This window comes from Mytilus edulis, chromosome 13 (assembly GCF_963676685.1).
Source record: "Mytilus edulis chromosome 13, xbMytEdul2.2, whole genome shotgun sequence".
Lineage (NCBI taxonomy): Eukaryota > Metazoa > Mollusca > Bivalvia > Mytilida > Mytilidae > Mytilus > Mytilus edulis.
In genome coordinates, this window is record NC_092356.1 from 21,026,715 (window position 1) to 21,164,064 (window position 137,350).

A 137,350-nucleotide genomic window follows, 5' to 3' on the forward strand; every position below is an offset into this window, starting at 1 on the left:
GTTACCGTATTCGTGACTTAGTATAGTGCGTTCATGAGTAAAGCATTTTCATTATGAAATGAAAATTAATTTAGGAACGTCTCTCAAAATAGATGGTTGTCATCTAGTCAAAAGTACGAGGTTTTTTATGAAACATAATTATTTCTTAATAAAATCCTGTACACATACAAAATTAGTATTATAGATATGATTACGATCTATATATTACTTTTTACCTAGACAGGAACATAAGCGTCTTATAAGTGTAGTCGAAATTAAACTTCTTTTACGCAGGAAATCTACTAATTGGCTGAGTAAGAATCCAGTTGTTACTTGGCAAGCAAAAGGCAATGACGATAAAGCTCCATTCTGAAATGCAAACCATAGTAATTTAATATAAAAATTCTAAGAAAATTTTGATTAAACAAAAAGCTCTGATTAAAATATGCATTGCTATACAAATAAAATACGAAATAAGATATGCATTAGCGCTAAATAATTTGTTATTTTACGGCTTTGTTATAGACTAAGATAGAAACAAAAAAAACAAAAAAAAAAAAAACATCGAAAACGTGTGGTATTTACCATAATAGTTTCACAACTGCAATGATAATATTGACAAAGTCAGCTTCAAAAAATCCTAAAAATGTTTGAAGATACATGACAAAGTTACAAGAAGTCCGTACCAAGAAATTCAGAAAATAAATTATTGCTTGAAATATTCAACCGAGCTCATAGTTTTGTTTTACTATTCTAAAGATAATTTCCAAGTGCAGTTTAGTTTTTTTTAACTTTTGCATGTCAAGTTTGAAAATAAACACAGCTTAATATATAAAGAATATTATGAAAAACGTACAAATACACAAAAACGTTTCAATTATTTTTCGCTTACATTTAGATAAGAATTTTAAAATACTCACACTTTTTATATCATATTTTAAAACTGTCTTCATAAAAATTGGAATACTTGTTACTAATGCATATAATACCCAGTTTACACAAAAGTGAGCTACGAGTATTGCAAGAAATGCAGGATTTGTCGCTATCTGACACCACGGAACAACAGCAGTCTGAAAAGAAAAACGTATATAATCAAAACGGCTTTGAGAAATAGAAATTCTTATAAGAACAATTAGATTTCTTAATGAGAGTTTTTTCTAAAAATGTCCTATACCTAGGATTTGTAACCCGGATTTGGTTTCTCTCTCGCATTTTTTAAAATCTGTTATGACCATACTTCTGTCTATTCCATCACCTGCATGGTTTTGAGTTTCTTTCAAGTGCATATTTTACTCAGATAAAACCAAGTATAACATATATATATCGAAAGACTATTCAAATAACTGAAACAAGATTATGTTCAATTTCAACGATGTTATCACTGATGAGTCCTTTGTAGATGAAAGGCGAGTCTGGCGTATATACTAAATTTAGTCCTGGTATCTATGATGCGTTTATTTACAATCACTGGGTCGATGCCACTGCTGGTGGAGATTTATTTCCCCGAGGGTATCAAACGCCCAGTAGTCAGCAATTTTGTGCTGACATGAATTGTCATTGATATGGTTATATTTATAAATTTACTGTTTACAAATTTTTGAATTTTTTGAAATACTAAGGCTTTTCTACCTCAGGCATAGATTACCTTAGCTGTATTTGGCAAAACTTTAGGAATTTTGGTCCTCAATGCTCTTCAACTTCGTACTTTATTTGGCCGTTTTATCTTTTTTGGATTCGAGCGTCGCTGATGTAGACTTTTGTAGACGAAACGCGCGTCTGGCGTATATACTAAATTTAGTCCTGGTATCTATGATGAGTTTATCTTTATCATATAATCTGACAGCTTACTAATACAATAAAAGCAGAAGATACCGAAAGAAAATACAGAAATCATCAGTCAAACAAAAATCGAAAACCGTATGGCAAAATAGAAAAACGACGAAATGAAAAACAACAGTCTAGAAAAAACAACATAACTGATTGAATTTACATTTGGAAAATGAACAAATAATGACGAATAAAAATATTACTCTTTTGCTTGTGTCAAATTGTATGTTTGATTTGATATAATTTAATTCTTCTTTGGAAATCCATTGATTTTGGTCTGGTGTATCACGAGCAATTAAAAACCATGCCACAGCCCATAAAATGGTTAATCCACCTGTAATTATACATCAAATAGGTTTAGGATTGGCAACATGGAAACACATGAAAGATGGTGCATGTATAGTAGCAGCCAACTACGGTTGAAGATCACACGATTACCTTAGAATTTGTTTCTTTAACTTTTCTTTTTAGTCGAGTCATCAGATTTGAATATCGGTTAAAAATCTGTTGACTAAGTTTAGTTCTCAAATACTAGTTTATCTCACTACATGGTCATGTGAAAGTTTATAATTAGGAAGCGCAATCATGATGTTTGTTGTTATTCGTTATTTTATGCCCTTGTCCTTACAAAATCTAGTATTGCAAGGCATTCAGCAGTTTTTGACAATGCAAATATGTAAGCTCTTTTTCTATTTCACTTAAAGGTAAATTTATCATTGACGTAAACCATGTGTGTTCTTTATTCTATTACAACCATGCCAATCTATTTGACTACTGTAGCTCTTTATTTTCTATTGCTTTAAAGCAAATCCAGTAGCCAGTGTTTTGCCCTTTGACTATGTTAGACAATTGGTGTAATATTCGGTTTATTGTTATGCAATGATCGATCAATTTTGATGTTCTTTACATTGGTTTTTTTAACAATAGTTAAGAATTTGTATGGAAAAATGATTATATGTGGGGTTTAAAATGAAATATCAATAAATGTACAGTGCATACAGAGGAGCGAAAGATACCAGAGGGACAATCAAACTCTGCTCTGGAAGTATAAGCAGATCCTGCTCCACATGTTGCATCCGTGTAAAACAAAACAATAATAAAATTAAAACATTACTTACCTGTTAAGTAGAATATGGATCCCCATCCATTGTCAAAGCCATGCTTACAAAGGTAACCAGATGTTATAAATGATACCACAATACCAAATGCCACTCCTGAAAACAGAGTTACTCAGTTTTTAAAAATGGCTTCAAATCGGAATCCTTATTTTCTATTTCTTAAGAAAGCAGAGTCGTATATAAACAACATTCGGTGGGAGTCAAGACTCCGTATTGACGACCGTACATTGACCTTAAATAGTGTACCTTTACAAATTGTGACTTTGATGGAGATACATCAAACCATCACAGCAAGGCAAACATGTGCAATTACTATAGATTGAAATATTTGTCAATCGTCGTTTTGTACTTGTGAAGGAATAATTTCTGTAGATTTAATCAGTCAGGAGTATTTTTCGTCAATCTTTCTCTTTTAATGTTGACATTCTTAACTTTTGATAGCTGAACACGCCTAGTTCATGATTTAATAATCTCAAACTGAGAGTTTAAATTGAAGATCACTAAAATAAGTAATAAATGGGGTTAAATAATTGACTTGTAAATTCGTAATGCATCGCAGATGTTTTGGGACTTATCTTGACAAAATTTGGGTCAAACTGAAATCTTATATCGAGGTATTATTTCAAAACATTCAATTGTTATTGATACTTGAAACAGAAAGATAGATTTCAAATGATTGTCTTAATAGTAGATAATGCTCCATTACGTATTGACTGTTAACTTATTATTGGATTCAGTTTTTATGTTATATGAGATAGTTTTTTTACATGTTTTAACTTAAAAACCATTATTCAAATACAAACATTGATTTTATTACTTTATTTTATTTTTGTATTTTGTTGTTGTAATGCAGAATAAAAGATAAGAGTATGACAGTAGTTTCATTAAAAACCTATAACAGTTTTGAAAATAAGCTTTACCTTTTGTAATTTTGGGTGAAAATTCACCTAAATAGGACAACAAATTACATTTATAAAAAATCTTAGTTTTTGGATGAGTATTTTATAAAAAATAAATAAAAAGACCAATATCTCACTGTGATTTCAGAATAGTTGCAATATAATACCAGAAGATGATGGTCGTCCCAAATACCAAGTTGTACAGTAATTTAAATCGCTTATTATAAAAATTACTATTGTTTATTATTGTTCGGGTAAAAAAAGATTACAAAAATAGAACTACAGCGGCCTTTTATGTAATTATAACTAAAAGTCCTGCATGGAACATTCACAAACGGAATCTAGGAAATTTTTGGGATATACACACAACAAAAGATCTTTTTTAACGCAATGAGACTTTGAATTAAGTATACAAGCTCATAATACATGTACACAAACATGTTTCTTACCTAAGCATGCAAAAGACGTCAGTTTGCTCTTTTCAAAAAGAGGTGCCCAGCGACCAATAATTGAATTGCCAGAAGGAAGAACAACTCCCTGTAAATAAACTAAAGTTATTGATCAAAGAATTAAAACGAAATATAGTATATGCAATCAAAATAATTAGTCAAACAAGGACAAAAACATCATAACTTTTAAATAAAAAGCTATATATTGGGAGAGTGTATTAACCTTTATATATTTAATACGAAAATGTCAATCGAGGTATATATACAACATAAACCGACAAAAAGAATTGATTCTTAAATGTCGACACTGTAAACAAACATCAACCAAATTATTTATAAACATGAAAAACTAAAGATTTTGAAACAAGAATGCTATTACAATATTTTACGAACTGACATTATACAGAAGGTTAAGCTGCTTCCGCTACTTTTTCCATAACACTAAGCAATAAAGTAATAACAAGAAAAATAAAGAAGCCTGAAAATAGAATACAATCGTGATCATTGGAAACTGAGAATATATATGGACTAAAAGAAACATGCTTCGTTTGTTGAAATATTATTAGATTTTGACAATCTATAATGCCGATGATTGCTCAAAAAACTAATATAACTGAAGTATAGTTTAACATATCTACTACCTACACTTCTATTTACCATGGATTAATTGAACGGATATATTGAGCAGCGTCTGATTTTTCGTATTTATTCTGAATTTGTTAACTTTGATAAAAAAAAATAATATTGTTTTATATAACCTCTTAATTTTGATATCTGTGTAAAACTCTACAACAACTATGTTTTTTTAATTTGAACATAATATCACGGTATACTTCATTTGCAATGAATGAATGACAAGAATGTGTTGCCAGAACACGGATGCATCACTCGCACTATCATTTTCTATGTTCAGTGAACCGTAAAATTTGGGTAAAAGCTCTAATTTGGCATTACAATTACAAAAATCATATCATTGAGAACATATGTACTAAGTTTCAAGTTGATTGAACTTCATCTTCATCAAAAACTACCTTAACCAAAAACTTTAACCTGAAGCGGGACAGACGATTGAACAAACGAACGAACAAACGAGGGGACGGACGGAAGAACGAACGAACGGACGCACCGACCAGAAACATAATGCCCCTCTACTATCGTAGGTTGGGCATAAAAAGAACTCGGTAAAGATACCGGTCTTTTAATGTTGTAAGGCAGACGCACATTTCATCTAAAAACAAGACTCATCAGTTACGATTGAATTAACAAAGTAAAGTACGAAGCTAAAGAGCATACTATGTATTTATACTCACTGAAGAAAGTCCTAGGATAACACGTGCTACAAATACTGCATACACTGATGTTCTGGCACAAACTGGTGTCAAAAGTGAGCAAATACCAGATATTATCAAAGCAATGCCAAAAACTCGTCTTCCACCATATGTATCTGACAACCATCCTCCAATAATTTGTGTGCATATATATCCATAGAAAAAGGAGGACAGTAATTTTGCTTGAGTCGATTTGTCCCAATCAAATTCTGCATTCTGGAAAAATAAAAAGATTTAGCCAATAAAGTACTACTACATGTACTGCCCAAAACTGGAAGTTTCAAGTAATGGTAATGACCTTCCATAGTAAACTAGTTCATAATAGATCATTTAGTTGATAAAACGTGACACAAAATACCAAAAATACAAGTGTCTTAACTTCAGCTTAAAGTAGGAAACGGAAAGTGAAACCGTTTCATGTTTTCGCATTTACGACTCATGTTTACATGGCAAAATAGTCTTATCTAGCCACCATTATATTATTTTCAAAAATGTTTCAAGTTTTCAAATTAGATCGTTTCTAAAATTCGGTAACCCTATCATTTGCCATGGATGTCAGATGTGGAGAAGGATCTGCTTTCCCTTTATGAGCACATGAGATCACCCCCAGGTTTTGGTGGGTGTTTGTGTTTTTAGTCTTTAGTTGTCTATGTTGCGACTTTTGTACCATTATTTGTCTGTTTGGTTTTTTATTTTTTAGACACGGCGTTGTCAGTTTATTTTCGATTTATCAGTTTGATTGTCCCATTGTATTTGATTTAAATTCTATTAAAACTTTATAACAACTTATATACATGATATATGAGATTATCAAATAATATGCTAATACTTTTCCTATTTTTTGTTGTTATGGTAAATATGGCAAATCCATTTAACATCGGTGAAATATGATATTTTTTTACATTTTTCAATGTTAATTGGCAGTATATCTGTCGAATTGAAACATTACATAAAGATATTTTATTTATTGTTATTTACTATTGTCATTAAAGGGACATAAGCTGTCAAATTCATGGTCAACGATTTGACTCAAATTTTCATTTTTTTTTTATAACAATGTAAAACATTTATCCAAACTATCAAAAGTGTGAAATAAACAGTTTACAGAGTATAGGGTCAATAATATGTAGTTTCGTTTCGTGTGTATTTTAGTCTAGACTCCATCTAATTAAATATCGAGTTGACCTCAGATGAGCATGTAAGCGATGTAAACATAAAATATACTAATGAGTATATATAAATAGAGTAAGCCAACACGTGCATTTGAATTTTTATAGGTCTGTTAAATTTCATTTTATAGATTAAAAATATATGTTTCTCGTCGTTTTTACATGTAGAAGAAAGATTTTTATTGGATCGAATCAGTCATCAAATGATTTACCTTTGTTTTACTTTCAATGTTGATATTCCTTTCCTTTAAAAAAAAAACAGTACGCGTACAAAGCATGCGGTGTCCATCTCTAGTTAAGGGTTTAAATTAAAGTTCACATGAATACGAATTTAATGAGGTCGACTTATTCAATTGCAAGTGAATAAGTCATTATCAATATCATTTAGCTTTATTTGACAAAATTGAACCATTTTGACTGCTAAAAGCGAATTATTATTTCACTATTTCACTTTTATTATTGATTGAACAAAAACAAATCATACTTTAAATTTGTATGTATCTCATAACTAGTGCCCCTTTAAGTGACAATTAAATAACAATATGTGTAGAGTCACAAATCACTTAGCTATAAATTAAGACAGTACCTCAATAGGAATTTGGCCATCTATGTGTAACTTGCAGTGCTCCGGGAAACTATTGTTTACACGAGATTCCGAAGAAATGTTACCAGTTTTCACCATGCATACTATGGCCACACTCAAATTGGATCGTAAAGCATTTTGTAACGTGATGCCGATAAAAACAAAATATGAAAGTATCCAACGTTGAGAGAAGATACATGGTACATCTAAAAAAGCAAAAGAAATAGCAAAATGATAATGGTCAAATATCTAAACTGTGAGTTTCCCTCTAACTATTTGACAACGTTACCGTTTAACTCACTTTTTGTGCCTCTTTGCAATGATCATGTCCAACAAATACGAGATATCTGCACTTTCAACTTGATTTATAAACATGATAAAGAGTTATTGCATAATTTATGTTTGCTTTACGCTGCCTCGGTATAAGAATGCTATATCGCGGCGATAGCAGTTTTAGAAGTTAGTGTTTGACGATTAATCCATATTTACAATGGGCGGTTGTTGCATGATTTAACTAGAATTATCTACCTTTAACCGGATAAAGTATCAATTTAAATACCTGACATTGCAAATGTGCTGCACAAACTGATTGATTGACTGTACTTAACGTAATTTTCATCACATTTGAATATAAAATAGCGTCAAGTTGTTATTGATGACGGAGCTTGAATAACATGTAGATAACCACAAACTTCAATGCATCAAATGTATGAGAGATATGTCAGATATTTCACTCAAGTTAAGTTTAGCAGTAAGTCTTGTCGTCCATAACAGGATTAAGTCATTAAGACATTGATTTTATTAATATTTTATTTAATTATATCGATTCCCTGTCATCATCTTTAATTTTGTTTTTTATTAATATAGGAAGAAATACAAAATATCAAAGGTGTGTATGTAACCCATAAAAATTATGTTGCCTTGTATCACTCTGCTGTGTAAGTGTATCGTATGTTGCACTGGTTTTCGATAACAATAATTTGACACTGATAAAGCATGGGAAGGAAATAAAAATACTATTCAAATTTCCATTCTTTTGATTCAAATGGTTCCCTTTTAGTTCCCAAAACAAGACGCTTTTATTAGAATAATTTTGTATCATCAATGTTAACATAAATACTAAGAGGTTATATAACGTCACAATTAAAAAAAATCTCTGTTCAAAATTTAAACATTTTTTTTAAGTTCTGCAGCTTCTACTACTAAGCTGGACATGTAAAAATCTAAAAAGGTGCAATATATGCTAAATACGCATTTAATTTGCTTCTTCAATACGACACCTTCAAACCCCAAACTAATATCCTTCTGGTTTTTATAAATATATTACCGTATATCAGGTTATTTCGCAGGGTGTAATTTTCGCTTATTTTCGAGGATTAAACAAAATCGCTAAAATAAATTCAGACAATTTAAAAGTGTACATGCAGAGGTATAGATAAGAGTTGTTAATCCCCCCCCCCCCCCAAAAAAAAAACCGCCAAAAAAATAACCGCCAAAATATTTCGTATACCTTATTCAATGATAATCGCAAAAATTTACACCCCCGAAAATAACCTGTTATACGGTTGTCTGCAATTAATTATTATTATTCATTTAATTAATCTACCGGTTTTATTTAATTTTCTCCAAAACTTCAAAAACTGTTCATGTATTCTAGATGTTAGATTTCATAACTATCATTTAGATATGAGCTGAGGCTCAACCAAATAAATACATTTTGCTGCAAGATGTATATTACAATGACGGTATTGTGCGAAAAATATCTGTTTGTGCAAAGGCGTCGCTTATATCTATGATGTCAAAAACGTCAATGCTGAAATGCCATGTTTTGTCCGATTTGACCATTTCGATATTTGTGATAACGTAAAAGGAACAACACAAATGAAATTTATGTAATAAGTACTGAGAAACATTAACAATGTCATCATAATAAACATAACATCGTATGGCTTGAAGGATAGGTGAGCGTTACAAAGATGTTTGACCTCTTCACATTCTGTATGTGACTGTTCCAAGGCGGGAGCATGTTGTTTATTGGTATACGCCATTTCATGTCTGTCAATTTGTGTTTTGTTATGTTTTGGTTCTAAATCAAGCCATTTTATGTTTGAACGATTTTTTTTGTCATGTCAGGGTATTTAATAACTAACTTTTCAGTATGTGATGTTTAATGTCGAAGTTTTTAAAGTTGTCTCATTTGCATTTCAACTTATCCTACATTGCTTGTGTATTCACGAACAAATAACAAATAATGTGTATAAAGTGATTCTATGTAGATCAGGTGCTGAGGGGTTGTTGAAAATTATAATACTTGTATGATGATTTTTTCGGGCCTCCTTGGTGATATTGAAAAGGCTCTCATAAAAATAAAACATATCAATATGGTAACTTAAAATTAACAAAGTACGTTTGCCCTACATCGTTTAATTTTATTTTTCATTCATATTATATGTATAATTTCGTAATTATCCAATCAACCTTAAACTTAGTATGCGCATCTGGTGCAGGAAAATTGGTACCGTTAATGTTATATGAATAGCTCGTTCTTTAAAACAAATACATATTGTGTTACGCATATAATTGTGAATATAAAATTTTGTCCTTTCTTTTGGAATGTGTTCGTGTCTCCATAATTTCCTTCTTTGCTTAAATATCCCAAAAGGAAAGAGTTAATGGAACCGTTTTCAATTTCACTATTACTATTACAATTTTGATGTTTTATTTTGATATTATTCAAAGCGCACATTTGTGAATTTCAATGTAATTCCTATTTTATACTCTTACCTTGCTTGGAAGATTCCATCATGAATATTCCATATAAGAATTAAAACGTAAAACCAAAGAGACTTATTTATATAATACAACATTTTCTCTTTTGAAATATTATGTAATTAATTATCACTGTAATTATATCCAACTGGCCGTGATTAATGTATCTTTAAAAGTAAAGATAATTATTATGTTCCTGTTAAAACCATTGTTTAACCCCAAACTCCACTTGACAATTGTCATAAGATGTAGTTTATTTTTTATATATTAGCACATTACAGTTTAAATCATTTCCTCGAGCGTGATACAACTGCAAGCGACTGATACGGGATATGTCGTTAAGATGTTTGTGTTTGTTTCTCTCATTTATTTTCTTTAGGGATGGTGTTGTCTGTTGAACCTTTATTTTTTTTTTGTTGTTTCATTGCGCACTGGTTTCTAATCAACAATTCATTGTACTAATATTTAAACATTTTGGTAATAATGCATATCATTTTCGATATCTGACATTGTTTTCTTTATTTCTTATTTTAATAAGGCATTGAAACATTTGACTGTCGGTTCTCTTTCATGTCATATCAATAGGTTTTTGGTATCAAACTGAAATCAACACACTTGATATATTTTTTAGAAATTAATTTGCTTGGCTTTTAAAATTTCATTTTTAAATATTTTGTATTATTTATGTTTTAACCACAAAATAATCATTATAATACATGTATCAAGTATATATGTAGGACTCCCAACTGCGATGGTACTCCGAACCTCGATTGTCACGCTGAGGTGGAATTTTCTGAGGCTAACGCGCATTTATCATTATGCTGAAGATCGGTGGTGGCATTACGACGATATATTGGCGATGATGGTTACGCTGAAGGCGTATGTTCTACACAATCTACAGTCTTAATGGTTGTATATCGATGTAGATGTAGATGTCAATGTTTATGTTAGACGCAGTTTTCAAGGTGTTTAAGTTGATAAAGGTTTTATTAACTTCAGATACTATGATAAATGTGGAGGATTTTTAGATTTATTCTATATTTGCAAAAGGTTCTAACTTATGTGCGATTGAGTGTCACATTTTCTAAATATATACCCGTCAACAGACAGACTACCTGTATTACAATAGAACGAGAAAGGAGAAGAGAGGATTAAAGAACAGATAAAATGGTAATGCAGAAATATTTTGAAAAGTTTTAGTTTATTGTCCTAATGATTTGTTAGCTTCAATGCCATGATGATATCATCTATGGGGAAACTTAGATTTAATTGATGTGTTACTTTTTTCCAATTCCTCTTATATCTGGTTTAAGCAGCAATTGTAAACTAAATTCATTTTACCTTTGAAATTTGGTTTTCAGTTTTTATTTAACAGATGACGATGAATATGTTCCATTTGTCGTATCCACACACCTGGCCTTTTCCACCAATGTAGCCTATCGAATTGAATTATCCTCGTACTTACATGAGCAAAACGACTAGTGTCATACGTGAAACAGGATCTCGTTACCCTTCCTGCAGATAACCTGATATAATCACCGAATTTTTATGGGTTCGTGTGACTCAGTTTTAGTTTTTTATATGATGCTTTGATTAATCATAACTTTGTCTTTTTTTCTACAGCGTTTCCAGTTTTTCCCACTTAAAACCTGTTCTTGTCATCTTTGCTTTTTCGTCACTCTGTTTTAGTAACTATCATAGACCATAGGCAATGTTAATTTGGCTAAAATTTAATACATGCACATTAATTTCATCCATCAATGACTTTTATGTTATAAATCATTGTACATGTGTTTATGTTTTGTTTGCATGACAATTCACATTAAAGTCAGATTATAAACTGCATAATAAAACTAAGACTTTATTTTTTTGTGTCAATGTCGGGTTCAGGTTGTTGTCGATTTGGCAGATTCCCCATTCGCATTCTCAATTTTATTCTTAATATTGATAGACTTGACATAGCGTAATTTAAATTTTATATTCAAAAAGGGGAAGCCACTGATTTTTAAAACATGTGTGTATGCTTAAATATGTTTATATATTATTCAATAGAATAAAAGTCTCATAAATAAAACGTTGTTTGATAGAATTGACAAAGATAATATGGAAACATTAGACAATGTTAGAAGTATGAAGTGTTATTCATGTTATTGTCAGTTAACATTTTTTTTAAATGCATGAAATAGTATCATTGTCAGTTATCATTAAATTCAAGCTGTCAGAATGTCTTAATGTTCTTTATAACTTCCCGTTTCCTCGATATTTCAAACATCACTTCGTTTCAAATTTCTAATGACATGCATTTTTGATAAATTATTGTAGTAATAACACATTGTCTTTCATTTTGTAGAATCTAAAATAGCATCCTCAAAGTATGAATTATTAATAACCTAAACCTTGGTTATAATTAAATGTGTTAATGCATTTATCATGTATATCAACACAGATTTAATAGTACACGTAGAAACAATCTTATGATAATGGTCTTGTTATTGTCAAGTTTTCCATTCCAGGATGTGACTTTAACATTACAAATTTCCGTTATCCATATGTTAAATTTATAAATTACCTAACAATTAAATTTTGACACACTATTTAGCATGTGAACATGGTAAAGTATGTATAAATATTGTTTAAAGGAAGAATGAAAAAGTTTATCTGCATCCGATTTAACCTTGATAGTAGCCAGCACGATGAAGCTACTTTTATTTAAAGATTTGCATAGTTAAAGGAAAATTAACACAAATATTGAACTCCGAGGAAAATTCAAACTGGAGATTTCCTCATCAAATGGCAAAATTAAAAACTAAAACACATCAAACGAATGGATAACAACTGTCATATTCTTCCCTTGATACTTGCATTTTATTATGTATAAAATTGTGGATTATACATGTACCTGGTTTTATAGCTGGCTAAACCTCTAACTTGTATGACAATCGCATAAGATTTTATTATGTTGACACAGATGTGTGAACAAAAACACAGACATTATAGTTACAATTGTCAAAAAAAGGGGAACAGCAGTCAACATTGTGTTATAATCTTGATCACTATAAAAACAAAGTTTAACAAATTTGTCAATAAGTAAACACCAAATATTCTCATGCTTAATAGTGTGTTTAAAGTTGATTAGGAAATGTCTATTCCAAGACGAAAATAACAGTTTTTTCCTTTCCTTTAATGTGTTTGAGATTTTGCATTTTACAATTTGATAACAGACTTTCCAATTTGAATTTTCCATGGAGTTAGGTATTTCTGTAATTTTTCTTTTAACCTCTTTAGGCAATGTTATGTTCTGATATCTTGATATAAATATTTTATCCTTGTAATACATTTACTCAAATTGACTTGTACATTTTGCATTGTTATTTTCATAGGCACTAATAAAAATCAATATATATATTAGTGTATATATATGTTGATTCAAGTTTCAATGTATATATTATGATTTCATATCCAAGAAATATAAATGTTCACCGAAAGATTTTTAATCCTATTAAACATAATTAGAATTATATTTGTTTTAAGTAAAATGTGTGCGTGGTAAAAACAAATATGGAGATTTGATACGATCCAATGGACCGTAAAACATATATCAAAGACCCACTTTCGGCAACATACAAGAGAACGATGCTTGATAAATCATTAAATTCAATAAACTATTGCTTGGTTGTCATGGATGTTTTACAGTGACATTGTTACAGATGTAATGTGTACTTCTTCTGAATACATGTGCGGTTTTGTTTTCGTAAATTTTCTGTTCTAAAAAGTTATTTCTTAAACATTGATTGATACCGGTATGATAGCTTGTTAAATCTTGTAACAGAATGATCAGTAATGGACTTGTAGTACAAGTAGTAGTCAAGAGAAACGCGTGCTTTATTATCTGTTATGTCTGTATTGGCCAGTCTTACTCTTTTCAATAAATAAGTTCTTATCAGAAGAAGAAAACTTTATATCTGAACTTTTCAAATTCAAATACCAAAAAAGAATTAGTTTAGAAAACAAAAAATAGAAAACTAGCCACAAAACCTTTGTGGTTATCACATGTGCTCCGGAAAGATAAGAAGATCCTGCTTCACATAAAGCATGAAACGTTTCGATTGATTACGAGTTTAGTGTGATTCCATGTTTTTTGTACACAAAATAAAATCCGATATGCTCTTTCTAATGCAAAATATAATGTTTAAATTACCTTAGAACTATTTTTTAAGTGGTGTTAATAAAAAAGAATTTTGGATCGGTGATTTTCTGCTAATTTATGTGACCAGCTAATAGCATTTCAAGCTCTTCAAAATACAGATGCAGATTTCTGTTTTTTACATAATATCAGATGAATTAGATATAACAAAACATCAAAATAAAACTTTCTATAAGCAATATCAAAAGCGCACCATGTCTTTTAATTTTTCTGAGTGTTTTCAAATCTTGAATGTAGACATAATTCTTTAATTCATTTGGCTAATTTGTTTAATAACTGGTATGTCGAAAGAATTTTTGATGACCCACTACCATTCACAGAAATCTGCAAATAGTTATCAAAGGATTATAATTTAATACGCCAGACGCGCGTTTCGTCTACATCAGACTCATCAATGACGCTCATATTAAAATAGTTATAAAGCAAAACAAGTACAAAGTTGAAGAGCATTGAGCAAAACGTTAAATTAAAACAAAACAATAAATTAAAGAGTGGACATGTCAACATAAATGAGTACTGAATAGTAGGTGTTAATATATATTATTATTACCTACCTTACTCCTCACAATACACAATACATCGTTCTTTGCTTTGTGGCTATATACAGAATAAAACCTCAAGCTATATTCCAAAAATGAAATTCGTGTTGTCCCATTGAGTAAGTATATTCTTAGCAAAAGGAAAATATATTAACGTCTGATATTTAATGTTGAAATTCCATGTTTCTTCTGGGTATTTTTTCAAGATCTGTAAAGATGAAATCATCCATTTTTGTACTATCAGCTTAACAGAGTTCTGATTGGTTCATACTTTTATCATTTAAACTAATCATAGGAACTATCCAATCTAATCCTAATGTTTGTGTAAATGCTTTAATAGCTTCACTTTAGGATGCCAAATTTTCTTTTTTATTTAAGAGCGAATCAGCCAGAAAACCATGCAATATTCAGAAAATCGTCCAAATCGACAATGACAACTTGACAAATTTTTGTACATCATCTTAATCATTGACATAAAATAAAAGAATTTGACTACTTTTAAATTTCTCCGAGAATCGTATCTATTTTTAGTAACAGTCTCATTTGCATAATTATGTAAATTCATAATGAAACCAAGGGAAAATCCAACTTTTTGTGCCTTTTAAGAATTACCCAGAAGCATATTAAATGGGGTTGTTGATTTTTTAGAGTAATGTCAGCTGGAACCCACCCATTGTGTTATGATCAATACAAATAAAAATTCAAACGATTTGGCACACTGCCAGGAGCACGGACACATAGGTGGGTTTTTTATACATGAATTTATGTGGTTTTCATTCGCTTCTATCTTGCAAGACCCATTCCGGATATGTTTGCAAGTTATATCGGTTTTAATTATGGTGTATGTTTTATATCATAACAAAATATTAAGCTTGGCAAATGACTATTATATGTTAATTTATGCTTTGGAAGAATGTAGTTTTTAGTCCCAAATTGACACGTTTTGATTTGGATTTTTGTTAAATTCTGAACACAATTGGTAATAAAATAGCTCATAAAATCATTTGAAAAATTAAAATCAGTTTGTTTAAAAACTAAAGTTATGCGTTTTTGTACTGCAAGTGCAAAAACCAATACATTGCCTGAAACCAGGGAGTACATATTTTATGCTCTTCAATTGACTTATCTCTAAATTTCTTCAATTTCGTATAGGTGAAATTAGTAAACCTGTCAACGGTATATATAAGGACCAAATGAATCATCAATGAATTAAAAAAATTAGTATGAAGATGTTTGAAAGTTATCTATGTCTTTTATCCTTTTAGAGAGAAAGTTTGCCTTACACATGTTACAGACTTCTGATCTAGGAATATTTTATGCATGATAGATGTACAATAACTCCTTCATTCGGGCACAACTTATTCTTTCAGTATCCATGTCCCATTACACATCACTGATTTTTATAAAAGATTTCGATGAGAATATATCTAATTTCTCGACATCTGAAATCCATGTTTTTGACTTATTTACTCCATGTTGAATGAAAAACTTTGTCATTCAAATGTACAGTAAAATCACCTGCTCCTATATTATAGGCGTCTGAATGCACCACTAAGTAGGGTATCGTATCACTATGATATTCTTCTGTTTAGATTTGTCTAACTGTCTGACACAAATCTAAACTCTTCTAATACGCACTCAGTAAAAGGAATAAATCTACCGTCCCTGGACTTTCGGTACCGAAAATATGAATAGTGTGCGAACTGACGAATACTTATATAACGTTTTTGTTTCTCTTCCCAATAGTGCCAAGTAACTCTTAAGCATTGTTAATTTTTATCTGCGTTCAAGTATAAACGTACCGAATCCTTATCAATTAGAGCCATTTCAGTCACTAAACTTAATAAAAAATAGATTTTATTTTATTTTATCGCGAAACCAGCTAATTATAAAGAGCACTTCACAAATTTAGCCATATATATTGACGTTCTAAATAACCTTCTATCACAACTTAACCATCACTAGGACAAAGCACCATATGTGTACCGTTTTCATGCCAATATACAACCTTATGTCATAAACACTCTGTAAGATGAAAGGAGCTGAACACAAACCGAAAGATTAAAATCAATAAAACATTGAAAATGTTTGCTCAATATAGATGTTAACCTTGACAATTAACAAAACGAAAATATTCAGATTTTAATTCAAACTTACATAGATATGAGATGTGGAACGAGTGCATCGTGTGTAAATGAGACAACTCTCCATCAAGTCACAGTGAATATGTAATATATCTTTTTTTAAATCGTTAAATTAAAGCTATTGTGCAACTTTGAAATTTTCGAAGTGTACTTGTTCAAAACGTATTAATTCAATTAAGATACACATGATATAAATCTCTTTATCTCTGACTTTGGAATTGCAACACCTAATGGATTAACTACAAAATTAAGACATGAATGGTACTTTATACACATATCGACTCCTCGAAAGTTCATTCACAAAATCAGTATTTTGAAATTTGTTAGTGCAAATGTCAAAGAAGGTGGAAGTCCCAATGTGTCACCTAAAAAGCTATATTTTAGATATGCAAATTTAGAAGTCTTTAGCAACTTAAGTCATTTTTATCCAAATGCTTAACATGTTCAAAAGATATGTCTAATGTGACCATGGAAAAGAAATTGGTCTACAATAATGTATTTTATCTTTGATTTATCATTGCTGGATTGACAGTGGTGTAAACCGCTTTTTTAGTACAGTGTGTCCTCTAGTGTCCAAGATGGTCACATTCATCGCACATATTGTAGGCAGTCTTCTATTGGCGAAGCTTATTCATTAAGTGCGGCTGGATGTACTGTTGCTGAATCATATCTTACGAATTAGCATGAGGACTGGAAACAGTAGCTCAATGCTTGTAATATGCTTTGGTATAATTTTATTTCACCTTGATAGTTTTTGATGGCGTGGTTTTTTTGCTTGTATTAGTGTTTTCTCGTAATCTGAATTTGATGCTAGATCACTACTCTCGTTCTAACGAACCGTCCTCCAACCAGCTGAGATAAGCTTATTCCTGTTGTTTAACTTCAAGAAATAAGTCCAGAAAATTAAATTTAGGTAAATAAAATCCTCTTTTGATAACCGTTTCTGCAGTTTGAGTAGAAAGGCGAAGAAGGACTTCAGAAACAAAGTTAGATATAACCTAGTTTCCGTCACTCTTGAGTTTAATGGATCATTCTGTCTTCAACTTAATTAGGTGGCCGACACTAACTTTTTTCAAAGACGAGATTTTAAAATCAACGTAAAACTTAACAGTCGAAAGTTGTTAATTTGATGATGTGGTGTTTTTTTACGTGGTAACTGCTTCAGATACTTTGACAGGCAAACTAGGAAATGTAGCTTCTGAGTTTTTAACTAAGTTAACGCAGTTGAATATACACTGATACACATATGCAGAAGAAGTTCTTTTTCGTCTTCGAAAGATTGTCAGTCATAGTATACAAAGTAATGCAATTGTACGTAGCATGCTTTTCAGCTAACGGCAGAACTCCGAATGAATACGTTATAGATTGACTTCAATGTATAAAAAACGACAAGAACAAGAACTCGAGCCAAATCTTACTATCTATAATACTAAAATTACGAGGTCCAATTTGTCAGCCGTCATCGGGTAAAAACGACAAATCAAAGAATTCAACTCTATATATAACTAATATAGGACAATGGTGTAGATTAAAAATTACACCACTCCAGATCTAGACCCTTTTGTTTTCCACATAATTAATATTGCCAATAATTAACAAGTTCCGGGTCTAATCCGATACCGATACCAATAGTATATTCACCTGTTAGCTATTACCTTATCTGTACGTTCCGCATTTGACAGGCGCACCACCAAACGGTGTATTTAGGATTTTGATATATACACGGGTCATAATCAAAGGGCTGACACTACTAAATTCAATCATTGTCAAATTGTTCCCTATTGTAGCTTTATTCAGCAATCAGCAAGACTTTCTAAGATAACTAATATAGGACCATGCTGTTGATTAAAAAATACCCCATTCCTGGATAGCCTGGACCTTTTGTTTTTTCAAATAATTAATATTTCAAATAATTGATAAGTTCCAGGTCGACGGGTTCAAACAGAAAGATTTGAAAGCAGAGAAAACTGTGTATCTAATAATCGACATGACTTTATCAGATGACAATACCAATTACTAAAAAAGGGTTAGGCATAGTTATATACTTTAATTCAGTCACGGACCCGCGATATCACGGGTGTGTACTTGTACATAGAATAGATGTAAAATTCGTAGAATTGTATAATTCGGGGAATTGTAGATACAATGCGACAAATTACATCAAAAGGAAAACCACTAACATTACAGGTTAAAAACGTGTTGATGTTAACAAATAAATAACACACGTGATTAACGAAAACAAATACATGACAGTACCTACGTACTACTTATAAAAATAAAGTATGTATGACCGAAAAAAAAAATATATATCTTATATACTAAATATAAGATAACTTATTTATCTTATAAAGTTAACAAGAGACTTCAATTATTTTATTTTTTTAATCATATAAGATATATCAAAAAGAATGCAGGATATCTTATATATGTTGTTGTCTCTTTGACACATTCCCCATTTCCATTCTCAATTTTAAAAAGATATATATGATATTGAAATTAAAAGAATGTACAATTGACATTGACACACATATACAATGTATGACGACCGGTATTACATCAGCACGTCGATGAATATATAACAGTTGCCGCAACACAAACAGAAAATTAAGTGTGACTTGTCCAAAAAGAACATTAACAAAAACACATTTAAATACGTACAAACTGATCTAGACGTCTAAAGGCTGTTGATTCGAATCAATGTCTTACTGTGAGCTGAGAAAGTTCAATGGAAGTCATGAGTTCCACATTACATTACCATAATTACCGTGAATGACAAAAGCTTTTTAATTACAGTAGTCTGTTATGGGTCTATATTTTTACAGTAATATATGAATGTCTGGTGAATGATTGGCTGTGGAACCAGGTAAAGGTCATAGGTTTCATTGCAATAGTATTGTGAGTTATGGTATACAGCATGATTTTATAATGCAAGGCTTTGACAATGGCGTTGTTAATTATGAGAATTCCATGGCCTGTTGTTGAAAAAGGTGTTACCAAGGTATTTTGCTTTGATGATTAGAAACTCTCAAATGTGGCCTTTCGGTGTGTAACTGTGTTTTTATGAGATAGTCAATTTGATCATGTTACTAGTATATAAAATGGTGTTGCATTTTTCTTGGAAACATTGCATTCCCCATGATTATTCCCAGCAATATTGTAACTTGATGGTTCAGATATTTTTGGGGATTCTACACAATTTTGTTACCATTTTATAGTTCTGTACAAATATAGTCATCCTAAGTGCAACAGTGGGTTTTAATGGTACTGCTGATGGAAGGTCCTTTTTCAAAAAGAGATAAGAAAGATAATAAAGGGACATTCATAAACTAAAACCGTCATATCCAACTTGGAAAGAAAAACATATCCTTTTCCACATGTGGCATACGCCCTGATGCTCATGGAAGCACAAATTTAACCCAATGATAAGCATAAAGAGAAACTTAAGGTGACATTCGGAGAAAAAGGGGATGGAATTGAAATGTCCGTCGTCAGCTGTGATAACGGTCAACCAACTTATGATGTCGTCCGTACATAAAGTTTTAAAGGGATGATTTCAGCTTAAAACTCTTGGTTTAATAACTTTCGTGTGCGTGAGTAGCAACCTTCTATAGAGGAAATACTAATTGGAAATACAAACCCTTGAATATCAACTGGGAAATATTAACTCCGAATGCAGGCGCTGTTCGCTTGCTGCTACATAGAAACAAGAGAAATGCAAAGTGTACAATTGGGAATCAAACATTTTAAAAAAGTATTAAGACCAATAAATGAACCTTGAAACACAACACTGACCGTTGGCATTCGACTGTCCTAGATACCTCTCTGTAAAACCAACCTCTTTAATTTTCTGGAATCATAACTGAATAAAACCTAACAAAATATGTGAAAACATGTATGAATAAACTCATCATAGATACCAGGATTGAAATTATATATTTACGCCAGACGCGCGTGTCTACAAAAGACTCATCAGAGACGCTCGAATCAAAAATGGTAAAGGCCAAATAAATTACGAAATTGAAGAGCATTTGGGACCAAACATTCCTATAGTTTTGCCAAATACAGCTAATGTATGAACTATTCTTGAGATAGAAAAGCCTTAGAATTTCAAATATTCAAATTTTTGTAAATAGTTTATATGGGTAAATAGGGTTTTGATGTTGTGTTTGTTGTTGTCGTCGGATTTTGTCAAATGGTTTAACGTTGGTATTTGTAAATCATATTTTTTCTGTTGTATATGTGTGTTGTGTTCTGGATAACTACTCATCCAGTTCATTTGGTAGATTTAATTTTGGATCAACGAAATTTACACGATATATTTGGTTTGCAGGTGGATCATAAGAAACACCCACAAAGCTAATATAAATAATACAATTAAGTAACTAATTACTACTACAATTAAATATTAATTAATTTTAGTATTATAATTTTCATTGTTATTAATATAAGTTTGATACGACATACAAAATTAATCTAATCTTGAATTTCATCAAAATTCTTTCTTAATTTTCGGAACACGTTTTAGAAATTTAAATATTACGTACGTCACTTTGGGCGTTGCATTGACTAGATGGCTAACAGGGCTGTGATTTTGTAATGTATTCGTTTTTATTCTATAGCTAGTCACCACTTCAGTTTAATCATGAATATCAGGCTATGTGTTATTCTTGATAATAATGATGTTTTTGTCCCAGGCGGATAACCCTGGCCTCACAACTTTTTGGAACTTTTGGTCCTCGGCGATTTTCAACTTTGTAGTTGTTATGCTTTCAAACTTTTTACATCTGAGCATAGTTTTTTTTGTGTTTGGACGTAGCGTGCGTTTGGCGTATAAAAATATTTTTTAACCTGTTACCTTTTGATTACTTTTATTCGTCTGTTTTTCTGTCCTATATTTTCTCCCATTTATCGCAAGTGTTTATTTATTGTAACCCTGTCGTGTAATGTTGTCATTTTAATGTTATAAGTAACGCTGTCATTAAAGCGGAAGGTTTGGCATGCCTCAAAACCAGGTTTAAGCCACATTTTTTTCTTTAAATGCCCTGTACCAAGTCAGGAAAATGGCCATTGTTACATTATAGTTTGTTTCTGTGTGTGTTACATTTCGGTGTTGTTTCTCGATCTGTTGTGTCGTAGTTCTCTTATATTTGATATGTTTCCCTTAGTTTTAGTTTGTATCCCGGCCGATTTTTTTTTCTCTATCGATTTATGAATTTTGAACAGCGGTATACTACTGTTGCCTTTATTTATATTTTATAATTATGACCATGTTAATAATAAGTTCATGTCAACAAAGAAGTGCTGATGATACTGGTGATACCCTCGGGGAATAAATACTCCACCAGCACATTGCAGCAGTGGCATCGACCAAGTGGGTGTAAAGCAAATGAAATCGATAAAAAAATGTTCTGTACTAGCGTTAAGATACTCTTGTGACGCCAATACTAACTTATTTAGCAGGGGTGGATCCAGCAATCTTAAAAAAGGGGGTTCCCAATCTATGACAACTGAGGGAGGGGGTTCCTAGTATATGTCCCTATTTAAATCGTCCAAAAAAGGGGGTTCGAAACACTTGAAACCACCACCCGGCACCTTGATCCGCAACTGTTTAGAGAGGTTACAAGGCTAGGATGATTTTTTTTTATTTCAATTGTCATACTGCATCTTTGGCAAAATGTCTCATCCTTCCATTTTTTTTACTAAAGAATCATGGCCTGTACGTGATGCATTTTTTTTAATTATTATTAGTTCATCCAAGCCCCCTCCCCACCAGCACTTGTTTCTGTCCATAGGAAGGAAATAATATATTTATATATAAATATGGACCTTCCTATGGATATACAATGTATACAATGGTATAGAAACAAGTACCTGTACCCCTCCCCGTTTAAAAAAAAATCAAATGCATGGTATAGGTGTCACACATCCTGTTTGGGCTACAGTTTCTTCATCAGTCTCGGACATTAGAAAAGCAATTACAAAAAGCCGCATGTTAACGGGAACCTATCTATTACAAGCTCATAGACACAGATTTAATCAGGCCGAAGTAGACCCGATTTGTCCAAACTGCAGAACTGAAAACGAAGACCTATGTCAAGTGTTAACAACTTGTCCATTGTATATGCACATCAGGATAGCATTATATACTCCAATTAAGAACTTTATAGTGAGTATTATATCTGAATCAACATGGGCAACTCACTTCAGTAACCGTGAGGCAATATGTACACTTATCATCTTATAGTAGACTGTCAAAGCTTCGCAAATCTGAACATTATACCGAACAACCCAGAAATACTTGGAAAGATTGAAAATATGTCCAGAATATACTGCTATGAAATTCACAACAAGAGACTATCAGCCGAGATATAACACTTCCCTAGGTTACTGGTATCAAAGCTCCCCATAAAGACACTAATGATAATATTTACCACCATGTGTCTATATCTGATATATATCATAAATAGTAAAATAGTTGCCGTTAAAATACTTTAGTGTGATGTTTATGCATAAATATTTAGAACGTTAATATCTGCTTGCTTAACTATAATATACACCATTTATACAAGCCTGAACGTGTGTACTGCAAGACTTTAAAAATTTGAGTACAATGTAGAACTAACTCTTATAACGCAAAAATATATATCATTGCTTATTAACAGAGATATCAACATTAGATAGAAAATAACCATCTGTAGCATCTTCTAAATGCATAGTATTTTGGCTTGCTCTTCTTGGCTCCCATGTTAACATTTAAAAAAAAAACTAATCCGTTAAGGGAACACAGCTAGCTGTGTGTGCTCCAACGCTGGAGGGATTTACATAAAGAAGAAGAAAAAGAAGGTAGCTTCATTAGAGTCGAAATTTGTAAATGTCTTCTATCTGGTTTAAACGTTTGACGAAAAAACTGTATGTAATCAAATCAATATCCCCTGTTATTGTGGCCAAATTCATATTTCCAGGCCGTGAACTTTAATACGAATTCATAAGATGAGGTTCTCCGATTTTATAGGAGAAAGATTAGTGAGAAACTAATACAATAATGTACGATACTTTCCCCTGTTAGAAACCTACCATCATAATTATTGTTTGAACTTTTTAATTAGGCTCCAGATTATGTTGTCATCTAAAAAGATTTGACATGATTTATGTAATTCATTTCATTTTGTAGATCAATTGTTTATACTACACGGTAAGGATATTTTTAAAGCGTAGAATGTAAAATTTCTGATTATTCAAAATGGCCGCTGGTACACGCCTGACACGAACACGTTGACGTTGTGGATGCAAGCGCCGTAAGTCGTCCCCAAATTACATTGTGTACTCGTACAACAGTTTATTTGTTGCTCGCAAAACAAAGCTATCGTTTTACTGCAATATAAATGTCAGGAGATAAAAAGCAAGTTTATACGGTAACAGCATGTTGATGAAAAAAGTAGTCCCAGAGTAAAATGCGGTTTCTATAGATCATATCTAAGGTGCAACAATCCAACTTAAGCAAGAAACATACAATTTAATTATTTATATTTTTAATTTTACTTCCTCTTTCATGTTTTTGTTTAGTCCAAATAATAATAGGCAGTGTCTGCGGGTACGAATACATTTAGTCAAATTGACATTCGTAGGCTAGGCGTACCCACATCTGGTTTTATAAATAAATGCCATCGGATCGGGAATGTAACTAACTCAAATAATTCAAGGCCTTTCCTTGTCCGATTTTCTACCACAAGAGGGCTTGAACTCCTTATGATCATTGACTGCTTCGCCTGCTCTCTGTGAGAGAGAGCCAATCGGCGGCGATCAGGATAATGAGTCTGCGCAACTGTCTTGTAATTGTCTTGCCACACACGTGTGTTCAATTAACACAAACCTGATAATAATTAATTAACATCAATTAACATCAGTTTTCATCATTTAACATCAATTAACATCCAGAACTCCTCCTTCTTTTGCTGCCAATTTAAATCAAAGTTCCCATTTTGCATAGCGGTGTGAATTTTCCCGTTGTCGGTCTTGATCGAGGAAGACATTAAGGCGTTAATGTAGCCTTCGTATATCAGCGGAATGTAACGACTGAATTATTCGGGTTACAATGTAACGTGAAATATAAATGGAAATTATCGATAATATGGGGATTTCGTGTAGCAAAAGAAGGAGGAGTTCTGGATGTTAATTAATGTAAAATGATGAAAACTGATGTTAATTGATGTAGAAATATTATGTTTTTAAATTGTATTTATTCAATAATTATACATAATAAAAATTGCAAATTAAATGCACACTGATGAAAAATGAAACTGTACAGTCCCTCAGGGACTTTCTAGTAAAGTATAGAAAGTCCCTGTACAAACAAAATAGACATGATAAAAATTAATACTATTATAAAACATTGTAAAATGTAAATGCAAATTTAAAACAATTAAATTTTACTGAATTTGAATAATACCCATATGAGATTTAAAAAGTAATCTTTTAGTAAAATGTAAAACAGAAGATGATGAAATAAACGTTTTGCTTCCCTCGCAAACTTTAATTGTATAAAATTAATTGACTGTTCTAATTCATGATACTGTAACAGAGGGTCAGGTGGCTATGTGTCACCGTTCCCTCTTGTCGATTAATGATTTGTTCCGCTGTGACTGAACTCTGGCAAATGAGACCAAATACAGATGTTCAGATATCATATATATGGACCATAATTTGGTATTCGGTCTTTGGTTTCTTTTTGTATCCTTTTTTATAAGTTCTAAAACTTTAACTTTATTCTGTGGTTTGTGTTGGTGTTAGAATAGTATTAATATTGGAACAATTGAGTTTTTCAAGAAAAAATTAATACATTTTGATTCACCATTTACGTGAAAGGAAACCAAACAGGAAACCAATCTTTATTTTCTTTATTTTGCACAATATATTTCAAAAGACATAAATGAACATCATTACTAGTGTTACTTGCTTCATGTTTATATTAAAAATCTATTTTCGATGTTAGATTTAAGTTTTTTTTAAACGCGACAGGAAACCATGCATAAGAAACCGAAAGCATTTTTTTAGTTTTATTTTATTGCAAAATCTGCTTAAAATAATCTGAACAGTATACTTTTTCTTAAAATCCATCTTAAACGTAACAGTATTATAAAACTCCTAAATATGTCATGTATGTGCTTGTTTTGAAAACAATTAGTACAATTTATTCAGAAATTTTCATATTTTCTTCATTGATACAGGATACCATAATCGTTGTATCTTGATGTTTTAGCCAAAAAAATATATTTATATTTGGTTTTGAAATTCCAGTTATATACAGTTTATTCCAAATCATTGGCAATGTAAAATTCTTTAAATCCAGTAAAGAAAAAAACCTTTGAACTTGGAATTAAAATCTTTAAAATAGGCACCATGTGATATTTGTGACCTGTACACCATCTACATGGTTTCCACATTTTAACCTACTTTAGTGGGCTAAAATCAATAAAGTACTTCCTTTCAAGTCATGCATGGTAAAAGTTAACTTCTCCTTTGACAAGTTTATTGCATTTCTGAAAAGTGTTTGCAGAACATGAATAAAAAAAAAATAATTAAAAATTGTGACAAAGATACCAAATTTGTACATTCCAAGTGTAACGGTATATTACCATGTATTTTTTATTAAATTATCTTAATTCACCTAAAATATCCAGTAATATTTACTGCTGAAGCAAAATCAATCCAACGAGCATCGGAACAATTATAAGAGACGTAATTTCGATTGAATTTTCCAAGGACCCTTTACATCGTTATCCGGAAACGAAGTGTGTTATAACATCGTCAAATCTAAAATCGATTTTGTCAAGTCATTGGGAATTTATTTCCACACAAGATCGTATGTAACATTATGCACATAGGAAAAATAATAGACCCCCGGCGCAATCTCTTTGAAAATTGTATTTTCCTTTTTGTAACAAGACGAAACAAGTCTACAGATTATGTTTGCTAACATCCTGTTGGAAACAAAAACAATGTTTAGACCTAGTATTTCGTATATCCAGCCGTAAGGGCGTGATCACATGTTAGTCACATGTTTCACGTATGACCGGAAATGATTAGAACTAAAACAACAAAAACAATTTTAATAAAAAAAAAAGGAAATAACTGGACTTTTGTTTCGTGTGAAATGTAACGCATAAGGATAACGTCATTTTCTAACTTAATTATTACGAAGAACAAAACTAGAATGTAAATCATCTCTGATTTACCTGTTTGAACATCTCGTGAGAGTTCATATTTGCATATTGTTATAAAGAATTCTATTACAACAAAGCAGATTACATCATCTAAAATTTGCGTTACGAAATCGGTAACTGAAGTAACGCCTAGTGTACTTACACCTGCTACAAAAATACTTATAGTTCTCGGCATTTTCTTCTGACTATTCTTATTGGTAGATGTTCTTTATTATTTGAAAGCAAAAGTTACGAATTTGCTGTTGAAGATTATCTATAAATCAGTCAGCATTATGCACTTCGGAAGCGACAAGTAACGCAAGAAACGACACAAAAATTAGGTCGTATAATCTTTGAAATTTGTTAATTTCAATTTTTTTTCTAGGGAAGAGTAGCATACACTTGTATGTTGATAAAAATAAAGGCATCTTTAGATGTACTTACAACTTTTCTTACAGTAATAGACATTTTTATCACTTTTCTATCGTTATAGGAAACGAGCCCAATAGCAAATTATGGTCCATATAAATTTCACAAGTTATAAATTTACATGTCAATGATGAAGCCGAAGTATAAATTTAGTAAACTGTTCACCATGTTCACTTACCTATGATATATAAATAATTATAACATTTCTAAGTAGTTTTAATCAATTTATTCACTAATTGCGAAAAATTCTGTATATATTTCACGTTTTATTCTCGATCCGATGGCATTTTATTATAAAATCCGGATGTGGGTAGGCGTAGCTAGCCTATGAACAGCAATTTTACTATTCGTACCTGCATGCAGGTATGCGCTACACCTGCCATAATAATATAACGTCTTGGAAGGCTATTTAAATTTTTGCTTTGTTGCCTTCCTGTGACTGTACGGCGTCAAAGAAAAAAAAATATAATAGCCTTTCAAGATGTCATAATTATTTGGACTAGTTTTTGTTTATAAACATGATAAATTTCTGAATGAAATGATGATTCTAACATCCGTCAGTCATCAAACAGTCATTTTTCGGCTACCTTTAGCATCAAATTAGTTGGAATATTACCATGATCAACTTAAAACAATAAGGTGTCAAACAATTACAGCAACCATTATTTTTTTGACAAAATTTGATGATTTGTCAGAATCAGTTGATCTTTTTATCACCTAAACATGGTAAAAAAAGTGCATCAAAAATTATTGTTCACGTCATTTGGCAAGAATTTTTACCGTTATTCCTCATGATCAGGTATGACCATCACTTTCCTAATTACCACCCTCCTTTATCATGTTTATGAATTATCAGTCAGAGCTCAGACATTAACAATAAAATTTAGAATGAGAATTAACAAGTCTATTTTTGTTTTTGACTTAAAGGAGTCAAAACATATGTACTGTAAATTCAGAAATTATTGCGAGGTTTTTATTATTGCGAAAAATGCAACAGAGTTGTAAACGCATTAATTTAAAAAAATATATGAATTAAACAGGATTTTTCTCAAAACCGAAATAATTAAAATTGCATTTAAGTCTAAAATGACAAAATCGCAAAAATAAATGCACGCAATAATTTCTGAATTTACAGTTTCATGTCAGTATTTAATATAAAAATGTGTTTTCAATTTTCGACTTATCTACATTGTAAGTCAGAAAATGACAGACTTGTTTAGGTCTATTTATGTTGATGAAAAAACTTAATTTTACTTGGTGGCCAAAGTACACCACCTATGACAGCAAAAACCTGTCTGAGAGTTCACAAGGACTTGAGCTATCTATATTTAATTATCTAATTGAACATCCTTACTAAACACAGCTGTTTATCTCATTAGGTGTGGTTTCAGGTGGTTGCATTGTAAGGTTAATTAACATTATCTACGATTTTTTAGACTCTCATTCATATTTTTCTTTAGAAAACATAGCATGCATTGTCTTTCAATGTTGTCATTATTTGATTTAGATATAGATGCATGACCTGTGGGTCTTGAAGTTAACCAATTTTGATAACTTATCGACTTGTAGGAGTCGATATTTGCAACTTTTTGATTCTGGTCAATTATTTCTTGCTTAACAATATTTGACTTATTAAAGTCGTATTTTGTCTTGCATTAAAGGGAGACAAATCCTAAAACTTACAAATTTAGACCTCTATGAGTCAAAAGCAGATTCAGACTTCTTTATGTCTGAGCTCTGACTGATTATGTTACCATTTTATTCCTGGCACTAGGTTAATCCAAATAATAATGACAGTCAGCCCGGGTACTACATTAATGTACTACTTATACAAGTAATTTTTAATCATTGAATAGGTAAAAAAAAAAACGGGTTAGTTTTGTCCCTTAGACATGTTAGACTTGCAGATTTTTTTACTTGTATAAGTAAAAAGTCATCCTATCTTCTTTTCTTGAATTCTTAGGATTTATTTGCTCTAATAGAATTTTAAATTGTCTGCCCTTTGCAAATGCCTTTACTGATCTTTTAGGTGTAATTTCATGGACAATGACAATCCCATTTGTCTGTTATCTTAGGAATGCTGCTCATTTACAAGCCCCCAGGGGCAATTTTTGAAGGCCTTGCACAAATACTTAAGATCTTTGCGCAATCAGTTTCTTAGTTGAATTAATGAGATGAAACATTGAACTCTAACAAAAAATTATGAGCTTACCTCAAAAAAATAATCAAAGGCATAATTTACATCTCAAAACTTGAGAATTTTTGTGGAATTGTAAAAAAAATTTACTTATACAAGTAAATTTTTGAGAAAATTAATGGGAGATTATTCAAACATTATAATTAACTTATACATGTATGTGTATATTTTTTTAATTTTTCAAGTAAATAAAAGTTACTTGTACAAGTAGTACCCCTGACTGAATGACATCAGATTCTAGAAAGGATATTTAGTATTTTTAGCTCACCTGGCCTGAAGGGCCAAGTGAGCTTTTCTCATCACCTGGCGTCCGTCGTCTGGCGTCGTTGTCCGTCACCCTTCGTTGTCGTTAACATTTTACATTTTGAACTTCTTCTAGAGAACCACTGAATGGAATTAAACCAAACATGGCATGAATGTTCCTCATGAGGTGCTGACCATATGTTGTTACTGTGTAGCCGATCCATCATCCAAGATGGCCACCAGCGGGGGACTTAGTTAAACATAGGACTTTATGTGAAATGCATACAAATGACTTCTTTTAGAGAACCACTGAATGGAATGAAACCAAACATGGCATGAATGTTCCTTATGAGGTGCTGACCATGTGTTGTTACTTTGTAGCCGATCCATCATCCAAGATGGCCGCCAGTAGGGGACTTAGTTTAACATAGGATGATAGGACCCTATGGGAAATGCATACAAATGACTTCTTTTAGAGAACCACTCTATGGAATGAAACCAAACATAGTATGATTGTTCCTTATGAGGTGATGACCAAGTGTTGCTACTTTGTAGCCGATCCAACATCCAAGATGGCCACCAGTGGGGTGACTTTGTTTAACATAGGAACCTATGGGAAATGCATACAAAAGTCTTCTTCTAGAGAACCACTGAATTGAATGAAATCAAACATAGCACAAATGTTCCTTTCCTAATGAGGTGGTGGCCAAGTGTTTTTACTTTGTAGCCAAATTTTATCTTTTTTTATATGATTTCAAAAACCCAAGAAGAGTCAGGTGAGCAATTCAGGCTTTTGGGAGCCTCTACTTATTTTTGTTGCGAACTCTTCCATTTGGACTAATGCACTGGCTATGATTAATCATGAAAATATTGAAAATACATTAAAATGCATTAAAATGCAACAAAATTAAAAAGTCAATGTTATGTTGGACACAAATTGAAGCCTTGGCTCACACCAAACAGCAAGCTATGAAGTGCCCCAAAAAATGTCTAGTATTCGAACTGGAAAACCAAAGGTTTTTGAATCTATGTAAATTTTGAGAAACCAGAACTACATGGAACTACATTAATCAGGTTAATCTAACCAAAAGTATGTTAATGCCTTTTGATTACATACTTTTATGTTCTTTTTGGGATCAATATTTTATTGTCAGCTGTGCCATTCATGGGTCTGTAGTCATTATCATAAGATTCTGGATTTCGTTTATAGCTGGTCTGTTTGTCATGTTTGTTGACTCCGACCCCTACTTCGTACAAATATTTCAATGGCATATGAAGAAAACTAACCAAAAAAATAAACACTGTTTGGCACGCAATTTAAAAAGGAATATGATGTTTTTCAATGTAATAAATGGATTGCAAATTTACTTCAGGCGTTCTAATGGAGTAACACACTTATTTTGCCAAAACTAAATGATTTAAATAATGCACGCTTTCGAGTCTCGTGGAAGTGATAAATATTGTCTTCATGAAATAACATGCAACCAACTTAAGTCATTGCTTGTTGTTCTTCTTTCAGCAAAGAAAAACAATACATTGTACCACAACTCGATCTTGATGTAGATAAAGCTAAAAGGCACATGGCGTCAACAGGGGTTTCATTATCTTTCATGTTGACTGGTACTTTCCACGTTTCTAGGTGGTACTTTTCAATTTATTCCACGATTATCTTATATAAAAATTCCTACATTTAGGCGGTACTTGTCAATAACATAGGAGGGTAAAAGTACCGGGTACTGCCTCCTAATGAATGACCTGCGTCAAATTTTTCATAAGAAAAAGGGTATGGTGTCTGAAAAAAAAATACATGGCGTCCGAATTAAAGGGCATGGCATTAGAAAAAAGAGCTAAATTGCTTCAGATAAAAGACTATCATGACTATATGACTATTGGAATTGCTGAACTCAATAAAAAAAACATAGTAACACAAATTAACACACAATGAACATAATAAATATATTTCTTGTGAAGAGCTGTCTCATTGGCAAGCATACCACATTTTCTTTTTTATATTAAATGATGTGAACAAAATTTTAGTTTGAAAGCTCTAGTCTGTCTAATTTTTTTACTTTCAGGTTTCATCATTCCAAGATATCTTCATATCTTTGGTTAATATTGGTACTTCTCTATCATCATGACTTGAAGATGGAAAATCGTTTCTAAGGATATAAGTCAGGTAAGTATTAATGATTCTAAAACTAGGAAATACTATTGTAACTGCTCTTATTTAAAGTCATAAGAAACGAGTAACCAGTGAAAAATTATGTTCTTCCAATTCTTGAACCAATGCATACAAATAATGAACTTAGTCTTCTGAACACAAATTTATCATTTTTATGCCCCACCTACGATAGTAGAGGGGCATTATGTTTTCTGGTCTGTGCGTCCGTTCGTCCGTCTGTTCGTTCGTTCGTTCGTTCGTCTGTTCGTTCGTCCGTCTGTCCCGCTTCAGGTTAAAGTTTTTGGTCAAGGTAGTTTTTGATGAAGTTGAAGTCCAATCAACTTGAAACTTAGTACACATGTTCCTTATGATATGATCTTTCTAATTTAAATGCCAAATTAGAGTTTTGACCCCAATTTTACGGTTCACTGATAGAAAATGATAGTGCAAATTTCAGGTTAAAGTTTTTGGCTTCAGGTTAAAGTTTTTGGTCAAGGTAGTTTTTGATGAAGTTGAAGTCCAATCAACTTGAAACTTAGTATACATGTGCCCTATGATATGATCTTTCTAATTTAAATGCCAAATTAGAGTTTTGACCCCAATTTTACGGTTCACTGAACATAGAAAATGATAGTGCAAATTTCAGGTAAAAGTTTTTGGTCAAGGTAGTTTTTGATGAAGTTGAAGTCCAATCAACTTGAAACTTAGTATACATGTGCCCTATGATATGATCTTTCTAATTTAAATGCCAAATTAGAGTTTTGACCCCAATTTTACGGTTCACTGAACATAGAAAATGATAGTGCAAATTTCAGGTTAAAGTTTTTGGCTTCAGGTTAAAGTTTTTGGTCAAGGTAGTTTTTGATGAAGTTGAAGTCCAATCAACTTGAAACTTAGTATACATGTGCCCTATGATATGATCTTTCTAATTTAAATGCCAAATTAGAGTTTTGACCCCAATTTTACGGTTCACTGAACATAGAAAATGATAGTGCAAATTTCAGGTTAAAGTTTTTGGTCAAGGTAGTTTTTGATAAAGTAGAAGTCCAATCAACTTGAAACTTAGTATACATGTTCCCTTTGATAAGATCATTCTAATTTTAATGCCAAATTAGAGAATTTATTCCAATTTCACAGTCCTTTAAACATAGAAAATGATAGTGTGAGTGGGGCATCCGTGTACTGTGGACACATTCTTGTTTTAGTGTAAATCTCGTATAATCGTCAATTTTTTATTTCAATCGGTCTGTGTTGTTGTGAAAATATGGCAGGTAATTAAAGTTTGTGTTTTGAAGCCGAAGGTTAACAAAGGTATCCTGTTTGTCAACAATCGACAAAAAATCAACAAAAAAGCATGGAAATTGAGCACGTGTTTAACATGTAAATTCAGATAATAGTTTATTTTAAGGACATTCATGCGTATTGGGATCACCGTGTTTTTACGAGATGGGTCACACTGAGGTCACGTTGCATACGCAAAATATGTTGGGGGAATTGCTTCCTGGAAGGAAGCAATTAAAATAAAGTAAACTTCTTCTAAATATGAATAAATTAAAGAATTTTCTTCAGAAAAAAAGTATATGTACATAAGTTTTATAATGAAAACTATCCATTGAGTTATAAAAAAACATATGCATTATTTTTTTTTACTTTGAGGTTTCTTATGACTTTAAAGAATGCAATACTCTCTGCACGTTAAAAAAATCCTTACAAAGAGAAGGGGGTCTGTTGTAATGCTAAATTTTGTCCCATAATCATGATAATATAGTTTGTCTTTTTTAAGTTATGTTAGTGGCATTTTTTTCATTTCCCATCAATCATTCCAGTCTTTGAGGACCTATCTTTTGTATTTATTATTAACTTGTTATTGCCCTGAATATGCATGGAATATTTGCCACTGAACATTAAGCAAATAATAATTAATCAACAATCCAACGAATGTGAAAATTTTGGCTATATATATATAACTGTTTTTGTTATTGTTAGGATGCCAAAATTGAAAAGAAATTGCTGGACTCTTCCTTATCACAGAAAACGAAGGGCAATAAAGCAGGTAAATACTCACTAAGATGAGATATTATACATACACTCAGCATGCTCAGTCAGGCATTTTTATTTTCTCAATTTAACCTGTCTCTTTGACACATTCCTGATTTCCATGTGAAATGATTTATTTTAAACAATTCAACATGTTCAAACGAGAAACCACGCAGACTGATTGATGTACAAAACAAAAAACTAAAAACAAATATGATATACAGCATCAAATAACAACCCCTTAATTACCAGACTCCTGAAAAGGGGACAGGCACATGCATTGGGTGAGGTTAAACAGGTTTGATCGATGCTGGTGCGAAATCTTGTGTGTCACATTCACCCTTCAACAATGAGTTAAACTCGTACCAAATAGTATTCTGTAAAAGGTCAGGAAATTACTTTAATATGTAAAACAATATTCAAACGAAAAAACTAACGGCCTGATTTATGTAAAAAACAAAAATCAAATATTAAATAACAACAACCACTGAATAACAGACACCTGGAAATGGGACAGGCACATGCAGAATGTGGTTGGATTAAACATGTTTGGTGTAGCCAATTTCTGCGTTTCACATTTACCCTTCAATAATGAGTTTAACTCATATCAAATAGTATGCTATAAAAGGCCAGGAAATGACTCCTGTAAAACAATATTAAAACGAGAAAACTAACACCGGATTTAAGAAGTAAATAGTAAACGAAAAACAAATATGTATACAGCAGCAAACTACAAGCACTGAATTTCAGACTCCTGAAGATGGGACAGGCATAAGCAGAATGTGGTTGGGTTAAACATGTTTGCTGGGGTCAAATCTTCCCCCTAACCTAGGGGACAATGGTGTAACATGTCACTTTTTGTGTGTAGCAGTACAACATAAAAAAAACCTACAAAAAAGTTTGAATGGGCTTGGTGTTTATTTTATTGTTTATTTTTTGTATTTTAAGCTTCAGCATGTAAAGGCACTGAGACAGAAAGTGTTGGCTTCTACAAAACCAGAGGAGTTTACTGTTGAAGTAGCTGATAGTGGTGTTGTCATAGGAACAGGAACTATTCATGATTCTTATTGGTCAGTTACTATTCCTGAGGGCGGCAATCACTTTGATGGAGATTCGAATAGTTGCACTTCACAAGACATTTTTGAGAATGAACATACTGATTTAGATTTAGAAATTGTTAATGATGAAAATTCGGCTGAAAAACATTGTATACAAATAATTGGAGAAGTAGAGAATAGTTTTGAAAAAATAGATATAGAACATTTAGATGATAATTTGGCAAAAGAACATGGTATAATAATAGATGGAGAAGAAGAAAACAGTTTTGAAACAATTCAAGATGTTGGAATTGGCAATGAGATGGTTTCATCTGAGAGCAACGAATTATCCAGAGTTATTTCCCCTATAGCATCATATAATGATAACAATTACAACACTGTTCAAACTGATTGTTTAAGTGAAACAGTTCAATATGTTGAAATTGGCTCTGAGATGGTGTCATCAGTTATTGATAACAGTTACAACAATGATCAAACTGGTGGTTTAAGAATAACTGAAAACAAGGAAAATAGTTCTGAAACAGTTCAATATATTGAAATCGGCTCTGAGAGGGAGTTATCTAAGAATAATGAATTATACAGAGTTGTTTCCCCTATAACATCTTTAATTGATAACAGTCACAACACTGTTCAAACTGATGGTGTAAGAATATCTAGAAACGAGCAAAATAGTTTTGAAACTGGTCAATATGCTGAACATGTTGAGATTGGGTCTGTTATGGCTTCATCAGAGAATAATGAATTAAACAGAGTTGATTCCCCTTTTCCATCATATAACAGCTATAGTGCTGTTTTATATAAAAATAACAGTTACACCACTGTTCAAACTGACATTAGTCAACAGGATTGCAATGATGTATCAGAGAGCAATGAGTTAGGGGGAGTTATTGCCCCTGTAACATTATATAACAATAGCAGTTACAGAACTGTTCAAACTGACACAAGTCAGCAGGATTGCAATGATGTATCAGAAAGCAATGAGTTAGGGGGAGTTATTGCCCCTGTAACATTATATAACAATAGCAGTTACAACACTGTTCAAACTGACACAAGTCAGCAGGATTTTCATGATGGATCAGAGAGCAATGAGTTAGGGGGAGTTATTGCCCCTGTAACATTATATAACAATAGCAGTTACAGAACTGACGCAAGTCAACAGGATTACCATGATGGATCTGATACTGACAGCACCGTATCAAATGATTTTGTCACTGTTAAAGTTGAATTACCTGATGGAACTACAGAATTATTAGAAACTATTCCATATGAAAATTACCCAACAGTTCAGTCTGAACATGCTGAGATAGACTTGTATGGTTCACATACTGACAATGTAAACATTCACAATAATAAGATTATGTCTGAATCAGAATTGTTCAGAATAACACATAACGTAAATGCTATTCCTGATCAGTCAATGCCAGGAACGTCAACTCAATCTTATATTCGTGATAATGATCAGGTTGAGGGAGGTCAAGCCAATTGTCAGGAGTGGGATATCGGAATGCTTCCATTTGTTATGGAGACTATGAAGGAACAAGAAAATACACAAAGTAAATGCTAGGCTTTTTTTTTTAATTTTCAAACGTAAATTTTTTTAAAGGCATTTTTATTTTACTATGTGAGTTTTTTTTTTTAACAAAACATCAACTAATGCATTACAGAAGTAATATTAATTGCTTTAAGGTGGTACCTAACACTACAGGGAGATAACTCTGTAAAGTCAGCTAAACGTTTTAATTACATTGTGTTGTAAAGGGAATATTAAGCTTCTCAATGATCAAAATTGGTGTTAGTCAAACTGCTATATAACCAGTGTAATTTTTCTGACAAAACGGTTGGTTCAAAATTTTTGAAATTTTTATATTTTGTTTAACAATGTTTAAGGGTCAAAGTAAATACATTGTCAAAATTGTATGAAAATTAAACGAGCCAAATAAATTTTAGTGAAAGTGTTGGGTACCACCTTAAGATGACACTTTTTAGGTCCAGAAAGTTATCAATATAATAAATGCTCAGAAATTCAAGTCACAAAATGATGTTATAATTTTATTATTACGTAATTTGTGCAAGGTTTAGAAATCAAATATCTGTTCTTTCAATAGTTCAAGTCATATCAATTGGAGTTATCTTCCTTTATCTAGAATTGCAATTGAATCGAATTATCGAACACAACCAATGCTTTATACATGTTATACAATGCAATATTTGTTTTAACTTACAGCTGATTTCCTAATGCTTGCAAAGTAAAACTTTGTTTGGCTTGCTTGCTTTGTTTGTATAATTGTTAATACAAGCTTTGTAAAGAAGATTGACATCTTTAAACAATATATATAGGCATTGTTTAACATGAATATATTATATTTGAATTTAATTGGGTGTTATCCTATGGATCGTACAATATAAAAACCAAGCAAGCAAGCTAACCAAAGTTTTGTTCTACATGCATAAGGAAATTAGCTGTAACACTGATAAATTAAAGCAATCTTTACCCTTCAGTGCTTACAAGAACTTTTATTTACTAGTGTTTCTGTTGAAGGTTCTATGTACAATGAGTTGTTGTTTTGTTCAATGGATTTACTTTATTTTTGTATTTTTCAGGTTTACTTGACAAAAATATGCAAAAGGCCAAGAAAAAGAAAGTTCAAGAAGCTAAATGGAAGGCTGGTATATGTAGTTCTAATAAATGCTGTCCAGGATGTGATACCTTTAAAAATTATGTACAGAAGCCACCGAAAAACAAGAAGACAAAAACTACTAAAATTGATTCAGGTAATTAATGATTTCTTCACTTAATTATTTGAGCCATGTCAGATAGAAAACCGCCCTTATGCAAATGCACAAATAAATGTACATTTATCAGAGTGTGATTGATTTTGGAACATTCACATTGAAAATGAAAGTCAATAAAATGAGTTTGGATCTATTTTGTCATGTTTTTAGGGTTTTTATATCAACTTAATTTTCAAACAGTTACAAATTGTGCATAGAGATTTTTTCCACCAGAAATAGATTAAGAGATCGATGTATTGGTAATCATTTGCATTTATGGTCCATTTCTTTCTAAGTCAGCTCATTTGATGATTTTATGGCCCTTCATTAAATCAAAATTTATATGAAAAAATAAAGAATCAATAACAATAATAATATTGATTGATAAATTAATTGGTGTTTAATGCCACTTTCAGCACTATTTGCTGTTTTGCTCTGGCCTTTTCTTGTTACTGAAGCAAGCCAGAGTACCTGGATAGTGGGTCTCATTGGGGTCTAAGCGTGACGCTGGTTTGCCGATTTTTTTTAAGCGTGACATGTGAAAGTCAAATTATTGTGTCGGGGAAAACAGGAAATAAGGTCTAGCGGGACCCGGGAAATGACAAAATAATGAGAATTGCCTACGTACATAGTATAAGCGGGATACGGGAATCTGACAAAACAGTAAGCCGGATCCGGGATCGGAACCCCCCTAATGAGACCCCCTGGATAAAACTGCATGCCTTTCCCAGGAATACTGACTATCCTAGTCAACTAAATTTGGAGTCAAATGCATCTGTTTATGTTTGGGGTTGGAACTGTTTACTCAGTGTTGACTAGCTGTGGAACCGTAGCTCTTATGTCTTTGTTATTTTTTTACTATTTGCGGACTGAAGATATTCAAAAAATAACAGAAGGATCTTTGAGCTACAGTTCCTCAGCTAGCTATTGACATCAAAATAATCCCTCTCAGATTTGTGTTATTATTTGTAAAAATTCTATGCAGAACAATGTTAACATTGTTAAAATAAATGTGTATGGAGAATAAAACAGATTAAGGTAGGTCATGTAGGTAGTAGATAGAGAATTGATATAGGAAGATGCAGTGTGAGTGCCAATGAGACAACTCTCAATCCAAATAACAATTTAAAAAAGTAAACCATTATAGGTCAATGTACGGCTTTCAACACGGAGCCTTGGCTCACACCGAACAACAAGCTATAAAGGGCCACAAAATTACTAGTGTAAAACCATTCAAATGGGAAAACCAACAATCTAATTGATATAAAAAAAAAAAATAAATAAATAAAAGTACAAAAAAAAATAAAGGTAAAATACATGAAACATGGAACCATAAAAAACAATGGTAATGTCCTTAATGGTACCAAAAAACAGAGGTGTTAACATTGATTGTACCAAAAAATACCAAAGATAATATCATTAATGGTACCAAAATAATGCAAAAGGTAATAACATTTATAGTACCAAAATAAAACCAAAGTCAACAACATGAATGGTACAAAAAAAAAACAAAGGTAATAAATAATATGAATGGTACCAAAAAAAAAACAAATGCAATATAACATGAATGGTACCAAAAAATCAAAGATAATATCATTAATGGTAATGACATTAACAGGATTAATGATACCAAAAATAAAAAAGGTAATGACATTAATTGTATCTTCAAGACAATCGTGATAACATCAACATCTCATTTTTATTGGTACTTATATTCTTTATTAGCTTTAAATGAGGAGAAAAGTCGGAGTCCGAAAGTTTATAGACGCAAATTTCCTATGGAAAGATGTGATTTTTGTCCTATGGTATTTAGAGGTGCTTGGCCAAAATATAAAAAGCAAAATCATATCATCGCTGAACATTGTTCGAAAGGTTTGTATTATTACCTAAGTATAATCCTAAAATTTTTATACAACCGCTAAAATTGAAAATTTTTTGGTCATTTATTGGTATGACGTTGTCGTTGTTGTCCGAAGACATTTGGTTTTCGCACTCTTAACTTTAGTATAAGTAAATAGAAATCTATGAAATTTATACACAAGGTTTATGACTATAAAAGAAAGGTTGGGATTGATTTTGGGAGTTTTGGTCTCAACGGTTTAGGAATAAGGGGCCAAAAAGGGCCCAAATAAGCATTTTTCTTGGTTTTCGCACAATTACTTTAGTATAAGTAAACAGAACTCTATGAAATTTCAACATAAGGTTTATGACCACAAAAGGAAGGTTGGAATTGATTTTGAAGTATTTTATTATTTCTCTGGCTAGTCCCACAACAGTTTATATTAGAGAAGAAAAAAAATCATGTCCTATTAATATCCACAATTTTTTTTCCATAGATTTAATAAGCAAATATTTCTCACTCTCTTCTCAAAACCTGGAATTTTAATATTGTCAGAACACCACTGGACAAGATTTAATTCTGTCTAACATCAAAACACATCTATATATATTAAATACAGAGGATGCAAGAGTAGTACCCCTTGAAAAATCATAATAAACTGCTGCTGAGCATCAGTTTGCGATGTGGTTCACTACTGAAATAAAAGGATAGGAATCTGTTCCCACATGTATACCCCATGTGTCATTTACATTGTTAGGTTCAACGAGGCCAAACATAATAATACTATGCCAGATTTTTCACTGCCATTTCTGCTTTAAGATAATTAATCGGCAAGAACATATTTTAAATTACCACCCACGAAATGCATAAAATTTGCATTAGTTTATTTTCATATTTCTTACACAGAACTAAAACAGAAAATTAAAAGAGCTGAAGATTTATTTAAGTACTATATTACATATCAAAAAAACATGCAGGCAAATTATTTGATTTGTAACCCTTTTTTTCTGCTGTCATCGATAGAAAAAAAGAAAAAGTTTTTAATAAAATAAAATGTTTTACATACCTACCCTACCTAATTTTTTTCAGGGTGAAATAGGAAACACACTATTTATTTAGTTTGGCCTAATCAACTAAAAATGTGAAATAGGTTATTTTTAATAGAAATTTTTTGGACAAGTAGCAATTTCATTCGGACAAGTAAATTTTGGACAAATTGGAAAAAAAGTAATGGTAGAGGCCCAGAGATGCAAACAGTTTCTTTTTCCTGTCAGACAATGGGGCCTACAGGGTACCAAGTTTTGCCAGACCCATCAAATTTCTGCCAGACCCATATTTTCCTGAACTTTTCAACTATGCTTAATAGACCTCCTTCCTAGAGAGCAAATTTCTAAAACAAAAAACATGACGGAAATACGGAGAATTGTCTGGGCGAGAACGACAAGGTACGAAAGACTATTACTGGGCGGAAATACTGGTTCCCGGAGTTAGAAAATGCGGAGGAACAGGACATTTACTTTTATTAAAGATGATCGCAATTTTATAAACAAAATACTCTGCCGGGGCCGACGGGGATTTCAGTTTTGGCGGACCCAAGCGGACTTAAATATTGCCGGCCATCAGGTCCTGCACAGCTACGAGTTTTGCCGGACCTGCATAAATTCTGCCCCTTAGGTCCGACGGGTCCGACGATTAGTTGCATCTCTGGAGGCCTGTAAAATCGAACATTATTTGATTTCATCAAAAATTGAATTCTTGGGGTTCTATGATACTGAATCTAACCATGTATTTAGATTTTGAATATTGGACCATATTAAAAGGTAAATGTCCAATTTAGAATTTTTAAGTTTAAGTTCTTAGACCACATTCATTCTGTGTCAGAAACCTATGTTGTGTCAACTATTTAATCACAATTCAAATTCAAAGCTGTATCAAGCTTAAATGTTGTGTCCATACTTAAGCTTGCCCCAACTGTTCAGGGTTTGACCTCTGCGGTCGTAAAAGCTGTGCCCTGCGGAGCATCTGGTTCATTATATTCCCATTTTTAAGTAAATTGTATTTGGTATGTTGTTGTGTTATCATTGGCATTTTTAATTTCACTGCGGTTATTAATGTCTTTCAATGTTTTGCATAAATAATATGAGATTTTGTCTTTTGTGGAGATATGTCTCATTGGCAATCATACCACATCTTCTTTTTTATATATACATTGTATTACATCATATTTAATTTAGAGAACTATTTATCATATCTAATGTAAGAGTGTTTTCACTCATATAATAAGTTTTCCATACTGTTTTTAGTCATGCTTGAAGATATTGACTTGATATTTTCTTTTTGTTTACACCATGACAAGTTATAGAACAAGTTAGCATTTTGTTCAATTACAATAAATGTTTACCCGGTAGGAGACTGTATTGCCAGAATGCTTATTGACTAAGTACATCAAATCCAGTTGTTTATGAAAAAAGGTTATAATCAAAAATTCCCTTGAATTTGATGTTGTAAGTAATTTATACTACATTTCATTGCAGTAAATTATTTCTGAGTCATAAGCATATATCTTTTTGAAAGTACCATTGTTTTTTTTTTATTTGAGGTTTCTATAGAATATTTTGGAAACTTAAGGTTACATGGTTACTAAAGCTTGCACATAGACAAAAAAGATGTAAAAATTTGATTGGTTAACTTTTAGTGATCATTGTGATGGTTATTTTTTTTATATGCAAGACATGTTATGTGTAATTTTGTCTGTGGTACTGGACAGGATAAAGCTTTAATAATCTGCTCCTGCCAAATATTTATTTATTGGAAACTAAGATAAATTCTGCATAATCTTTGTAAAAGTGCAAATTTAACAAACAAAGACTTATACATCAGAGATATTGTTTGCCTTAAATTAGTGGAGAATACAGGTTTTTTCCCCTGGACAAAGAATCCCAATTTGAAAAAAAATGGCTTATAATTATTCCCAAAAAGACAACTTTTTCCCAAACAGTGCAGTCTCAGTAGTAATAATGCATGAATTGAAACTGAACATGCTGAAAAACACTCATTTAAACAATTTTCTTGCCTAAAATGACTATATGTGCAGATTTGAGGGTCTATTTATGTATCATCACTGATAAAATAAGGTCTTATTTTAAAGCCACATTTGACTCTTGAAAATGGGTCTTGAATTGAAGTTTCAGTCAAATTCATGGTTTATTTTAAATTTCCCAATTTGATGAAAATGACACATATTTTCCCAATTAAGAAGGGTAGAGGTAGTTTTGAAAAAAGCCAACAATATCACTGTACATGTTATAGTAGAAAATCAATAGTGTTATTACACCTATAATCACAGACATTTAAATATATTTTTGATGCCCCCACCATAGCGAAGTGGGCATTCAGTTTTACCCTTATTCTCCTATAAACTTCCGTACGTCCCATAGTTCTTTTATGCTCTCTAATATTTACAAATTTTCAATGCAGATGTCCTGGAAGAGCTCCGGAAAAGGAAAAAGAAAAATGAAGTCTTATCTGAACCTAAATCAAAATTTGTGGAGTACTCGAAGAAGCCAAAGTATGAAATGATTAGACTAGATTTAGAGTTTCCAGATTACCTCTATGGGATGGAATGCATAGAATGTAATAAAGTTATAAGAGAGGAACATTTTAGGTAGGTTGTTAAGGTACTAAAATTATTTCCCCTTTATCAATCTTTGTTCAGTATAAATGTTTCAATAGGCTGTTTGTTTTCTCGTTTGAATTGTTTTACATTGTCATTTCGGGCCTTTTATAGCTGACTATACGGTATGGGCTTTGCTCATTGTTGTAGGCCATACGGTGACCTATAATTGTTAATTTCTGTGTCATTTTGGTCTCTTGTGGACAGTTGTCTCATAGGCAATCATACCACATCTTTTTTATATGAACTTGCATGAATGTACATGGTTTTAGATAATTTCAGCCAATTACAAAGGATAACCTACGATTTCATCCAATGCTATTTCTTGATCATGAAACTATTTACTAATATCGCAAATCTTTTATCTTTTGAGATTCAAACATAAATTATGATTTTGCAAATGTTTACTTAAAGGGAAACTTCGCAAAAAAATCAAAAATTGATATTATGTCCATTCTGTATAAAAATGCTCAAATTTATAGATATTAAAGTTTTATTCCGCTAAATAAGAGATCACCATCGATTTTAAATTTTGAGTATCAGTTCTCTGCTCTCCGCCATCTTGTCACCTTCTCCGATGAAAAATCCCGATATGTCTATAAACCACAAAGGAACAAAACTACAGTAAACGATGTAGTCGTAATTGCGTGTCGATATCTTGTCAATCGTACGGTTGTTTTATCTGACTGACTAACTTGATACGGAAAATGGTCTCATATTTTTAAATAACCATATAGTCTGTTATTTTTAAACTGTTAATATTGTAATTAGTTAAAAAGTCAAAGTTCAAATCATAAATAAGTGTTCCGTGGAAATTGTTTTCGAAAATCTAATTCGTTCATAATTCTTTCAAGTAATAAACTTTATTTAAATAAATTCGGATCTTCCCTCATCGGATCACCAGCATGGCTAAAGGTATTACTCCCAAAGGTATTGGAAGGGGTGTAAGGTGACACGTCCAGGTATTCAATCGATTTCCTGTCCGGCGGGCTTGCAAGTTCATGCATCGTTTCACTTCTGTAGGTATTGATCAGTGTACACGACCGTTACTTATAACTTTCCATTTTGAACTATCAGGTGCATGTATAATATACATTTTTGTCTTCCGTGTCCGAAAGTGATATAATATACTAGTCATTACTGAACTCATACGCTTGTTTATAAATAACATTTCTGGTGTAAATAATATTATTTGTAAAAAAAAAATAATACAAAAAAAAAAAAATTGAAGAAATACAAATCTATTTACATATTTTTCCAAGGGTTAATTTGGGAAAATGTAATATATACTCGTTGTCAATAGTTTAGGACAGATTGGAACATACCAGAATTATTGATTTAAAAAAATGTGCGCACTTGTCGACGATTCGTGTATACATACGCCTGGGTAGAAAGTTACGGAACTATAGTCAGTAGCGCAATTTAAAATATGTATACATGTATACATTGAACATAAGAAAGAAACATACATTTTGTGTAAATTGTGGTAAAAGTTTTGTAAATAGACTAGTCCACGTATGCCAACAGTATGTAATCAACGAATTCGATAGACTATTGTATACCAAAAGAAGAAGAAGAAAAAAAAGAAACAATTTGATTTAAATACAGGTCAATTTATAACTTGCTTTGGTTCATCGAAGTTAAGAACATAGTAAACTCACAGATTTATATATCAATTAGGTTGTTCTCGAATAAAGGACGAAATTCGTCATCATCACAATTGTTCCAACATTCATGTAAAATATATGCAACTGGACGTACACTAATAATCCCCAAGGGATGTGAATATTTTCTAGGAAAACTATTGAGTATCAATTTCGGGATTTATTTTCTTTCTTGATATTCAATGACAGCAATTTAAAGAATAAACTGCTTGTCGGATATTTGTCCGCTTTAGGGGTATTCTTGCAAGTTGAACAGACTTATAATAACATTCAAAAATAGGGAAAGATAACATTAAATTCGTTGTCTTTAATTTTAAACATCGTTGGTCAAATAGTTATTTAAGTATATATATACGTTGGGAGACGACGATTATTATAGTAGTCTCAGATTTTAATAAGGACGTTCCCCCCGATTATGAATAAATTTGGTCGACGTTTTTCACACTTGAAAAGAATATCTATTCATAATTTTTCGATTCCATTCCAATACAAAAGTATTTTTTCTTTATTCGTACATATTATATTCCGCTTCGGTAGAGTTATCTTCAGATAGTTTCATATATTAATTAATACATGGCTTTCAAAAGTCTAAATGTAAGTGTTCTCGTACATTTTTTCGCCTAATAAAGACAAATAAAAATGATTTAGTAAAGCTATTTCTAATTTCTAAGTCCCCCTTTTTTATGAGACATAAATCAAGGACAAGACTTGTATATCATTTCATTCTGACATATGAACTAAGTTTCCCGTCTTTAACCGAAAATTGTGTATTTCTTAGTAAATTAACTTATTTGAATTCAAATAAATAATAGCACCAAATATAATTAAATAATTCCACGGCGACCAATTTTTATTTGTCACCAACTTGAATATGTATTTTTAATGTGTGTATTAAATGCTCCCACTGATCCGAATAGACAGTCACACCTGGCAAGGTGTGCCCTAGAGGCGTGGTTAAATACCGAAGTGCAAATAACAATTTACCTTTCAACAAGCCATCTACGAGTATTGCCACAGAACCGTAAATACACACATCGTATAAACCTAGTCATAGCAGAGATAGTAAAAGGTCAATAATAGTACACCAACATATTGTCTTGACAGATTATTGTACTTTAATTTGTTCACCTTATCAGTCCGAAAATGCATTTATTAAAAATAAATTTATTGTCTACAAAAATAATTCGAATATATACGTTTAACATAGACAATTTATCTCACGAATGAGTACAATTGAACGTCTGTGCGTTTTATCTTCTTATTATCGGATGGTTATTAGATAAAGCATAAGTCATCGGCGCGCTTACGATTACGTTAAAATATGATTAAAAACCAAGACTTTTAATGATTGTATTTTAAATCCCGGCATGCAAAAATCAGGAGAAAACGTCACGACCTACAGGAAGTAGTTGATATTTTTTCATTAATTATTGAATTTCTCCTTTATTACTGCACATATAGCGATAAAACTTTGTGAATATATATATTATGTCATAATGAACATATTTAAACCATAAGTGAAAAATCGTGAATTTTCCCTTTAAAGACATCCAATGACATCACATTATTTATACTTACATGACTTAACTTTATTTTCTTATTTCAGAAAATTTTTAAAATGTACAAAATGCAACTATTCCACAATGTGTTCAAGGGCTTACATAGAACACATGATTAATATGCATGGAACAAAAAACAGATCTTCAAATAAATATGTTCCATGTTCTTCAAGATTTATGGAGTGTGCCTGTGGCTTTGTTCATATTGAAGGCAATAAAATGGGTAAGGTTTATATATATAGATTTTTATTTGATTTTTAAAATTTGAGTTCCTAATTTCCATACATAACAATATAAATTAACACAAATTTGTATTAAAAAATGGTAAGCAATGATCAAATAACACATCAATAGTAAAATCTGATCAATCTGTTTAAAAAACTAGGCAGATTGAAAAATGAGATGTATTTGTGTTAAAATGACACTAAAATGCATAGAAAATTATAGTTTGATGTTTCGAATATAAAAGAAACTATAGTCAAAATTTTTATGGAGCAATGTCGGCAATCTTCTGTCATAGATAGTTTTATCGTTTACTTTTATTATCGCGAGATTTCTATGAATGCAAAGCAGAGATAGCGTGCAGTAGTCACATATGCAGTGGAATGAACATCTAACACAGATAATTTCTAAGTCCGTGGAAAACTCACTCACTATTGAGCTAGGAACGGGAAACAAATCTATTTTTGTGGTAAGTTTTTTCCATCAATCAGTCAAAGCATAAAGGTGGTACCAAATACTACAGGGAGATAACTCTGTAAAAATCAGCTAAATGTTTTATTCACAGTGTATTGTTAGGGAAATATTAAGCTTCTTAATGACCAAAACTAGTGTTTGTCAATCTGCTATATACATGATATAACCAATGAAATTATTCTGATAAAGTTGTTGGTTCAAATTTTTAGAAATTTTATATATTTTTGTCAAAAGGTCAAAGTAAACACTTTGTCAAAATTTTATAAAATTTAAATGAGCCAAATAAATATAAGTCAGGGTGTTTGGTACCACCTTAAATGTTAAACTTTGTAAGACCTGGAAACCTACTCATTTCTTCAGCAAATTTTCAAAAGGATGGGTTATCATTTTTGTTTTTTTATCTAGATATTTTGAACTTTACACAAAGTTGGCCAACCTATTGAGATTGTGCACACATTCCATTATGAAGTTGTTGAAAAGAATATTTTTAGCTCACCTGGCCCGAAGAGCCAAGTGAGCTTTTCTCATCACTTTGCGTCCATTATCCGTCGTCGTCAACGTCGTTAACTTTTACAAAAATCTTCTCTTCTGAAACTGCTGGGCCAAATTATACAAAACTTTGCCACAATCATCATTGGTGTATCTAGTTAAAAAAATGTGTCCGGTGACCAGGCCAACCAACCAAGATGGCTGTCATGGCTAAAAATAGAACATAGGGGTAAAATGTAGATTTTGGCTTGCAACTCTGAAACCAAAGCATTTAGAGCAAATCTGAAAGGGGTTTAATTGTTTATCTAGTCAATATTTATCTGCTCTGAAATTTTCAGATGAATTGGACAATGGGTTGTTTGTTGGGTTGCTGCCCCACAATTGGTATTTTTTTTAAAGAAATTTTGCTGTTTTTGGTTATTATCTTGAATATTAGTATAGATAGAGATAAACTGTCAACAGCAATAATGTTCAGCAAAATAATATCTACAAATAAGTCAACATTACCTAAATGGTCAGTTGACCCCCTCAAAGAGTTATTGCCCTTTATAGTCAATTTTTAACAATTTTCATTAAATTTATAAATTTTTGTAAATTTTACAAAATATTTCCCTCTGTGTAACTAAAGGGCCAAGTTTATTATAGATAGAGAAAATTGTAAGTAGCAAGAATGTTCAGTAAAGTAAGATCTACAAACACATCAACATCATCAAAACACAATTTTGTCATGAATCCATCTGTATCTTTTGTTTAACATGTATGCACATAGACCAAGGTGAGGGACACAGGCTCTTAAGAGCCTTTATATAATTAGTTAATACTTTCTGACACCAAATTACCACTGATCATGACAAAATAGTACTGTTATTACTGTTCTTCATCTGAAAGTCACAATTTTGCACACCAAAATAATCAACCAAAAAATGGAAAGGTATTGTATTCTCTATTGTGTATTTACTACATTCATTTAAACATTATTAATAAACAAGTAATTCATCAAAATTGTATGAAACAGTGGATAATTGCCAACATTGCTCTGATTCTGCTTTTCCTGTTTGGTGATTGATATCGTTTAAATTCTGATCATTCCGCAACTTTTGGTCAAATGGTGTGCGCATAAGCTTACTGTAAACCAACTTAATTTTGCGAGCGATTAATTTTTGCGACTTTCTCGAGTAGAAAAATAATACAAATATGTATAACTTGGATCTTTCCTTATTAAACTACATCAAGTTAATTAGAAAATCGCGAAATTAAATCACCGTGAAGTAGACTAGCTGGAGATAAACGCGAAATAAAGTATCCACGAAAATAAGTTGGTTTACAGTATATAACGAGGAATTTATAAAATTATTTACAAACAAAATGTGCTGTACAGATTAAAATATTCAGATAAAAACAAACGGCTTTATTGCACACCAAAAAATACTTTCAAATTATAATTTATCTTACATCCATTTCTAGTAAAATGAATTTACTTGCTTAAGCAAACATATAGAGAAAATCATAGATCTTCTTCAAAGTTACAAATATACATAACAAATTATCGTCAAAACAAAGTTAACATGAGTACCCAAAGTAGACAGAAATGCCAAGGCTTACTAAAAAATTATGTGTGGTTCCAGTTACATCTGAAAAAAAGTTAGGGTAGGTAGGTAGGGATTTTTTTTTATTTTATGGGTTTTTTTTTACATTGAGTCTATGGGAGCAACATTCTGACTTTAACAGTGCTTAATGAAAAATGACAATAAAATCTTTAGGGTAGGCTATTTTTAAGCTGAAAAAGTAGGGACAGTAGGGTTACTGGAACCACACATATATTTTTATTTGGCCCAATCGGCCTTCAACACAGCTAGAAAAACTAACACCTTGAGGCGGGCTTCAACTGGCACCTAAGCAAAACAAAGTGCACTTGTTCAGCAAAAATGAATATCACATTAAACTACAAAATATATAAATGAATCAAAATTAGTTCCAATTGCAAAATTGTATACCAAACTTTTCATACCAGAGGAAGCTTGCAATCCAACTGTGTAAATTGTTTTTGAAACGTCATCAGATAAACTATAAGTTAACCAATTTCACAATTGATATTGTTTTAAATAAATATACTTTGAAATGCAAAATATTAACCTCTATATGATGCACTTGAATTATAAATAAATTCATTTATTTCAGCTGAACACATAAATTTATGTCGGCAAGGGAAAAAGTCTTGTGAAGTGCTGAACATAGGTTATAGTTTTCCAGGTAATTTCATAGTATAGTAAAACCTTGCTATAGGTTATAGTCATCCATGAAGTTCATGTTATAGTCCGTTTGACTTCTATAAATCTTCAAAAAATAATTCTTAAAAATTCATTTTTAAAGATAAATATTTTTTTTCTTCATGTATGTTATTGTATGATATATACGAACTCTGACTATGAATATCATAATTTTAAACCTATAATCAAGAAAGTTACTCATTAGGTCTCTATGTTACTTCAATTTATTTTAAATATAAAATACTCAATGGAGTACATATGAGTAGTGTATCAGCCTTCCATTCAAAACAAAAACATTAGACATGTGCTCTACACCTGTTTCATTATACCATGTGACTTTACTCATTTAAATAACTCTGGTCATGTGTGCATGCTTTTGTATTTCTCAATGAATACAGAAAGCTCAGTAATCACATGACCAGAGTTATTTAAATGAGTAAAGTCACATGGTACAATAAAACAAGTGTAGAGCACATGTCTAATGTTTTTGTTTTGAATGGAAGGCTGTTACACTACTCATACGTACTCCATTGAGTATTTTATATTAAAATAAATTGAAGTAACATAGAGACCTAATGAGTAACTTTTTTGATTATAGGTTTAAAATTATGATATGCATAGTCAGAGATCGTATATATCATACATTAACATACATGAAGAAAAAAAATATTTATCTTTAAAAATGAAATTTTAAGAATTATTTTTTGAAGATTTATAGAAGTCAAACGGACTATACAGTAAAACCTGCTATATAGGTCACCTACATTGTACACAGGCAAATTTCCCTCATCTGAATAGAGATTCAAAAGAAACTTGAATTGATTCCATGTGAGTCTCAATTACAACTCATATGAATATTACATAAATTTGTATTCACATGAATTTCGCAAGACTTTTCCAAATAGATTTATTCAAATAACATCCAAATGTTTTATTTCAAATAAAATCTGGAAAAAATCTTTTTTTTTATATAAGTTCATTTTAAATTTAGCATTGTTTAGGGGGGAAATTCCACATCAGAAATTCTTGTGAATTACAGGTATAAGCTCATTTGACGTGGAAATTTTATTCATGTGAAAAATTTCAATTGAGAAAAATTTGCCTGTGTATATTTAGTGAAAACCTCTCTTATCACCTTGTCATCCTCTTCTTTTATTAATAGTGTGCAATTGTCCTAATAGGGGAATTTCTAAAAATGTAAAAAAAAAATTATTAAATCAATGTGATAAGGGAGATAATTCAAATTCACTTAATGAAAAAATGCACTGCTATTTAATAGGAGAAAATCAGCCAATCTGATTGGGAGAAATTACTCTGAATCAGGATGATTTGAATATGAAAATTGTTTAAAATGGAAAATACTTGATCTTTCTTGATTCAATGTATTAAGGCAGATAATTTCGAATTGGCTTTATTAAAAAATTCATTATAATTTATTAGGACAACATCAGCCATTTGAATGGGGAGAAACTACTCTAAACCAAATTATAAGTTTGTGTTAGTAGTCATTGAGGCAAATTATATATTCCAATGCAAAGTAAATGTGAATCTTCTTTTTATGCCCCTCTATGATGCCACCTACGATAGTAGAGGGGCATTATGTTTTCTGATCTGTGCGTCCTTCTGTCTGTCTGTATGTTAGTCTGTTTGTTTGTCTGTCTGTCCGTCTGTTCGTCCCACTTTAGGTTAAAGTTTTTGGTCAAGGTAGTTTTTGATGAAGCTGAAGTCCAATTAACTTGAAACTTAGTACACATGTTCCTTATGACATGATCTTTATTATTTTAAAACCAAATTGGACTTTTGACCCCAATTTCATGGTCCACTGAGCATAGAAATTAAGAGTGTGAGTTTCAGGTTAAAGTTTTTGGTCAAGGTAGTTTTTGATGAAGTTAAAGTCCAATCAACTTGAAACTTAGTACACATGTTCCCTATTGGTTGATCTTTTTACTTTTTTAGGCCAAATTAGATGTTTTACCCAATTTCACGGTCTATTGAACATGGAAAATGATAATGCAAGTGGGGCATCCGTGTACTTTGGACACATTCTTGTTTGAAAATACTCTGACAGTTTAACCAACATTGTTACAAAGTTATCCTCATTTGGTCCTAGCTGTATGGAAAATATTGATAATGTTTTGCAATCTTTGATTCTGACTAATATTTTAAATTATTTTTCTCTGCAACTACAAGATGAAATGTTTTCAAACTTGATAAAATAAAAAAAAACTTAGCCCCCAATGGAAATTTGATATTAGCAATTAAGAGATAAACTTGCCAAATAAGTGATCATATTTAAAACTCAGATAATATTAGACAGGTCTAGATAGATGCACATAGAAATTGTTATAAAAAAGTATAAACAAAAATTTTTGATCTATTAAACAATTCTATATATTCAGTGATATTGTTTGCCTTAAATTACCTGAGAATAAAGGCTTTTCCCCTGGAGAAGAATCCCAATTTGAAAAAAAAAAAATTGCTTAAAATTATTCTCAAATAGACTAACTTTTTCCCAAATAGTGCAGTCTCTGTAGTAATTGTGCATGAATTCAAACTGAAAAACACTTGTTTAAACATTTTCATGCCTAAAATGACTATATGATCAGATTTGAGAGTCTATTTATGTATCATCACTGACAATGAGGGGTCTTATTTCAAGTGAATGTTTATCTCTTGAAAGGGGGTCTGCAAATTGAAGTTCCAGTCAAATTCATGTTTTATTATAAATTTCCCAATTTGATAAAAATGACGCATATTTTCCCAATAAAAAAGGGTAGAAGAAGTTTTGAAAAAAGCCAACAATATCACTGATATTCTTTATTTTTGTAACTAAAATCATATTTTGTTAATATAAAAAAAAAGAAAATGTGGTATGATTGCCATTGAGACAACTCTCCACAAGAGACCAAATGAGATAGACATTTACAACTATAGGTCACTGTAAGGCCTTCAATAACTAGCAAAGCCCATGTGTTCAATAGTTATCAAAGGTACCAGGAATGTTATTTAATACGCCAGACGCGCGTTTCGTCTATATAAGACTCATCAGTGACGCTCAGATCAAAATAGTTATACCGCATTGTCAGCTATAAAAGGCCCTGAAATGATAATGTAAAACAATAATGTCAATAAGACTGGTACACTAAAACCAAGACATTAAAAGGCATCAAGACAGCAACATACATTGATCAATCAATCTATTTACTCTTTGGAAACCATATACTTGTTCTGTAACCTAGACCCAAAAAAGAAAGCTAAAAAGAAACTCTGTCATTCCAATGTTTCTTGAAAACAATATGGTTGTAAGGTATTGATTATTATGTTGTATTCTGTTAAGAATTTGTTGAGTTTATTAGCTGTAACAGATGCTTCTTTTGGAAATTCAGATGAGATGACGGAGGTTTACATTCCACAAAATGGGATCGTTCAATATTTTTTTTTGGAAATAAAAAAAACATTCTAGGGACAATGGGTTTATTAACTTAGGGTCTGTTGATCAAGTGAAACCACACGTCATAATATATTTTTTTATTGGCCTTATCATATTTCATCATTTAATTCATTGTAAATACCTTTTCAGCTAAACCTAAACATGGTAAGAAACGAGGCAGGAAACCAGCTACCGAATCTCTAGTAGAAGATGACAAGTTATCAAAGGAATTTGATACGACGAGAATGAAAACAGAAAACGATGTAGAAACATTGGATAATACACCTCTTCCAAAAGGCAAAGCCTTGGACACTTATAGTCATGCTAGTATTAATCATAATAGCTCACCTTATCTGACAGATATACAACATGTTAGAATGGCCACGGAAGATGATTCAGGGACATTGGATAATATTCCCCTTCAAAAGGGCAACGCCTTGGACATTTATAGTATTACTCATAGTAGCTCACCTTATCTGACAGATATACAACATATCAGAAAAGAAGAGCAAGAGGAGGAGCTAGTAAATTCTAATTTAAATAAACAAGCATCAAATGAGACATCAGATAAAGATCGTTTTTTAAACACAAACAACAGACTCTATTTTAAAAGAGTAAAATCCATTTTATTCCTTTTTATAATCTTTTTCAATGTTTACCATAAATTGAATGAAGATTTCATAAAGAAACACACATTTTTCACAACATTCCATGTTTTTATTCGTATAATTGATAAAATTTACATTTATTGTTCGGGAAATTTCCCAAAATATATGAAAGTTTCAAAATTTTTGTAGTAAAGATGTATGTGACAACAAATTATTCGGGAAATGTCCCGAAATCATTCTCAACATTATTATTTATTACATATATGTTGGCAGAGCATTTTAACAAACAGATCTGAAACGCATTTCGGGAAATATCCCGACAAAAATAAACTAAGTACAACATGTATAACACAGATGTCTTCAAACATTTCGGGATTTATCCCGAAAATTCAAATGTATATGCTAGACCTCATGACTAATAATTTCTTTTCACATTTCGGGAAAAATCCCAAAAATATAAATATAATATCAGACACACACTTGTTACATAGATTTTTTTTACCCATTTCGGGAAAAATCCCGAAATAAAATCTACAAGAAAAAATTATGCATTTTGGTTTTTTAAACATTTTGGGGAAAATCCAGAAAAAAAAATCATTCAGATTTTACAACACATAATTTTGATACATTAAAAAAAGTTTTTACATAAAATTATTTCCAACATTTGTTAAAATATTAATTCATAAAAAATATGTTTATAACCATACTTTTCATTTCTTTAAAAAAAAAAAAGTAATTTCTTAGAAATAATAAGGTTACTCCATACTGCATCCCTTTTGTCATGCTTCAGTAATTCCCTAAATACAATATCAACCAAATTTGTCCCACAAAAAGGGGGGGCCTATGCATCCTCTAAATCCTATTTATAAGTGGTCGATATTAAACTGGCCTAAGCATAAACTTTAACGTATAAACAGAAAACTGCAAAAGATTGTAAGTTATAAAACCATGATTTAGTGTTCAGAATTATTAAAATCACTAAGCACATGCATTGTCCAAAAGCTTATTCAACTGCATATAAATTATCCCTGACCTACTTTTAGTGGTTCTTCTTAAACTGGACTTATCACAAATATTTCAGTGTAAACAAAGGAAATTTTCAAAGTCAATATGCCATTACTGAGAGGCTGGTGAGGAGGGCGATGCTCTATCATGGGATTTAGATATATATATATGTGTCCATAACACATTATACTCTGCTTCCACAATCAGATTTCCATCTTCAGTAACTTATTTGTAATTGTTTAAAAAACACTGACTTAAATGAACACTTGAAAGTACAAAGTTTCAAGTTTATTTGACCATTACATCATAGTAAACTATTGTACACAAAACCTTAACCTTCTCTACTGTTGTACATCTTGAAAACAAAATAATTGATAAAAACTAGTTTCAACTCATTATTTCAAATGCCAATGAAATTTTAAAATAGGAATGAAAAAAAAACTCAAACTCAAAAATATTCAATAATGTAGCCTCATTTAATTTTCCTAATTTGCACATTTTTTTTTGTCACAGAAAACATGGAAGAAACTATCTTTAATGATGTTTTTTCTAAATTTCTTTGATATTTTCCACAGCAAAATATAAAAATTAAAATACTGTTCTAAAGTAAAATACATGTACTTTTAATATTACAAATACATACAATAAAATATAACTACAAATCATAGTATACACGCGAATAAATCTTCATAGCATGTGCAATGTTTGTTATATTCAGATGGAATTATTACATATTATAAAATGATCTGTTTCTTTACTGATGCCTAGCTTTCTCTTCCTTTCACTCCTGCCTAAAAGAGCAAAGTAAATTAACATTTAATAAAATATAACAAAAACGTTCTATTCTGCTGAACATGCTAAAAGTAAATATTAACTGTGAAATCAACAATTTTGATTATGTTGATAGGTTGAGACTATAACCATTTGACATTTATAATAAAACTTCTTTTCCCCCCTGACCATTTTGATTGCCTTGTGTGACGTTTCACACAATCAACATGATCATAATGTACATAATGTTTTTGACATTTTTATAAATAAAGATAGTATAGCCAATAAGTTTTCAAAATTATTTAGCGTAGAGTTGTGTTCTTTTCCCTTTCTCCAATTTGAATGTTCCTGGCAACCTGCATTCTTTTATGTTACTTTTTTCTTTTTACAAACACTGATCGAGATTTAAAAGGGGAGCAATATTGAGTTTGCATGTGACTTAATAAACAGATTAAAATCCTTAAAACAATATGTTTTATCTGTATGAACATTATGGATTATTTATTCCTTTTAGAGTTTTCTGAATAAATAAATGATGAATGGGTCCATGGGACACAGATTATGCCCCTGCTTGCATATAACATTTTAAAGGGTCATAAATCAAGAATGGTAAAAGTGACACACAGTACCCAAATGAGTACTTGATCTGATTTTTGTGGTAATAAGCATTGTGTTTAAGTTTCAGTACATTTGGTTAAGCAAACTTAAGTTTATAGTGAACTAAAACAAATAAACAGATGTGCCATGTGAACATGATACCTCTGTCTCTTTTTCAAGAATAAAGTTCAATAACTTCTTCATAAAATTGAGAATGGAATTGGGGGAAATATGTCAACAACCTGACCAAAGTGCAGAAAACAACCGAAGTCCACCAATGGGTCTTCAACACAGTGAGAAAATCATGCACTATAAGTGTTTGTCTTTTCTCTTTTTTTTATATAGATTAGACCGTTGGTTTTCATGTTTGACAGCTGGTTTCACAATAGTAATGTTTTGGGTCCTTAAATTAATAATAGCTTACTGTTTGGTGTGATCCAAGGCTCTGTGTTGAAGACTGTACTTTGACCTATAATTGTTTTTCTTTTACAAATTGTGACTTGGATGGAGAGTTGTCTCATTGGAAGTCATACCACATCTTCTTATATCTAATATTATGTACAAACATACAAGGATAAAACTTAATGCCCCCTCCGCTACGACGGGGCATAACAAAAAGCATATGTATATATAGAGAAGCAGGACTCTTATTAAGACTGAATATTACAGTACCTTATTCTGCATTCTTTCATCTTATCCCCTGATTGCTGACATGAATGGTTCTTTATTTCTTTTAGTTCCAGGCAATTTTGGTATGAAAGCACCATATTTCAAGTTAAGTGTATCCATGGTTTGTCCTGGGCGTATTTTGATAAAAATGATAAATGTTGACCGCATCTTTTGGTGTCTCTCTTGTAAAACAATAATGCAAAGCCTCTGTGTGTTGTTTAAAATTACAAATCAAAGGAATTAACCAGTAAAATAAATTGTATTATAATTTCACTTCTGAAATAATCCTCACCGGTGACTGTACAGTTTCAGCATATTTTCCTTTGTTCTTAATTTTTCTGATATTTAGCTGAAAGCAGGATCAATGAAAATCTTCATGTGTGTGGCCAACAGGTTCTTACGACCAGAGAACCTGAAAAAAAATTATCTGTTGAGGTCATGACTACAGTATCATTTATTTATCCACTAATGAGATAGAGCTTTGTTAGAATATTGAAAGGTGGAAGCAGTATAATTAGTTTAATACACTAAAATATGTAATAAATAAAACAAGAATGTGTCCATGGGACACAGATGTCCCTGCTTGTAAATATATCTCTAATATATATCCTTTTTCCTATTAAAAAAGTAACATATTCATGATAATATGAGAATGACGAAAGTGACTTGATCAGTGTTTGGTGTTAACAAGCATTCTGTAAACATTTCACAACACTTAATGGTTGATACAAAGTAAAGTTAAAGTGCAGTTTGGGATTTGAACAAGTTTTCAATTACTTCAAGTTCCCGTAAATCCCTGATATTCTTTAATGTTTTTTTTTCTTGCAGTACAGTAATAAACTGATGGTTCAAGAGAGCACAAAACCACAACAACATGTTTAATGTTTATCAAAATATCATTTTCCTTTGTTTTTTCTTAATATTATAAAACCAGAAGAAAAATAAATTTCCATATCTTGCCCTGTTAACGAGTTGTAATAAAATTTATTCATCAACATGATCAAATACACTGGATAAGAATCTGTTGGTAGTGCTCTGAGGTTAAATAATTGACTTATTTTCATAGGTTTATGACCACTGACCAGCTATAACAATAATGGCTATAGAAAGTTGAGACTCCAATGGGCCTTTATCGCTCACCTGATATTCTCATTTACAATTGATGCATGAAATAATGCAACTGTTATACTTTTGCTTTAGTTTCAGAGATATAAGTAAACACTGCATTTTCCTCCTATTTTCTATTTTTAGCCATGTCTGCCATGTAGGTTGGCAGGGTCATCAAACACATTTAAAACTATATATACATACCCTAATGATTAGTGTGGCCAAATTTAGGTAGATTTGTCTCAGTTGTTTCAGGAGACGACTTTTCTAAAAGATGAAAAAAAATTATGAAAAATTATTCATTATTTATTCCTTTCAAAATTCTCTGAATAAATAAATGTCATGATTGGGTCCATGGGACACAGATTATGCCCCCACTTGCATATAACTTTTTAAAGAAAAAAAGAAAAAAACATACAATAGATTGTATACCAATATGCGAATTAAAATATTAAGGTACAATGTAATGTATGTGCCTGTTCCAAGTCAGGAGCCTGTAATGCAGTGGTTGTCAATTGTTGAAGTGTTACATATTTTTTTTTTCTTTCATTTTTTGTACATAAATTAGGCCGTTAGTTTTCTTGTTTTACATTTGTCATTTTGGGGCCTTTTATAGCTGACTATGCAGTATGGGCTTTGCTCATTGTTAAAGAGGGTACAGTGACCTTTAGTTTTTAATTTCTGTGTCATTTGGTCTCTTGTGGAAAGTTGTCTCATTGACAATCATACCACATCTTCTTTATATATAAAGTTAAGTACAACATTTAAAAGTGTTGACAATGGTTGATGTTAATTACATTATATTAGATTTTCTTGAGAATAACTAAAATATGATTTTATTAGGGCTTGGATCCCACTAACATGTTTAATCCTGCTATCTTCTGTGCCTGTCCCAAATCAGGAACCTGGACAATAAGTGGTTGTTGTTTGTTGCTGTGTTGCTTATGTTTTTAGTTATTTTATTTGTATATTAATATTAAGGTCATTAGTTTGGAATTATTTTACAATTGTAATTTCAGGGCCTTTTTTATATATGACTATGCAGTATGATCATTGCTGAAGGCTTTTCTTTGACCTATATATGTAGTTAACTGACCGACGGAGGGACAGGTGTAAAACAATATATGTCAACTTTTTCTTACAGTTTCATACATTTCCCATATCATTGACTATTTTATCATTACTTACATCTGTCCATTATTATACTGTCTTTTAGGTCACATTGCATTTCAAGCTGATGTTCAATACTTGCACAGTTGTACACCTAGAAAAAAAATATGCAAACATATATAAAACAGTCTTGTGTTACTGTCACACTAGTTTAGATAGAGAGTCGTGTGAGTTTCTAACAGAAAATTTACAACACATCAATGAGAAATTGAAAAAAGTAAATAAAATTATACATTTGTCATTTTCGCTGTTGAGGTTACATGAGTGCATTAGCTGCCTTATTTTTACATGTTCACAAATCAGTATCCAGGAGAAGAGTAAATATATAGAGGCTCTGCACCCTCCCATTGAAATGTTGTGTTCTTAAGGAAACCAGGTGCTTTTTCCAAGTTAAGAAAGAGTTTTAAAACTATCCATGCATGTCCTCACATCTAATTTATAAAAGATGATTAAATTGATCATTGAAATATGATCAGAGTGAGAACTTCTCAATGTTCATTTTTTTTTTTTGGGGGGGGGAGATATTTATTACCCTAATTTAATATTTCTATTGTCTTTAATTAAGTAACTGGGACCTACAGTACTGAGGATAAAATTTTCATATCTCTTCATTTATATACACAAATTCTAATGTTTCACATCCTGGGGGATTAAAACCGAGATTAAAACCCATGAAATTGAAATTTTTCACACATAATTGACTTATAGTAGTAATTGGGAATGTAAACATGTAATAATGTTTTCCCAGTAGGCAGTTTAACCAAACTTAAGATTGACAAGACATAATAAATCTATTATACAATATACACAGCATGCACATGACATGTGCTCCAATCATAATGATGAACTGAGTCCATACTGTCCCTTTAACATGTTTAACAAACAATGCAAATTTTTTTTTTATTAAGATTCTGTGATTTTTTAAAATTTTATAAACATTCTTATAGTTTGCTTGAAATAAATATAAGTTATATATACTTAATCATCTGTAGAATTTTTTTATTAATGAAAAAAAAGAATTAGCTTAACTGATTAATCAATATTTAGGTCACAAGGCTTTTTACCCTGATGTTCGAAGCTTGTCTAGAAATTGCTTCAGATTACTTTTAAGCAAATAGAACAGTTTTGAACATTCAAAAGGTCCCAAGTACATGTAAATATTAATGACACACATTTTTTATGACCAACAATGTATGAAGAAATTTTCAAAGAACATAAAAATAAAAAACACAAAAAAAATCACATTATAAATCGAACACTGTTTCTGTTTAAGCGCTTTCACTGCATCTCTTACAGTTCATCAGACAGAATTGTTATCGTTACTAGTAACAACTTGTGATGTTACCTAATAGTAACGTCATGTGGTAGTTTGTATATATTACGGAATCTTATTCACAGACCGAATTTCACTTCCTATTAAAAGTCGGCTTATACAGTTAAATAAAATAGCGTTCCTTGGCTTCAAGTGGAATTTTATCTTAGGTCCACATCTGAAAGTAGAGGCTCTAAAGAGCCTGTGTTGCTCACCTTGGTCTATGTGCATATCATAAACGAAGGACACAGCAGAGTGATGGATTCATGACAAAATTGTGTTTTGATGCTGGTGATGTGTTTGTAGATCTTACTTTACTGAACATTCTTAGTGCTTACAATTATCTCTATCTAATTAACCTATGAATCTATCCCAGTAGTTAAACTATTTTGTAAAATTTTACAAGATTTACAAAATTTATGAAAATTGTTAAAAATTGACTATAAAAGGCAATAACTCCTTAAGGGGGTCGATTGACCATTTTCATCATGTCGACTTTGTAGGTCTAACTTAGCTCTACATTATTGATGTTTACAGTTTATCTTTATTTATAATAATATTGAAGATAATAACCAAAAGCTGCAACATTTCCTTAAAATTACCAATTCAGGGGCAGCAACCCAACAACATTTTGCATGTTTGTTACGGAAATTTCAGGGCAGATAGACCTAGACCTAACGAAACAAATTTAACTGCGTCAGATTTGCTTAAAATGCTTTGGTTTCTGAGATTTTAGCAAAAAACTGCATTTTACCCTCGTTACAATTTTTTGCCATGTTGGCCATCTTGGTTCGCCGGATGGCATCATTTAACACATTTTTTAAACTAGATACCCTAATGATAATTGAGGACAAGTTTGGTTAAATTTGTCTTAGTAGTTTCAGAGAAGATTTTTGTAAAAAAAAAATTGACAAAAATTGACTATAAAGGGCAATAACTCATTAAGGGGTCAACTGACCATTTTGGTCATGTTGACTTTTTTGTAGATCCTACTTTGCTGAACATTATTGCTGTTTACAGTTTATCTATTTCCATAATAATATTGAAGATAATAACCAAAAACGGCAAAATTTCGCTAAAATTTCCAATTCAGGGGCAGCACGACAATGGACGACGGACGCCAAGTGATAAGAAAAGCTCACCTGACCTGAAAGGAATATAGTTTAAATTTTCCCTTTCCACATTGGTTAAAGTGTTCAGAACATGGAGAGTTTCTAATCGAAGGGACCTTTGTCCAGACAGCTGTTTGTGAACCCTTCCTCTATCAAATGGTTTGACCTGTATGTAGTTTTGATTACAAGTGGGACAGGTTGCACAATAAATAATATTTTTTGGTGTAATTGCTGTGCCTGATTTTAGAGTTTTACTTCTAGCATTTAGCATGTTCCACATCTGGGATCCCCCCATTTGTGTATTTCTGCCACCTTCGTTCTGTGTACTGAATTTTGCTCGTGCAAGGCCGTAGCTACCCTTGAGGCAAGTGAGGCAATTGCCTCGCTAACATTTCGACACTGATTATTTTTTTTATACATATATATCAATATAATCATTTGTTGTTCTGTCTCAACCTTAATTTCTATATAACTTGTCATCATTCCTTTTAAACTATTCTTCCTGGATATAACTCAGCATCTCAACGGGTGATGTTTCTCGATTACATTAACCTAGTAATGATAATCATCATGGATCTCTAGTTAAAAACAGGCTATATAATTCTAGTAAACTAGTTTTTGTGTGAACAGAGTCTGAGTATTGCATATAACTTCATTAGAACAATCCAAAAACGATAAGTAGACTGACAAATCAAGTACTGGTCTTCAGAAGGGGCAGTCCTGTCTGCGTATATATTAATTTCTCCGTTTAACCAACTTTTGACAAATCAAGTCATCGCAAGGGGGCAGTCCTGTCTGCGTATTCATATCACGAATTTTAATCTTTCTCTTTACAGATAAATAAAATATAAATAATATGAAACATGCATAGATTAGTTTCTATCCATGTTTCTTTAACCTTAAAAATTGAAAGAATATCCCATATTCCAATTTGATATTATTGAGGAATGGTAGAACCTTCAACACAGGATTTTGTCTTTACTTATTCGGGACTACGGAATCTCGTTTCTTTATATTCGGGGTTTCGGAATCGGATACCCCATACCCCTAACCCCTAAATTTATAGATTCTGGAACTAAAATACCACCAACTATTTCCAGAAATAATTTGAAATTATGGACCTACATGTAAACGTCAAAAACTCCATTCCAATTCCCCTGTACCCATATCATATATACTCTATAGATAGAATCATATACATTTATCTTTAATATCTTATTCTATCCCTAATTTGTCTACTCTTTGTCAGCATAAAAGCGAGTTTAATATTTTGTAACTGCAACTGTATGATGGTGCTTACAGGAAATCTCAATTCCCTTTTGCAAACAAAACTGTTACTACCGATGCTGCTACCAAATTGCTGATGGAGAAGGAATTGAAAGAAGACATTGATCATTGTGTTGATGATAATTTGCTTCCTTTAGAAACACAGACTGCCCTGAAACGACTGAAAACTTGGAAAAGAGCATGCATGAGTGGCAAGAGATTGTGCGGGCTTGCCATGTTCATCGCGATAAGGATATCAGCAGCCCAAATTATGATTCTGAAACGATTTGACTGAACCGCCCATAGAAAAATTTGGCAAACTCTACTGAATCGATGTTTGTTCTGTGTTCTGGCAGCAGACTCAAATCAGTGATATTTGGATGATTATCTTACATATAAATTTAATAAAGTTGTTAAAAATTTGGTGTTAGTAAAAGTCTTAAAATATAAAAAAAATATATAAAAAGTGTTCAAATTCAAAACATTATCAAACTCTCTAAAAATGCCTAGAATGCAGGATTTTGCACCATTCATTTCATACCCTCCAAAAAAAATTTTCGCCTCGCTTCGCTCGGCTCAATTATTTTGCCTCACTAAAATGAGATCCCTAGCTACGGCCTTGCTCGTGTCAGAAGTTTCTTTAGATTTGGTGCTTGTTGACAGCTCCCAATAAGTCATGATACATCGACTAGATCTTTCATTTGCTTGATGCAGAATAGGTAAAAAAAAACTTAGCAGAATTAAAGATCAGTGACTTTTTTATTATCTCCCTTTAAAGGACACTTAGCTTTCACTGTGAAAAAGTCCTCTTATTGAATGTCAACCTTGTAGGACAGAATTTAATAGTACTTTATCATAAAAGAATGTCCAATTGAAGGACACTTTTTCACAGCATCTGACAAATTAAAATATTAACATTTTCTGTAAAAAAGTGTCAAAGTGGTTAATAGAAACAAATTAGGTATTGTTACTTTTAAAAAGACCAAACAACCTATTCATTTCTACCAGTGATTTTTCCTTAAAATTTTGTGTGAAGGTATTTCATGATTTGAGGAACAAAATGTGATTAAACAAATTGGGGGTCACCGACTTATTTTTGTCACTATATAGCAACCTCAGTTTCGCGTTTCCTGAATATTAACATAATAATTGCTTGTTATCTAAACTCTCAAAAAAATCCTTTATATCAAACCTACAAGCATAGTTCTTGTTTCATGTTAAACAGTAGATTTGTATCTATCAAAACAGGTTCAAAAATTTAAAACTTGTATTGTTTTGATCTTTAAAAATATGATTTATTTCATCCCCGCCAAAAATAAAAATGAAAAATGAAAAACGTTTCCAGTATTAAAAAATTTCTGCCAGTGATTTATCCATACAAAATTTCAAGAAGGAAAGTGCCATGTGTATGTAATCTTCAAAATAAAGCAAAAAAAAGTGTGTGTCACCGACCTTTCAAAAAAGTTATGAGTAATTTTCATGTTTTTTTCTCTCGTTTGTTTTGAAGAAAAGAGTTGTCTTTCTTTAGAACATTGCATCTGACGTCATAGTACAAACTTTTCTTGCCGGCCCACTATTTGAAAAAAATCGCAAATTGGACTTTTGAAACTCACATTTAAATTTCCAAGAATAGCAAACATATTCACCTACTTTATCATCCGGTAATACAAGAGATTAAATGCATGTATCAGTATCAGATCTTATGATGCTGTTGCCGCATAATATTTACCTTCAGAAACACCATCCATTATTTCTGAATATTTAACAGTCAGGGGACTTACTTAAATGAGTGATTTTCTAAATCACTGATTAAAGTAACATTATTTCCATAAAGATTGGAAGTAAGAGTTGTCTTTCTTTAATAATCACCTATTTAAGTAGTACAAATTAATCATTAAAAGAAGTGATTTAATTTTATTATAGCTTTAAATATAGAATACTAATGATCCAGGGACTAATTATGTTTCTAAAATTATCAGAACCAACATCTGTTTTGTCTAGGATGACCTTGTACTGAATCTAGGATAATGACATTAAGATCACTTGTTTAAGATCATACCTCAATTTCCTTCCCAAAAATCACTTATTTAAGTATCATTATTTTAATAACCCCCACTAATTTCAACTGTCCCCTAACAGTGAAATTTTTATCAGGAACAGTAGAATTTTATTACATAATCTGAAAGATGAAACCTTGAACTTCACAGGAAAAATACTCCCACTGCTGGGAAAAATCTGTTAAGAAAGTATCAGTTCATTATGTAAAGCCATTATTATAGCATTTTTTCAACTAAAATAGAATTTGCAGATAAATGATAGCATCAAAGGCATAAACCTTGCTACATAAAAGAAGCAAAAAGTTCATTTTTTCCAAGTTTATTAATGAAAAGATATTATTTAAACCTATGTCACAGTTTAAAATTTTGGTAAAACTTCAAAATCACAATTTGTGACAAAACTTCAAATTTGCTACTCAAATAAGTGATTTTCAGTATTTAGTCCCCTGACTGTTTAAGATATAAGGAAATTAAAATTATAGTATAATATATGAATTAAAGTTTTTTATTCTAAAATGTTATAAATCTATCATAAAATACAATCCCTGTTATTACTATCTCAAGTGTTTTGAATAAACGAAACAGTAAATATAAAATACAAAAAAGTTTTTAATTCAAAAATTATTTTAGAAATAATTTTCCGTTGAAAACTACAAAGTAAGATTTCTCCAACAGGATAAAATATTATAAATCTAAATTGCTCATTTTGGAAATTTAAACAAAGGTTGTTGCCGGTATTAAAAATCAAAATTTGTTTTCAATCTTTCCGGTCATAGTTGAAGCTAAATGAAAGGGTGATCGAGATTTAATGTTGGATATTATTCTTGGAGCAATTATTTTTGTCTTAAGTTAAATTTATAACTATATTTAGTTTTTACCACCGACAATTTTGATTTTATTTCACATTCGCTGAGTATTAATTTTATTATTATGTTTTGCCTTATAGCTAATTTCCTAATGCATGTAGGGTAAAACTTTGGTTGGCCTCCTTGCTTTGTTTGTTTAAATGTTTATTCAAGCTTTGTAATTAAGATTGACATCTTCATATATAGGTATGTAAACCTGTATATATATGATATTTAAATTCAATTGGACATTATCAAAAAATAATTAAACAAAATATACAAACAAAGAAAGCAAGCTAACCAAAGTGTTGATATACATAAATTAGGTAATTATCTTCAGTGAGATCAGGGGAAATGTTTGTCATTTCTCCTTTAGACAATTTGAAATGAAACAAATGACAAACGACAATGACGTCACCCTTTGTCATAATTTTATTTTTACTATAAGATTTTGTGAAATAAGCAATATAAATAAATTTTAACTTCATTGCAAGATCGGACATTATTTTACGAGAATCATCAAGACATTAGTTCCATGCATACGTTGCCAGTATGTCAAAACATCTAGGAATAATTGTTTATCTGAATACTCAATTTTTGAAAATTGTGACATTAAATTAGAAGGATCATATCATAAGGAACATTGTGTATTAAGTTTAAGTTGATAGGACTTCAATTTCATAAAAAACTGCCTTGAACAAAAACTTCAACCTAAAGCGGGACAGACGGAGGAAGGGACGCACAGACCAGAAAACATAATGTTCATAAATGGGGCTGAAAAAGAACTTTCACCTATCTAATTAACATGTACACAATTGGAGAAAATGAAAGACAAAATCTACGAAAGTGAAAGATAAAAAAAGAAATGCTGATTGGCACAAATACAAGACAAATACGCATGTGAAATAATAAAAAAAAATGATATGCAGATCGGCGAAAATGCAGAAAGTCGAGATCAAAATTTATATTTGATTATTTTTATTAGAACGAAGGTCAAATATAGTGTAGTATCTTTTGTGTCCATTTGTGTTAAATTTTACATAGGACTAGAACACACCCGTGAAATTGCTGGTCCCTGACTAAAATAAAGTATATAACTATGTGTAAGCCTTATTTAGCCTGGATATTTAGTTATCTGATAAAGTCATGCTGATTATAAGATGCACAGTTTTCTCTACTTTCAAAATCTTTCTGTAAGAAACCGTCGACCTGGAACTTATCAATTATTGGTAATATTAACTATTTGAAAAACAAAAGAGCCTGGAATGGAGTAATTTTTTATCAACAGCATTGTCCAATATTAATTATAAATAAAGTCGAATTCTTGGTTTTGCTGTTTTGCGTCATGCCCGCTAACAAATTGTAAACTGAACCTATACGCCTTATTTTAAGTCTAGATTTTTAGTATTCATATTATCATCTTTTAAAGTCATACTGATTAAAATACTACAATAGAAAACAATGTGATAGAATTTAGTCTTGTCAACCTTGTGATTATGACCCTTGTATATATAGCAAATCCTAAATACACCGTTTGGTGGTGTGCCTGTCAGATGCAGAACGTACAGATAAGGTATAGGTAAAAGGTGAATATACTATTGTTATTGGTATTGGAACTTGTTAATTATTTACAATATTAATTATGTGGAAAACAAAAGGGTCTGGAGTGGTGTAACTTTTAATCAACACCATTGTCCTATATTAGCTATATAAAGTTGAATTCTTTGATTTGTCGTTTTTATCCCATGCCGGCTGACAAATTGGACCTCATTATTTTAGTATTATAGATATCAGCACAACAAAAAATGAAACATCTGAGTGGATTGAGTCTCCAAAACACATTTTATGAGAATTATTTTACTTGAAATTGATTTTGTTTTTTGTTTGTTTTTTTTTGGGGGGGGGGGGGGGGGGGCTGGATAGGGTGCTTTTTCTCCTTATTTCTTATATTCTGCTATGATAGAACATTTTCCTAGGAAATACTTAAATAAATATTTGTTTATAAGTTAATGAAATTATTTTTAATGCTGTAACGACAAATTATTCTTTAAAAGTGAAGCCTTTTATGTCCCTCTCTGGAATGCTGCGTAAATTTAATTTTGACGTAAGGACTTATTGAAACCTCCTTGGAGACAGTTAACTTATATATGGATTGTTCATTCTGCATAAATACTTCAGTTACTCATTTCTGATAACATTTCTATCATAAATGAGTGAAAGTTACCCCATTATTTTTACTTATTGAAAAAGGAAATTAGAGGTATAAATTGACCAAAAGAGACCTTATAAAGGAGACAATGAGGTCCATAAGTGGTATTTATCTTCCTAAAATCATCTTAAGTATCATATTTAACTGTTTGTAGGCAGATAAGATAAATATTTGATCATTTATTGGTCCACACTATATTTTATCTTGATGCGGCTTGGTTTGGATTTGTCGAAGAAATTTTGCTTGAATCACTGTAGATGTCGTCTTTCATTATGCTAGATTTTTCTCAAACTATTGAACTCTGGTTATGACAAAACTTAACAGAAATGCTTGAAATAACCAGTATTACAAAGGAAAAAAGTCACATTCAGTTTATTAAACAATAATCAGATAATGTCTTCTTTAAATTTAGTCCTATAACAATTCTTCCTTTTTTTACATCTTCATTCCAGGCAGGGATAGGGGAAACCAAAAATCATTTTTGCATGGCCTGATCTGGCCATAATAGGGATTGTATGCAAGTAAAGCTTAGATTTATGTAAAAAAAAATAGAGACTTTTACTTAGTTTGATCTATTACAGATTTTCATTGTGATTAAGTCACTAATACAAGTATGATATGTTCATGCCAGCATAATCATTTGTTGTTTACAAAGAGTCCTACGCAACTTTAATTTGAATACAATCAAAAGTCAAGAACACCCTGGACCCAAAGCCAAAGGTGCACTTGAATGGGTCTTTATATTTCATGTATTTGGTAGATTGATTTATAAATGAATAACTTTATTTCTGAATTTTAAATTGTTTTTTTTTAAACTGTGTAAGATAAATAATTGCTCTATCTAATAAGCATTGACCAGTTGACATTATTGTGGTCAAACAAATGACAAAAAAATATTCTGAATGATGAATCCAGATTTCCCCCATACCTGTCACTGTCAGGTTAACCTGAGGATTCCCAAAACCGAAGTGGTTCGTCTGAAAAAGGTGGAATTTACAGAATAGGTGACGGGTAACAGGTCTGTGGATAGAACAAACATCCTCGCCTTCAAACTGGTAAAGTTCAACTTCTACAACACTGTCAACAGTCCAGATAGAAGAACGTCTGTTATCCAATGTAGCTATGCAATCTGGGAACCAGTTCAGGTAAGACCTTGAACTTGAAGATGCAGAGCTTTGCTTGTCGGTACGACAGTAGCCTGTTGTTGAAGTGATTTCAATATATATGGTAAACATTTAGTTAAAACAAGTGTGAGAGTATTATTTACGTTTAAAGAAGGACTGGGTGTTTCGTTTTGTCCTTCTTTTTTTTTGGGGGGGGGGGGGGGGGGGGGGGATGGGATGGGATGGGATGGGATGGGATGGGATGGGATGGGATAAGATAAGGATAGTCCAAATAATTATGACGTCTTGAAAGGCTATTATAATTTTTTTCTTTGACGCCTTACTGAAAGGCTATCATAATTTTTTTTCTTTGACGCCTTACTTAGTAAGGCGTCAAAGAAAAAAAATTATTTAGCCTTTCAAGACGTCAGTGGCGGATCCAGAGGGGAGGTTCCGGGGGTCCGCACCCCCCTTTATTTTGGCCGATCAATGCATTTGAATCGGGACATTTGTTTTGCACCCCCCCTTTGCCCTGGGCTAGCACCCCCCCTTTCGAAAATTCCTGCATCCACCACTGGACGTCATAATTATATTTGGACTAGGATAAGGGTAGGTCACTAATTTTGCAGTGGGTGGTAAGGGGGGTGCTTGCACGTAAAAAACGTGAAATAAGACATTATTTCATGAACATTGCACAAAAAATAAATACTTTGTTGTGAACCTTTTCTCAGACTGAGTCACAGTCTTCTCATTGGCAGATCCTATTCCAGGGGTTGGTACCCCCATTTTTTTTGCCGATCAATGCATTTGAATGGGGACATATAGTTGGAACTATGTCCTGGGTTGGGACCCCCCCCCCCTTTTCAAAATGGCTGGATCCGCCCCTGCTTCTTGTATATATTAACTTTATGTTTTACATTGTGTACTTGATATTCCCGATTTAGTATACACATTTATGATATAATTGGTTTACAGCTTTTAAAAAAGTATTTCTTGACGATCCCTGCCAATTTAAGTGTTTGAATTTTATTTGAAAAATACTGAGCACGCAAAATAAGCATTTGAAAATCACGATGCACATAAATTTAAATTAGCAGAATACATTGCAGAGGGGGGATAGGAGGGGTCCTGATCCCGAAATCCCGGACTTAAAAAAACGAATTCCAGAGGTCCCGAATTTAAATAAAGTAAATCCCGATGTCCCGAAATTCGAAAAAACAATTTCCCGGAACCCGAAAGGGTCAATCCCGAAATCCCGAGCTTAAAAACAACCGATCCCGGAGTCCCGATAAAGGTCCTATCCCCCCTCATTGCATGAGGAACCTGAGTCTTGTAAGACTGAACAGAGGCGGATTCAGAAAATAATTGGTTGGTTATATAGGGAATCACTTAAGCGTGACAGAATCGCCCCCCACCCCCCACCCCCTTAGGCAGACAGTAGGCCTCCTCTTATGAAAATTTCTAGATTCGCTACCGCTGAACGTCAAATTAAAAAGTTAAAACATGTTGAAAGTAAAACAAAAACACAGGTTGCAAGATGAAAGGTATAGATAACAGACCTACCATTTGGTTTTTAAGGGGGGAAGGGGTGGTAGGATGAAAAATTTTGTCCAGCATTCTATTAGTTGTTATGTATTTTTCACTCTGCCTTTTTTGTATTAAAATTGAGAATGGAAATGGGGAATGTGTAAAAAAGACCCTACCAGAAGAGTGTACTAGTGAACTGTCTAGTTCATTAGTTTATCCTGCCCTTTTTTACATACATATAATTAGATCTTAATAGTCATCCTGCCTTTTTTTTGGCAAAGTGTCTCATCCCCTATTTTAATCATTATTGTTAATTCTCCAAACTCCTGTCCTGGCCTTTTTCAAATTTCATCCTGATTTTTTCATATTATAGTCTACATGTAGTTGTTATTATTACTAAAACCTCAGTCTATATCTAAAACTTCATAGTGTATGAGGGTCTGGATGGGGGGTGGGGTCTGTTATTCTGTAAACATTTAATTTTCACCCCTTTTTTTTCTAATCTTCAAAAAATTAACCCCTTTTTTCTCTAATCTTCATTTTTTTGCCCTTTATTCTCTAATCTTAATTTTTTAAGGGCATTATTTTTTAATCATTTAACCCCATTCAAACCCTCTTGTATTATATGTTCCAGACCATATGAGTATTTGAACCGTACACCTATATTCGTGTGGTGGGACCATATGTGTACGGTCAGACCAATATATATGAGTATACTAATACAGTCTAGTTAGGACTAACTGGCCCCTATATGTATTTCGACCCTAGGTGTTAATTTTTGACAAACATGTATCAAAATCTGTTATTGAATAATATATACAAACATAAAAATTAATATTATGAAAATTAGATGAATGGAGTGAAGTATATCATCATATCACCAACCCTAATAATCTGGAAACAACTATTATTAGAGTAACAAAGCTACCTTATTTATTCTTTGCACTAGTTTTTGACACATTTTTATTATATTTTCTCTATGTGTTTTCAAGGGATTTTTTTTTATAGTTTTTGTCATGTATCGATCTGTGGAGATTTTGTAGAAAAGTTCCTAAATATTCTTAAATATTTTCTTCCAACATATATGTTTATTCTGATAACTTCAATTTCAGCCAGATGATAATTCAATCTGATGTATTAACTGACATGCTAAATGTACAGAAGCTTAACAGAATAAAGCTGTGATTAATATGATGATACTGTTCCACAACATTTTAGGGTCAGAGAAATTTAATGCTTGATTGGGAGCAATTATTTGTGGTCACTTAAACTGAAGAAATTTATTGCTTTTAATTGATTGACCATGTGCAGCTGGTAAGCACACAATCAGCTGATTTACTAAAATAACATTGATTACCTTGAATATTATTATGGATAGAGATAAATTATAAACAGCAATAAGGTTCGGCAAAGTAAGATCTACAAGTAGGGCAACATGACCAAAATGGTCAATTGACCCCTGAAGGAGTTATATTTTATTTAAAGAATTTTTTCGTAAATTTTTGTAATCTGAAACTACTGGTCCAAATACATGTACATGGAATATATATGAAAGAGATTCAAAGGAGTAGGGGCAATAAAGGTCATTTTTTTTCGTCCAATTTTGCTTATTATCTTGAAAACTATAATAATAGATAGAGAGAAACTTTGAAATGCAAAAATGATCAGAAAAATACTCTTTTGTGTGTGAACTTGAAGCAAGAGCTAAATAAGATCATAAAGATAGAGAGAAACTAAACAGACTTCATTGATCAGCAATATAGTTACGTACAATACAATTTTTTTTTTAGTAAAGAACACGATGTATTAAAAAAACATACACAATATAATTTAAATCATGCACATGTATATATATATATATATATAAATCAAGCACATGTATATATATATATAAACTTTTCTAAACATCAACCCAACAATGTTAGATCTGTTAATTTGCTTTCGCAAATTGTTTTTTTTTTTAGCTCTCGGAGAAATTCAAACTCATGCTACTGAGGTATTGTAACACCAAATCGCCTGCACTTTATCGGACGGGCTACATCACTTGACCACCTGGGCTTCACAAAAATAAAGCTTTCGGTGGCCGGGTCTCCCTGAACCGTTACCTTTCCTCCTGAGTTTTTATTTAACGTTGTTACACAGTACATGATATATAAGGCATGAACATGGAATGTATATATATACGACCTATTAGTCAAATGCGTTTTGTTAAAATATACTTTTTCCCTTTTTTAGTCTTTTGGAAAACGTTGTTTGTGCTGTGTTTAGACCCTTCTTCAACGAAATTTGTTTTACATGCACACGTATAAATTGCTGTTTTAATCCAACGCAATCATAGGTTTGAAAGTAGTTTTTAATTTAGATTTTTACATGTACATATATATATGTCAAAATATTCACTTCAAACTATCCTGAGCCAGTTATTTCAAGACATTAAATACATTTGTATATATAGTCATAATATGCATTAATTAGGGAATGATGTGTTACTGTTAAACTTCAAACCCACTGTTGTTGAACTTTTAAAGAAATATTTGATAGAGAATTGTTGACATTATCTTTTTATATTATATTACTGTATCTAAACATCAAAGTGTAATTTTTAAAATAACTTGCCATTTTCTTCTTTGAACTGTTTTCTTTCACTGCATGGTTCTTCACAAAATCACCACAAAAACAATATTGTAATAAATTGAAGATACATGTAGTTATAAGATGTGTATTCTTGATGAATTTCAAACTACATTTTATTTTGCTCTACACATTTTATGATGTCCAAGTAATGAGGTCATGACATCAATATGAATCCATATAGTAACCAATGAAATAAAAGAGAAATTCATTTCATGTCTTCCTAGATCTTTGGATAAAAACAGGCCACATTTACTTGTACATGTTGTGTCAGTATTGTACTTAAATATAAAAACACCAGTAAATGTTATACATATATATCATGTATATATATACTCTCACTGCATTCAATGTCATTGATTCAATGGACTTAATTAAGTATAATGGGAATAGGTCTTATAATTAGTGTAAATAAAAGTGAAATAATTAGAAGGATGTTAGTTTTGTATTTCACAATGACCATGATGACATACAGGAATAGAATTTTGAAAATTTTATTGTAAGTAATAATTTCATACTTAATGCGAATTATAATTATGATCATTGTATATTTTTTTTGTTTTGTGTATGGTCTCCTTAAAGTTTTATTTTGAGGAGGATTAAGGGGGATGGGGCAAATGGACCCGGGCATTCCCTTTTTGATAAAATTTTGTTTGATTAATCTATTTAGGGATCAAATCACTGAAGCATGATTTGTACGGGTCCCTTTAAAAAAATTCTGGATTTGCCACAGGCATACAGAAATTAAGGATGTTTTATAATTTTAAGAAATTCTAATATATATCAATTAAAAAATATATATATATATGCATTAGTGATAAATTTAATAATTGTGTCACCTAAGGATATTTGCCTGTAGATGTTTTATGTCCCACCTTTGGGCATTATGCTTTCTAATGAGTCATGAGTATGAGTCTGTTCCTCCATCTGTCTGTCCGGCTTCAAGTTTTTGATGAAGTTGAAGTCCAATCAACTTGAAACTTAGTACATGTTCCCTATGATATGATCTTTCTTATTTTATTATACAATTAGAGTTTTGCCCCCAATTTCATGGTCCTCTAAACATATAAAAATGATAACTAGTGCTAGTGTGTCATCTGTTCACTATGGACACATTATTGTTATTGATTTAAATGCAAAGTATTAAGAATAAGTTTCTGAATTTCATCAGTTGATAATTCCCTACAATTTAAAATTCAAGAATTTTGTACAAGTATGTACCACTTGAAAGTATATTTGACATGGATGAGATTTTAGATGGGGTTTACAAATTAGAGAATAACAGGCAAAATGTACAGAATAAAGGTAAAAAAAAAATAATAGAGAAAAGAAAGAAAACTAAAACTAAAAAAATATATTAGAAAATTTAACAGGGTGCTGAAATGAAATTATATATAAAAATAGAGATTAAAGAAAAACAATTTAATATACATGTCTTAAAGAATAAAGATACATGTATACAGAACCCCTATCTAGACCTTAATAAATCAAGCCATATAAACACATAAATGACAAATACTCTGATAAATACTCTGATAATTGTGATTAGGTCAGACAGGAGTTTGTCTGCAAAAGACTCATAAGTAACTCATCTCCAATAAAAAAAAATGAAAGGCCAAATAATTTACAAAATTAAAAACGTTGATAATCAAGAGAAAAACTGAGAAAGACATATATCTATGATTCATACATAAAATACAAAACTTAGAACCTGAAATTGAAAAATTATAAACAGTCAGGGGCGTTACTTAAACAAGTAGTTTTTTCACGTTACTTATATATATATATATTAGTAATTTTTGTTTTTGAAAATAATAAGATTACTTAATCATGTTAATAGAGTTATTTTAAATTTGAATAGAAGCATAGATTAAATGTAGTTTGAATGAGTTTTTATATAATTTTATATGATAAAATAAAGAATTTATTAGATTGGAGAGGAGTATGAAGATTAAGGTTTATAATGACAAAAACATTACTTGAATAAGTTATTTTATACATTTTAATTTTTTTTAGTAAATTAATAACACTTATAAGAAACACATGTAGTTGATTTGGGTTAGCAGTTATAAATAACTTCAAATCTTAATTAATTCACAAGTAAGTTATTTATACCAGTCTACCTTCAAGATTTTGGAGGAAAATGATAATTTAATAGTCCCTGAAGAGACCAATCTAAATTTACCCAGAAGTATCCATATGAAAGATAAGTGATAATTAAGTGCATCAGCAAGTTAATTAGTGTTTCAGAAGAAATTTATATTTCATGGGGAAAATAACCAGATGACTGTGAAAATTTGTTAAAGCTAGTAAAATCTGCATTTTTGGACACCTATAAAAATAATATTTAGAAAAGTTACCTAATATATAAGTTGTATTGAAAATAGCCTGGTTTTCAACATAACTTATATAGGCAGTTTTAAATGTTACTTGTTTAAATAATGCCCCTGACCTAAGAGGCCATGTGAGCTTTTGCCATCCCTTGGCATTAATTGTTGAATCATCCATTAATGTCTGGTGTACACTTTTTCATAGATCTTCTCTTCTGAAACTACTGTAATTAATTAATTTTAACCAAACCTTGGCTAAATGATCCTTAGGGTATCTAGTATATATTTTGTAATTTTTAGCTCAGTGAGGCCCGAAGGGCCCGATGTGAGCTTACGCCATCACTTGGCGTCCTATGTCGTCTGTCGTCTTAAACTATTTAAAAAATCTTCTCTGAAACTACTGGGCCAAATACATGTACCTTCAAACTTTAACTAAATGTTCCTAAGGGTATCTAGTTTATAAATTGTATCCGAAGTTTTGATCCATTGACAAACATGGACGCCATGGCTAAAAATAGAACATACTGGTCAAATGCAGTTTTGTTAATTGGCCCCTTAAGGAGTTATTGCCCTTTAAAGTCAATTTTACACAATTTGTTGATCAAGTTTGCTAATTATATATAACAAAATTAACATTTAAAAATCTTCTCTGAAATACAGATGAGCGATTCAGGCTCTTGAGAGTCTCTTGTTATCTTGTCTTTTAATTAAGAAACACTGCATAGTTTGGTAAAAAACAATAACTTTAATATTTAACGTAGCATTTCAAGATTAATCTGCCTTTAAAATTAAGACCAATCTTGAAAACCCTTGGCTATTTGAAGTTATTGCTCCTGCAATAGCAAGTTCCCACAATTTATACATGTTATATGTTCTTGTTAACAATGATTGTCATATTGAAAACAATTATAGATATCATAAAGATAAATTTAAAACAGCAAAATAGTAGTGTGGATCCTTATATGAGTTATTGCCCTTGAAAGACAAAATTTTAGCAGAATTTCAAGTTTCATGCAGGAAGTATGATAGATGTAGAGACATTTTATTTATTTATGTTCAGCTAAGTTAAAGATCTGCGAATAAGCTTACATCATGACCAAAATAGTTAATTGATCCTTTATAGGACTTTTTGTCCTTAAGAAATTATTTTACCAAAACTTATGTTTTTTTGCAGATAATAATAGAAAGAAGGAATTTAAATTTTTTTTTAAGTGATAAATATGTTCAGCAAAGTAAGATCTGGGAATAGGACTTGTATTATTTAAATTGCCAATTGATCCTTCAAAGCTGTTATTGCCCTTGAAAGAATATATTACCAAATATTTTTTTCTTCGGTTTTTTGATTTTTGATTTTTTTTTTTATGGAAGTATTATATTTCATTTTTCTTCCAATGGTCGAATATAGAAAAGCAGAAATTTAAGTAGCCCACACCAATTATAGGGGCCATTGGCGATTGGGCCCCTGCTAATTTAAGTTTTTCATAGTAAAGAAGTGTCTCCATCAGAATTACAGTTTACATACATGTTGTTTACATTAATGTCATTAATTAGTTTTGCACAGTTAAATGTTAGAAGGAACTCTTTAGTTCACATAAATTCTTTTATAGCTGTTTAACTAATTCACCAATGTTTCTATTTCTTTTGAATCCTATTGATAGGTTTTTATTGAATTTGTCACCTATTGTAGAATCTATTTTGATAAGATTCCAGTATTTCCTGAATATTGTTTGAAGTTTTCTGCTTAAGAATTCGATTGATTATTCGTAATGAATGATATATTTTATCTATTTTCAACTTTGTTCTTTTTCTAGACATAAATTCATAGAAATTGATCCAATATCCACCTATTTAGGTGAAAATCCTAACTCTGTCCTGATTTCATAGACAGAATTTCATAGAAATTAATCTAATATCTATCTATCCATTAGTGCATATCACAATTTTAAATTAAATAAATGTGCCTTCAAGTAGTTCATGTGTAAAAAAAAAATGCTAAGGATAATGCTGTGGATTCATTTAAATTTTGTGGTCACATGTATCAATTTTCGTGGATTAAAGAAATTTTGTATTTGTTATGTTTGGTTTTTTCATAGTCTGTATACAACCCGATGGCAAATTTATAATTCGTTTAATATTTAAATTCGTGACTCAGCTGTTTCAATGAAAACCACGAAAATTGGTATCCCATGAATAATATTGAACATTTTCAGCATGAAGGTTTATGCCATTCTGTTCTTATTTCAGATTGACATATCTGTAGGACATGCAGTTAGCCTAGACAAATAGGAAGAGAAAGGTCTTTGATTCTGAGTTCTCTGGGAAGTTCAAGGTCTTTTTTAGTCTAAATTATAATGGGAAGATGTGAACGGTAAGTTTGAAAGTTTGTAATTGTGCAAAAATATGTTATTTTTAACAAAATGTGCTGTTTTACAAATAAAATCCTCTGTCTCTTAGACACTTATGTAGCAATAAGACCACTATATTGGTATATGAAATGATTGTAAGCTGTATTTGCTTGACTGGTTAAACTGACCATGCCTTCATTTTCATAGATCAAGTTTATGTGATATTATTAAAAAAAAAGCGACAAATTTTCAATCATAAGTAAAGCAGGCTTAGTTGTTAATTTATGTGTCATTTGGGCTCTTGTGGAGAGTAAATGTCTCATTGGCAATAATGAATTATACCACATCTTTTTTATATGACATTTGAATGTTGCATTTATATATATATATTATATACATATTGCAATCACTCATTAGCTGGCCAATTGTTTATTAGCATCCATGTTTACAAAAAACTACATTTGTGCAATAATGGGATGATTTTGTGGCACCGTGTACTTTAACTGTTCTAGAGTAATGCCCCTTTACAAACAAACAAAAGTGCTGAATTTTGTTTCCATTTTCTAACTTTTATAAGTTTGCCTCTGAACCAAATGCTATGAAATCAATATTACTGCTATGCTTATTACCACAAAATACAGATCAAGTATGTATTAAGGGGGTGGTGTCACTTAACTGTTCTGTAGTTATGCCCCTTTACAAATGAAAAATATGCTTATATTTATAGTTTCCGTTCTCTAACTTTGATTTACCTCAACTAAATGCAATTAAACTTATACACAATGCTTGTTACCACAAAATACAGATCAAGTTTGAATTTTAAGGGGGTCAATTTAACTGTTCTAGAATTATGCCCCTTCACAAATTGAATGATTGCTGAAATTTTCATTTCCATTCACTTACTTTAATTAGCTTGCCTCAACCAAATGCTATGACATGTATGAATTATTGTAAACAATATTTATTACCACAAAATACAGATCAAGTTTGACTTTTGAGGTTGTCATTAAATTTTTTAGAGTTATGTCCCTTTGAAAATGGAAAAATTGCTGGATTTGTGTTTCCTTTCTCTAAATTAAGTTTGCATAAACTAAATTTTATGAAACTAATACACAATACCTATTACCACTAAATCAGATCAAGTGTTTTCGGTAGAGTCACTTTTACAGTTATGTCCTTTTATAACTTTATATGATATGCAAGCGTGGGCATCATCTGTGATCCATTGATACATTCCCCATTTAACAACTTTTACAGTTATGTCCTTTTATAACTTTATATGATATGCAAGCGTGGGCATCATCTGTGATCCATTGATACATTCCCCATTTAATTTTTTGTTAAACATCAATTTTTTAATTTTTTGGTTGTCAGAGCCGATTAATGCCCCATTTGTTTGTAGGTAAGAATTGGTAGAGTAACACACACACATATATATATATATCAAAAAATGAAAACACCAGATTAGAAAAAAAAGATGCAGTATGATTGCTAGGGAAACAACTGCCATAATAATTATAAGAACAAAATTTAAACATCATCAGAGTATTAAGGCTTCAAATATTGAAGAGAACAAATGACATACAGTAAGCTATGAAAGGACCTGTGATAACAAATTCATCTATTATCATGATTATAAGACGGAACAAAATATGTCGGGGGGGGGGGGGAATCATGAATATTAATATTAATATTAATATGCCTGAAGGACTTTAGAATATTGAACTTGAATTGACTTTTCTTTGTAGGATACAAAGAAAATCTTGGAGGACAAATTGGTGCGACACAGATTTGAAGATAAATGAAAGAAAAAGAATGACAATAAAATTGAGAATGGAAATGGAGAATGTGTCAAAGAGACAACAACCCGACCAAATAAAAAACAACAGCAGAGGGTCACCAACAGGTCTTCAATGTAGCAAGAAATTCCCGCACCCGGAGACGTCCTTCAGCTGGCCCCTAAACAAATATATACTTAGGTCCAGTGATAATAAACGCATCAAAAATAGTTTAAAGGACTGCAGACTTCCTGATATCTGTATAAATGTAATATTGCAATATCATTTTATTTGTATAGGTATACATCCTGTAAATCTTGTTGGTGCCTTTTAACTCCTTAAATGCAACCACTATTTAGTAAACATTGTCATGATTGTTGTTCTATATGTGAGCTTATTAGTTAACTAGAGCATAGTAATTGCATATATATGCAATCTTAGTCTTTTTAATTCAGAAATAATTTTTAAAACAAGTTATTCTAATCAGACTAATGGAATTTTATTTTGTATGTTTAATCTGTTATATGCACTTTGTCAAATTTAGCATGTTGCAAATGTGATGCAATATAGAGCAACCTTTATATTTCTTAGAAAATGCTTTTTGAACTGTAATGAAAAGTATGGTTATACATAATATCCAAAAAAAAAATTTTAAGTGAGACATATGTTTTATGAATATTTCAATATATGTTAGAAACAAGTTTACATAAAAAAATTCTTATGTATCAAAATTCTGTGTTGTAAAATCTCAAAGATTTTTTTTTCGGGATTTTTCTCAATATGTTTAATAAATCAAAATGGGTAATTTTTGCTTGTAGATTTTATTTCGGGATTTTTCCCGAAATGGGTAAAAAAAATCTATGCACCAAGTGTGTGCCTGACATTAGATTTATATTTCGGGATTTTTCCCGAAATGTGAAAAGAAATTATTAGTCATGAGACCTAGCATATACATTTGATTTTTCGGGATAAATCCCGAAAATATTTGAAAACATCTGTGTTATGCATTTTGTAATTAGTTTAATTTTGTCAGGATATTTCCCGAAATGTGTTTCAGATCTGTTTGTTCAAACGCTTAATTTGCCAACATATATGTCATAAAATTTAATGTTGAAAATGATTTCGGGATTTCTCCCGAAATGTTGAAAGAAATTATTAGTCATGAGACCTAGCATATACATTTGATTTTTCGGGATAAATCCCGAAAATATTTAAAGACATCTGTGTTATACATTTTGTAATTAGTTTATTTTTGTCGGGATATTTCCCGAAATGTGTTTCAGATCTGTTTGTTCAAACACTTTGCCAATATATATGTCATAAAATTTAATGTTGAAAATGATTTCAGGATTTTTCCCGAAGAAATAGTCATATATACATTTTTACCACAAATATTTTAAAACTTTCATATATTTTGGGAAATTTCCCAAACATTTAATGTAAACTTAATCAATTATAAGAATAAAAACATGGAATATTGTAAAAGTTGTGTATTTCTTTATGAAATCTGCATTCATTTATAGTAAACATTGAAAAAGATTATAAAAAGGAATAAAATGGATTTTACTCTTTTAAAATAGAGTCTGTTAAACTTATCTATAAAAGCTACACAAGGTATTAATGGGCAAATAGTTCACAAACAGTTGCCACATCATATGCTTCAACAAAGTGAAGATGAATTTAAAAAAGTAATAAATTATTATAATCCTTTGTTTTACCATAGCTATAGCTTACCTTATTGGTGTGAACCTGAAAAATCTAAATCCTCTATTCAGAAGGATTCAATATTTATTGATAAAAATAATTCCAAATCTTATTTGTTAAATGAACAAAACTTATTGATACCATCACCATCGGCTCATATGAAGGATGTAGAGATAACAGTAGTAACATTGAACCAATTATCCAAGAAGACGAAAACAAATGCTTCTGAAGGAGACCAGAATGGCTTCAAACAGGTATCTATAATGCCAAAGATTAATGAGAAAGGACAATTGGTATTAGCGATAGATAAGAAAGGTAGTAAGATGAAGATAAAAGATACAGAAGATAGTAAGAAGAAAATAATAGATTCCGAAGATAGTAAGAAGAAGAAGACAAAAGTTACGCAAGGTAGTAAGAAAAAGAAGACAGTTGCCATACGTGATGATCCAACATTATTGCCATATTTAACAATTTATGAAAAGGAGATGCTCGCATTAAAGAATTCAAAACAGAATTTATTGCAAATTCAGAAAGAAGAAAATTTGATTTCTTATACTTGAACGCAAATTTGCAAATAACCTTTAGGATGGTTAAAGCAAAAAACATTACTGTAAATTCAGAAAATATTGCGAGGTTTTTATTAATGTTATTATTGTGAATAATGCGACTGGGTGAGTATCACAATAATAAGAACTTGTATTCTGATATCCCCTTCCCTTTCATAAATGTGTATACCAAATAAGACTATTTACCAGATTTGTCATCTCATAAGCAACACGACGGGTGCCACATGTGGAGCAGGATCTGCTTACCCCTCCGGAGCACCTGAGATCATCCCTAGTTTTTGGTGGGGTTCGTGTTGTTTATTCTTTAGTTTTTTATGTTGTGTCATGTGTACTATATATTGTTTGTCTGTTTGTCCTTTTCATTTTAGCCCTGACGTCAATTTATTTTCGATTTATGAGTTTGACTGTCCCTCTGGTATCTATCGTCATGTTCGTCCCTCTTTTATACATATATCTGTATGCAGATTTCCCTGATTTCGCAATAATTAATCTCACTTCTGTCTTCATCTGTTCTTCAAACATTGCAATAAATTAATGCACGCAATAATTTCTGGATTTACAGTATGCAAATGAAGTTAATAAGCTGGTAAGCATGAAGAGAATAAGGATAAGGATGTGTTACTATAGGGTAACAGACCTTGGAATGTTTTACCTGGAAATTGGGCAGACTTTTTTCAAAAATCCTTTTCATGATGTGAAATTAATTATGAACATAAACCTTTTCTTATTATATGTTATGGAACTAGTCTGAGCAAATTAAAATTTAGTGGCCTTGGGAGGGCTGAATATATAGTAACAGGTCAAATTGCCCGCTTATTCATTCATGTCATTAGTCAAAATTCAATTATGATATTAATTTTTCTTGCTTTCCTCTGAATGATGCCATTAAAAAAGGGCAACCATGCCTGATGACATCACATAGAAAGAACACATCTTTATTCAGATCTTTTGAGAAGAAGGCAGAAGTTTGCCTGTATACTGCATAAAAATCATAAGAGAAACTGATTCCACCACCAAATCTCGTGAAATACAATATTTATCCACTCTGGACAGTTAAATTTTACAAATTTAAAAGGCTTGCAAGCCTCGTGTTTTAAATTTGAAAAACTTAACTGTCTCGAGAAGCTTTATGTATAGTATCACACTCAATGCAGTGGAAGAATCTATATTTATTCAACAACATTTTAGGGTCTGAGACCTTGAAGCCATAAAATGAGAAAGATATAAATAAACAATTAAACATTTTTTGAGAAACAAAATTGCGTAAAGATTCTCATCCCTGATGGTACCAGTAGGGCAATTGATGATAAAGTCAATCATTAAAGATTCGCAACCCTGATGGAACCAGTAGGGCAATTGATATTATTGTAACATTTATTTACACATCTCAGAATATCATGAATATTTAACATCAGTTGATTTTACAAATTTTCTTTTATTGTCAAGGCTAATATTTTTGTAGCAAAAGCGAGCCATAGTGATCCTACATCCATTCAGCATCAGTGTTGTCCACAAATGTTTTCTCTTTGGTTTTTGAAATTTTGATATCTTTCTTGAACTATCCTGGATTTCTACCAAACTTGGTATTTGTGGTATTGTTGGACCAAAAATTCGTATTAAGAAGTATATGTTTCTAAACCCTGTGATAAATTACATGTTTACTCCCATGATTTACCATTGGGTTTTGAAATATATACTTTTTATAATTTAATAAGAATTTTTGTTCAAACAATACCTATTATATGTATTTATTTTGTAAATGAATACAAATAAATGTAAATACAATATAAGTATTTTGATATTTGCTCATTTAGTTACATAGATTTTGTAAAGATGTAATCATGTTTGATCATAATTCTTTTAGTATTTTCAAAACATTAAAACTTTCATTTCTATTTTGTTTAATCAATCTTATCATACAACAAGAAATGATGTTCAAATATATTGTTTACATTAAACTAAAGACTTAATCATTTATTGTAACTCAAACTGAATAAGTTGATGAATATTTGTGAAATAAATGTATATAGCTGACTATACTGTATTGATTTTTTTCTAATTGTTGTATATAAAAAAAGAAGATGTGGTATGATTGCCAATGAGACAACTCTCCACAAGAGACCAAAATGACACAGATATGAACAACTATGGGTCACTGTACCACCTTCACAATGAACAAAGTTCATACCACATACTGAGCTATAAAAGGCCCCAAATGACAACGTAAAACAATTAAAACAAGAAAAATATACAGAACTCTATAGTTTTGTACATGCACCTTGTATAAACTCTGGTAGATAGTTGTCTCATTGGCAATCATATCTCATCTCCTTACTTTTGTATTGAAAAAAAATTCAGATGCATTTTGATTCTCAATGCTCTTCAACTTCGTTCTTTATTTGTCTTTTTTAACTTTTTATTTGAATCGAGACTCACTGACTGGTCTGTTGTAGACAAAAAGTGCATCTGGCGCAAATTAAAAATTTCAATCCTGGTATCTATGATGAGTTTATTTTACATACATTTGAACAGCTTCCTCATTTGACTCATTGAGTTAACATATTTGGGCAAGTTTAACTTATCAGATGCTATCAATTTAGAAACAATTAACATCATGTGAGTTAGTAATGCCTCAAATATCGACTAACATGTTAACTCAAAGCATTGTGATATAAACATGATAAAATATACATTCAATACAATCAGATTATTACCTTTTCAATACTGATAAGGACAGGAGTTTTATTTACCATCCAGCTCCTTTGAATTGATGTCTTTGTCATAAATTTCAAACAAAATAAGGACTTACAATAATACGAGTCACAGATTTAAAAGGCCTAACTTTGATATGAAAACTTCTATTTTATAAATTTTATTAGTAAAAGTTAAAAACATTGTTTGTATGTCTGTAATTCATAGCCCTGTTTTCCAACAGGAATTATTGGGTAATTGTAATTTGGATATTTTGTTCTAAAACTTATCTGCTATTATTAAATATACCATGTATAAGAAATTTTGTTGTCTGACAAATATCACCTTCCTTCAATTTATAAGTAATGTTTTTGTAAATTTATTTCCATGACTATTAATGAAAAAAAACGCTAAAGACATTAATAAAGGCAACAGTTGTATACCGCTGTTCAAAACTCATAAATCCATGGACATAAAACAAATTTGGGGTAACAAACTAAAACTGAAGGAAATACATAAAATATAAGAGGAGAACAACTTCACAACATATTATGCATGTTATGGAACACATTCAAAGCTCTATAAATCATGCAAATTATCTGTATTTAATTGAGAAGGTATCACCATCCCAGTAGTCAGCAATTCTATATTGATATGGTAAATTTATAGCCTTACTGTTTTACAAAACTTTTCATTGTTCAAAGTACTAATAATTTATTACCACTGAGGATTTAAGATAACTTATAAGCAGTATTTGGCAGAACCTTTCTTGTTAGTGTGTTCTCAATGCTTTACAACCTCTTACTAATTTGACATTTCCATTTTTTTGAAGTCTTATTAATGAATCTTTTGTAGGCAAATCATAAGCCTGGTATCATTGAATTAAATTTTTAATATACAATAGCTCAATCAAAATTTTATCCCTTTAATGCCAGCAAATCAGTATTTTTTATAGAAATATTTCTTATAAATAATTACTTTTTCTTAGTAGACAAGGAAGACAAAGCTATAAAATATTGATGTACAAAACAATGTTTTGAACTATTTACAGCACATTTCAGTCAGTATGTAGCTAATGATAATATCTTTGGTTAGCTTGCTTGTTAGCTGAACCGTGAAGTCATTGTTAGGTAAGGTAAACTTCCCTCCTTTAATAGTAGACTAGCCAAACAGATAAGAAATCTATCTCTCTGTAGGACTAAGCTACTTTAAAAGGAGGGAAGTTTACCTTACCTTACAATGACTTCACGGTTCAGCTAACAAGCAAGCTAACCAAAGATATTACCATTAGCTACATACTGACTGAAATGTGCTGTAATTATAAAGATTGATTTATGATAGCAGTGTTTATGTAAAAGTTAGACCTTCTAAATCGGTGACTCATTATATTTAGTCCTTATTTTGTTTGAAATTCATGAAAAAGACAACTAACGGGGGCTGGATGGTAAGTATAACTTTTTATTTCACAGCACTGACTTCAAACTAACAACCTTTCACTTGAGCAATCTGTTAAAATATTTTACTAATTGATCAGATTGTTGGACAAGAATTCAAACTGCAATTTGGTAAACTGTTTTAGCCATTGCTTATGATATATCAAAAGGTTACTAGATAAGCACAGTTAAAAGGTGTGGGATTTTTTTTTGATTTTGTGAACAAGTTAGATTAACGTAACATATATTGTTTCCCAGACCTCAGACTTCAATTGACTAAATAAAGGCAACAACTGTCTGATTAAAATCAGCCCCCACTATCCACTTGTGTTGTAGGCAAGTGGATAGTGGGGGCTTGTTTTAATCAGACTGAGACAACAGTAGTATACCCTTGTTGGAAAGTCATAAATCGATTGAGACAACATCAAATCCCGAGTAACAAAGTAAAACGGAGGGAAACACATCAAATATAAGAGGAAAACAACAGAAACACTGAAGTGAACGAAAAATAAACAACAATGCAACACACACTGAAACGAACTGAAAGATAACAGCTGCCATTTTCCTGACTTGGCACAGGACATTTTAAGAGAATATGATGGGTTGAATCTGGTTTTGCGGCTAGCCAAAAACTCAGATGTTAACTATTTAACAAAACTTTTAAGAAGATTATGTTCTCAATTCTCCTCACCTTTTATTTAGCCTTAAAACTTATTTATCCAAGCGTCATTAATGAGTCTTGTCGATAAAAGCGTGTCTGGCATACCAGATTATAATCCTGGTAACTAGGATGAGAATACATAGATTATGTCAACTATAAATAGAATGATTGTAAGGTTCAGGTTCTTCTGAGGCAGACGGAGTCATCTGACCTTGAATCTATTTTCATGGTTTATTGATAAATGTGAAGTTTCTGTATTTAGGTCTATTTTCCGTATTTTAGCGGCAAGTTTTTAGTATTTGTGTCCATTCGTCGGTCTATCTCGCTTACGGTTAAAGTTTATGGTGGAGGTAGTTTTTGATGAAGTTGAAATCCAATCATCTTGAAACTTAGTACACATGTTTCCTTTGATATGGTGTTTCAAATGTTTATGCCAAATTTAAGTTTTGACTGCAATTTCAGGTTCCACTGAACATAGAAAATGAAAGTGCTAGTTGAGCATCCGTGTACTATGGACACATTCTTATTTTTAATTTGCCCGATGGTGTCATCAGCTAAGTATTCAGAGCTTCTGAATAATTTTTGTTAAATTCTACCTGTGTTAATTAGAAAAGTATGACGGAGTTTTGTTTACGACTACCTCATTCAAATGTGCCTCACATCAACATACTAATCATCGCCTTTAATTTGATTAAACAAAATTGTGTATGGCAGTGCAACAGCAATAAAACAAATTCACACAGGGATATTGCTCTTTGCGCACACCAGCTTTAGATCCAATGTCCTGCTTTGACATTCCTCAAATAATGTTTTGGTTTAACCGAACGTGTTTTTTTATCCTTATCTATTTTTGCCCCAGATGTAGGGGAACTGGCATTCAGTTTTATCCTGGTGACTGTCTGTACTTCTGTCCATCTGTACGTTCCAAAGTTAGTTTCTCTAACTGTAGTTTACTTCAACCAGATGTTAAGAAACTTATACACAATGCTAATTACAACAAAACGCAGATCAAGTTAGAATTTAAGTGGTTTTCCTTCAACCATTCTAGAGTCATGTCCGTTTACAAATGGAAACAACTGTTTGAAATTTTCGTTTCTGTTCTCTTTAGTTTGACTCAACCAAAAAAATAAAACTAACAAACAATACTACTCACCACAAAACTCGGATCAAGTACACATTTTGGTAGCCCCACTATAAACATTATTCGGTAATGTCCCTAATAAACTTATATAACATACAAGAGTGGCATCAGCTATGTCCCATTGAGACATGGGACACATTCGCCATTTATTTAAATATACGAGAGTCATGTGTAACCATACTTCAAGAAAGGATATTTTCAAGTTTTCTTCTTTTCCATTTGCAGCAGAACATTTACTTTTATGTGAATACAACCAGTTGAGTTGTAAGATAGTTAATTCGAAACAAATCAGCAGCCGACGTGAAGATGGTGAGTTTTATATTTGGTGCAAAGCTAAATTATTGTGGATTCAGTTATTTTCGTGGGTACCAATTTTCGTGGATTGTGGAAAACGTGCCTTTTTGTTGGTTTACCAAAGTCCGCATCAACCAAATTGATATTTGTATTAAGTTAAACATTTAAATTCGTGGCACACATGTACCCACGAAAACCAAGAAAATTGGTATTCAACTAATAGTAATGAATCCACAGTAGTGGAAATAGTGCACTTTATTTTCTGTGTTCGTATAAAGCAAATTCCTAATCAACATGTTAATATGAAAAAAAGGTAAAACTAGCAAGTTTCAAAAACGGTGTTATACTGTCAAACTGGTTTACATTTGCCTGTTTTTCCGTCCTTCCCATACAAATTAGTCGCGTTTTTCTCTACAAATCAGAGCTACTCAAATTTAGGTATAAAGCTTCATGTGAGCTTATATTATTGTGTGATATATTTGTAGATTTATCACTCACAAGCTCCTTGATTATTGAATAGTGATGTATTTTCATAGAAGCAATTCTGTGGACTCATTTATTTTCATGGGTACCAATTTTCGTGGCTTGAGTAAAACTTTCATTTTCGTGGATATTTGAATTCCTAATTTTTGCCAAGGTCTGCATACATTTATATATAACATTTGCAATCATGTAATCATGAAATTCACGAAGATTTTTTATCCAATGAATAATATTGAATCCACAGTGTGTAAAATTTTCATCCAATTTTATTTTGCTTTGGAACTTCCAAGTTGGGTCTTTATGAAATTAGGAATTAACCTTGTGATCATGTAAAAACTCAGTTCAACATTTTAATTTTAATACTTATATTCCTTTACAACATGTTTATTAACTAGATAACAAATCTCACTTGAACATTGATTGAAAAAGAATTGATATTAAAAGGCAGGTGTATCACTAATGAATTGGGCGATTCAAAATCTTAGGAATAATGGGTAATTTCATTATTTGTATCCCAAAATGAAAGGAACATCACTGATTGGTTGAATTTCCGTTGTTTATGACATTTTTAACCAATCATGACGTTCTGGTGTACACTTTTGAAAATATAACCCATTCTGAAAAGCGAATTAACATGATTAACAGATGACATCACTCACTGACTTAATTATTCTAACAAATTTCACTGGATTGCTCTTTGAGATAATGTATAAATGCCATGAAATGTTGGGTATAGTACATTGAAAGAGCAACCAAACAATACAAATGACCATATGGATACCAGTCATTCTTTTCTATATTTTCATGACATTTTAGACCCGGATGTTGACGTAATTACCATTGAAGACTACATAAATGAAACATCTCAGGAAATAGAATTTACAGAAATCAGTGATGATGCGGCACTTCAAAAAATACCAACACTATCAAAACTACTTCATAATTATAAGACACATAAATGCAGCAAGTGTCTTATTACACTTAAAAAACAAATTGAAGAAGAAAAACAACGACAGGCGATACAAGAGCTGAATGAACACCATAACTACAGTAAACCATCATGCTTATCACTTCAAGCTGATTCTAAAGATGCATATATCTGGGCACCTCGCTTCTCGTCTGGTATTCCAATAGTCGTTGACGAGTCACTTAGTCCAAACCGTCAGATTTCACCAGTCGTGAATGAGTCACTTAGTACAAACCGTGATATTTCACCATTTATAGAAAATCAAGCAATACCATCTGTAAGACAGTGTTCTTGGTCTATGGAAAATTGTACCAATCGTCAACGAAGGAAAAATTTGAAAGAATTGATTCAGGAAAGACAAAATTTGGAAATATTGATTCGGCAAAATTGGAAAGCAACAAAAACAAGTAGAGTTACTATTCCTAACAATTTGGAACATGTATTTGGGTCAACACCAATAGAAACAATTAATAAACTAAGTAGAAATAACGATATTGACCGTGAAAGTTTGCCAACACCAACACCAACAAAAATTGTTACAATAATTAGAAGCACAAACCATAATGTTTTGGAACGTGAAAGTAGGCGAAAAATGTCTGATCTTTTCACTGGATTGAAGCATAGTATTCCAAAATATTCTGATAAAAAACAGTCGATACCAAAAATTAAAATTTTGCAAGAAGCAGAAAAATATATAATAAGTCTTACGAAAGAATCATCTGACCTTGAACATGAAAAAGAAAAGCTGCAAAGGCAAAAATTTCTACTCAATGAATATTTAAAGCATTGTCACAGTGAAGATGTGATAACTGTTTTACCATTAACCTGATCTTTACATCAAACTCGATTGTTACAAGATCACTGGTATCTTTCCTTAGTTCTCAGTTGTCATTCTCTTTTGAGTGTTAGTAAAGAAAAAGACCTTAAGAAAAGTTAAACTTAGAATTTTTTTGGGGATGCAAAATGTACCGTTGTACAGATATTTAAAAGTTCTTGTACTATATAAACAGATAAACGTTTGATGTGTTCATGTTCAGAAGCATCTTATTCTTATTTTTCAAACCATAGACATAATTTTTCATTTATTCAATGTAAGATTCAAAGTAGACATTTTAAATGAAAAATCGAAAAGGACATAAAAATATAAATTAACAACCTGTTGTGATCAGTTGTGTTTGATACCCAGATAAACAATGTTCTTCATGATACATGGGATCCTCCTTATGAGTTTTTGATTGTGATTACGTGGTCGTTTGTACAGTGATTTTTTGAAATATTTCATGTTTATTTTTATGATATCTAGCACTATATTTTTGATTATTTGATTATTTTGTTAAAAAAATAATGATTATGTGACTATATTCAATTTGGCAAAAACAATTGTAATTATGTAAACCAACTTATTTTCGAGGAAACTTAATTTGGCGTTTGACCCTTTCTTGACCACTTCCCAGCTATCTAATTTCCCGATTTTCTGATTTACTTGATGAAGTTTAATAAGGATAATCCAAGGTTTACATATTCAGGCCTCAAACATACACATTTAGCAACTAAGACCAGACAGGAAGATGTAAGCATGCAATCACTTGCACCTGTAGTGTTAAACAGTTGTTTTCATTTTTGATTTAATTAGTTGAAGAGGTATTGGTTTGTCAATGATGTTTTATTTTAATTTGTATTATCATAATACAATGGGGAATGGTAGCTTATCTAATTTTAATGGGGATCATTAGATTCATCCCCTTTAGTCAAAGTCCAATGAGTCTGAAACTTTTGCATATTTTAGAGTGTTATTAAACTACAGTACATGGCCAAAAGTATTCTTCACCTGCATTGTTTTGCTACATATCATATAATAACACATTTTTTTCAAAATAGATATTTTTTTATGGTTGAATTTTTATCACTAAGGCCTAAAAAAATGTAGAATAGTCTTTAGCATGTTTGTTTGTTTTTTTAGTCATAGGTTTGCCTTCAGGTTTGTTTTCTTATGATTGAACATTTTATAATTTAATTTGGTGGAATATATAACGAATTTCTGAACAGAAAATAATAGTTTTGTGATCTTGTGAAAAAAAAACGAAAATGATCCACAAATAAATATAACAAAATAAACCTGTGACAATTCTGCTTCTTTTTTTGGCTTTTAAATCAAACCAAAATGCAAAAAAAAATATTGTTTAAATAGTTTTATATACAATATATATGAGTGAGATAGCGGCAATCTGTATCTATATAGTTAAAGACAAATTGCTAATGATAAGTCCATGGTATTTGGTAGACAGATGTTAAAGTATTTCATGTATTTAGAATATTTCATTTTGTTGTGGCCATGCATTCTCAATCATGGTCTATAATGTATTAGAATTATTATGTATAATTTTTTATTGTATTTGGTATACAGTTTTATCAGCATTGGTGCGTGTCACTAACTCAGAGTGGTTGAATATCCAGCCATGATTGTTTTATATGTAATTTACAATGTGGTGCTAGTTAAACTTGTCAATTAAAGTTAATGACAGAGCTTTTTCTTGAAAGATGAGGAACTCTGGTACATCTAGGCAATGTGTACCTTTCTTCAACAAGGATAGAAGAAAACCTTTTGACATTTGTTTCGTTTCCAATAGACTTTGACTTTGAAGTTTTTTTAATGTAAATTATCAAAAAAAATACAGACATGACCTGCTTTTTGTGTGCCATTTTTTTTCTCTTAATATGATATGGACATACAGTTGCTTCTGAGATACAAGGCAGATTAATTCCTGTGTGTGCATTGTTGCAGATCATGAAGTTTGTGGTCATATTTCCTGTATTTTGCAAAATAAAATCTGCTTGGTTACTGTTATTTTGTTATGATACTGCATGTTTTTCTCTCTTACTCATCATGTAGAAGTTTCATTTGTTTTAAGTTATTACAGTTTTTGTTATTTGTATCACTTTTTATTATGACTTGGTTTACAATGAATTTTAATTGTGTTACTTTGAAAAAAGCTTTTTTAATTTTTTTTTTCTTTTTTATTATAAGGAAATTTGTTTGTAAAATACATATACAACAGTCATTTCATGTACGAACCTTAGTTAAATGCTTTGCACTCTTCCTTAGCATTTTATATTATTTCTGAGCATCAATTCTGTGGTTTTATAAAAGGTTGACAGATTAATTGAAAACAGCACTGATGTGAAACCATCTTTGGAGAATTGTGTCCAAAAACTTTGTACTTTTGCTGTCAGTATCAAGCATAAATAGAAGTTGCCCGTCCCGTGTTCATTATGTTTTGTAAATTGTTTTTATTTCGTGCCAAATCATTCGTTTTTGGAAATGCAGTTTTTTATGCCCCCGCATTAAGTTTTACCTTTTGTCCATCTGTGCATACGTAAGTCCCAAAGTTGGTGTCTGTTCTCTAACTTAAGTTTGTCTCAATCAAATGTAATGAAAATTATACATAATGCTTCTACCACAACAAACAAATCAAGGTTGAATATTGGTTGTATCGATGTAACCGTTCTAGAGTTATGCCTCCTTACAAATGAAAAAGTCATCATCTTATATTACTCGATTTATTTCACATGACTGGGCGGAGTTTAACCGATTCGCTCACAATAAACCAGTCCATCTATAGATAGGTGTTTTAGGATTAACTCATCAATGAAGTGTCCAGTTATTGTTTTTATGCCCCACCTACGATAGTAGAGGGGCATTATGTTTTCTGGTCTGTCCGTTCGTTCGTCCGTCTGTCCCGCTTCAGGTTAAAGTTTTTGGTCGAGGTAGTTTTTGATGAAGTTGAAGTCCAATTGACTTCAAAGGAGTATGTTCGATAAGGTCCTAAAATGGCCCCATTTTTTAGCGTAAATTTCAAATTCGGATTTATTTACCAATATCACGATAAATTATAGCTAATACATTGACTGGATAGGATATAAACCATTTTATTGAAAATTTCACAATTCTGCGTTTCATTATGACGTCACAAGTTGTACTCGTATTGATTTTTTACGTAAAAATCAATGAAAATGGATAAATTTCCATAGATCATTGGAGAGGAAACATAGAGCGCATACGTCGACAACAAAGATCTTTTAAAATAATGTTTGTGAAGACATTTCACATGTCTTATTTGAATATTAAGCTTGTCGACGCCTGCGCTCTATGTTTCCTGGTCCTTTATTTGGTTGAAATCCAGGTGATTTTGTCAAATTTCACAAAAATCCCTTATCTTGACCTTTTTGGGATGTAAAAATCAACGTGTTAGAATTAAACTTTGACAAAAACAGTTCTGTTTAACTTTCTCACATGTTTTTAAGGCAACTTAAAGCATTTATTGTCTTGTAACTATGAACTTTATAATTGGGGTCAAATATGGCCCTTACCGAACTTACTCCTTTGGTACACATGTTCCCTATGATATGATCTTTCTAATTTTAATGCCAAATTAGAGATTTTACCCCAATTTCACGGTCCACTGAACATAGAAAATGATATTGCGAGTGGGGCATTCGTGTACTGAGGACACATTCTTGTTTAAATTCCTTTGATGACACTGATAGGTGATTAGAAATCAGTAATAATTTTAACGGCTATCATCCTTATCACACACATCTTCAAATAGACTGTCCTTATGCAAATTAAAATGTAAGCTCCGCCCGATCAGTTGAAATGACATTGGTAATAATAATAATCCAAAATGAAAATACATTTATTTTTATCTGTAAATAGCTGTTTATGTTACTTTGTTGAGGTAAATTAGTGTTAGCAACTAGCATCATAAATAATTTTTAAAAGACTTTGGGAAAGCTATCTGTAATTTCACCCAACCATGAAAACTTGAAAACATCGTGGAGATTACATCGACACAATAGGTTTGGCTGACTATGCCACCGAGATTTCAGTAACTCTAAAAGGAAACCAGCGACATCAATGTGGGAACCAATTCAGTAATGAGGAACCATGCATAAACAATCACTAAGAGGAAAGGCACAGTTATATAAAGAAGAACGTCAAATTGACAACCATTCGTACCGAAAATATACATCCTTATACAAAGGCTCCAGAAGATCAAAGCCAACCAGATACAGGTAGATGGAGAAACTCTACGACCTTCATCGAAGATGCACAGTAACATAAACAGGCTTTAACAATGAATAAATCATATTTTTTTTCAAAGGGAACTTATAGTCCATGGATACTACATCCAAGCCATCATCCTCCATATGGATGATTGATAGATATTTGTTTGGCACTGGCTACGGTTACATGGAAATGTAACAATAATAAAAATATTATTGTTACATTGGAGACTAAATGCCGGAATGCATGGTTGGGTAAGGACCTGTTTAATTACGAATGTAACAATAATTATTGAGGCTACGGTTAAATTGCGTTATTGTTACATGAAAAAAAAGCAATGTACGATGGGACTAGTAATATGTACTAAATAATAAAAGTTGAGGACATTTATTACATACATTTATAACATACAATTTATTTACTGTAATTTTTTATTTACAATGACAATTTCTACAAATCCAGTAAGTTGTTTTAAAAGTCCGACACATTTTTGATGAACGAAATTACGTCCTCCACGGATACGTGTACATACAGATTTTCTTAGTATTTAAGTTACAGTTAGCAAACTTTGCTTTTGATTATCAATTTGCGTCAAGTTATAAAGCTGTATGAAATGTATCTCTTGATATTGTTTCAGTTTCGTTTAAAACGCATCCCAATTAAGGCAAGTTTTATTTTTTTCACCATAAACAAAATTGGTCCAAAGTATAATGACACTTAATAAGAGTAGGTGTGCAGTTAAATACTTTAAAAAAGTGAAACCATTGAACTATATTTTTCGCCTTTGACAGTCACACTCCTAATTTTGAGTAGTATCTTTAAGAACATCAAAACCATTAATACGTAGTAAAACTATCAAGTTGTACACCATTTGTTGAATAATAATATTTTATTATTTATCAGTATTAAATTACAAGTATTCTTTAGTACATATGAAAGAATGAAAAAATACAACTATAGAAGATTGAAGTTTAATCAATCTAGCGTACATTGCTGTTTTTCATGTAACAATAACGTAATGTAACCGTAGCCTCAGTAATTATTGTTACATTTGTAATTAATCGGTTCCTCACCCAACTTTGCATTCCGGCAATTAGTCTCCAATGTAACAATAATATTTTTATTATTGTTACATTTCCATGTAACCGTAGCCAGTGCCTATTTGTTTTGTGTTTATGGTCCAGAACGTCGACAATCATAGACAATTAAGATACATTTTGTAGGAGTCGAACAGATCTGTCTTTTTTGTGAGATGCAAACTCTAAAATCTGAGCAATGTCTGACAAATGATATAATTTATGTTTATGGACCACTCTGCCACCGATGCCCCCTTCCACAACATGCATAGAAATTCAACAATAGTGTGCAGTGTGTTTTATTGACATTTTGCAAACAGTCTCAGTTTATTTGTATATTTTTATTAAATGCATTACTTGTTTATTTTATAATCATTGATTGGGTTTAATTTCAAGAATTTATAATCTGGAATGTACTGTATACCGTATAGCGGGTTATTTTTGCGGGGTGTAAATTTTCGCTTATTTTCGCTTATAGAACAAAATCGCCAAAATAAATTCCGCCAATTTAAAGGTGCATATGCAAAGGTATTGAGAAAAGCTTTGAGTCCGCCAAAATAATAACCGCCAAATTATTTGTATATCTAATTCAACGACAATCGCGAAATTATACACCCTCTAAAATAACCCGCCATACGGTAATACAACTTAAGTGTCTGTAATGAAAGTTGTATCTGATGCAAATATATTTTTCAATACATAACGTGGCGATTTTATCAATTTTTTTATTACATTGTTTGTCATTTTATACGAGGAATAAGTTGTTTTTTTGTAAATCTTTGTAAATTTTATATTAGTCCACATTGATGAAATAAATGAACAGTTTCCATATTTTTACTTTTTTTCAAAATATTAATCCGTCAATATGATTAATATCATTCAATAGTTAATTTTGAGCGGGATAATTTGTAATTATAATCACATGTAAATAATATATCCCTTATTATTGATTTTACTGATCTTTTTAATGAAAGTCATATTCACTTTTTTTTTATTTTCATGCCATTTTAGACCCTGAAACATCATCATGGAAAAAGAAATCAGTAGGAATCGTGGATGGTGTTACACTTCATCAAATATCGAAAGGAAAGATTTGCGGGAGCTTCCCATCAAAACCACTTAAAAAATTTAGAAGACATAAATGCAGCATTTGTTATGCAGCCCTCAAAATACGTATGGATGAACAACAACGTTTACAAAAAGCAGTATTAGAGGTTAATGACCACCACAATTATAGTAAACCAGCATGTTCTTCACCTGGCACTAACTCAAAAGGAGCACCAGGATGTTCTCCACCTAGCATTAACGCAAACGAAGCGCCAGTATGTTCTTCACTTCGCACTGATGCAAACGGAGGACCATCATGTTCTGCACCTCGCACTTACACAAACGGAGAACAGTCATCTTCTTCGCCTCGCACTAACTCAAACGGAGGACTATCATGTTCTGCACCTCGCACTAACCCGAACGGAGGACTAGCATGTTCTGCACCTCGCACTAATGCAACCGGAGCACCATCATGTTCTTTGCCTCTCACTAATGCAAACAGAGCACCGTCATGTTCTTCGCCTCGCACTAACACAAACAGAGGACTATCATGTTCTGCACCTCGCACTAACCCAAAAGGAGGACCATCATGTTCTTCAATTCGCACTAACACAAACGGAGCACCATCATGTTCTTTGCCTCGCAATAAAGCAAACGGAGGACCATCATGTTCTTTGCCTCGCAATAACGCTAACAGAGCACCAGCATGTTCTTCAACTCGCACGAATGCAAACAAAACATCATCAGGTTGTTTGCCTTGCACTTACGGAAACAGAGCACCAGCATGTTCTTTTCCTCTCATTTACGGGAATGGAGCAGCAGAATGTTCTTATCCCTGCACTTATGGAAATGGAGCACCAGCATATTCTGATCCTCGCACTTACGCAAACGAAGCACCGTTGAACGGAGCACGGTCGCTTGTTAGTAAATTGGATAATGTACCCTCTACATCTGATGATCAACATATCTGTGATGCGTCACATGATTTACAAGTTCAAAATGATCAGGCACCGCATTACCCTAGACCTAATTCGTTTAAATCGTTCAGCCAAGATTGGGTCAGCAATAAACTATTTAAACAATTGCAATTAAAAGATACCGAATTGAATGAGCAAAACAAGAACAAAGAAAAGGAAACGAAATGCACATCAAAGAGAAAAAGAGGCAAGGGAAAGGCAAAGAAAGCTGAACCAAAGAGAACATACAACAATGGAAAGGCAAAGAAAGCTGAACCAAAGAGAATATATAACAATGGAAAGTGGGAACGGAAACCAAGCGCAAAGTCAATACATAATATAAAAAATCGTGAAGAAAGACAACTTTTGGCAAATCTCTTCCATGAATTGATATGTTGTGTTAATGGAAATTCTTCCGTTAATAAGCAGAATAAAAGAATAGCAAAAATACGTATTTTGAAAAAGTCAACGGACTACATAAAATTTCTTAGAACAGAATCTTCGAAACTTAAACTAGAAAGAAAATGGCTAGAAAAAGAGAACTTGCTGCTTGTTGAAAATTTACAAACATTGCAAAAAAAATTTAATGTAAAAAGTTGATTGATGCTATATCTGGTGTTTTTTTTTTAGTAAACTAGATCTTTTTTTACCAAATTAATAGAATGGTGACTTTAAATTACCTCTTCCGTATTTCCATAACATTCCGAGAGATGTGATATGATTGCCTATGAGACGACTATCAACCAGAAACAAAGGGACATAGGTTGTGCATTCATTAAAACTTGTTATTTATAGACAATCAGATCTAAGAAAATAAATGAAGCTACATGGTGAATACAATTTAGTATGTAGAATACTGGTGAATAACATGACCAGTACCATTTAAAAGAGGGACGAAAGATACCAAAGAGACAGTCAAACTCATAAATCTAAAACAAACTGACAACGCCATGGCTAAAAATGAAAAAAGACAAACAGACAACAGCACACATGACACAACATAGAAAACTAAAGAATAAACAACACGAGCCCCACCAAAAAACTAGGGGTGATCTCCGGTGAGTTAAGATTCACCAGATCCTCGTCCAAACAATTTGGTTTCTTCGATGATGCTCGATGCAAACCAAAAATGAAAATCCGAAACTTCACTCAAACGTTATAGACGTTCTAGCAACGCTTGCATATGGAGTATATATCACCCAGTTAATCCGATATTCAAGATCTTGCATTTCCTATCATGTTTGTTTAGAGGATGTTACTTACCTAGCATCTATAAAACCAAGAGAACCAAATCGTTGCACTGTATTTTGCTTTTTTTTTACTTTTTTTTATTCTAGCGTCACTAATGAGTCTTTTGTAGACGAAACGCACGTCTGGCGTTAATATAAAATTTCAATCCTGGTATCTATGATGAGCTTATTTGTATCCGATTGTCATATGCACACATTATGTTCTGTTTTCGGATCCTCAATGCTCTTCAACTTTGTACTTGTTTTGGTTTTCTAATTTTTTATCTGAGCGTCATTGAATAGTCTTGTTTGTTTCTTGTCGTATTTTTCTTTGTCATGGCGTTGTCGGTAAATTTTATGTAAGAAATCTGCGACACTTGGATTATTGACGTTTAACAACAATTGCTTTTGTTTGTTGCGTCAGACATTTTCTACTGTGAAGGCACAATTTTTCGGGTACATTTGTCATGTTTTTGATGTTTAGCAAGGGCAGACAAATATTAATAAAAAGTTATCAAAGGTACCAGGATTATAATTTAAAACGTCAGAGCAAGTGCAGAAAAATTGGTACAGTAAATCTTGTTAAGGAATGCCGTTCAATGGGTATTATAAACTGTTTGTTCTTGATTGTATGTAATAAAATACATTTATTTTAGCGAATATATAAAATCGTTATCCATAACCTTTTCATTGTTAACGACTGAAGATACACATTATTTTATTTTTATAATTATTCAAAGGTGTAACTTTTATATGTGATATTTTATTCGCTGAACCTTTTTTTTTTACAAATAATAAATGAATGAAAGTTTATTACCAGTGTTAAACCTGTTCATGTAGTAGATATTGCAAATTATTGTTAAGAATCGCTTATGTAGTAACATTGTACATGTTTGATTGTATTGAGGTCATTTGTAATTAAAATGTGGAAACAGTAAATATTTGTTTTAATATTAGCTATTATAATTACTTTATAAATACTTCATAAATAGTAAAAGTGTTAGCTGATCCAATAGAAACATTATAGCGGATTACATTATACTGCTTATTCAATATCATCAGAGTAAAGTAATTTCTTCCAATCTTTGACATACGCTTAATTCAATATTAATGACTCCGTGTCCTAAACTCTGTATACGCTGAATAATTCAGCAGCGCTTCATTGCATTTAGCATATGCTGAAGTTAATTTGGCTAAAAAATGCTAATATCAATAATTATTACATTGATCTGCGCGATAACAATAATCTACCTAACCAAGTTTTAAAGTACTTTTAACATCAAACTAATTCGTGTTCAATAGGTCGACGAATGAGATAGTATTGCCATCAGATATCTATCTATGAAGACCAGAGGACAAAGCTGTGAATAATTCAAGGTCACTGTTCTGTTTTCAGCTGTGCAAAAAAGCTATGCTTTATAAGAGTATAATGGATGCAAAAATTTTAAACAATTCAAAAGAGAACCTTTGGGCTTTGCTCATTATTGAAGACCGTTCGGTGACCTATAGTTGTTAATTGCTGTGTCATTTGGTCTCTTGTGGAGAGTTGCCTCATTGGCAATCATACCACATTTTCTTTTATATATATACTAACAATTTGATTTATACTTCAACATTAGTTATGACAGACAGCAATGAACAACAATCGTCGGATTACAGGCTCAATTAAAATTATGACAAGATTAAACATGTATGTTGCGAACTTCTACGTCATTTGGTCTCAGCTGGGTGAAAGTCGTTTTATGGACAATCATATCACATCTTCTTAACTTTTATCACATCTTCTGACATATGACAGTGGTGTAAAACAAAGTTAAAGTGTGCTTTTCAAAAATATTTGTTTTTGTATTTTCATTTTCAACACGCAATTCTGAGTATATTTATTGGTTGTATTCCTTGTCTCATCCCAAGTAAAAGCTACTGGCAAAAGAGTGGACACACATCAAAGAAAACACTTAGTTTGACCTTAACACATTTATGTTTCGCAAGTTTGTATCCGTGTATCCGTCATGCAATGTTATGTGAAAATAGTTCAATAAGGCAATTAACAAAGAGAGATAGATGCATGTTTTAAATTTATTATCTCTCCTGACAATGTATATATTTGTCTATATCATGATTGTCCGGATTATACTTGTTGTTATGCAGACAGTCCACAAAAACTTTGTCACACATACATATTCTCCCCTTACAGGAACTGGGACTATCTGTAAAAATAATGAAATATGATAATATTTAGACAAATTAATTTTATTTTTTATTATGTCACCCTGATGGAGGTTGGGTGACATATTGTTATTGTACGATTCTTTTTTTTATTATTATTCCACACTTTTTTGTCAAGACTATTTCTCTGAATTGGATTGACCAATTGTTATGGAACTATACCAAAATGTTAATGACCATGTGCAGAAGTGCAGTCGATGGTTGGTATTTCAAAGATGGCTGCCGTTGTCATGGAAACAGTAAGAATGTGAAAAATCGGAAAGTCTCTCAAATTGAATGAAACTTTGTGGAAATGATCTTTGGCATGTGAGGATCTGCCATCCATCTTTGGAATTTTCAAAATGGCCGCTGTTGCCATGTAAACAGTACAAATGTTAAAATTTTCAAAATGCTTTAAACTTCCTGAAAATTCACAGAGTGATGTATTGTGAAGTAAATATGCTAATGCAATGTTAAAAAAATCGAAATGGCTGCCACTTGGTGACAATTGGCGGACCAGGGTGACATCCGCTATTGCTTGCAATGGCAATTCTAGATATTATTATTATCATTATCATTATCATTATCATAGTAGTAGTAGTAGTAGTAGTAGTAATCCTTTTTTTTTTTTAAATTATTATCATTAATATCATTATTATTATTGTCAGCGAAATTGTTTAATTTACCTTGACATTTGACTGTTCCGTTTTGAAGTTCATATGAGTATGGCCAAATTTTAGGCCAACATTCAGCCACATGACCATAGCAATCATCGTGGTCTTTGCAACACCTGCAAAAATTAAGTGTTTATTTTTTTATATTTTTTCAAAGCAGGTTCATACAAATTAATGGAAAACTATACAATACTATAAATCACAATACGAACTGTAACTGAACTCAAATTTAAAATAGACGTGTCAAATTGAAAACGTGTACTTAATAATTAATGTTGCTCTTTAATTAATTTGATACCGGCAATAAACCGAAGCAGTTTAAAAGAACAAGAAAGTGTTATCCTCTAAAGGGCCTTTCCCAAGTTAGGAACCATGCACTCACCAAGTGGTTGTCCTAGGTATACGTATTATAACTGTTTTACTTTCACAAAAAATAATCTTGCCTAAACTCGCAGCGATTCAGAAACTACACTATTTTTGGCAACTGAATGTTGACTCCTAGAGATTCATTCTTGATGTTCTGTTTTGATGGGTTGTTGTCTCAGTGACATATATCTAGCATCTTTTTATTTTTGTAATTATATGCTATCTACTTAAATTTAAAATGCTACTACTTTTTATGGTCGTTATTAGCTTGTTTGTATTCCTGCCTTTCAACAAGTGCGAACATATGCATTCTTTATTCGTATATATTCAACTTGTGTTTGCATTTTGTTGTCTCTTTCAAGTTGTTTCAACCTGTTGTCAAATACTGAGCACCATGAATTGATTGATTGATTAATTGGTGTTTAACTGCACTTTCAGCTCTTTTATGATAATTCGTAGTGATCATTTTTTATTAGTGTAGGAACCCGGAGTGGCCGGAGAAAACTTTTAGTAGGAAAACTAACAATCCAAGAAAATTAGAATTTGGAGTGGAGAGCACCTGCCACTTGTTGGGGGGCTATAGTAGCACTATGGATGGTCTTCTGTTCAATTGGAATATCAAATTGTTTTCTAAAATGAGAACCGTTCATATCTTGACATATTGATATATTGTAATTGTACGTTTATGATGTATCCATTACATAAACCTCACCACTCCTTTTATTTATACAAGTATTATTCAGGCATACTAACTGATCAACTGGTGTACCACTACCATACCATCCCCAAACTCAACCTTAGTCATGTATACTTACTGATCAACGCCATCAACTGGAGTACCACTATCATACCATCCCCAAACTCAACCTTAGTCATGCATACTTACTGATCAACTGGTGTACCACTACCATACCATCCCCAAACTCAACCTTAGTCATGTATACTTACTGATCAACGCCATCAACTGGAGTACCACTATCATACCATCCCCAAACTCAACCTTAGTCATGCATACTTACTGATCAACTGGTGTACCACTACCATACCATCCCCAAACTCAACCTTAGTCATGCATACTTACTGATCAACGACATCAACTGGTGTACCACTATCATACCATCCACAAAATCAACCTTAGTCATGCATGCTCACTGATCAACGCCATCAACTGGTGTAACACTACCATACCATCCACAAAATCAACCTTAGTCATGCATACTTACTGATCAACGCCATCAACTGGTGTACCACTATCATACCATCCACAAAATCAACCTTAGTCATGCATACTTACTGATCAACGCCATCAACTGGTGTACCACTATCATACCATCCACAAAATCAACCTTAGTCATGCATACTCACTGATCAACGCCATCAACTGGTGTACCACTATCATACCATCCACAAAATCAACCTTAGTCGTGCATACTCACTGATCAACGCCATCAACTGGTGTACCACTACCTTACCATCCACAAAATCAACCTTAGTCATGCATACTCACTGATCAACGCCATCAACTGGTGTACCACTATCATACCATCCACAAAATCAACCTTAGTCGTGCATACTCACTGATCAACGCCATCAACTGGTGTACCACTACCATACCATCCACAAAATCAACCTTAGTCGTACATACTTACTGATCAACGCCATCAACTGGAGTACCACTACCATACCATCCACAAAATCAACCTGAGTCATGCATACTCACTGATCAACGCCATCAACTGATGTACCACTACCATACCATCCACAAAATCAACCTTAGTCATGCATGCTCACTGATCAATGCCATCAACTGGTGTACCACTACCATACCATCCACAAAATCAACCTTAGTCATGCATACTCACTGATCAACGTCATCAACTGGTATACCACTATCATACCATCCACAAAATCAACCTTAGTCGTGCATACTCACTGATCAACGCCATCAACTGGTGTACCACTACCTTACCATCCACAAAATCAACCTTAGTCATGCATACTCACTGATCAACGCCATCAACTGGTGTACCACTATCATACCATCCACAAAATCAACCTTAGTCGTGCATACTCACTGATCAACTCCATCAACTGGTGTACCACTACCATACCATCCACAAAATCAACCTTAGTCGTGCATACTCACTGATCAACGCCATCAACTGGTGTACCACTATCATACCATCCCCAAAATCAACCTTAGTCATGCATTCTCACTGATCAATGCCATCAACTGGTGTACCACTATCATACCATCCCCAAAATCAACCTTAGTCATGCATGCTCACTGATCAATGCCATCAACTGGTGTACCACTATCATACCATCCCCAAAATCAACCTTAGTCATGCATGCTCACTGATCAATGCCATCAACTGGTGTACCACTATCATACCATCCCCAAAATCAACCTTAGTCATGCATGCTCACTGATCAATGCCATCAACTGGTGTACCACTACCATACCATCCCCAAAATCAACCTTAGTCATGCATGCTCACTGATCAATGCCATCAACTGGTGTACCACTATCATACCATCCCCAAAATCAACCTTAGTCATGCATGCTCACTGATCAACGTCATCAACTTGTGTACCACTACCATACCATCCACAAAATCAACCTTAGTCATGCATGCTCACTGATCAATGCCATCAATTGGTGTACCACTATCATACCATCCACAAAATCAACCTTAGTCATGCATGCTCACTGATCAACGCCATCAACTGGTGTAACACTACCATACCATCCACAAAATCAACATTAGTCATGCATGCTCACTGATCAACGCCATCAACTGGTGTAACACTACCATACCATCCATAAAATCAACCTTAGTCGTGCATACTCACTGATCAATGCCATCAATTGGTGTACCACTATCATACCATCCACAAAATCAACCTTAGTCATGCATGCTCACTGATCAACGCCATTGACTGGTGTACCACTACCTTACCATCCACAAAATCAACCTTAGTCATGCAGACTTAATGATCAACGCCATCAACTGGTGTACCACTACCTTACCATCCACAAAATCAACCTTAGTCGTACATACTTACTGATCAACGCCATCAATTGGTGTACCGCTACCATACCATCCACAAAATCAACCGTAGTCGTACATACTTACTGATCAACGCCATCAATTGGTGTACCGCTACCATACCATCCACAAAATCAACCTTAGTCGTACATACTTACTGATCAACGCCATCAATTGGTGTACCGCTACCTTACCATCCACAAAATCAACCTTAGTCGTACATAATTACTGATCAACGCCATCAATTGGTGTACCGCTACCATACCATCCACAAAATCAACCTTAGACATGCATGCTCACTGATCAACGCCATCAACTGGTGTACCACTACAATATCATCCACAAAATCAACCTTAGTCGTACATACTTACTGATCAACGCCATCTACTGGTGTACCACTACCAGACCATCCACAAAAACATCCATAGTCTAGAAGTGCTTTGGCTCGGCCGTATCCGAAATAATATTTTAACTGCCATGTAATATTCCACATTGCTCTTTTATTTCTCAGGCTTCTTGACTCTGTAAAAAGTAAAATCACAAAAATACTGAACTCCAAGGAAAATTCAGAAAGGAAAGTCCCCAATCAAATGGCAAAATCAAAAGTTCAAACACATCAAACGAATGGATAACAACTGCCATATTCCTGACTTAACATATACCTGACTTAACACACATATAAATACAAGGCCTAGGTCAACGGCCATAAAACTTCACTCAATACTCGGAGTACAAAATGTGTGATAGAAACACCAAACCCAGTATTTTGATTGGTTGGTTTCTAAGTCAACTGTAGTCGTACTTCATTCTTTATGACTGCAAGGCCAGGCTTTTGCGTACAATCACAAGTATATAATAGAAATTGAAATTATACAGTATTCTTTCCAAGTTTTCGGTGTGTTTCATTTTCATTTTTATTTGATATCAGGTATTTAGTTTTCGCAACAGCTCTTAATGAGGACTAATGAAGACTGAAGACGGATAAACAAATTTGACCAGTGTAATTAAGTAAGGGTGAACACAGTAAAAATACTAGTATCAGTAGAATCAATTCATGATAATAAACAACTGGACACATTTGATTGTCTATCAAGAATTTATCAACATGTCGAGGAATTTTAAATCGGCTAAAGATATATGTAATAATCTACTTGTTGCTTACGTACCCACTTTATGAGAATCAATGTACACGATGATACACAATACCGATGCAGCAAGGTCCTGAAATGAAAAACAAATATATAAATAAAACTAAAATATTCTTTAAAACAACTTTTTAATTTACAGGAAATCCGTATTGTTGACAAGATGGTATGCATATCTTATGCACTAAATGTATGTCTGACGCGCTATGCGATTTGGTGCCACGATATCTCAGTAGCATGAGTTCAAATCCCAGCGAGGGAAGAACAAAAAATTTGCTTACGCAAATTAACAGATCTAACATTGTTGAGCTGATGTTTAGACGAATAATGTGTACAGAATATATTGTCAGCCTTGTATCACCATCACTGCTGATGATCCGATAGATAAAATCTGTTGAAGTGTCGTCACTGGTTCGGACGTACTTATAATATAATTATGCCTGTGACTTCATTTACAATAATTTGTAGGATCCTTTACAATAGATAATTCAGCTGATCTGTAACAATTCCAACTTCATGCCTTATATATCATGTACTGTGTTACGACGCTAGATTAAAAACTGACGAGGGCCACCGAAAGCTGTATTTTTTAGTAGCCCAGGTGGTCGAGTGGTCTAGCGCGTCGGAGATAGTGCGATGCGATTTGGTGCCATGATATCTCAGTAGCATGAGTGCGAATCCCGGCAAGGGAAGAACAAACAATTTGCTAACGGAAATTAACAGATCTTACATTATTGGGCTGATGTTTAGACGAATTATATGTATATATGTTCCAGACCGTATGAGTATTTGGACCGTACGCGTACGGTCTGACTGAAATTAAGAAGTTGGTCAAGTTTATTAGATACAAATGCGTATAACAGATCAACATAACTTAACTCTCAAATTAATATAAAAAAGTTCAATTGTAATTGAAATAAAAACTTTACATTTTAACTATTCAAAAAAGTCACGCTAATTAAATATGTTAATCTCTTGTATTTAGCATGCCGATCAGTAATACATTAATTGAATTTTGATCACTGAACTTGAAGATATCGGATGTAAACATAATGTGGGAGGACAATTGTTTTAGAATATTTAGCAACTTTACAAAAAATAATGCAAATGCAAAGGAATATGCATGATCTGCAAACATGTAAATGTTAAAAAAAAATATTACGTTACTTGTGGTAGCAAGTGTCACTTTGGGCGAGAGTACCAAAATAGGATTCGGATATACAATAAAACAAATGTTTAATTTTAATTGTTCGTTTGTTTTTTTAATTTTATCCATCTAATTGTAATAATAACAATTTGTAAAACTAAAAATAATGATTGTGATAAATGTTTGTTTAAATTTAACCCATATGATCCAACAACAAGTATGGTCATCTCGTACTGGACCGTACGCGTATACTCATACGGTCCGACCGTACGCGTATGGTCGGACCGTACGAGTATACGTATACGGTCCGGACCGTACGCGTACGGTCCAAATACTCGTATGGTCTGGAACATATATATATACATTTTGTGTACTTCTTATCTAATACACTGCAAGCAAAACGTTCTTCCATTTACAAGATACAGTACTGACAAACAGCATATTTCAATATATAGATACTTACACGTAAAATCAGCATAGTTGAACTGTTCTCGTCTGCTGCAAAGTGACAAAAAAGTAGAAATATATTGACAAGATGAAAAACAATTGATTTAAAAAAAAACAACACTGTAATAAATGGTCAGCTAACGTCGAGACAATAAGAAAAAATAATGCATATAGATTGTCCAAATCAATTAATTTTGTTGCCCTCTTACTGAGCCTCATCTTCGGGATTTTAATTTTGTGACTATACTTGGCCGTTTTTATAGTAATTATTTGATCATAGAAAGCTGAAATGTCCCTACAGGAAAAAAAATAAATAAAAATAATGAAGCTGACTTAATATTGGAACAGAATATATGCAATGATGATTTAATATGCAAGACTACAACTTGATTGTGGGAACAAAATAGTAAATTTACAAAACTCAATCATCGTTTTTATCGCATCCTCAAAGCATGAAAAAATTAGAGAAAAAAACATTAAACATACCATTGGACGGAACGAATGTATAACCGCTTCAATTACCTATAGTTTTTAAAATGCAGGTATAAACATAAAGACTTAATATATTTTGAATATTGATTTTTTGTATTCCTATCTATTATGTACAAGCAGTGATCAAATGGCATTGAAAATTCACAGTCATCTAAAGGAGTAGGCCCAGTAAGACCCCTTTTTGGCCCAAAAATATAGCAGTTTTACATTACTGTTAAAATGAAAACTTTTAGCTATTTATTGGAAAGTAGAATACTTCTGTTACATAAATATTTGCAGTTTTTGACAATACAATGCACATGTATCGGGTACAAGCACCATTAAGTCATGCTAAATTACTGAAATCTTCACAATTTTAGCATTTTAGTTATGCCTCGTTCACACGTACATTTAATTCGAATTGAATTCGAATCGAATGCGACTAATAGCGTTCACACACTCTTCTTTTTTAATTCGAATTGATTCGAATTGGCTAATTCGAATTATCTACATGTAATTCGCATTAGAAATACGCTTTTGCTAATACGAATTAAAGTTAACGTCGTTTGGACAGTATTTACAGCGAATTTGACGCTCATTGAAATTCGAATTAGAATTGACGTTAGGACGTAAAACGTTTCTAATGAGAATTAAACTAATTCGAATTAGTTAATGAGAATCGAATTCGAATTACGTGTGAACGCAGCATAGATTTCAGACGGTTTCCGTCTAGAATGAAAGTGGCCGCATTTGTGTTCATTCTTCATATTGAAATGTAAGTTGTATTTGATGATAATAAATAACATATGTAAAGTTTGAGGATGAACACGGATGCGGCCACTTCCGTTTTCGACAAAAACCATCTGAAAAATGACATTTTTTGGCATATTTGATAGATTTTTCATATTTGAGCTTGAATCGGAGCGTTTTTAATGACTAAATTATAGTTAAAATCTTTCACATCAACGAAAAAAGCGATATCACAACTATTCAGGACATTTGGAATTCAGAAACTACAGATTTTATTAGCTGTAATGAAATTTATAGGAGGCTGATTGATAGGAGAAATTGTATTTCCGAATTTTCAAAAATTAAACAGGCAATTCCTAAAGATTTCGTGCTAATTTTGAAATCTTGCGGAAACCAGAATTTGCATCATGAAAAAAAATTAAAGATATCAAATGACCTTGAGAACCGTCACTTAAACAACCAAACAATCAAACAATCAAAGTTAAAACTCAAATATATTCGTATGGTTTTAAATAAAGATGTATCTCCAACGTGTCAAATTAAGTGCGAGGAAATATTTGGAACAGATATACCTTGGGAAAATATATGGTTGGGATTAGAACATTTGAAAATTGAAAATAAAGTAAAAAGAATTTCAATGGAAATCCATGCACAATATTTTATATACTGAAGAAAGATATAAAAAACGATGACATCAAATGGAAAATGCCACATTTGCCATTTGAAATGACAGTGGTATAGAAACCCTGGCTGCAACACTTGTTTTTCAGTTGTAGTACATCACAGTTAATTAAAACAAATCTCCAAGAAATACATGTACTTAATATCAAATCAAACATAGGAATAAATAATCCTTTTGTTGAAAAGGACGTTCACTTAGGTAAAAACACGAGAGAATTAAAATATGATAATTTTTTAAACATGATTATCATATATTTCAAATGGACATCTATATGGGAAATTAGGAATTCAATAAAATTTGACAACCGCAAGATATTTATTTAACTTTATTAAATCTGGAAACAAAACTAGAAAAATAATCTAAAATTTGTTCTTCTTTTGAAAGGCGTTGACATCATTGATAAGACAAAATTGGAGTCGGTTATAATGAAAATTTAGACAGTACATATAGTATGTATAAGCTTGAGTCAAAGTACATTTTTATGGTTTATCGTATAAGAAAGAATATCTATTTTATCAATTTATACAAACATAAACAAAAAAACGATAAAAAAAAGTATTAGCCTAGTATCATGTTTATTGTAGTACTTGCACATCTTTTGTGTGAGTATCTTATTATTTACTTACTATTCTGAAATTACAGTATAGAACTGTTAGATGCTTCTAACATTATATGGATATATTTTTTACACTAATTGTAAATACAAGGTAAAAAGTGGACTACATTTTCATTGCTTTCTATTTCCCCTGGATAGATGGTTCATTTTGTAAACACGGACCCTTAGCCTGTTCCTGGACGACTAAGGTAATTGTATACAGCAAATATTTAGGAATAAAACGTTTATATGTCTTAAAAAAACCTACTACTAATAGGTCAAACATATAGAAAATGTGGCTTTCGAAGAGCTTTTATAATTAACCCTGCACGTATATAAGCAACACAATTATCACATGGTTGACAAGACGGATCATGTGCTCTCTGAATGCATTCGTCACAACTCTGCCGATTCTGGAGTGTAGCGGATTCACCCGAGGATTGCCAATTGCTCTGGATATGTCAACCAATTATTTAGAATTAGTAGTAGTTTTTATTTTAAAGACATATAAACGTTTTATTCCTAAATATTTCCTGTATACAATTACCTTAGTCGAATTTATTGATTATTTTAATGTCCGTGTTGATTAAAACTGAATATGAAAATACAAAGATGTGGTATATGATTGCCAATGAGACAACTCTCTTCAAGAGAACAAATGACATAGCAGTAAGCCACTGTTTAGGTTACCGGAGGCCTTCAACAATGAGCAGAACCTGAAGCCTTTCTCTGTCTTCAAAGCATGTACCCGTTGGTGGTAGTATAGAGTGTTTCAGCTAATGATAAAAGCTATTAAAAAGCTTACCTGAGTGTCAAATCAATGTTACAATCTGCAGGTTAAGATCATTGAATATCATAAAGCAAGATTTGGCTGACATATATACCATTGCTCAAGAAACCTGTGGAATTCTCATTTGGAGTTTTAAGATAAGGAAATACTTTAGATTATAAAATGTAATTGTATACATTTGTTAGCAATAAGTCGTTTCCAGTTAAAATAATAGGACTGTTTTAGTAGAAGATATTTGAGCAATAATGTGCTACTGTTGGGAACAATGTAAATAAAGTACATACTTGTAAAACATTAAACAATGACGCATTTAAAAAGAATTCCGGTTTTTAAGAGCAAACTTACGGTTTATAACCTTTTTGATCATGAACTTCCTTAGTGGATGGACAAGTACTTATTTATGTAATTATTTCAATAACATACTATTTCTTTGTATTCAACGGTAAGTTATTGATACACGTATCAAAACTCTATGACGTAGTTATATCGACAGCTATATTCCTCAACATCACCAAATCGTCCAAATAAAACAAACAAAAAAGTATTTAATATCTAAATAAAAATGAATACCATACTGTAAAATGTGTATGCCTCCGAAGCAGGTTTTTTTGGATTTACTTTCATCAGAAACGTTAGTTGTATCATATTAAAAATGAGCTGATTTGTATTTCAAGTTTTGTTGAAATTTGGTATAAATTAATTAAGGTTATTTCATAGAAAGTTTTAAGTAAGAACATTTGTCTGAGGTTTTATATTGTATATACATGTTTGTATATATGTCTTTACTTTATATTTTATTACCTCTACAACTTTTTCTGTTTTAAATTTTCTTTGTTTACCTCCATTATTATGCTAATTTTGATCCCAACATTATTAGATAAGACACATTTTTTTCTTGTGATCAGAGATTAACAGCTAGATACTTGGTTTCAACAGATGATTGAACGATTAGCTTCGCCCATATGCTCTTATACATATAGTATTTACCATGTGCTTTTATGAATCTTAGTTTTTTTGGCTGGATTATTTCGACTAGATCTAGATCATAAGCATTAGGAGAGTGAAGATATTATAAAGAATGTCAGTAACTGCGAGTGCTCTCAGATCTGTACTTAGTGTCTTTTTGTTGTTGGGATGTACAAGTACCCGGCCTCGTTCACTTGTATTTGTAGTATTATAGTTCGTTCTTATATTGTACTGTTACACCAATGTCCCAGGTTAGGGAGGATCCCGCTAACATGTTTAACCCCGCCACTTCTGTATGTACAAAAATGGATGTTCCTGTCCCAAGTCAGGAGTGGTTGTCGTTTGTTAATGTGTAACATATTTTTGTTCGTTCATTTTTTGTACATAAATTAGGCCGTTAGTTTTCTCGTTTAAATTATTTTACATTATCATTTCTGGCCCTTTAATAGCTATGCAGTCTGGGCTTTGCTCGTTGTTGAAGGCCGTACGGTGACCTATAATAGATGTTAATTTTTGTGTCATTTGGTCTCTTGTGGAGAGTTGTCAATTTGTCTCATTGGCAATCATACCACATCTTCTTTTTTATATTGTATAACATGATAAATGAACAAAAAAGACATTTACTTCAAGTTTACACATTTTTCACATCTTATTACATTGTACATAAGTAAGTAAGTAGGTAATTTTGTTTGTTTTAAAATCCAAAATTACAGGAATGATACCAAGACAATACAAAACATACAAACATATATATCATACCAAATTCATAAACATTGTATATGTAAATAAGGAATACCACAAAGTTATTTAGTACTTAATAAAGCATTTCTAGAAATGTACATGTCGCTTATAAATTTAACAATAATTCTAATTATATCAGTCTAACCACACGTATACAAAAATTTAAATCTTGCTTCATTAGTCATATTTAAAAAAGATGGAATTATTTCACTAATTTTGGAAAACAATTGGTCTCTAATTATATTTAGTTTTGTACATTTTAAAGTGAAATGAAATTCATCTTCTACTTCTATGAGACACAAAGGACAAATTCTTTCTTCTACAGGGGTTTTAGTGTGACGCCCTTGTTCAATTCTAAGAACACTATTACTAATGCGAATTTTAGCAAAACGCCCTATTACTTTTTGTAACCATAGACACATAATAATACACTGTATGTCTCTGTTGTAACATAACCATGACTTTGTATAAAAACTTATCTAAAGTTAATTACCGTAATGTTGTCATAACAATGATGAAAAGAAAAACGACTAGAAATAAAATCTAAACAAGTTTGAGCTCTCTAAAAAGCTGAGGACTGCTTCGCTCTATCCTAATTTAAGGTAATATGTGTGCTCGTGGTTGTTGATGAAGTATTGGAAATGTAGTATTTTTAGTTAACACATGGCAAGAGTAAAATCTCTTTGTTCTTACTGTGGTATAATCTGGATAATGCACAGCTAAGGTGTGCATTAACTACCTCAGATATACTGCACAGTTCAAATCTATTTTTACCTTTAGGGGCGGTTCTTGGATTTTGAAAAGGGCGTTATTCTATCAAATTAAAAAAAATATCCCCGAGTGTAGCGAGACTAAAAGACAATATGGACGATTTTAAGCTTATTATAACCACGATACTTTGTAAAAATCCAAGGGTTAACGACCTGTTCGCCCCACCCCTGAATCCGCCATCTGCCTTGAAATTACGACAAAAAGTGAAAGTTGAACTTCGTACAAACATCGTAGTTTCAAAATAGGAAAAAGAAAGGTTTCTCATTCCTTTATTTTTTTTATCTAAGCTGGGACATAAACTATTTTATTAAATTTTGTGTACAACGTAAATCTAAATCAGTGTTTTAAAGTTAAAAAGATAGTTAAAACAATTTCTAAATCAGTGTTTTAAAGTTAAAAAGATGGTTAAAACATTTTTTGTTAATTTCTGCCAAAAAAGAATTGTATCTAAGAATATCCGAATAAAAGAAATCTGATTTAGATTAGTTTCAGAATCAATGGAATTTATAACGACTTTTTGAATATCTCTTCTATAAAGGGACTATTTTTGGATCGAATTTAATGAGGACCATATTTAAGTTTGTTTTAAAACAGGGGGATTAACTGGAGATCAATCAGAATTCATTTAGATGGACATGTCTTAAAAAGTAATACAGTAGATAAAAAAAAAAAAGGGGGGGGGGTGCGGGGAGTAAAAGGTTTTGAAAGAGAAACTTTTTTCTCTAAGCATATTATTGAGGGGAAAAAATTCAAAAGCAATTTATCTAATTTAAACTCAATAACCCTTGCAGTTATGTGTTTTTTTATTTCATACACCGATTTGAAAGTACACAGTTTGTCAAAGTCTTAATCGTCACCAATTAAATAAAAAATGGGAATAAATTTAACGGAAACGATAAAAAAAAATATACCATTAAATCGCAATTTTAAAATGAGTCTAAATATAAAAAAAAATGTAATTTCAAACTTACCAAAGTCGTATTTCCCCTTTCTTTACCCTACAAGAAACTTTCCTAGGATCCTTGTATTGCGGAATGGCGTCAATATTTCTAAAACGTTCACGTAAATTGATTGCGTCATGTGTTAAAACAGTTATTGGCCAATCAAATCGGTATATGTAATTTAATCTGCACAGCACGAGATGACCCAATAACCCGAACTCCTACGTCGTTCGGGTTATTGGGTCATCTCGTGCTGTGCAGATTAAATCCCATATACCGACTTGCTTGGTCAATAACTATAACATATTGATTGATATACATTGGATTTACTTTAAGAGTGTGCGTTATACACACATGCTTTTAAATAAATTGTTTACTTTACTTGTTGAAAAGTAAAACATTTACAAATAGACACGACTCTGGGAGTTGTGCTTCTCTGGAGGTGTGCATAGATTGGCAGAAGTTATAAAATACATTGTTAAGCAAAACAAATGTTGCATATTGCTGATTCAAAAAGCAAATAAACACGTATTAATACTTGATATTTTAATATTGAATTTCAGTGTGCTATATATGTAAAGTGAAACGAACATAAATTAATGACAGTTGGTTGGAACTGTAATACACATAGTTAATTTTCCGGCATTTGATGTCTTATCATTTAAGCCAATAGCTGTTGCTGTATCTCAGCCGTTTCATAAAGCAACCAATAAGAATCTATTTGTGATTAGTAATTATTTCAAGATGGCGTATATGTCGACTGAAACTAATAGTTCCGCACCGTGATGCAAAGCAAAGATATACTTTTAGGCCACAGCAATTTAATTTTTTGTTCTACTGATTTTTCGACTCCAAAAATTGGGGCGAGCGAGCGATTTGAAAATTTTAATAAAAAAAAAATTATTTACAAATATTTTAGGCGAAGCTTGAAAAGTAAAGGCGAGCGATTATAAATTATGTCTGTCTTTTAATTTATTTACACTATGCTATAACGACGACAATTTTTATTTAAAAACTAAAATTTGCTTTTAATATTTTTAAAGTGTAGCCGTACATATGCCAATGCCCAATCGCTTCTAGATCACTGCGACTTTTATATTTATTTTATCCCAGACCAACTTGACCAATATCCGATCCCTTCGCGACCACATTCGACCACTCTTCGATCTCTACTCGATCATACACGAGAACACATGACAGCTACACGATAATCTAAAAGTGTGTGCTGATCTGATCAACTCTCATAACTCTGCTTCCGCAAAAATATATTTGCAACATTATTTTTATATGTACATAAATTCGTACAGTGCGTGTCTTTACTTTTGCGAGAAGAGGTAACATTTTTAAAGAGAGGCAAAAGACACCAAAAGAACGATCAAACTCAAAGGGTCGAAAACAAAAAGCGCAGCCATAGCGAAAGAAAAAAAAAGAAAATCGACGAGAAGACAAACAGCAATCCACATAACATAGAAAACAAAAAACTTAGCAACACGTAACCCAACGAAACCTGTGATGATCTCAGGTGTTCCGGAAGGGAAGAAAATCCTGCAATTTTGGCACCAGCGGATTTTTCAAATATAAAAGTAATTGTGCAATAATATTCATTATTAGACAGCTGATAACTAAGTTATCTTTCAAAGTTGGTTTATAAGAAAATCAAGATTATATTTTATATTTAAGGTATTTTTGGTTTTGTCTGTCCGTATTTTTCCGTTTGTCCAGAAATGTTTGTAGTATAAAAAAAAAAAAGAAGATGTTGTACAATTGCCAATGAGACAGCTCTGCACAGAACACCAAATGACACAGAAATTATTAATAACAACTATAGGTCACCTTACAGTCAATTTTTTTTCAATCGAACTTTTTGATGTAATTTCACACAAAAAATGAGACGAAAGACAAATATTTTTTATTTGGAGCGAATTTCTTTCTTACACTAACGCTACAAACTGTTCAGCGAGCACACGTTTTGATCATTTGTTTCTAACATGCTTTTGCAAAGTTTGCATAAATTTTGACAAACTATACACTCGCTGCAAATGCGTCTACAGTTTGTCGTTCGTCGTTTGTTAGTTCAAACGATGCATTTCTTTCTAACTTATCATTAAATCAATTATCTAAACGTGTACTTGCTTGTCATAACTCAAAACAATGTCTAAACTTACTCAAAATTAGGTATTACCCTCCTTTCTTTCATTAAAATAACAGCTATGAAAGCTAAATTTGAGCAATTTTAGATGATATTTTGAGTTATGAAAAGCAAGAACATACCTCTTTTTTTTAAAACGCTTTATCATCACTATCTTCATACATTCATCTGATTAAGATGAAGAACTGCCAATATAATAACAATAATACGTAATAAGTTCCAATAACAACAAAATGTGCATGCGTTTTTGACAGTTCAAACAGGATCAGCAAACTCTGATTAAACGATGCATTTGTTTCTACTTCTGTAACTTTACTAAACTTTGTTTAGAAAGAAATGCACTCTTGATCTCTTGATAGATATACATTTTTGTATGTAAAGTTGTAAACAGTTTCAGAAAAAGGTATCACTCCAGGGGATTGAAATGCTACTTTGGGTCAAATTTTGGGGAAATATTTGACATCTTTGTCATTTTTTTTTGCAATATTGTTTAGCAAATACATGCAGGTTGTTGCCATACAACAAACAGAAAATAAATATCTTTAACCATTCAACTACTGGATATCAAATAATGAAAAATACTGATTACATACTTATGCACATATATGACACAGTACGCTTTGTTTGTAAGAAAGCACGAAAAAGGGGATGGTATAAAGTTTATGTATATTGCTATCTAACATAAGTACTAATCCAGTGATAAATCTCATTTTGTGGTGTTATTTCCAAAAAAGGGCCACACAACTACCATTACATAGCCGTGTCCACTATGAAGAAGTTTTTATAAGCATTGGGTTCCTCTTTGTTGAGTTAGTACAAGTCTTTCATACTGCCCACACAGTGGTCGTCGTGTCAGCCACTGCCTCACCTAGATTTCTCGGCGCCCGTTGCTGTCTACACCATCTTGTTCGTCTTCTATGAACTCTACAAGCTCCTTCACACGATAAACCTGTCTCTTTGAGCTCTTACCATCTTGCCCACAAATCCAATTGCTCTATTTCTATGTAGATATTTTATATGTATGATTTTACTCGGACCTTCTACCGAATAAAACCAAATAAACGGAGAATGTGTCCATGGGACAATTAAAATGCCCTAGCTAGCATATATAACATTATAAAGGGTCATTACTAAAAAATGACCACCCAAATTCGCATTCGAACTGTGTTTTATGGTAATAAGCATTGTGTATACGGCTTTCATAAAATTTGGTTGAGGTAAAATAAAATTAGAGAACGGAAACTAATATTGTTGGGACGTATTTACGTACGGACTGACAAGGGTAACACTTAATGCCCACTCCGAAGCGACATTTGTATACTAAAATTGTGCATACCCGACAAATTCTCGATAATTCCTACGATCCATATACGATCAGGTCGATCTGGTCTGGTCGAGATCAGGCTGAGATCGTGAATAGTTGATTTGGTCTACTTAGTCGAGTAAAGATAGTGAATTGATCGGAATTATCGAATAAGTATTCATTTTGTTGTCGGGATAGAGTCATTAAGGAGTCGTGAATGGTCGAGTTAAGGTCGTGTACAGTCGGATGGCGATCGGGTAAAAGTCGTAAACAGGCCCGAAACAGGAATTTGGTTGAGCTTGGTCGTGGAAATTTGGAGAATCGGGATCATCGAGTTGATCTGATCGGCAGTGTGAACCTAGCTTTAACATCCTGACTACGTTCATACTACGACCATAACGAGTTCTAGCCATGCTCATTTACATTGTCACATAAAGTATATAAAAGCTCTCCATGCTTTGTTTGGCTGTATTTTATTTGGACCTCATGTCCCTAAATTCCAATAGCTCAACCATACATGTACTTGACACATCTGTATCATTCCCACTAATGTTCAATGAAATATCGTCATTTGATCTTGATGGACCAGCAATACGTTGTGATTCAGGTTGGATAGGTTGATCCGACATTTCTTCTGGATCAGGCTTCCTATCAGATGCCCTATTGACTCTACCTCTACACCTACCACCAAGCCTACGACTTCTGGTAGATTTTGGTGGCATGCATGTATTGTTTCCGAGAATTCTACGTATAGATGACAATAAGAAGGGATGGAACAGTATTTTTATGTAACATGATTTTGACGTTATTGCTGATAGTGTAGTTAAAATAGTTAACTCTTTATAAATTATAAAGTAATTATAAATACTATTTATGAGTTACATTTTAATATTTTATGATGTATTTAAATGAGTAGTTATTGTTGCAAACTCCATTAGAAATTTGAATTGAGATCGGTTTTGGAATAAAGGAAAGGGGGATGTGAGAAAAAAAATTGGGGGGGAGGGGTTCAATTTTTCTCATTTCAGATTTCATAAATAAAAAGAAAATTTCTTCAAACATTTTTTTGAGAGGATTAATATTCAACAGCATAGTGAATTGCTCAAAGGCAAAACAAAAATTTTAAGTTCATTAGACCACATTCATTCTGTGTCAGAAACTTATGCTGTGTCAACTATTTAATCACAATCCAAATTTAGAACTGAATCCAGCTTGAATGTTGTGTCCATACTTGCCCCAACCGTTCAGGGTTCAACCTCTGCGGTCGTATAAAGCTGCGCCCTGCGGAGCATCTGGTTAGCTAATAAGTACCTGTCTTTTAAGGAGTTAATGTTTCCTTTAGTACACTACAGAATAATAAGACTATTGACTGTTACTTAAACAGGTCGTGACCACTACCTTATATGGAAATGCATAAATTAGCATACTTATGTTCTCGCACATGTAATTGTTTATTTTCATGTGACGCAATTTATTTTCACCTAGGTTTTTGACCAATCCACTAAATGAGTCACAATGCATGATGGACTACTACGTGTTTACAATCAACCAAGAACACGTGTTATTTACTGAAATACAACACATTTTTTCGTGCAATGCGGGATTCACAATTTCGCTTAGTTTTTCATTTTGTGTATCCTCATTTATAGTTCGTGATATAAAGTATTACTTCCATGCTCAGATTAACGGAGAGTTGTTTCTATGCGCAGCAAAAAGGGTTTGAATTACCCGATATATAGCCATTAACATGTTTGATGATAACACGGAGATGTCATGTATTCCTCCACCAGACAGCAACGAAACAACAGCGAAAAACACAATTACCCATGAGAAAAACTTACAAGTGTAAAGTAAGCCGTCGATAACAGCCGGTGCTAATATTCACGAGTACAGCAATTTTCGTATAAATATTTAAAGGCAAATGTGTGATCCTTGAATTTTGTGTTCGGTAAAAATGCGAAGAAATATTTACATACATGGCATTGTTAACAAAATCTATAAGTATTTATTTTTGTCACATTTCAGTATATTGGACTTCCAAACTGTTCCCTTTGTTTTGAAGGTAGTGAAGTCAGCAACTGTAGTTTCAGTTTGTATTCGTTTTTTAACGGGCTCGGACATTTGCCAAACTGAATAAAATCATTACAGCTGATTTCTTATGCCTGCAAAGTAAAGTCTTGGTTGGCTTGCTTGCTTTGTTTGAATACTTGTTTATACAAGCTTTTAAAATAAGATTGACATCTTTAAACAATATATATATATAGGCATAGTTTAACTTGTATATTTTATATTTTGTGCAATATACAAACAAAGCAAGCAAGCTAACCAAAGTTTTGCTCTACATGCATTAGGAAATAAGCTGTAATGATGTTATCCATATGTATGTGCGACAAGGTTGAAAATTTGATATGTTTTGTGAAAATTGCAGCGATCTAATATAAAAAGAAGATGTGGTATGATTGCCAATGAGACAACTGTCCACAAGAGACCAAAATGACACAGAAGTTAACATTTATAGGTCACCGTACTGCCTTCAACAATGAGCAAAGCCAATACCGCATAGTCAGCTATAAAAGGCCCCGATATGACAATTTAAACAATTCAAACGAGAAAACTAACGGCCTTAATTATATAAAAAATGAACGAAAAACAAATATGTAACACATAAACAAACGACAACCACTGAAATACAGGCTCCTATAGAAATCTATATATTTTTTTTTGATGGGATAGATTTCTTCTCCTTTTATATATTTAATTGGGCCGGGTGTTTTTTTTTTTTTGTTTTTTGTCTGGATTGTTTTACACAAGTAATTTTGGGGAAATTTACAGCTTACTTTTTAGCATTGAACCTATGACTGGTTACTTTACTAGATTATGTCTTTGTTGGAAAGATGTCTCATTTGACACTCATACCTCATCTTCTTATTTCTATATACAAAGCACGTTTTAGAAGTAGAAAAAAAGGTAATATGGCACCCACTATGATCCAGAGACTTTAAATATTGGAGATGTATTTAGCTATATACCGTAACCGCTCAGTGGCGGATCCAGGGGGGGGGGGGGGGTCCGGGGGATGGAACCCACCCCCCTTTTTTTTTGGACGATCAATGCATTTGGATTGGGACATGTAGTTGGAACCCCCCTTTCGTCCAGGGTTAGGACCCCCCTTTTTAAAATGGCTGGATCCGCCCCTGCCGCTTTCATAACACTTATTTTTAGCATACTGAATATTATGATGTTCTTGCTTTTAGTTCAGGTCCTGATAAAAAATTTACACATCCAGTACAGAAAGAAGTGTTTCAATGAAAGTTTTCGTGTTTTTCTAGGCAGAAATGATTTTGGAATGACATTATACAGGTTTAAAAGAGCTCAACAAATTTCATAGTGGACAGTGGTCATTTCATCTGAAATTTCACTGTTTCAGGTCGTAAAATTATTGCACAGGTACAATGGAAAAAAACCTGTTCAACAACTTTAACAAGGCGAAAAGAAAGTCGAATAGTGAAGCCCGTAAACAATATTTTTTTAATCTGAGCATGCAAATTGAAGATTATATTATATTTTTTACAATAATCACATTCACAGAACAAAAACATATATTTTGAGAATCCCAGACACATTATTAGTTGCCAGTTCTTCCACTAATTCCACGTGTTTTCAGTTTATAGTAAACTCGTAGTAGCCCACAAGGCATTGTAGCTCATTGAGTCGATTGGTCAGTTTTTCAAGGCCGTATTGGCCTTGTGTTTTGGAAATTACTATGCAAATATATTCTGACGTAAAGAAATCTAGAGTTCTCGACCTGTTACAGCAGATTTCAGTCAGTATGTAGCTAATGGTAATATCTTTTGTTAGCTTGCTTGTTAGCTGAACCGTGAAGTCATTGTTAGGTTAGGTAAACTACCCTCCTTTAATAGTAGACTAGCCCAATAGATAACCAATGTATCTCTCTGTAGGACTAAGCTACTTAAAAAGGAGGGTAGTATACCTTACCTAACAATGACTTCACGGTTCAGCTAACAAGCAAGCTAACCAAAGATATTACCATTAGCTACATACTGACTGAAATCTGCTGTAAACTGCTGATGTTATATGTATTACCAATGTTATTTCAACTGATCGGGCGGAGCTTATGTTTTAATTTGCATAAGGACAGTCTATTTGAAGATGTGTGTGATAAGGATGATTGTTGTTATAATTACTATTGAATTCTAATCACAATCAGTGTCAACAAACGCATATACAAAAGAACTGAGTGTATGATATGGGACGAATAACTGGACACTTCATTGATGAGTTTATCCCAAAACTCCTGTCTATAGATGGACTGTAATATATGCTGATTGATTTTAACTTCCTTTTGACTGGTTCCAATTAAATCAAATATAAACCATTGGCAATTATATTAAACGACTTCAGTGGCGGATCCAGGGGGGGGGGGTGGTTCCGGGGGTGCGCACCCCCCCTTTATTTTTGCCGATCAATGCATTTGTATCGGGACATATGTTTTGCACCCCCCCCCCCCCCTTTGCCCTGGGTGCCCTGGGTTAGCACCCCCCCCCCCCCCCCCCCTTTCGAAAATTCCTGCATCCGCCCCTGGACTTTCTAATAGCATTTTCATTAGGAACAACCATGTTAAATATTTTGGAAACAATACTAAAATGGACCAAAACAAAACATGAAAAATTGTTCAGCTTTTCTCCCATGTCATAATTTTCAGTGATATTTTTCTATAATCCATATAAGTAGTAATGCAAGAAAATGATTTAAATTTAAATATTTAAACTGTTTTCTGTATATCCACTTTAACAATTCGTAGCAGGATACACGGAAACTCAATAAATGCAGAGCGAGGTAAAACTAATGCTGAAGGCGTGTAATTTAACAAACATGCTTTTATTAGATCACCTGTATTACAAAAAGAAATGTACATAGACGGACACGGTTTAATATAAGAAGGTTGCTAAATTCACGTAATTTGGTATCGGGTGGAAAGTTTTTGAATAAAAACAAAAGATTTTGTTTTCGGTTACCGTATATTGTGAAATTCCTTTATAAAAATCATAAATTAGAGGCAACAGTTATTTTCTGTTGTTCAAATCTCATACATTCATTAAGAAGATAAGTCTAGGACAAAAAGAAAACATTCAACTCCAAAAATAGCGAGACCATCTTAGCCGACAGCGTAAAATTTGTATAATACATCAAAATGATATGATAAATTTATATTCATATAATATTCAAGATATATTATAGATTCTACCAGATATATGTGTATTACACATTTGTTAGAGTTGTCACAGATTTTAGAATGTATGAAATAAAAACATAATATACGACTGCAAGGTAAGTTTTTGTAATACAACCTTGCAAGAAGCAGTAGAGGAAAGACGTTGCCCAACTTATGAAAACTGTATGTTATATAGTCTGGAAAACGAGAAGTCTAGGGGCTAAACAGTGGATGCGGAGCTTCAACAAAGTTACATGTATGGAAATATGTGTGTCTCGTATTATGCGAGATATGGGGATTACTATCCTGCGGCGGCATAATCTATTTATATACAGCTTGATCATATTTATATTTCTTAAGATAGAAAAAAGTAAAATCACAAAATTACGGAACTCCGAGGAAAATTCAAAACGGAAAGTCCCAAATAAAATGGCAAAATCAAAAGCTCAAATGGTCCGAGACCACGACAAATATAGTCCCTAGTGTTGACAGTGGGTTACTTGCCAATTATGTTTATACCCCTTCAAAATTTATTTCTCCATGTTTTAAAGGGGGGAGGTGAAATTACACTAAAAACATTTGGGTCCAGAATTTTAAAGGAAAGAAGTGATTTGGTCCAGCTGAAAAAGGTTAAAAATTAGCACTTCGGAAGCTGTCAAAAGATTTCAAGACGCCCTAAACATAAAATTGTCCATATTTTGAGTTAGAGCCGATGAAGCTTTCTATAATTTTGATATAATTTGTCCCAAAAGTAGTACAACACACTGTAAAAATTTCATTGAGAAAGCGCAGGTGGGATTTTTTTAATTTTTATTTATGTTCTAAAAGAAATGCACTACGAATTAATTGTGGTCTCGGACCAAACACATCAAACAAAAGAATAACAACTGTCATATTCCTGACTTTGTACAGTCATTTTCCTGTGTAGAAAATAGTGGATTGGACCTAGTATTATAGCTAGCGTAACCTCTCACTTGTACGACAGTCGCATCAAATTACATTATACTGACAAATATATGTGAACAAAACAAACAGACATATTAGGTAAATAAAGGCAACAGTATTATACCGCTGTTCAAAACTCATAAATCCATGGACAAAAAACAAAATCGGGGTAACAAACTAAAACCGAGAGAAACGCATTAAATATAAGAGGAGAACAACGACACAACACTAAAATGTAACGCACAGAGAAACGGACCAAGCATCAGACAAAATCCCACGAGAATAACAAATATAACATCAAAACCAAATACATGAATTTGGGATAGACAAGTACCGTGACACGTCTTATAAGGTAAAAATGTCACAAATAAGGATACAGCAGCCAACATTATGTTAAAACCTTAATCAATATAAAACAAACAAATATGTAACCAAGGAAAACATAGGCAAAGCACATTAGCAAAAATAAAAGTCAAGAATATAAAAACTAACAAACGCACAATAACGGGATGTATAAGAAAAAAGTAAAATCACAAAAATACTGAACTTAGAGGAAAATCAATTCGGAAAGTCTATAATGACATGGCAAAATTAAAATACAAAACGCATCAAAAACGAATGGACAAGAACTGTCATATTCCTGACTTGGTACAGGCATTTTTCAAATGTAGAAAATGGTGGATTAAACCTGGTTCTATAGCGCTAACCCTCTCACTTTCATGACAGTCTCGTCAAATTCCGTTATATTTACAATGACGGAATTGAGTCATTAATTCGTATGTAGATACCTTATGTTAGGAAGTTTCCGTCTCTCATTTGTCTATTGTCATTGAACTCATTTTGATGGTTCATCGACTACTTAAACAAACTATATTTCCGTGTTGTGAATTTCGCACTATTGATGAGTAATATGATAACTATTTTAAGTATATGAGTTCCTTGCAATGTCTACGTTGTCTCTGGACAGTTATCAAAGTTAAAGTTACGTGATAAGGTTCGTCTCTCCGATACTTTAAGCATTAGGTCAACTATGTGGTGTATATTAAAAGATTGTAAGTTAATTGTAAATGTCTGTCTAGCCGGTATCAACATGACCTCATTTTAATGATTAATTTGTCCATGTTAAGTTTTTTGTATTCTGTTTGCTTTTCAAATTCTAGTTGCAATAGGTCAGCAATCCAAATTTGATGTAAAGGTTAAAATGTCTATCTGGCAGGTATCATCTGACCTAGGGCCAAAGCTAAGTTTTTGTGTTTTGGTATATATTTTAAGTTACCATAAGCCATGTCAACTATATAAGGTGTATGGAATAATTGTAAGGTGAGCATGTCTGTCTAAGAGAATCTATCTGAAATTAACCCTATTGTCTTCTATTTTTTTTAAATGTGAAGGTTATCTGATACTTTTAGTAAAACCTTTATCTGTGGGACTCCTACATGAAACTAATGGTTAGTAAAGCAGGCAAAATTTGTCAGCGTGTTTCTCTGTTAGCAATACCACTGTGGGGAAATTAAAGAAATTGGTTAAAGCATTTTTCGGAACTTCTCAAATTTTATATAATCCTTTAGATCGCATCTCTCTTTATATATATATGCAAATGAACTGAGTGAACAGCAAAACTCATGCTGAAATTTTAATTGCCTGTTGCTGATATTGTAACGGACAATTTCCATATATTTATTTTACCTTAAGAGTCATATGCGAATGTGGTTAAAACTAATCGAATATGATTATAAAAGAGTTTAGATATGATGCACATATCAACAAGACTGCACCTAATCAAAATGTATGAATAAGATTGAGAATGGAAATGGGGAATGTGTCAAAGAGACAACAACCCGACCATAGAACGAACAACAGCAGAAGGTCACCAACAGTTCTTCAATGCAGCGAGAAATTGCCGCACCCGGAGGCGTCCTTCATCTGTCCCCCAAACAAATATATATACTAGTTCAGTGATAATGAACGCCATACTAAACTCCAAATTGTACACAAGAAACTAAAATTAAAATAATACAAGACTAACAAAGACCAGAAGCTTCTGACTTGGGACAGGCGCAAAAATGCGGCGGGGTTAAACATGTTTATGAGATCTCAACCCTCACCCTATACCTCTAGCCAATGTAGAAAAGTAAACGCATAACAATACGCACATTACAATTCAGTTCAAGAGAAGTCCGAGTCTGATGTCAGAAGATGTAACCAAAGAAAATAAACAAATATGTCTGTCACGATTCGAGTCACACCATTACTTTGCATAGATTATTTGTTTGGATTGGTTTTTAAATGTCCTTCTACTCATGTTTTTTTAGATCCAATGTGTAATTTGTAAAACATTTACATAACATATTTAAATTTAATTCTATTGACTGAACCACAATGAAAACAAATGAGGCTATGATCATGTGACAGGTACAAAAAAGATTTTAAAATGATACTTGTTGTGAACTAAATCAAGAGAAAATATCACTATCACTTCATTCTTCTTAGTGAGTTGTAAAATAAATTAAGAGAAAAATTACTTTAAAAATGCATTCTTAAGACGTACTAGATATGCCGAAGGGAGCTATGAAATAATTTGAAGAGAAATTGACAAAATTTCCTTTAGAGAGCTGTTGGCTAAATGGAGATATCACTCGGATGTTTTATTTATATAAAAGAACCGGGGGAAATAGCCTTAAAGTAAATGAATTAGTATACAGAAATAATATACCAACCAAGAACCCTCTTACTGCATATCACAAAACACTTGCAAAAATTCATTAAGGTAGACTTTAAAAACAAAACAAAAAACATCACCAGTGGTAGTCTAAATTTTCTGTTATGAATGTCTGTCTATTAAGTTTGCTAATTTGATTTGTTTACGTGATGAATATGCATATATATGAAATATATGAAAAAAGATCTTTTACCAATACTGGCAACCACATTCTGGATATGTAACAATATATGAATGCATAAATAAAGGTATAATTTTCAACAGTCTAAAAATCGTTTATGAATTAAAATAATATTTATGTTGGTAATGAAACGAAAGCAAATAAAAATTCAAGTTGGAAAGTCCCTGATCAAATTGCAAAATCAAAAGTTCATTCCCATCAAAAAAACGCATGGAAAACAACTGACATAGTCGTGTCTTGGTGCAGGCATTTCCTCATGAGTGATTAAACTGGTTTTATAGATAACAAAACCTCTCTCTTGTATGATAGTTGCATAACACTCCGTTATATTGACAACAATGTGTGAACAAAACAAAGAAAAACAAAATGGCATATAGACAAATCACATAAGCAAAAATATAAAACAAGAATACAAAACAATTTCCACAGCACAACAATACATTGGCAGGAAGCATAAGTAACGAGCCACGCCAAAACGATATTATCAAAAATTGACTGATAGAAAAGGTTCATTATTTACAAAGACAAATAGGAGGAACACTGTAACTCTTAAGTAAGATGATAAACAACGTCAGAACATATACTCTATTATGCTATCGTGTATTATTTCATTTATTTGTGCATTTTATACGGAATATTTATCAACAAAGTCTTGGTATTTTCCGACCAACCCTGGTTCATCACCTTCAAACAAAACAAAAAACATCACCAGTGGATGAAAACTGGATGAATTGGTAAATGTTTATCCCTTATGCAGGTGAAGTTTGGTGTTTTGCCACGTGCACTTAGGTGTGGAAAATTGATACTTTCACAAATTATATCGTCTCGTTTGTCATAGATAATGCTTATGTCACATTCTAGGTATACGTTAAAAAAATTAGGCCGGGGGAGCCTTGGCTGTTATTTCTTGAATTTCTAGTTCTGGAGGATATCTCAACGGAACCAAACCAGAAAAGTTTCGATTGTTAATTGAAAGAACATCAACAATATATCTGAATTTGAAATTGAATGATCCGACTTCTTTGATCTTCTTGTTTTAACAAGTATCTGAATGAACTCCGACTTATATTAAAATAAGAAGAGGTCGGCAAGGAGAGGCGCACAGTTTGTTACCATATGAATGCCGACAATTTGTTGAAGACGTCTTTTTACAGCACTTTGATCACTTGTTCCTCTATATAAACTGCTCGAAATATACTGTTCGCATGTTTTATTACAATTGTTCACCGGTCAACATTCATATTTTTTCGAATATATCTAAATGAATGATATTTGACACTGGAAATGTTAAAATCAATTTTTATTTTAGTTTTTAGTAGTTTGAGATTGTACTGACGTCTGGTGAGGCCCCTCATGGGGGGGGGGGGGTCCTAGTAATCACATAATCACCATTTGTTTGCCAATATAATCACATAATCATTAAATATTTGCTTATCTTTAGTAATCAAATAATCATAAACTAAAAATACAGTCCTAGGTAATCAAATAATCATGAAATATTTGGCTTAATAATCAAATAATCATTAAAAAAAACGGCCAAGTAATCACATAATCAAAAACCCCATGAGGGCCCTCTCTGTTGGATTTATAGATTTGTTTGATGCGTGAGACGTCAAGCGGCAGTCAATATTAAGAAAAATACGTATACGGTCTTGTCGTTCTAGTTTGTTAGACGGCGACACAAATCGTTTGATATTCATTTTTCGGAACAGACTCACAATTCGCCGTTTCAGAATCTAATGCATCCTGGGTAATATTTTCAAAAGCGTACACCAAAGCGTTTTGATTGGTTTAAAACGTCCTAAACAATCGAAATTCAACCAATGACGTAACGTTATTTTCACTTTGGGGTACGAACAATGAAATTACCCATGATGCTTTAGATTCTGAAACAGCCAATTCATTTCGGATATCGATGTTCACCAAAGCATTATAGTGTTAATTTCAGAATATGATATATCTTATTTCGAAAAAAAGAATTGTTGATAAAACAAGCAGTTTAGAAACAATCAAATATTAAAAAATATAATGTTTTAAATTTGCCAACGATATTTTGTCTTTAGTATATGGGTCATTTTCAAAAAATGTCGAATTTCAGTACACCCATGCTAAAAGTTTTATTTCTAATGGAAATTTCAGTTGTAATGGTTTAAATGAAAGCTTGTCGGATTTGTGATTTAGAACATTAATAATAAACACACCTTACATCTATTTTGATAAGATTAAACTGCATTTAAGGCCGATTTTGGGGGTATTTGTGTGAGTACATTGTCAGAAAAACACATTTCAAATGATTTTTTTCCGATTTTCTGATCGCCTTGATATCTGCAAAAGGGACTTTTTAAGAACGTTAATTATAATTCTAACGAAAAATCGTAGCTTCTTTATCATTGTATGTAACAGATTATCTACAAACTATATTCAATCAACGTACAGGAGGTTCATGTCTATCCTGTTACCGCTACTTAAATCAGTCGTTAAATTATTCTCCCTATGAATATTGAATCAGTCAATGTTGATTTCAAAAATGCAAAGTAATCTTTACATTTAAAACGCCTTGTTTCTTGAGCGACAGTGTAGAGAAAAGAAATTTCAAGACATTTAGTGAAAAAAATAAGGCGTACTTTTTTTCATGTCTATGCTGTTACCTATGGCGCAGGAATAGTGTCACAATGGCGTTTTAATGCCATCGCAATATTCATTTTTGCGATTGCATAATTCATTTATGTGATTGCATAAATAATTATGCGATGGCAAAAATTATTATGCGATGGCGTAAATGGCGTTTTATGCCATCGCCTAATTAATTTAGCCATTGCATAATTATATTTATGCAATGGCGCATGTATTTATGCGATCGCATTTTTATTAATGCAATCCCAAAAATGTTTATGCAATCGCATAAATACATTAACGGTATGGCATAAATGATTCCATTATCCAATCAAAATCTTCTTTACATGTTCAATGCAGGGTGAAATTTCGGAACAACTTTCTACAGTATATAAATGGTACATCTAAATACCACGTAACCCGTGTATTGCTAAACTTTAGAATAAAGATAACATAATTACTGGTTTTAAAATAAAGTAACATTTAAAAACGTAAACAAGTTTCCTGAATTCAATGTGGATTATTTTGACGAAAAGAATCACTGGCTGATTCAGGGGGAGAGGGCGTACGTCCCCCTGGACGATTTAAAAAAAATCAATTAAAAGTGCGGAGCTTTCATGTCGATCCGGCCTTAATAAAAAAATATATTTATCAGTAAGGAAATCCGAATAAAAAGAAACATATATGGTAGTTCCTAAACGAGGGTGGTAAAGGGTTGTTTTCGTGCAACGTGATCGCGGTTTTTTTTTCACGTTCAACGTGTTTTTACTTTTTTATTTGACGTTCACGCCAAGATGAAATTTAAAAAAAGGCAGGACAGGAGTTTTGAGTGAAAAAAGGCAGGATGAGTAACTAGGCCAAAAAAAATGGCAGGATTACAATTTATGTAAAAAAAGTCGGGATAAACTAATAAAAAAAAGGGCAAAACCGAATAGAGTGAAAAAAAATAGGCAGGACAGAAATTACAACTAAAAAAAAATAGAGGACAACATTTTTCATCCTAGCCAAACCCCCCCCCTTTTTACCATAAAAATCAAATGGTAGCTCCCTTTATATTAGGGAAAGCTGTAGGATTAGTGATATATTATAATTAACTTGTGCTTCTGTTCGTCAATCCAACAAATATTTTCGTGAGATTTTTCTAAGAAACAACTCTACATAATGACTTCATATTAAGGTATTGAGTTTAAATCTGATATGTTTTTAACTTGTGAACACTTTTCGGATCTCCTTAGACCTAGATACATGCTTCCTCATTGCCGATTCTTTGATTTTTTTGGTAAAATGGACTTTATATAGGATCGACATCTTAATAGTGATGAGCTTTAACGTGTTTGCACTTTCCATCATCTTCTGTCAGTTCAAACTTCCTATTTCTGATACTTTTAACCACGAGTCGTGGTAGCTGGTGGCATGGATATCATCATGACAACGTGTGTATTCTTGTTAATAAAGACAATGAAAGAGATCAAGAATACACTTTCGTGTCTGCGGGATATTTTCATTTTAAAAGTTAAGAAGATCGTTATATATATAGATTCTTACATTGATATCAGTGGATTATGGATTTATCCAATCGAGATAGTTAAATTATCCGGTCCTACTAAAAAGCGCCCGGGAAAAGAAAAAGCGCCCGGGGAAAAGAAAAAGCGCCCGGAGAAGAGAAATTAGCGCCCGGAGGAGATAATAATAAATAAGAATAAAATTTTGTAACAATATTTTTTTTCTTTAAATATAGATAAGAGTATATAGAAGAATCATGCGGAACTCGCGATATTGTCCTCGATCAAAATGTATATTTTGTTATTCAAAAATAATCAGTGCCTGAGGTGTACTATTTTCGCAACTGCATGGTGAACACTTTCTTATTCAGATACTGATACAGATTTATTGTATCTTTTTATAAAGCTAAAACTGTTCCAATGGCTATGCTTATCAGGGTTTTAATGCAAAGTTTTAAATTTACACCAAACTCCTGCTCTTTATCCCCGTGTTTTAACTACGGTACATGTTTAGCACTGCTTTATTTGCTGATTTATTATGTGTTAACTCTATTTATTACTATACTATATATAAAAATATTAATTTTCGCGAACCATTTAGGTCACGGAAATTCCAAAATATGGCATCAGTAAGGAGAGTTGTGCAAATAATGTGAATACACAGAACCCCCATCCAAATTATCTTTAGCTAAAAGTATTCATCATTTTCTATTTTATATGTACCAGCAACATTCTATTTTTCTATAATTTCGATTGAAATATTCCAAAATCTGAGTTAAAATCGATCGAATGCCCCAAATAAACATTGTCTGATTGGTTGAAGTACTGTGGCGTCAATGATTAGCATAATAAGCCTCGATGTAAAGAATAAGCCTCGATGTAAAGCACACGCTTCACATGAATAAGGAGAGTTTTACAAATAATGTGAATACACAGATCCTCCATCCTATTTATATTTTTCTGGAAATGTTGCAGTGTTCATCATTTCTGTTTTGATTCTGCTCACAACATTCCATTTTTTCTATAATTCCGATTTAAATATGTGGAACCCGCAATAAAAATAGATGGCCTCAATGATCTAATAGCAACGCAAAAAAATCCGTTACCCTGAGTTCCACGATGTTACATTAGACTGGGATCCGGCCCAATCTAGCTGCGCGTCGTAAGGTCAAGATTAGCCAGGATCCCAGTCTAAATTATGTTACATAAACCCAAAACCATATCACACAATTACAGAACTTTGCGCTCAAATGTAATTCTTGGGGAAGTATACGGGTAACTTCGTTTACGAAAATTTATACACACTTTATCATTAACATATTACCTGGCTTTTGCATATTCACTATTTTTTATTCTGAACTGTAGTCGAATTCAATTCTATACATTTTTTTTTACATGAAGCAATAGGAGTAAGAATATTTATTTAGCGCCAATTTAACCAGCATCACAACAAAATTATTTACCGGTATTTTTGTGAAATTTCAGTTCTATAGGTTATCAATTATAGAAATGTTGGCAAGTATTACTTATTTATGTTAAGGTTCTACTGATGTGATTCTCTAGACCTTTTTGACGGTCCGTTTTATCCCTTTTATCTCAATACTATCTCCGATGACAGGAATGTCAACTCGACCTATTCGTGTCGAAAGTGAAAATCCACTCTATTTGATGAAATAATTTCTTCTTCAACGGTTCATGCATTATTTTTGTATTATTTGATAACCAATCACATTCACGTTGCATGTTTGCATGAAAATGGTTATGTACATGTATTAGTGAATTGTAAGGGCGATGCAGCATGCGAGGTCAGTGCGTGATGACGTGACATTATTATATGTAAACAAACATGCTCCCCGTGTAACCAGGTAACACGTGTCTGAATTATCCTTTTAAAGTGTTATGAATCTTTCAATCACTATTTTATGATATTTTTCTTTTTGTTTTTAGGTTTGCATATCAGTAGTCCAAGTGAATTAGAAATAGTTCCGAGTTGTGTGTGTGTGTTTTTTTTAATAGTCTATAGAATTAGAAGGTAAGTCTACATAAGTTATATTTACATGTAACTAAAGTCTAAAAAGATGACTCCACTTTCCCTCTATATTTAAAACCCGCTTACCAATTTAAACAGCATTTGCTCCCCTTGAAATCTAATTTGCCCCTTCCCCGTCATTTCCCTTTAAATTTGCTCAAAAGTCATACTTATAGTCCATTTACATTAACGGCTGATTTGTGATTTTACCAAATTTTCATATTGAACACATTTGACCATTCAGTATGAGTTCCCATGTTTTTTTGTCTTATATGAAGGAGGTTTTAGGTCATCTTTTTCTAAACACCTTATTGCTATTTGTCTGTCTGGATTGTTAAAACCACAAAATCAGATAGTGATGAATATGCAAGTTTTCAACAATCCCGGAAATTACACTTTATTTAATTATCGCTATTTAGTCCAATCTGGGAAAAACAGTAATACACTGTATGTACAACTTTCTGTTTGGGTCATGCGACTGAAAATAAAGGTTTTTTTACTAGAGAGCTGAGGGAGGAAAAACTTTAGAAAGCGATCATCAAGAAACTTTAATAGTTAATAATCCACTTTTTTTCGAAATTGAAGTAAAAAATTATTTTGTTTTAAGTATTTACAATAAGTTAAAACGGGTCTCATTAAAAAGTATTGTGCATGGTGAATTGTTTCAACGGCCCCCAGATAGCTTCAACTGGATGAAAAAGTTGTGTAATTTTAGAATTCATCCGGTATGGAATAAATAGCGATTAGGTGTATTGACATCCACGAAAAAATATAGGAAGTAAGATACATGTAACTCCCCTTTAGGTTTTGATAAATATTGGATATGACATTAAGAAGTTATAAAACTGTATTTTTTGAATATGTTTCTAGCGTAACATGCACGCTAAGCGGCTTAGTACTGCTTTTTATACGTCCGTCAAAGACGGGACCTATTATGGTATACAAATGTCAGGTGTCCGTCTGTCTGTCCAGCGTAAACATGTGGCACCGTAACTTGAGAACGACTTATCCAAATTTCATGAAACTTAATATAGTTGTTTCTTATGATGGTCACATGATCTGTATACTTTTTGGTGAAAATAAGATTAAAACTTTTTGAGTTACGGCACATTGTAACTTAAACAGGGGGGTGTTTTTTTCACATGTCACACCGTATCTCAAAAACAATTCTTGATTATGGCTTAAAACTTTAAACACTTCTTAGTTACATTAATCTAAATATCTGTATACTTTTTGGTGATGATTCAAAATTTCAAATTTGAGTTATTAAGTATTTATCATGTTTTTTCCAAGTCCGGATCCATAATTAGTTTCAAAAACCGGAAGTGTGCCATTTGGCCACAGACCACAATTAATTTCTCTATCATTTCTTTAGAACATTTTGTATCATTAAAAAAATTGCACCATGCACTTTTGTCAAATTTTTTGTGTGTCTTATGTATAGCACTAGTCCAAAAATATATCCAGAATTCAGAAAGATTGAAGCAATCACTTTTACAAATTTAGCCAATATACATCCATACCCCTATGGACAAGTCAAGAGATGTTCCGAAAACTGTAAATATGACCTTTTTGCACTTGGCCTAATCACTCATTCCATATCAAAATGAGTTTAAATACAACATCCAAAAAATTATTTTACCTCTCATCTTTCATTTCCACCCAATAAAATCTAAGAAATGAGTGGGGAAGGGAAAGAAAAAAAATTAAGGAAAAATACACTCTAATTAAAAGGAACTACATTCGTAAACAACGAAAAGCGGGGTCATTAATTGTGGTCTTGGGCCATTTGCAATGTTTTTGAAGCACCTGCTGTGCAAATTTCTTGGATTTTAATCTATTTGGAATACCTTTTGACATTAATAAAATGTTTTACTGGCTTTCTATGCAAGAGGAAGCAAGAGAGAAAAAATATTATGTCATTTATCAGAAGCCTGTGTCAAAAACAGGGTCGGTTGATAATTATTATTGGTTTTTTTTTTTGAAAGATCCAATAAAAAAGTTAGGGTCGGGGCTAAAAAACAGGGTCGGTCAGGTTACCTGAAACACAGATTTTTTTTTCTCGGCCCAAGGAGAGTTGTTAAAATAATGTGAATACACAGAACCCCCATCCAATTACGAGGCTTGTTTAGGGGGGTATCAATATCCCATATCCTATTAAGTTTTTATCCCAATATCCCGTATCCCTATAATGTTTACCCCTAATATCCCAATAAATAATTTTTACAAATATCCCATATCCCTAAAACTATTTTGAAATATCCCAAAAAATCATTATGAATTCATTCCCAAGCCCATTTTTTTCCTCATCATCACAACGTCAACAATTTTGACTGGGAAAACAAACTGTGTTCATGGTGTTAAAGGAAATTTACAGTGCATACTTCCTGTGTTAAATAAGAATATATGTGTCCAAAAGATGAAGTGTTCCATCTTAGAGCCTTGTATAACAATATCTTTTTATGTGATCTTAAACGACAAATTTAGTGTAAGTGGTCTAATTTCAGACTTTTTTTTTTAATTGTTCAAACCGTGATGCTTATGACCGTAAAATTTCATTTTGATAGCATTCTTCTTTCATTGATAAGAAACTTCATCCTACACATTAACCTATGTTGGAAAGAACAGAAGAACTCAAACCTGTCTCTTGTCCGAGATTGCTCTGACATCCAACGGCTATTTTGCCAGACAAGCTGAGACTGTGGGACGTCAGAGCACATCCATATCAAAAAGTGGATATTTAGCATGCAAGTTTAATAACTCAAAATAAACACAAGAAAGCTTTCTGCTAATGTACCTACATTACACTTAACTGTTGCAATATATTTACAGCAGGCAAAATTTGCACAGCCCTTGTTTTGCAAAGAAATAACACAACATTTGACTCTGTGATCTTGAACTTTATGAATTACATAGATCCCAATATTTTTGTTACTTTTTTTAATTTCCTTCCTCACAACACCAGTAATAGAAAGAACATATATTAATTTACATTGATTATTTAGTAATTATTCGTTATTAACATAGTTTATATCGCGAAATATCTACTTTTTGATATGGGACGTGCCCTGACGTCCCTCGGCCCCAGCTTGTCTGGCAAAACAGCCGTTGCACATCAGAGCAATCTGTGAAACGTGGAGACCTCTGAAGATCCTCGCCACGTAAAAAATAAGAGGTAAAACACTAGAAAATATCCTGTAATCATATAAAGCATCAAAACAAATAAAAACATTGACAACAATAAGGCTAAGGCAGCAACCATTTGATTTTCTTTGGAGGGGGGGGGGGGGCTATGGGTTTTTTTGGGAAAAAAAAGTTTGTTTCCAGTTTTTGGAGAAAAAAATAATTTGTTTTTGATTCTGAGAAAAAAAAATTGTTTGTTTCACCCTTAGCTGCCACTATATGTAGTGCTAAAATTGAAAGAAAAAAAATGTTTTCGACTTGTCCGAAAAAAA

At 32.1% G+C, this 137,350-nt stretch overlaps 3 protein-coding genes and 1 long non-coding RNA gene across 7 annotated transcripts in view; 1 reads left to right on the top strand and 3 right to left on the bottom strand.

Moving 5' to 3' along the window:
• LOC139500043 (sialin-like) overlaps positions 1-10,364 on the bottom strand; it is a 14,250-nt gene extending 3,886 nt beyond the window's left edge. Inside the window, exons 1-8 of the mRNA XM_071288752.1 lie at positions 10,137-10,364; positions 7,356-7,558; positions 5,583-5,816; positions 4,273-4,360; positions 2,925-3,020; positions 2,010-2,140; positions 900-1,049; positions 216-348 (exon numbers count right to left, since the gene is read on the bottom strand). Of these exons, the coding sequence (XP_071144853.1) occupies positions 216-348; positions 900-1,049; positions 2,010-2,140; positions 2,925-3,020; positions 4,273-4,360; positions 5,583-5,816; positions 7,356-7,558; positions 10,137-10,158 (1,057 nt within the window). The 5' untranslated portion in view covers positions 10,159-10,364. The remainder of the gene's footprint in view (positions 1-215; positions 349-899; positions 1,050-2,009; positions 2,141-2,924; positions 3,021-4,272; positions 4,361-5,582; positions 5,817-7,355; positions 7,559-10,136) is intronic.
• Positions 10,365-24,030: 13,666 nt separating this feature from the next.
• LOC139501212 (uncharacterized) lies at positions 24,031-100,416 on the top strand. 4 transcript variants are annotated; one of them, XM_071290207.1, is made up of 11 exons: positions 24,031-24,200; positions 32,152-32,252; positions 34,224-34,290; positions 35,223-36,885; positions 37,934-38,104; positions 39,830-39,976; positions 43,422-43,608; positions 46,888-47,063; positions 88,586-88,669; positions 97,257-98,467; positions 98,510-100,416. In XM_071290207.1, exons 3-11 carry the CDS (start codon positions 34,225-34,227, stop codon positions 98,846-98,848), a joined length of 4,044 nt encoding a protein of 1,347 aa, XP_071146308.1. In that variant the 5' UTR covers positions 24,031-24,200; positions 32,152-32,252; position 34,224; the 3' UTR covers positions 98,849-100,416. The 4 variants fall into 4 exon arrangements, with proteins under 4 accessions (XP_071146308.1, XP_071146306.1, XP_071146309.1 ...); XM_071290205.1 differs by having other exon boundaries at positions 97,257-100,416; XM_071290208.1 differs by lacking the exons at positions 97,257-98,467; positions 98,510-100,416 and adding an exon at positions 89,954-91,023.
• LOC139501213 (uncharacterized) lies at positions 55,499-59,744 on the bottom strand. Its single transcript, XR_011658488.1, has 3 exons — positions 59,668-59,744; positions 57,376-57,784; positions 55,499-56,126 (listed from the first exon to the last, which is right to left on the bottom strand). It is a non-coding gene; the product is annotated as an uncharacterized lncRNA (long non-coding RNA).
• A 1,109-nt stretch (positions 100,417-101,525) lies between the features above and the next one.
• Positions 101,526-111,922, bottom strand: LOC139501506 (basic phospholipase A2 PA-9C-like). The gene is made up of 6 exons (XM_071290609.1): positions 111,818-111,922; positions 108,531-108,565; positions 106,942-106,996; positions 106,147-106,297; positions 102,369-102,472; positions 101,526-101,684 (listed from the first exon to the last, which is right to left on the bottom strand). The coding sequence occupies exons 2-6, from the start codon at positions 108,543-108,545 to the stop codon at positions 101,557-101,559; spliced, it is 453 nt and encodes a 150-aa protein (XP_071146710.1). The 5' UTR covers positions 108,546-108,565; positions 111,818-111,922; the 3' UTR covers positions 101,526-101,556.
• Positions 111,923-137,350: the final 25,428 nt, after the last annotated feature.

Bases quoted from the DNA above. Each gene is read 5' to 3' on its own strand.
- LOC139501212 (XM_071290205.1), top strand. From the start codon at position 34,225: ATGCCAAAATTGAAAAGAAATTGCTGGACTCTTCCTTATCACAGAAAA. The intron at 39,977-43,421 runs GTTTGTATTATT...TTTTCAATGCAG, and splicing joins CGCTGAACATTGTTCGAAAG to ATGTCCTGGAAGAGCTCCGG. The intron at 43,609-46,887 runs GTAGGTTGTTAA...TTCTTATTTCAG, and splicing joins ATAAGAGAGGAACATTTTAG to AAAATTTTTAAAATGTACAA.
- LOC139501506 (XM_071290609.1), bottom strand. The intron at 102,473-106,146 runs GTAAGTATGTAC...TAATTTTTGCAG, and splicing joins CCAGTAGATGGCGTTGATCA to GTGTTGCAAAGACCACGATG. The intron at 101,685-102,368 runs GTAAATTAAACA...TTATTTTTACAG, and splicing joins CGGAACAGTCAAATGTCAAG to ATAGTCCCAGTTCCTGTAAG.